At 35.9% G+C, this 144,179-nt stretch overlaps 1 protein-coding gene across 1 annotated transcript; it reads left to right on the plus strand.

Annotated features, from left to right (window-relative positions):
* Positions 1–8,544: 8,544 nt before the first annotated feature.
* LOC134418031 (uncharacterized) lies at positions 8,545–82,125 on the plus strand. The gene is given in 4 exon segments (XM_063155880.1): positions 8,545–8,854; positions 80,047–80,053; positions 81,641–81,721; positions 81,723–82,125. Coding segments are annotated over 4 exon segments (801 nt in total).
* Positions 82,126–144,179: the final 62,054 nt, after the last annotated feature.

Raw genomic sequence — 144,179 nt, forward strand, 5'->3', positions numbered from 1 at the left:
GAAATATGACATTTTTCCTTCTGCTCCTTTATTTTTTTTTTATTTGTTTCATTGGGTGAAATAGACCCACTGAGATAAAAGCAAAATTAAAAAGGAATGCTTTCATCTAATGGAAACACTCCCCCCAGACACACAGACTGCACTGTTCTCTTCAGGTCAGTGTTTTTGTCTCAGAATATCCCCATGGTAGAATAAGTATAGAAGTATTTTGTCCCCAAATCCATCAGAATATGATGGATGTTTGTGATTTTCAGGTAAATAACATTGCAGAAAATATTTGATCACATATTTCTTAGAGCAGAGTTGATTTGCAATGCCCTAGAATAAAGTATTTGCATAGGGAATTCATGTCTTTGCAGAGTACCCAGTATAGTCATGCCTATTTCTTCCTTGCAAACTATTTTCTACAGGCCTTTGTATTTTAAGAAATGTGCACTCTGTTTTTGTCTGTGTAATAACTAAGGGATAATGAATCCAAGACACACTTCAGTAAAGTGAGAAGCTGTAAATGGAATAGCTTCAACAATGGTAGGGAGTTTTGCTCAGCTTTTCAAATAAAAGCTGCGTATCTGTTGATCTCAAGGGCAGCTCCTTTGGGAATACCAATGGAATCCAGAATTTTTTTGTGAGCTTAGAGATGCCTATAATAGTGTTCTAGCAATATCAAACACAGTCAGGGGAAACTTACACTATGAAAGCAAAAAATATTAATTTAATTAATTTATGTATTATATCCTATCCTTGTTTCTGGACAGTTTTTTTCCACTTTCTTTCAATTCAGATGTATCCATTTATTCTTATTTCCTCCATTGCTGTCTTTTCCCAATGAGCCTCTTTTCTATAATGAGTTAATATTAAAACAAGAAGGTGGCTTCTCTGAAATTTCTGCAACAGGGACTAGTCCAAGCTCAAAGTGTAAACCTGTGCTACAAAGTGCTGCAAAACTGTATCTGAAATTTGTAACACAGAATGAACCCAGAGAGGGTTCTGCTCTCCTGCTGGTTTTGGCCAGGGTGGCCAGGGTGGCCAGTTAGAAAGACAGTTAGCTTTCTTCACAGTAGCTGGTAGGGGGCTGTGGTTTGAATTTTTACTGAACAACAGGTTGATATTACAGAGATCCATTTGTTATTGCTGAGCAGGGCTTGCACAGAGCCAAGGGCTTTTCTGCTTTTTGTGCTGCCAGGCTGGCAGGGAAATTGGGGATGCTTGGAAGGCTGGAAGAGACACAGCTGGAACAGGTGACCCCAACTGACCCAAGGGATATTCCAGCATCATGCTTGGTATATAAAGTGGGAGGAAGAAGGAAGAAGGAGGGACATTTGGAGTGATGGCATTTGTCTTTCCAAGTCCCTGTTACCTGTGACAGGGCCCTGCTCTCCTGGAGATGAACCTGCCAAATAGGAACTGGTGAATTAATCCCTTATTTTGCTTTGCTTGTGGGCACAGCTTTTGCTTCACCTTTTAAAGTGTCTTTATCTGAACCCATTGGTTCTCTGCCTTTTACCATTTTGATTCTCTTCCCAGTCCTACTGCTGGGGGAGTGGGTGGGCTGATGTGTGGGGCTTGGCTGCTGGCTGGGATTAAACCACAACAATACAAAGAAAAAAAGAAACAAATGGAACCAAAATGGGTTTAAATACCTGAATATGACTGCCAATATAATAATTAAATGTTATCACAATTCTTAGCCACAAACAATTTTGGAAGCATTTTTGCATTTTTTAGGCTTCTAACACTAAAAAATCTTAAATCATGTCTCTGGTATAGGTGCATGAAGTTAGGGATGTATGAGCAGCAAACAGTTCAGACAGAAAAGAATGGTCATTGCTCTCCCACCTTGCTTCTTTGTAAGGTTAAATCAAGTGTGTGCTGACCATCTAACCTGCCAGCAGAAAGAGAGGAGCTATGCAATGTCTTATATTCATATGACTACAGTGACTGAGGTGACAGCTGAACAAAATCATATTCTTCTTATCACTGATCACACAGTCATAAATGTAGTTCCTGGTCACCTATGCAAGAGAAGAGGATATTAACAACCCTGCTACTGCTGATCCAGGGAGTTCTTTGCATAAAAACTTGAAGTGTTCACCAGTGCACACCCTGAGCTGCCAGACATGAAGTCTCAAAGCCATGAACCCACAAGTCAAAAGGCTACTGCCTGTTTCTCTGGAAATATCTTAAAAGATTAAAAAAAAGTCTCAATTACATCACGTTAATTTCAATGACAGTTCCCTGTTGTCTCTAGAGATGGGCTTCTATGTGCTGTCTATCTGTTAGACTTTTCACCTTGCTCATGGGATTTAGTACCCTAAATTCTTCTGAGGAATGGTTTTTACTCTTTTTGCACTTACCAATGAGAGGTGATATTGCAGCAATATAAATTGCATGCACTTATGAAGAATGTTGCATGCACTTATTAAGGAATTAATTTAATATTTAATTTATATTTTAATTGTGGGTTCTTGATTTTTACTTATTGATTCAATAAACACAACTTCTGTAGCTGAGTCACTAGTATAAACAGTATTAATTCTAATAATTATAGAAAAGGAGAGAAAGTGAAATCATGTTTCATTCAAGCCAAGATAAATTCACTCATATTCATGTCTAGTTAAAGTGTTATGTTTGTATTGCCAGACAGTCCTAAAACAAGAGAGAACTGACATCACAGCTGGTACATTTTCAACAATGGAATAATTATGCAAGAGAAAGTATTAAGAACTGATGTTTTCTATAACTTGCTGTATCAATGAAGCATACTGAAAAAAAATACAAGTCCTAAAATGCTGAAAGCACACATTAGTTGTTTTTATTTTACACTTTACATTCTGATATTGTGTACCAGCCTTCATATATATGCTTCTTTTAATGTGATACCAACTATTTTCATAGATTTTCCAATAATGTTTTGAAGTTATACCTGCAAGACTAAATCAAAATAATATTTTTCTATGGGTCTGGATTTAGTCTCAAAAAATGCAATGGAAAACTTTATTTTATGGGGTCAGTTTAAAGCATCTTGACCATTACAGGAATTATTTTCTTAGCAACTCTCTGAGTTTTATAAGCATCATTATACAGGACCTTTCTCATTATTTCTGTTCCTCTGTGGCTATCAGGTCCTTATAGAAGTTTATTAACTGCAGTGCATTACAGAAGAATAAAAAGTTAGAGAAGGAGAAACTCAGTGCTGTAGTAACACCTTAATAACTACTTGTATATTTTTATGTCTCAGTGAAAGCAGTCAGGAACAACAGGAACTGTTCCTTCGGCTCATTTTATTTTTGTAGTGGTTTAGAAATTCTATTTTGACAACAAGTGGACCAAGATAAGCAAAATTTAAGCTATTCACACAGAAGCACAATTTTACCAAGAAAAATTGTTGTAAGGAAAGACTCAGTTCAATACACGCAGAAGATGGCAACTTATTAGACCCAACAGTAATTTGTTTAATATGTATACTGACATGTAATTTTTTTTTGGTTTCTGTTGAATATTCTGCTACAATGCAGACTTGAAAGTATTCAAAAATGCCTACTCTGTTTCCCACTTCTTTCTTAAGCTGAAAAATCAATGATGGCATGTCAAAAAATCAATTTTTGGAGCATATTCCTCTACTTCCAGTTTCTTTCTCTTCCATAAGTGTTTTCTCTGGTTGCCATCAGAACTCCCAATAATAAAGATGCTTAGTGTTTATCATTTGTGACAGAAGACATAAAACAAAACCAAATTCCTAAACTAATTCTGGCTGCAAAGCTCTTGAGTATTTTGGCAGTGATTTGCCATGAAGAATAGGTTGTATGATCTTGGCATTTGTTGAACAGCTGATAGTTGTCTGAAATTTCAAGTAACTGAATATATATAAACTTCCTGACAAGGCTGCTCTTCAGTGACAAGTTTTCCAGACACTTCATGTAGACTGGAATGCTTTCTTGAGTCAGCAAGACAAAGAATCACTTTACCAGGGCAGTGCCCATTGAAAGGTTCAGTTCCTGGGCTTTGGCTCAAACACTTCAGGAAACCTTTTAATGAAAGTTATTGAGTCACAGGGCAACGTGTATTTCTGTCTGGTTCCTACTGTAATTTTTAGGGGATTTATTCATGTAGCATTAAATCACTGTAAGATCATATCCCAAAAATGCCCCAGCATTCTTGAGATAGCTTTCACCCGCTGTGAAAGCTATCTTAAGAAAATCCTCTGTGCCAGGACAAAGTCCACCAGTGTAGGCTGCCTGCAATGGGCTTTTCTGGAGGAAATAATGAAGGCTGTCTGTGAAGTCCTTGTATTTTCACAAGGCAGATTGGTTGGAAATCTGTTACCCACCTCACAGGTGCTAAGACTGTATAGGGCAAGGAGACTGAGGTTGGGGGCTTCTAAATTCAAAATCAATGCCCTTAGTATTTGCAGTCCATACCTATTTCATGTTTCACTTTTCTTACTCATCAAATAAGAATTATTCTGAGCTCAGGAGGGGATAAAGAGCTTAAATGCATTAATATTCTTACTTCAGTATTGATAAGCTTGTTTTCATTCTTGGACATACTCAGTTTTTTACAGCATGAGTTTTGCATCAATTATTTGATTTGTTCATACAAATGCATACAAATTTTATGTATTTAATGTATTTATTACATCCATATATCTCAAAACAAGTTAGACAGCCATATGTGACTTAGTTCTGTGATGTTCACAAGGTAAAGTTAGTTTTTTCCTTTAGAAAACAAGCAAATTGCAGTTGTTGATAGGACTAATATATTGTTTTCTCTTGCACTGCCCACCATGTTTGTGGAACAAATGTAAGATGTTCTATTTGTTTATGCAGATAAAACCAGCTCACTCATTTTAAAATTTCCTGACTCAATAAAAGCGTTGTATGTCACTCTCTTTTTATCTTTATCCATCACTGTGAAAGTGTAGACTTCTTTGGAAAATTCAAATTGTTAATGATGATGACCATGCCCATGTTGTTCTGTTCAGTTTTGTATTTCTCATCTTGTCAGTAATCATTTCATTTCCACTAGGAAACACACACTACCACTGTACAGTGATTGTATATTATTTTTCTGCCAAGGAGTGTGTGAAACTTAATGCCTCAAGACAATAAAATCATATTTGCTCAAAGTGAGTTCATGTATATGAGAAAGAGGGACAGAAACAGATGGAGTGAAAACAAATGATGTGGGCATTTAAAATACATTGTAAGATCAAAAAAAACCAAAATAAATAAAACCAAAATAAAATACCAAATATGTGGATGTAGCTTTTGTAGTAATACTTTAGTTTGCAAATGAATAAGTAATTTAGAGGGAACTGAACAGGCTACTAGAAATATGACATCTAGAATTCTACTTCAGTAGATATTACAGGCAGTTTTGCCCTTGAAGGCTGTATCACTTGTCATCAAGACTACTTGAGAAGCTGAAGTAGTTCTCATTTAGTTAGTTCTCTTTGCTGATTCCTCCCTCAGAGGTGTGATAACACAAGTACTGCAAGTAAAGGAGGTTGTTCAACATTACCCTTATTCTTGATAGAGTTTCCACAACTGGATTCTCTCTAACCACTCATTCTTAACTAATAGATCTTAATAAGAGTTGAGAACACTACTGACACCATTGTTTGTTCACTGTGGCCTTGGATCTCAACAGGAGTTCAGACAATCTTTTCCACAGACTCTGACTCTTCTCACCAGTCTCCTGAAATACCTGCCACTGCAGCTAGAAATGTTATTGCATACAGAGGAGGAAAGGCCCTACATGGTAATATTGTTGTGTTCTCCAGACACATTTGATCCACCAGTCCTAACTTCCAAGCAGTAATGTTGCTACAAGAGAGGCTAAACACAAATACCAGAGTTCTGGATTTACCCAAAATGCATTTTGCACTCCAACATGTTATAACCTTGGGAAGTTTGTCTGTCTTATGTTTTCATTCCTAACTATAGGGGAAGCTTGACTTTCTAATGGAATGAATTTTGTGAATTATTTTTCTGGTTTATATAGCGGCTTTCTCCTGGCTAAAAGTTTTGTGTAGGTATTTTAAATTTTTTTTTTTCAAAATCAGAATCCCCTGCAAAAAGGCCAAATTTCAGGAGGCAAATAAATTTCTCCTTAATCAGATTAAAAAGTTTGATTTAGAATTAGTTTTCAGAGATTGATGTATAGAATACTTTCTGTATACAGAGACATACACATACTGTTATATAATTAATATGTAGAAAACTTCGAAAAAGTGAGAGTTAAGAATCCTGATTTTAAAAGGATGAAAAAATTTGTTTCCTTTTTCTTTTCCTTTTTTTTTTTTGTTTAAGAACCCCTTAAAAATTTTCCTAAAGCCTCAGAAGGGTCTTCTGAAGGGTTTATGGGGTTTTCTTTACATGAAGTAAAACAGAGGGGTAATGCATTACAGAGGATTTACTTATATCACAAGGCAATTCAGAGGAAGATAGTATAATCAAACCCTGATAACTTCTGCTTAATCTGAATATTTAGTAGCTTAAAATCCTGTATTTAAACAGTACTCAGCAAATTTGCATGTAGATTTATTTTTCCTCTCCCTCTTTTAAAAAATTGCACTAATGTAATTGTAAACTCTTGTTGGGTAACCAGGTCTGATGGAATTGCTTGGGTGTATGGCCTGGTGAAAGTATCTAATCACCTACATGTAGATAGAGCAAAGGAACTCTTTGTAAACCTGGCATCAAATTTTATTGGATTTTGCATGATCAGATACCATTTATATGCACAAAAATCAGAATCAACAATTTATCAAAGAGAACGGTTGTCTGATTTTTAATCTTGTTAATGTGCAGCCTTACTGGTCTTGTAAGAGCCCAGCAGAGAACACATTAACTTCTAAAAACCTGTACTAAGATGGAAACCCTAATAGTAATAATAAAAAAAAATTAGGTGTTAACAATGAATTAAAATGAAAATTACCTACATTTTACAATTTACATTTTAAATTGGTAGTTGTTTTTAAATTTGGTAGTTGTTTTTAAATTCACCAGTACAGGAATATATTTTTTTCTCTCCTGATGTATAAATTTGTTATGTGTGTATTGGAAGGGTTCTGAAAGAGTTAAGAGAAAGTTTGAAAATATTACATGACAGAGGTTGGCAGCATCTCATTTCCTCCCAGACTCTAGGGGTAAGAATAAGCTTCAGAGGTTCTGTTTAGTGTATGTGATGCTAAACCTCATTTTAGAGATGCTAAAACCTCTTGTTTTGTGGTAGTAGATCAGTTCCTTTAGCCAGCAAAGCACAAACTTTTTCTGATACTAGTTCCAGGTAATTCTGTGTTCCCTGTCCTCGAGGAACTGAGCAGCTGAAGCTGTTGGAAGGAGGAGGGATGGAGGACTCATAGGATGATTACACAAAAGCAGACAGAAAAAGCCTTTTAAGAAAGCAGTAAATTAAGTCACAGGGAACATGGGGAGAAGTGAACAGTTTAGTAATTATTCTGAAATGTCAGAATCACTAATGTAGATAAAGAAAGACTGAAATGCCAGAGGTGAGGAAAAGGATTATTTACAGGAAATATACTGTCTCAGCATAAAATAGCTCTGCAGCACACCAGTTCGGCTAGATTAAGATAATAAATTAATGTAGAAAGAAAATACCTTCCTCTTAGGTAGTTATTTTATGAGTTAATTAAATTTTTGTAAATAATTGAGAAAAGCAAAAGTGCCATCATTCTATGGAAAATACTAGAAGTAGGAGCACCATGGCAGATGTTATCTCTAATGCAGAAGGTAAAAATGGTCAAAGGGTGGTGACAGCTGGGAGATTACACTGGGAAATTATCACTGTATGCTTTCATGGAAAAGCTGCTTTGCTCTTATCTAATTATAAACTTTTCCATGTGCTTTCATACCTTCACATGTATAATTATTTTATGGGAAAGGGTATATTAATGAGGAATTTATTTGGCTTCTCTAATTTACTGATCTATACCAAAGACACAAAGAGGAGAGAGGTGACTAATGAAGAACTTTTTGGCTTTCAGTTTTTTTCTTCATGCTTTGTAAAGACTATCATGCAGCACCTACAAAGTAGCAGCGCCCAAAATAACAAAACCTACCTGGATGTAAAATCTCACATCTTCAACAGGAATTCAGAAGTAAAACTCAGATCTGTTATATCCAGACCAGTGCAGAGAAAAAGTCACATGGTGTAAAAAGCTGTGCCATGAGCCTGGGACTTCTGTGGGTTAGGGCAGTCACTAGACGGACAGCTATAAGCTGAACAGGCAGGGTCAGTCCTGTGGTTCTTCCAGGCAAAAAATGACCATAAACTGCAGAGCACCTCAGGCTGCTTAACTGTGCAGTAGTGATGAACTCATTGTCCTCTCCAGAAAGGTCTCTGAGCTTTGATTTCTCTTGCATGTGTGCGTCATGGAGCTCTTGATGGTTTTTCTTTAACCACTTACCAATTATCATGTACTGTAACTGTAACTAGGCCTTTGCAAGTGCCTAGTTACATACCCATTCACAGTTATGTTAAAAATGTTAAAAGCTGATGATATTTGAGAAGAAAGCAAAAATGTCAAAGCTTTGTTCCAAGACTCAGTGTCATGGCCCACTCTGCATCAGTGCTGAGTTCATTCCCCTCCAGGACACTCGCTGTTCAGAGGGCGTCAGCGCCAGCACCGGCAGAGTGCAGCGGGCAGCAGGAGGACAGCGGGTGGCAGAACTGACTCCACACGTGCTGACACCTCTCATCTGCAGCCAGAACAGCTCCCTGGGCTCCCATCTCTCTGGGAGGGTGTGCCACCATCCTCCCTCTGCCTCCCAGTCCAGGAGATCGCCCTCAAAGGCCACCACGTTGAAGGGAATGCCTGTTGCATTTGCTGGTATCCCTGTTGTTGGAAGGAATGATGAATCTGACTCCATGCTCTTAGAAGGTTAATTTATTATTTTATGATCTATATTACATTAAAGAATACTAAAATAAACTATACTAAAGAATACAGAAAGGATACAGACAGAAGGCTAAAAAGATACTAATGAGAACTTGTGACTCCTTCCAGAGTCCCAACACAGCCTGACCAAAACAATTCACAGCAGAAACCAGTGAAACAATCATCTGTTGGTAAACAATATACAAACACATTCCAAAGCAGCAAAACACAGGAGAAGCAAATCAGATAATTATTGTTTTCATTTTTCTCTGAGGGTTCTCAGCTTTCCAGAAGCAAAATTCTGGGCAAAGAGATTTTTCAGAAAATATGACGGTGACAAGCGCCAGACGCCATTTTCCCTCTGTCTGCCCACACTTGGAGCGCAGTGGGGGCTGCCATCCTGGAAAGGGTATTTCTGCCAACTGGGGAGTCTCTTTCTTCTGAGTTTGTTAGATTTAACAATTTTGTATTGACTGCTTATTTACCGCTATTTTTTGCCTGTTACAGTTTTGCTTGTTAGTAAACTGTTATTTTTTCACTTACATCTATTCATATTTCATTTCTGTGTATTGGAAGGGAGTGGATAAAACAAAAGGAGAGAACTCATTTTAGAGTGTTCTCCTTTAAACTGCCTTCAGCCAAGACCCAAATCCGTGTGGGCCTTATGGATTTCCAGAAGAGATGTTCAAGTGAAGTGAGCAATATTTTGAAGATTTTTGGCTGTTTGCTAGCTCACAAGAGATGGTCACTCAAGATAAACCCATGAGGTTGTGTTGGATGTTGATTTTCACTGCCTGCATTGATCTGCTTTATTGGATTTGTGCTGTCTGTTTAATATTGTGTTAGTATACCAAAGTGGTAACGCAGTTTGTGCTTTTTTTTTTTTTGAACCATTTCAGTTAGCATTTTAAGCACTCTGTTTTCACAGATGGTTTAAGCTTGTAAAAGCAATTATGTTTTTACTGTATGGTTCTGTTGACAATCTGCTTGTTGTCAAGGACCACAGACGGTGAATGCTACTTATTTCTCACTACTTGGGAATCCAGATTTTTTCATCTTTTTTTCCTGCATCATTTGCAAATCCTCAATTAAATTTTATTGGTGAGTCTTCAGTGACTCTATGTATAATTTAAAGAACGCATTTGTGTTCTCACGCTTGTTTGGCATTTTTGAATGAAGGACTATTTTATATTTTTCTGTATGCAAGTGCAACTGGAGTAGACCTGTTGCCACAAGCTTTTACAAATGAGTCACTAATGCTTTAAGATATGCAGAGATATTTACCTGAGAGGGACTAAAAGCTATACTGAGATGAAAATGTCTGTTTGGAATTTAAATATATGGAACTTGCTCATTTAAGCATCTTTCTCTGCAAGGTAATCCAATTTTGCTGTGAATGACATTAAATAAAAGAGTTGTTCTCAGTATCATGGGCCTGAGAATTTTCACCACCATGCTTAAAGAAGGAGCTAACCTTAAATCAATATAGTCATGCACAGAGAGGTGCTCTGATGTTCAAAACTACTAATTCCCTAGAAAACCACACTGCTTTTAAGTGCTAAGATATAGATTTTTTTGCAGCTTTCAAGACAACTTTAAGCTGCACTTTAACAAATGACCTTTATTTACATATTGCTGAATTCTGAATACTGTTCAGAAGGGTTTACTTCTTTGCAATTTGCAAGTGACATGGGAACAGATTTTCACTTTCTCAAGGAAAAAAATAGGAAGATTTATCTACCTTACACACTGTTGCCTAACCTAATTAGACAACTTAATGTACGGCCAGTCATCTCTTTTAGAAGAATTTCTTTTCTGAGTCTAATGGGACCAGAGTATTGCATGATAATTTATAACATAACTTTTTGGCACAAGAAAAAGTGAACAAAACACAATCTTGTTTTGCTTCAGTTGCTTTACATGCTTCAATAAATTAACTATGAATATGTGATATACAGATCAAAATTAAATATCAGTGTAGAAATTATGTTGCTTTCTTGGCAATAGCTAGTGCTAACCAAAGACAAAGCACTGAGCACTGGTGCATGCAGCTTTCACATCTTCAAGCCAAGCCAATTTTCTTGCATTGTCTTGAAAAATAAGCTTATGTGTTGCAATTTTCTAGATTAAAAAATGAGACTATTCCTTGCCATGCTTACAAGCAAAAGTAATAGCTCCTACTATTCCAAATTTAGAAAGCACCGTCTCTTTTAATCACATACTGGATTTGAAGTTGCTGCCTTTTTAAATTCAGAGATTATTTGATAAGGAATTTTATAATTTTCAGCAGCCCCAGTTTAGTTTCCAAGTGGTCCAAGAAGTAATGTGATTCCCCAGCACATGGGCAGTCCTATTCCATTTCTTTCTTATTCTCTTTTTTTTTTTTTTTGTGTGTGTGGAGCTTTTCACAGTATAATCTTTTCTTGAAAGCATACAGTTTATTTCTTGTATATTCTTAAAAAGACCAAAGACATTATTCAAACATTATTACTAAAAAATATAGTTTCTCCAACAAAATTTTCTTACATTGTGTTCTAATTATTGTAATTTCCATCACTTCCACTGTGATTTCTTTCCCAAATTACAATAATTAAATTAAAGGCAAACAGTGCTTGAGGTTATTGTACATTTTTTCTTTCATTCAATTTTTTTATCATTATTCCTGGAGGAAATATTGGGATTTCAGATAAGTGGAGTTAATTCTGCAATAGCAGAAGTGAGAGTAAATAAAGACTCTTATATCCTTAAGAGCTGCAAAGACTTTACGAAGCAAGAAATCCTTCCATGAAAATGTTCAGTGTAGAGCTGAACCCTGTCAGCTTAAAGAATGAAACATAAAAGTTGGCAACCAGGTTCTAAATGACATTGCATTCTCCTACATCATTAAAAAATGTAAAATAATCCTCTCTTATTGACATATAAAGTGCATGTATGAAATGCAGAGAGAATTTTGTTAGTGACAGAGACACATCTGTTTGGGAGAGCTGTAGCAATGGTTATAGCTGCACATGACAGAAATTGACTAAAAACCACAGGAATTTTTTACAGTTTTGACAGTTGGGAGTCTGTTCCATTACATCAAAATTTGGTCATGACTGATAATCTCTTCTCATTATCAAAGCTTCCAATTCTCACAGTAAAAAAATGTTCTCTTAACATAGTTATTTCTGCAGTGAAATTTAGAAATCACTAAGGCTTTCTACTTGGGAGGAAAACAACAAATATTTTTCAAGGCATTGATTACAGCAAGCCAATGACTGAGTGTTTCCTGGAGGGAAGTAAAAATCTGTTCTCCTAGCCATTGGTCTCTGGTGCTATTCAGCAAAGTCAAGTATTCATCTGAAATTACCAAAGCCAAACAACTCACTCCATTTTTCAGCTACTATTTCTTCAAGTAGGAGGACAAGGCTATTTTGACTGCACTTAATGTCCCAGGATTTAAAATTCTTTCTTCTGCTGGCAGTGGTCAGTGACCTGTGCTGTTCATTACCTAAGGCCTGAGCTGTAAAAGAACACAACATCTGAAAAATCCCTGAGTACTAAGAAAATACACATCTGTCTGCATGCCACTCCTGCTGGCTGACAATCTGCTGCCATTGAACACAATCCCAGGGAATGGGAGACCATGTGAACCAGTATACGCACACATATGTTAAGATAATATGAATCTGTCAGCTCTCTGAATTCAACATCCCAGATTTGAGTTCAGATGGAAAAAAAAACCCCAAACCACAAAGTAAGGCTTCTACAGGAATAAAAGTTATTTCTGTCATTGCTATGTCGTTTGTGTAGATACCTTTGCAGTGTCTGACATGACCCAAAGTTACATGGATCTTTAAACATCATAATCATTGAGTATAAACATTAATGAGATAGGGGATGGTGAATGCATGTTAAATTAAGTAGAGAATTTATGCACAGAGAAATACTAACAGCCATATATATAATGCCAGTGGTAATGACTCATTTAGTAAGATTTAACCCCAAGTTTAGGTACATTAAGCTGTGTTACAGGAACACCTTAATTGAAAATAGATCAAATTACTCTATAAAATGCCTGCAGGTGAAAGTGACAGGTAGTGTTTCATTGTTGTCTTTTAAGGTTGTTAAAATCTAGGGGTTTGACTGTTTGACTAGATGAGTTTTAGATGAAAGATCGATAGCAAGTCAAAAGTTTATCTTTACTTTCAAATAATTTCTAAAAACCCTATTAAAAGCTTTTGAAAAACAGTTTTTTCTCCATATCCCACTGGGCTGTATGAAGATTGTACTATGTGTGAAACTGAAATGCTAAAGGGTTAATAGCTCATACAAATGGCCATTTGCAAAAGCATCAGGTGTGTTGCTGAGGCCAGGTTTGCAGCTCCCAGCCAGAGGGTGGAAGGAGGAGAATTTTTTGTGCATGTGTTTGGGGCTGAAGGATTAGAATCTCCATCCCACATAAGACAGGAGTTAAGCAACAAGCTTGGTTTTGAGCCAGATGAAGGAAAAGGCCTATATGAGATTCTGCTATGTGGATAATGCTTCTTATTTTGTCAGTGTCCTCCCTCACACAACTGGCTTGGATGTAAAACTCCTGTCCAAGACATTCACACATGGGCCTGGGGGTGTTCCTCCCTTCTGATGTGTCATAATAGGCTCAACTACAGCGCCATGAGAAGCAGCAGTCATGTCCTAGACAGGATCTTAAACATCAAAAAACATCCATACTACCCTCAAACCCTTTCTGGGGCCTTCCACCAGAGGAATGTTCATGATCCACAGTGTTGCAAAAGATCCACAGTATTGCATCAGACCTGGGCATTCCCCCCAAACCTGGCTGCACAATAACCTGTTGAACTCAATGTTTTGTGGGCTTCTCCCATCCCTGGTGCATCAAGACTGCAACCATCACTTTAACCAAGCAACAACTGAATCTCACTACTGGACCCACAGGTGGCAATATCTATCCTCTCTATTGTCTGCTGTTATCCTTTCCCTTTCTTTTTTTTTTTAATTACTTTTGTATTTTCTTAAGTGATATCTTTATACTTTTTTATTGTTAAATTACTATAGATAATAACCAAAAAGGCTACATTGCTCCTTTCCACTGCAACAATTTTTTAAAAAAATAACCCTAGATATACCCATACACACACATACATATATATAAATACTGAATACTCAATATAAGCACACACACATGTGTATATATATATATGAATACTCGTCATTCAGTGTGCTTTCACTCTAATTCACCCCAAGGGATCTATTAACAAGAATCTCAGTTACCCTTGCCTTCAGGGGCAGGTTGTAACATAACACTAGGCAGCCGATTAAGCAATCATTTAGACAACATTTTTCTGTCACAAGTGAATTTATAGCATCTTTAGCTAATATCCAACAGTCCTGAACAGATAGAGAATTTAATAACTGGATGAATGTCTGAAATTGGATATTGTATGAAGTTAACTAAATTTGGCTAATTATCACTGAATTTACAAATATGTCATTCTTAACACTCTTTGACTTAGATTTTTACAATATTTGTTCCCAACATTGATAAATATTTCCTTTTTTATCTTAATAAAGGTTTCACTAAAAATGTCTTAATGTGAAAAAGGAAAACAAACTAAAACCCTTCATGAATTTTCTTTCTTAGATTCTAAACCACAAAGAAGAGATTCATCCAACATAACTTTGCTGCACAGCTAGTAAATTATATTATGCATGCAGAAAGAGAAGCACCCCTGCAGAATCACTGACTCCTGATATTCTAGAACTTTCTTTAAAGTAATTGTCTAGCCACTGCCTATGGAGAGAGTGCAGAGACTGTCACTGAAGTTATTGTCTCATCTAATTTTAGATGTCTGTAGTTCTCTATGTGAGCTAGTCACATATCTAGTGGTGATCCTGTGAATTCTAACACTTAGGGAGACATTTAAATCTAGGTGTCATGACCTGGAATTGAATTCTAGCAAGAGATCATATTTACATTGCTAAACTACAGATGATTAGGGAGAGAGAACATAATAAGAGATCAAAAATTAAAGAGAGAACGGAAAATCAATCTGCAGCTTCCTCATTAATTACCACATTATGTGCAGGCTTGAACTTTAGTATTTCAATTTCTCTCTTACCAAGACAAGAAGTTTCTCTCAAAAAGAGCTCAAAAAGAGAGGACTCAAAAGAACACTTCTGGTGATATTCTGCAAGGATTAGACTTGAGGGTATCCTGTTCAATGTCTTTTTCAAATTTTTGAAAGTAAACCTAAAACCACAACTAATATAAACATGTCTTGTGATCATGGCAGCAGAATAATTTAGAATCTCTTTGTAGGATGAATGAATGCAGCAAATAAACAAAATGAACATTGAAATGTTGCAAGGTATAGCTACATTGTATTTAGAAACCAGAAAAGAAATTAAGGATACCAGATGACCATATCTGGAACCTGGTTCTCAAATGAAGAATGTAATCTCAATTCCCAATATGATGCTGTCATAGAAGAGAGAAAGGAGACTTTTAAGCAATAGAAAGAGGTTTAAAAGGGAAGACATATAAAAATGATTTTTTCTGAATGCAGTATTTTTCTGATACTGGAAGACTGTGTGAATTTCTAGTACTCTCAAATTTAATGTAAATTTAAAAACTGAAGAAAATTTCATAAAAGGGTTTAAAAAGCTGGACTCATGAGACTTAAATAGCATGATTTTACAATGTATAAAAAGAAGATTAAACTATTATTCTTTTACAATTTTTATGCATGTTCATGGATGGAAACTGTCAGCTACTGTATTTGTAAAGCCATAATAAGAACCAGTGACTGAATCATGAAAACAGACACATTTGAATTTAAAAATTAAATTCTCCTTGTTAATTGAAAAGGTAATTAAGTCCTGGAATGAACTGTCAACTGAATTGGTAGAGTATTCATCTCTTAGTATGTTGGGTTTGAGAATGAGAGATATACAGAACGATATGCTTTACTCAAGTGCAAGTTATGCTGTAATTAGGACATAAATCATCAGGCTCAATATGAAGATAACTGAATGAAATGAAGCACAAGCCAAAAATAAGAAGTCACAGTAGTTATCTAGTTGCCTCTCCTGGCCTTAATTTCTAAGAAGCTGGTAGATAATATTGTAAGGGGTCAGATTCCCACCTGGCAAAATTTGGAAATAGAGCTCCTGAGTTGAGCTGTTTCTGAAATATTAAAAAAATATTTTTTTCTCTTGTTAAATACTTTGAGTACAGTCCTATAGCTAACATTAAAAAACAGTTCACTGGAAATCTCTTCAGGTTTTGAGTGTAATAATAAATTTGCTTTTGGTTAATGTGCTGATGCAGCCTTTGGTTTTGCTCTCAGTTATTGAAACAAGGGATATTATACTTTTGCAACATTCTTACTCTTAAGTATCACTGATGTGTCATGAAGACTCTACCTTGAATATACTTGTTTCTATCCTTTTCCTAAAATACTTTCTTGAATAGAACGTGACTTACTGTATTTAACATTAATCACTAAGATTAGAGGAAATGAAACAGAATGAGACCATGCCATTAAGTCAAATGATGCCAGCTCTAGTCCCTCTGAAATTTTTCATATGATGCTTGTAATCTATGCCCATATCCCTAACTGTTTTTTTTTTTTTTAAATTGAAATACATATGAGAAAAACTTGAAAGTCAAAGGTCTCTGTCTTATTTCAGTAACAGAGTTAAATGATTGTTGCATAAGAAGGAATATTGGCTTTATAGCTAGAGCAGGCACTGAGTGGGTTTAGTGGGTTTTAATTCCTGTCTCACTCATACTGTGGTCCTGGCATCTAATCATAATGCAGAAGCAATGGTTTGGCTCCAGTGAAACAGATTGTTTAAAGGAAGTTTTATATAATTTGATCTAAAAGAAGCAGCTATGTATTCAATATACTAATAAAGGATCTGTCCCAACTCGGAGATGTGGATTGAACATTTTAAAGATTAAATTCTTTTTTCATAATCTACAGAGTTGTGCAGAGCCTGGCAGACTCTAATAGAGTCTCTAGAGGGTCCTCCAGCAAAGAAGAATACACAAAAATTAAAAGAGGACCAGGTCCTATAAATGACTGGGTTTCGTTCCCTGAGGACAAAAATCATATTTCTGTCATCCAGCGTATTCACCGTATATTGAGCTCAAATTCATATCTGTTCTCAAGTACAGACTTACTTCCCATTTGCCTTCAACACAAATTTGAGACTAGGCAGTTTGGATTTTCAGTGTCTTTTAGCAGGGGATCAAGTGACTATCTTTTTACAGTGGGGATAAACCTCTTGTTTGATGCTTATTATAGCAACCACCTGCACCCAGTGCCCTTGCAAGGATGCTGCCAGGGCTGCCTGTGGGGAGAACCACAGGGATCTGAAGGCTTCTGAGTGGGCTGCTTCAGGCTGGGGTGCACCTGGCAGCTGAAGGTAGTGGTGACCTATGGAAGCACCTGATATGCCAGGCTGCTTGGGAATGCAGCAGGGTTGGCTCTGCTGCAGGGTGAATATCACACAACTGATGTCTTTTTCTAAAGCCGTGTAAAGAGTGCTCTGATGTTTTTACATGTCAGAAGAGAACTAGATGAAAAAACAGACTCATTTGTCCTAAATCAAAGCAAATCAACTTTTCAACCTCTGAGTCTATGTTGGAATGCAGTTTGAGAGAATCCAAAACCTAAACCGCTTTCTGTTCTTCACAGATGTTTTGGGAAAAAGATGTATGTAGGTGTTTCATGTAGTCTTTAAGGAAGAACCAACTTCTGTTCACCTTGGCAAGCATTTCAAAAATTATTAATTTTCTTGATATTAAAGTGAAATGTGTAAGGTATAAGCAAACCAAAACTGAATGATGATTCTGGAGAAAATCCTACTACAATTGAAATTACCTACTTCATCAGAATTCTGACTATGATCATTTGTTTTTATAAGAATAATTGATGGATTACATTAAGAAATTGTTGACCTTATTACAGTTTCTATTTAACATACATACAAAACTCTGCCAAGCTGTCATCTTTGTAGGCACTTTCAAAGATAAGGTCAGGAGCTGAAAGTGCAAAGGTATTGAATTGCCCAAAGCAATTACAAATAGGCATATGCTTAGACAAGTGACAAACAGTTTTATATAGAAATTTGCCTGAAGCAAAATAAATATCCCAGGAAAAATAGTCTTCCAGACCTCAGTGAAGAGCAGTGAAAAAATTCTATCTAGTCTGAAATAGTGGTGGAATTGGATGCTGTTTTCTTAGCAAAGAAATCTTATGTTACTGTCAGCAAGATAGAAGTGTTATAATTTTGTCATTTTCTTCAAAGAAAACTGGGATTTTGAGGTATTTTTGAAATACAAGTTATAGGTTAAAAACAATAAATAATATAGGGAAGAAGTTCTTGGCCACTGCTGAGAAGGGCCCTAAGCAAATCAGCTAACTAGAAATAAGATGTATTTCTATAGTTAACATTATTGGTGAGACAACAATGAACTTTTAAAGTCAGTTAAGAGGAATGTTACATGAGTATGAGCATTGCATGTTGTGTGTAGTCAGCAAAGAAACTGAATAATGAAAGTCATTGGAATGATAGCCCTCAGATGGGCTAAGGAACCAGGTGATACAAATGCTCAGAGGCCAAATTTTACCTTAGGAGTAATTTGTACTTTTCAGTGTTTTGTTGTTTTTATTCTGGTTTTTCTCTGGAAAAAGAAACAAAAAACAAACAAAACAAAACAAGTCCCTCCAACTTCTTCCCCACCCCCCGCTTGCCCCAGAACATTAAAGATCATCTTAGGTTTTCAAAAACAAGAGCATCATTATTTTCAGAAAAGAAACTTAAATTATGATATCAAATGTAACACCTGTATAAATCAGAATAATTCCATTCTGCTCTAGTCTGAAGTAGAAAACTGCAAAAGCCTCTGTTTTGACCTTATCAAGGATTTTCCTTTCCCTCAAGTGTTTTACTGCCATAAAAATTATGTAAATTGACATATTCTTGCAGAATGTGTAGATTTCAAAAAATTGGCTGCTTTTCTCGATGAGAGGAAAGGTCACAGGATGATTTTGTACAGGAGTACTGTACCTGTATACAGCATATGTATCTTCAGGTACACAATGCCATATGATCCAACCAATCTTTGATACAACGAAGTGCTTCCCACTGTAAGCAAAAATCAGGTTCCTGACCACCTGAGGAATCTGAATGCACATCAGTGTATTGGACATGGTGAGATCCATCCCAGGGTCCTGAGGGAACTGACTGTATGTAGATATCAAATCACTCTCGGTGATGTTTGAAAAGCTGTGTCAGTCAGGCACAGCCCCTGCTGAGAAGGGGCTGGTGGATGCTGGTGCTGCTGGATGGGAGGCCAGACACAGACATGACCTGGCCATGTGCTCTTGCAGCTCAAAAAGCCCCCTGTGCCTTGGGCTGCATCCAAAGCAGGGCCAGGATGGGGATTCTGCCCCTCTGCTCTGTTCTGCTCTGGTGACACCCCACCTGCAGTGCTGGGTCCAGCTCTGGGGTCCCCAGCAAGGGAGGACACTGACCTGTTGGACAGAGTCCAGGGGAGGCCACCAAGATATTTAGAAGGATGTAGAACCTCTGCTGTGAGGAAAGGTTGAGACAATTTAGATTGTTTGGCCTGGAGAAAGGAAGGCTTAAAAGGGAACTAATTGCAGCCTTCAAGTGCCTATAAGGGAGCTTATAGGAAAGATGGAGAGAGACTATCCAAGAGCATGTCATGACAGGACAACAGGGAATGGCTGCAAACTGAAGGAGAATAGGTTTAAAATATGTATAAGGAAGAGATTCTTTATTGTGGGGGTGGAGAGGCACTGGAACACGTTTCCCAAAGAAATTGTGGATGCCCCATCCCTGGAAGTGTTCAAGGCCAGGTTGGATGGGGCTTTGAGCAATCTGGTCTAGGAGAAGTTCTCCCTGCCCACAGCAGGGGAGATTGGAGCTTTGTGGTTTTCAAGGTCTCTTCCAACCCAAGCCTTTCTGTGATCCTGTGGTATAAAAGGATCCTAATATCCTTTGCTGCTGTGTTCCCTACTCATTTTTTCCACCTTTCCACCTTTCTTGCTACAACTGTTGTTACTAATGTGACTCAGATGCTTCATTTCAAACTTTGCCTTTCTTTCAAAGGAATCAAGCATCCTGGGAGTTTTATTCTATAAAACATTACAGTTGCAAAAGTTTTCCTTCCTAATTTGGACCATAAAACATGTTTTTCCAACTCTATGCAGTCACATGGAGTCACCTAACTTTTGCATACAGCCACACTATTTTTTTTCTCATAATTGAAGAGCATTAGCCTCATTGCAATAAAATATTTATTTTTTCTTTTTTCATTTATTATTAAATAAAATTTGAATGCTTTGAATCACTTATCCACTTAGCGCTCTCCCAATCCTTGTTTCAAATCAAACTTTGTTGGCAATGAGTTGGTGTTCTCTTATGTATTATTGCTAAAAGTATCAGAGAGCATAGGTCCCAAAACCAATTCCTGAACAATTCACTGTGAGTACATACATCAAATATTGGTTCATAATTGCATTTTCTCATGTATTATAGTAACTAGCACAGATTAATAGACTTAAAATTTTTATTGGTTTATATGTTGTGTGGGACTAAGTAAACTTGCAGAAATACATATTAACACAATACTGTGACATTTGTGATTTATTCTGCTTTTCAAAATTGGATTCCCTTAATAGCTGAACAGATAGTTTCCATTTGGAGCATGTAATTCAGTTATCATTTAAATATATTGTTCTATTATCCAAACTAAATAAAATAAGAGTTTGCCATCAGGACAAAATACCTCCTCAGGAGACTTCTGATTCTTCATTCCTAATGCCAGAATATGTTGTGAACCTAGACTCCTAAATTTTTGTAACAGAATCACTCCCATTTACCCCCTCCCTACTCATAGTGAGAGGACACACTGAACTGAGTAGATCTAAACAAATCTCTGCAAAGTGATACATTGGCAATGAAAATTGGTGAATAACTGCAGAGCACTGATGCTATTATCTCTTCTATGATAGCAGCAATAGCTTTCAGTTTCACAGCACTTTTTCTGAGCAAAAGGTTTTGTGTTTTCCAGAAAGTGGTATAGGGTTTTTTGAGACATAATTATGTCTCATATTCACTGTTCTAGGGAGAAAACTATAGCTTACTAAAATGTGACTGGTATCTCTGTATCTTTGATCATATTAGTTCTGTTGAAAAATTTCTCTTACATTTTACCAAAGAGATACATTATCATTTGATATCTCATGTGAGAGTAATGGAGAAGGAAGGAAGTATTTTAGTATTTTAGAAGTATTTGGGTAACCAAATAGCATTTTAAAAATTAGGTAAACTTTGGGAAGTGTTCGGTAATCAAAAAGAGATGGTGACAGGATGATACTAGGCTGTAACAATACTTAAAAATAATTAAAATAATACTTTTTAGTAGCACTTTTTTCCTGATGGATATATTCTCACATTCTTTCCAATATCACACAAGAAATAGTTTTCATTTTGATCTGAAAATAATTTAATATTTGTAAAGGGTCACAGGGCTACCAGATAAAGCAGATAAACTAAGCGAAGGATTGGCCACCTCTTCAGCAGCCTACAGGATGCAAAGGGCTTTCAGAAAGAAAAACAACATTATCAGACATTTTTTCTTAGATCAGGATGTTTTCTTAGCAGAAATTTGCAAATTTTGCCACAGACTGCAAGTCCTTATCTGAGAAATTTTACATTTTCCTATAATTTGTGGAAAATTTGCATACCTAATTAACTGACCTATTATGTCACTGAATTGCATTTGGAGAAGATTATGTTACTTTTTCATTCTGATCACTCATTTGCTATAACCTGTGATTTTCTTCTTGTTTTAAATGTTGAAAAAGTTATTAATGAGTAGCATTATATTGATCTGCTCTGGAAATGAGATTCCCCTATCTCACACATTTGTGTTGACGGGCCTTTCTTTGCAGGTCATGTGCAGGGTGGAATTAGTCCAAACATGGACATGCACAGGAGCCATGAAGCACTTCTGAAGAGTGACACCAAACCAAGTTGACAATTGTGTTTTTTTATGTATTCAGTAGCTTTTCTACTGGGGATTAGTTGTACAAGTATATCAAGTACTAACCTATACAGGAGCACCACCCCAGTGTTTATTCACTCATAAGCCACTATGATTCATGGCATCTACAAAAAGAAGCTAAGGAATCATAAATTTCTAGCTGGGATTTGAGCCAAGGCAAAAACAGAAGGCTAAGCTGATGAGAATAAGGATTTAGGATCCTTGTCCTACAATAATTAATTATGAGTTTCTTTCAGTTCAGCAGGCAGTGGATCAGGACATGTCAGACAGAAGGGAATTATTTCATCTCTGCCAGTCAATGACAGAATCTTAATAAGGAGTTTTCACAATAAAAAAAAAAAAAACTTTGATTATCATTCAAGAAAAGAGCATCACAGACCAAGAATTTTTTACCTATTATCTTTTCTGTGACAACTTCTAACAGGAAAGCATTGTATTTTGTTATAAAGAAATCTGGTGCTTACATTACTTTAAATCAGTCACTTTTACTGCCTTCAGACTTACCCTGAATGAAGACAAATTAAAAAACAGGATAAGCAGAGAAAAATGACTGATGACACTAATGAAATTTATATTCTTAAAATCTGTGTCCTGAAGTTAGATTTTCTCAAAATATGTGAGCTCTGGGCTAAAGCTTGTACTATGTGTGGAATGTTCATAGACATGTTCTGTGGTGTGAATTCTGTGATTTACACTGAAAACTCTGGAAGTGTTCAAGGCCATGTTGGATGAGACTTTGAGCAGCCTGCTCCAGTGAAAATTGTTCCTGCCCATGGCAGGGGTTGGAACTGGATGACCTTTAAGATCCCTTCCAAACCAAACCATTCCATGACCTCAACAACCAAATTCAGGTAACTGTCATATAATTCCAGATCATAATATTCCTAGTTAATCAGAATTGCCTGCATTGCAGAATATACATCCTTGAAATATATCCAACTAGATAGTAACAGAATCAGGCTTAGATCAGTGCCATGTGTCTGATTTATGGACCAGATGCTAAGATAATAAGACAGGGAAGTAAACATATCTGTCAAAAATTGTAAAGCCTTTTCTATGCTATTGATATTTTTTCAATATGTTTTGAAAATAAAATAGTTCATAATGGTGATGCTAGAAAGCACTCCCTTCATTCTAACAAAAGGCCTGCAGAAAAGATACGCAAAAACTTTACTACTGTTCTTGGCAACTCACTATGCCACGTGTATTCTGAAGCAGATTTAATTTGAATTAAATAGAAATAAAAATTATTTACAATTGCACTCTAATGACTGTAATTTTCATACAAACTGTAACTTACAGACACAGTATGCTGCACCTTGTAATAATATCTTTCCTGTTTTTCTGTCTAGAGGAAAAGTCTTGCTGCATATATTTTTAATCACTAGACAGAAAACTCTGGACTCCACTGGAAAGGTTAATACAAAAGTAAAACAGAAAAAATCAATTTTTTCTGTTATGATGGAGTTGATATATTTTCAACTGGCTCATCCACCAATACCTACATTCAACAAAATGTTACCGCTGTGTGTTTCCTTATCCAAGGGTACTTAATTCCACCAGGATATCCGTACTAACCATTTAACTCATCAAATAGCTCTTATCCTGCTCATTTAGTCTTGAAGCCAAAATATCTCCATTATAACTGCAAGGAGCTAAACATTCTTCAGTGCCAGATGGTTTACAAATTGGTCTCATCACAGAGTAAGGGATATCATCATGCCCACAATTTGTTAATATTGCAAATTCCTCTCCTCCTGTAAACTTAATATGACAGAGTTCTCAAATTTGATCTCCAACTTAGCAATTGATATGTATTAAACCTATAATCAAATAAAATTGTAATAATTAGCAGAATATTAACATTTTTGCAATGTCAGCAAATAAATATCCAACTTGAGAGTCAGTGGAGGGATCAGCTGGAGGCAGAGGCTCAGTAAAAGTCAGACAAGTTTTGCAAATGCAATTTTAGAGCATATTAGGGGGCTACTTCAAAGTAGCTTTGTTTCTCACCAACCACTGTAAACTTTTGTTTGCCATGTAGGAGCATTCAACTATTCATGCCAAATGAACAAAAATAAATCACTGCCTACCCTATGCCATGAAAGTTCCTCCCTGAAAAAGATTTATAACTTAGTCTTCATGTTCTTGTACATTACAATTTCAGTAAATTACTTGAGGGAATTTAAAGACTAATGCATGATAACAGCACAAGTTTTATCTTTAGGAAGCAGCTAAATGCAATTTTGTGTCATCATCTATTTTGACTGGGAAAACTTAACTGAGAAGACTAAAATAGTTAAAGAGTTTTCTGGCTTTAAAAGTTTATTCTAAAATTCTAAATGTATCTTAGGCTGCAAATGGCTTTCACACAGGTGGGTAAATGATACACCTTCAATACTTTTTTACATTTGAAAATGGAGGTGCAACCATAAGTTCAGAACCTTCAATAATGAGGCCCAAATTTGTAATGACAGTGGAATAAAAAATTAATTGCTTGAAATTTATCAAAGATTTTTTTATTACCTTTTAAAAAGAAACCATACTTAGACAGTGATATAAAAAATGTAGTAAAAGCTCTTACAATGAATCATAAAGTTCTGTAATTCAAGGCACTGCCCACTGCTGTCTTTGCAGGACAGTAGAATGCTGATATATTCACCTATTCTTGACATCATGAATTTCCTTTACTGAATTAAGGTGTGTCTTCACTGTGGTTTTCAAAAATTATTGAGTAACCATGGACTACTGCTGCCACAGGTACCAAATACACAGGGCTGATCTGCTGACTAGAGCTCTGGCAATTTGAGAGCACACCCTCTCAGTAAAACCCAGGCTTTTGCATTGTTGCTACAATTCCAAATTTGTTTTGCTGGGAGATATCCCAGAGCTCCATCCCAGTACAATTTTAAAGACAGCACATGCAAGGTATCTGTATCACCCTGCTGGAAGGGTGCAGTTCCAGAGTTCCTAATTATTCTGTATTATTCTGTGATTATATGGCCTATCAAATGTAATTGCAAGAGGTTTATTTTAATATTTCTTGAGCTGGATTAGAAATATACACATATTTTTCCTGTATTGATTAATGTATGTCCTCAGCCTAGATTTTCCAAAGCTGTTCAATGGTCTATACAAGTTTTATTTTATTTGTGGTTTGAACATGTGAATATATCAAAGCCAGATAATACAAGACTTCCTGTGACATTTTGCAAAATCATTCAGATCACTTGCCTTTCTGATTTCAGATGAGTTGCACTGAACACAGGTCAGTCTCTTGGTGTATAATTTTCTGGTTACTGGCTTTTGTCATGTTCTTTCTCTGTCTTGTTACTTATTTATTGATTACCCCTTACTCCAAGTGAGACTAAGGCCACAGAACTGATACTTTTTAGGAAGTGAAAGTCATTCCTCAATACTATTAAAGTCCCAAACCAAATTGGTTTTTCATGCTTGCCCTGCCAAACAATTTTCAACAGTTTTGAGAGTTTCTTTTTCCAATGAATAGGACTTTTCATTCTATTTTCTTCCTCTGCATTATGCAGAATCTTTAACAAAGATGAATAAAAACAGCATGCATTTTTTCTGTACTTCTGCAACACCACAGTGGTTCAGTGGATTTGTAACAATCTATAAGATCATTACGCACCCCAGCATGAAAGGCAAGTTGTCTATTTTCTTTGGAGAAATTTTTGAGGAACTGATAGTATCAAACTAAATTTCTAGTCTTTGTTCACTTGAGCTCAGACAGAAGGCCACATGCTTCTTCATGACAACAGATTTTGCTAGTAATGGCCAAAGACAGAAACTGAGGAAGAAGATATGAGCTGGACACCTCCAAGACCCCAGTAATGCTGGACAGAAAGCAAATTTCTTATTCTTAAAAAAATATTTTGCAAAAGAAGTTGCACTGTGCTTACAGATGAAGTCACAGCCTGTGGACAAGAAAAGATACTGGGTAATTGCCTGTCTGGCAATGGTAATTGCCTGGAAACATACAGGGCAATTCCTTCTCTAGTGTAGCTATTACTTACATGACAGAACTGCAGACTGTATATTAGAACCAGCATCTCTAGAAATGAAGGATCATTGTTCCTGTATTCATGTCTTTCAGCACTTCTTTATCTGAAAAAATAAAGTCCCTTGGTGTTTTTTTATAGCACCTGATGTGTTCACTCAGGAAAATCTTTTGTCTAAATGTTCTGATATTTTCTAAGTTAAAAAAAAATCAGCCTAAATACCACAAAGTGGAAAAAATATATCCTTGATGATTCACAGCTTCATTCCTGTGAAGTTATCTAAATGTGCATATGCACAGCACAAGGTATATATCTGAAGATGGGAAGATCATTTTCAATCAACGCAGAGATTTTTAAATTTGCAACAGAAGTTTTGTGTTTTCTCCTCTGGGTAAAAAGGGAAAACATCTCAAAGCAGATGAAGATGCTGAATATAAATATCAGAAATGCATCAAAGGAAGAAGGTTTGGGTAATGGCTTATAACAAAAACTCTAGGGAAAATGAATTATCTGTTTTCCTGTAATATTTGCCACCTAAGCAAAACAAGCACCAATTTTATCACACTGAAGGAAATAGTTTTCATCATATTAAAGACTTATGAACTGTTTTATGGCACTGGTAAACAATCAAAGAGTAGTTTGAGCTTCTGTAAGCTCATAGTTTCTCATTAAAAATGGAAATAAATAGCTTCCCTTAAAGTCAGGAAAGGAGATCAATGCTCATGCATAGTTGGTAAAGCAATATTTGCTTATGCAGACTAATGAAATTTTTTAAATGACAGTAAGAAAAGCTTATGTCAGTATGTAAGCATCCATTGAAAACTTGCAGTATCTGTTACCTAACTTGATCAACACAACTCTTTTTGAAGAACCAAAATGACCACAAAAAACTCAAGTGCTGAGTAAAAGTGTTTATGATACCATGATTATATAGGCTTTGCTGTATTTCTCTTAATCAATCTCCTGTCCTGTTTTAGAAATTTCTATGTAATTTATTTTATCCTTATCTGGTGCTTGAACTCTGAATTTTCAGTGTTTATTAGTTGGGATTGTAATCACTTTGTGCTCATACATTGCCAAGTCTGAAATCACTGAAATCAGTAGGTAAAGAAAAATAAGGAAATGCCCAGAATTTTCTTTTCTTTTTTTTTTTTTTTTTTTTCTCTAATATGCAGTTAGAGATTATACACCCTTCTCTGTTTCCACTGAAAAGCTTATCTGTATTTCTGTTTACTGTTTATATTTCTTCCTTCCTACCTCCTTTTGCTCTGAGCTGTGAAGAGGAAGTTCAAATTTGTACTTTCACACTGGCATTTACCTAAATTTTAGTTTCTCTCATTTCTGTCTTTCCCAGCTAGCACAGTTTTTCTTCCCTTGCAGATCTTCCTCTCATGCCCCTTTAGTGAGGTTTCTTACAGATACCTGTACTTCAACACAGGCCCATGTACCCCTGTCTCAGTGCCTTTCAAGTATTCTTTTCAGTCTTTATTCCAGAACTCCTCACAAAAGAGATGGTAGGCAGAAAAAAAAGGAGGAAGACTACACAGGGACAAGTATGCACCATGAAAAATTATTGTCATTTCTTTTAAAGGGCTGCCTGAATTCCTTTACCTTTTGCAATAAAATGATTAATTTAAAGAAAAGGAGAGAAATAAATATGAGATGGAAAAGTAGCAGATTTTCTTTAAAAAGCTCTCTGGAAATAACAAAGTGGGTAGTACATGCTGGGTTTGATTACAAGTTCAAATTCTTGCTCCTATTTCCATATTAGTGCTAAAATGATAAAGTCTTGTATGTGGGTATTTCATCCTAACATCCCTGTAAAGCCTGCAAAGCTCTTAGCTCACTGTGGTGTTTGAGGCAGACTGGCATTATGCTCTGTTCATTTTCAACCTGCAGCTGTGCTTAAGAGATTGTGCCTGAGCTTTGCTTTGGTTTAGGCTTTTGCTTTTTTACTGCAGAGGCACCAGCAGAATAAATATACAGGTTAAACTTGTTAGAGGAGGAGGACAAAAGAGACATTGGAGGGATGCATTTTGTGAAATGGGTATTGATTTGGTAATAACCTGTTTTAATTGCATGGTAGAAGGAAAATGAACACAATTATTGTTCTCTGGGTAAAGAAATGTCTTTTTTATGTTTAGAAACAATTCCTAACACAGAAAAAAAATTATAAAATTTTATGAGGATCTCTTCAAGGGATTTAAATGCAAATTAAACCTGATGTATTCTACATATGTTTCATGCCACATAACAAAATCTACCATTAGAGAAAAATAAAATACACTAAAAAGAGCTGCTTCAGCCTTCAAAGCTAGTTAATCAGGTATCACAGCAGTGGAGATTAATCAAAGATTCCTTAATTGCTAGTTAACTGGACCTTTTTTTGAAATATATTGTCTTCCTCAGTTGTAGTAAGCGGATTGAAAACAAAGACCACTGTGGTTTAGCAGAATACAGATTTGTTAAATGAGGTTAAAGTGAGATGTTAAAAAAAAAAATCTGTGGGCTGTGGTTTCAGTAGAAAGCAACCTACCTCACTTCTTTCTTTTCCCTTCTCTATCCTGAAAGTTCACACCAGCAGGGTTGCTGTGTGGATACAGAATAGGGAAACTGGTCTAAATTAAGGTTCTCCAGTGCTTCTTAAAAGCTGCATTTCAAGCAAAGACAACAATGCCAGCAAATATTAGCATGTGTTTCAGAACTAAGCAGTGATTATAGCTCTGCAAATTAGAACTGACTCATGCAGTTTGGCCTTGGGTACCAGATAGCTGAGCAGGGCCTTTCCTCAGCAGTTCTTTTGGATATGATGTGGTATCTTTTAGATAATGCTGTTTATTTTGGATTACAATGTGTTTTGAGAGAGCTGCATCACTGCCTTTTTTCTTCCTCTGTTATGGGTTGTTCCTCACTGTGAAACTAGAAAGACAGAAACCCATATTCAGAGGTGAAATATGGTTAAATTGCACATATAAATGTGCCTGGTCATTTTGGCCTTCCCCCTAATACCTGAGGGCTGTGGGCACAGCAAAGTATCCCAGGGGGTTGTGTGGCATAATTTATTTCCTCTTTTCGTATTTAATTAGCAAAAAGAGGCCTAATTTATAGTCAATGTGGACTATCACTACAGCTCTATAATTCATGCAAAATGAACTTCTGCTACAATTGTTTCTCTGAAAGCTATCTTGCAATAATTGTTCAAATTGCTTTTGTGTAGGAGTAATGTGGAAATTTTACCATTATGTTTTAATTGCTTTAATATAGGGAAGGCAGCAAAACCACAGTTAATTTCATATATTTTGTAACTCTTACTATTAATGTAATTTTTACTGTAGAACTGCACACAAATGAATGTAACACATAGATCACATAGCAGTGATACATATCACTTGGGTATCACTTTGAAGAACATCTATTTCCTTCCCATTTAAGTGCTGTAGCCTGCTAAGTTTCCTTAAATATTTCTCACCCTAAACCCATTAAATTGTAAGATCTACAGTACTGGTTTTGCCTTTTTAAAAAACCCTCTAAACACTTTGTACTGAAAAGTAACATCAATTGGTTTTCTTCCAAGTTTGCTAAATTCTTGAACTTTTTCAAGTTACACGTCTGGATCTCAGGCAAGTGCTGGAATGCAACCCACAGTTAAGATGTACAAAATTCATGCCTGTATTAACATTTCCTACCCACTAACTAAGCAGCCCCGTTACAGAATATGAATTTTACTGAGGAACTGGAAACTGAATCAGGTTAATAATTTGAGAGCTTCAATTTCCTTCATGAGTGTGTGCCTGAGACTGTGAAGGATTTATACAAACTATGAATGTGGTAACAAGTTCATCCAGAGAACATCCATTTTATGCTGGAGAACTAAAAATATGGGCATGGAAGAACTGTAAACAGAAGCAAAAGGTTCTGGCTGGGGCTTCTGTTATGAACTGCCCCAAAGGCAAGGGCAGCTGAGGTTCTTGTTAATAGATCCCTTGGGGCAGATTAGAGTGAAACAACACTGAACGACCAATGTTTACAGATTTGTGTTTCTGTAGCAGGTTTATTTCTTTTAAATTGGTTGCAATAGGAAGGAGTTATGTATCATTTTGGTTATTATCTGTATAAATGCAACAAAATGTTCAAAATGATGGTCACATTCTTTATTCCCTGCTGGAGGGGGAAGCCCATGATGCACAAAGTTCAATGGGTAAATTAAGCTCAGGTCCCTTCCCTGGGTGGGGGAGTTTTAAATTTTCTGGTGCAAAGCCCCAGAAATTAGTCTGGGAGCACTTTGGAGGTTTTTCTGGTGCTTTATGACCTCTTCTAAGACATGCCAGTGTAGTTCAGCCAGTTATGTCCCATCAAAAGGGGCATGAATTTCCCCCTTTCAGGGCAAATTTCAGGCCTATTTGTGAATATGAATATCCCAATCCCTTCCCCAGGACATGGGGGTGGGGGATTTTTTCATGTGAGCCAGTTGTATAAGGGAGAACATTGGCACAAAGCACTATCCTACCTATCAGGATCTGCTTCTTATCCTTAAGCCTTTTTCTTTATCTGGCTCAAAACAGCAACTTGCTGCTAAACAGATATTGGTTTGTTGTGGTCAACCTGTGGTGATGCTCAACCCCTCTGCACCTGGGCTATTCTCTGCAGATCAGATTTTTTGGCACCATACATCCAAAAGCTCTCCTCCTCCCCCACTTTTGTTGGGGATGCAAACCCTGCCTCAGCAAAGCACCTGCTGCTCCTGCAAGGGGACATTGTTGAGTCACTGACCTTGAGCATTTCAGTCTCTCACTGTTTCTGATAAGGTTGTGCTGAGGGAAGAGATGGAAAAATATCTTATTTGAATTTAGAGGTTTTGGTTCTTTAAAAAAAGATAATCAAGAATCTAGTTAGTAAATATTCACCCATTAAGTTGTTGTACAAAATTGTTGAAAGCAGGCATTAACTTTCTAGAATGAGCAGCACTGCACATAGACAGCTGGATCCAGTGAGTAATGTCTGCTGTCAATTTCTAAGGAGAGCAAGAGAAATGTATAGCACTTTATGTTTTCCAGGATGAATGTGGCAGTATCTTGTGAACTCATACATATTTTCCTGGCTATAATCAACTCAAATTAAAATGCAAAAATTAAGGAAACTAAGTAGCTATTAGAAATCTTTGTCAAAATATCATTCATTCAGAGTCTCCTATTTATCGTAAGTATCACTCTAGTTTAATGATGTTCAAAGGGAGTTTGAAAGTAAATTGCGTATGTCTCAAACACCCCTGAGACATTTTTAAAATTCTCATTTAGGCCACATTTTCTCTTGTCTCACTTTCTTACTCTTTGTTTCTAATCATAATGACTAGTCCACAAGTATTCAATTGTCAATATGTGGACACCTCCTAGACACCTCCTAGAAAGCTAATATATATTACCAGAATTTTGCTTGTTTAAGGTTATTCATACTGCATAACAAAGGGAGAATTTTTGTGAAGACACTGGCATATTGGCTGGGGACATTTAATATTTTCTGTAGAAGTAAATCAGAGCCCACTAGCTGATCTAATGCACTTTGCCTGATGGAAAAGGCATTTTCTGTCTATAATGAGAAAATGCTAAAGTTATTTCAGAATGTAAGAAGAATTCACCTTTAAATTTTTCATTTATGAGGGTTCAGAATAAATATGAAAATATTGGCAAAAACTGAAATGAAATAAAATAAATAATAAGATTAACAAATGAAATAAAATTTAATTAGAGGAAAGAGCCTTTAACAAGGAACAATAACAAGTGCCTGTGTCTTCTCTAATGAGTGTTTGATTATTTTATTTTTAAACCAAGGATACAATAAATTTCCTTTGTGTTCAACTTTTAGCAAATCAGTATTTTAATGTGGATTTTATTCCATTGTAGATTTCATGGATAACTGCAAAAACTTTTATCGTATTTGAAGAAAATAATTTTCTATATGGGGACAATCTAGCCCTCCTTTCTGGCAGTTCCAAAAAAAATTACATAAGAGAAAATTTCTGGGTATTTTTTTTCCCTGCCTTTGTGTTTATTGGTGAGAATAATTGTCTACTTTTTTTTTTCCTTATGGATGCAACTCTTCTATAACTCATCCTGAAGTTTTCAAGGGAGAAATTCTAGAAGGAAGACTAATATGTGGGTTGAGAAATGAAGTCAGAGCAGTAATTGATATCAGGCAAGCAGCTCAGGTCCTAATATCGCTGTACAGCTCACAATGAAATAATAAAAATATTCTTAGAACTTTAAGGAGATAAGTTTTTAGTGCTGTGATGCATGGAAGCAAGACAGGTAAGTGTAGAACTAAAAGGGACACGACAGCATTTTATTTAAGTTTCAGCATAATGGTGACTATGAAAGTAAAAAACTGAAATAAATCTACAGAAATTTCTTCACGAGCTCTGAATCAAGTTCATTCTGCACTGTAAAATTACAGAGTATCTTTTGACTTGAAAAATAAACTGTCATTTCATTGTACATAATGAAGAAGGGGAGACATAATGAAGAAAATTAGATTATTTGCTTTTCACACTGTTAATTTTGGGGAACTGCACTTTGAAATATGTTTCTGAAAATCCAGTGAAACTGAATCATGTCCTTAATTTTCAAATCCCTGACCCATGCTTTCCAGAGCCGTAGGTTTTCCCCAGCTGTCAAACAGGGCTGTAAGTCTGGCATTTCCAGTAACAAAGTCTGTGATCAGTAGAGTCTCTCACAGAGGGCTGAGGACAGCTGCACAGACAAGTCATTAAACAGAGACAATGGTAAGACAGCAGTCTGCTGCTCCTGCTAGGCATGCACAGTACACATCCTGCCTGCTGGTCTATTACTTTCCCAATGACTCCTTATGTGCTTGCTTCCCATATTTTATTGATAGGATCCTTTGAATTCTCATGTTTGTTTTCATGGCTAGAACTTTATAGCCTCTTCCCCTCCCCTCTTTTGTAGTCTGCTATGCAAGACTGCTAGCAGACATTTTTCTCCCTGCATTTTCTGACTCTATTCATAATTTTCTAGAATCCTTAGTCCAACTTCCACTCAAATTCTTTTACATCTGTTTGTCTTCAGTTTGGGAATCTGGATCACTTTATTGCAAAATTTTCTAGGTCTTCCTCCCATAAGTCATGCATGTTTTTCCTCTCCTTTTCCTAAGATCTCTCATTCTCCCAGCCCTGGAAAAAACTCCTAATTTCTTCTGCTTCTTGTTATCCCCTTCCCTTTCAGGACCTGTCATGGGCTGTATGAGAAATTTGTTTCCACTGTTCTAGTATTTTATAGGCAGACAGTGTTTTAGGATACCAGTGTCTTAAATTTCATTGAGACAATGATGGGCCATTAAAAAACTCTATGGTCTACAGGGAATTACAAATACCCCTGCTAGGATGCAAAATCCTTAGCAGCCATGTCCATTATTTTCATTTCTGATTTTTTTCTACAGTCCTTCAAAACTATCCATCGCTTATTTTCCAATTGTTTTGGAATGCTCTTTCACTGATCATTAAACACCCTGCTCTGCTAAACATTGACAATAATCTATTCTTTTCTGTTCTTCACCCTCTATTCTTTAAACTGATGTTTTTCATTGCAACAATACTGGCTCAATAATCTTGAACAATGCAGATACAGTTTTCTACAATAAAATATTCATGCATTACATTGGTGTTAACGTAAATAGTGTGCCAACAAAGCAGCAGCCTGTACTTATTCTATTGAGCAGAATTTAAACTTCATTTAAGTAAAAGCAGTAACTTTATGCTCAGTTGCAGAATATTTATTGAAAAGCTTTCATACATTAGTGCTTTTGCTGTTTCTAGAGGTACAGAACCTCCACATTTCTCAGCCATGGAGTATCAGCAACCTCTATAACAGAGGGAATATTTTTGACAAGTAGGAAACACTGAGTGAGCTTGTTTGAACTCTGGAAGTGTAGCACAGCTAGCCTGGGGTATCACAGCTATCTGTTAAGGATATATACCCTACTCATCCTCTGCTTATGCCTTTTCTCAATTTATACCATGTGAACAAAAGTTGCCTGTTTCATTAGAGTTCTCTGTGCTTTGGTTATGTATCTGGGGAATAATTGCAGTCATGCCCATTGCAATTCCATGCCACAATACTCGTGTCCACAGTTTGGGGTCTTTTGCTTTAAATGCTCCAACCTGAGACTGAGAGATCAACCCTCACATTGCTTTCAGTGTTCTCTTCCTTGATCACTGGCATAGACACCAGGCTGGATGGGGCTTTGAGCAATCTGGTCTACTGGAAGGTGTCCCTGCCCATGGCAGAGAGCTGGGACTAGATGGTCTTTATGGTCCATACCAGCCCAAACCATTCTGTGATTCTATAATAGAGCATAATAAAAAAACCCACCACATCAATGGACATATTTTGACTACATAAGATTAAAGCCAAAACATAGTGAAATCTAATTAAAAAAACCTTTTCAAATTAATTCATTTTCCACCATGGTTCTTCTGTAATTAAAATTGCATTATACTTGATAATCTGATTACTTTAGGGTTCTATTTTTCTCCAAGCATTGCTGCAAACTTCTACAGGCAATAAGATAGTGGAGAACAAAAAGACCCTCCTAAAGCACTTAAAACAACACAAAACAAGCCATCTTGGGTATTAAAACACCATTACCCAATATTCTGTCATTTAGAAATAGTATAAATCTCTGTTTCTTTCTATCAGAATAGGAGCTGTAAGCTCTGTGTCTGATGGAAAAACAAGATGTGGGTGTTTTTGTGAGCTGTGTTTGTGGGAGTTACAAACTGAGTAGTTTTCTGATTTTTAGAACATTATTTTAAGGTTGAAAAGTTCACCCAACATATGCTTAACAACTTGAAATATGGCCATCACATTTTCTCAAACTTTCTTGCTTTTACTACAGAAGCTTTAAAAGTATAAAAGCTTCAAATAACTTCTTTTCCTTTTGCAACATTCCTCATTCCTTCAACATGGGAGATGAATTTACTTTCTGCCTCACAAATTTTCTCACATTTAAAAGGTTCCCATCTGTCACACATACATTTTTTCTGAAGATTAACTTCTTCCTTTTCTTTCTATCTTTCATATTCCTCCTTTGTCTTAAATGGGGAAATATTGAATTGTTTCCTTTTGAAAATCCTGCTTTAGCTATTCCTGCTGTTCTATTGCTGAATTATAGATAGTTTATGGATTTTTTTTTCAGCATCACCATAGGGCATTATTTTGTTTCATCTCACATGCTAAATGGCATAGAGATTTATTACTTTACTTACTAACTCCTCAAAATGTTCTCACTTGTTGATATGCAGTATTTGGGTGGTGGATCTCAAGGGACAATGCATGTGCAGCATTCACTGTAATGAGATATCATATTCAAAAGTAATTAAGTGCTCCTGAACAAAATTAACATATTTGATTTATATGGGTAATTGAGAAATATAGTTTAGAATGAAGTAATTTTTATGTCTTTTTGTTTGCCCTTCCAGATTTTGAATTGTTGCTATTTTTAGACTAGAAATGTAATTGAGATATTTAGTATCTTAGTAACTACTAGTAATCCAGAACTTTAGGGGAACAGGATGATTTACCCTACTTTAATATACATAGCTGCTTATCTGTGTGAATACAAATTTCAATATTGTATATGGATCCTCCATTTTCATGTGACCATTATATAGTTATGTGTTGAATGTTCTCAGCTTTGAAAAACAGATGGTCATTTTAAAATGAATAAAATAATTCTAAAGACAAGGGCTTTTTCTTTAAGCTTCATGCATTGAAAATGGTAAGAGGTTAAACTGTATGTTTTTCAGTCTTAAGAATGACCTTTGTGCTATTATTTAATTTTTATGAGGTGTCATCTCATGAAACTGTGTCTTTTATTTGCTTAAGGCCTTACAGCAGTACTCACTAAAACTTTCCTATTTAAGGTAAAAATCTGGTATTCATCATCTGATAGATGAATCTCTTCTTCAAAATGCTAGTAGGCAGTTCAGCTAGGAAAAAGCCCTTTAAAGATTTTGTGTACATTCTCATGAGGAATAATCTTGGACAATATTTTTTGAATTGGTGCCACAGTAAGCCATGCAATTCAATAGTCTGTATACTTAAAACGTTATATGTTGATAACTTTTGCCTAAGGTTGTGAGATTTTGCATATGTTAACAAGACTCAGTTGTGAATCCCTGTCTAATAATAACAGTCTTTGACATTTGTCGAGTCTTGTTCTACAATGCTTGCTATGTATGCTAACATTACAGTGGAATTTGCATGATTCTTTAGTGTTGTGCATCCTTGTTAGGTGACTGCAGATATATCAAGTTAGCGGCAACAGTACCTTGAAATTCTTTGCTCATTTAGAAAATGCCTATGACAATGTTTTTACTGGGCAGAAAATCTATTTATGCAAAGATCAAAATTCCAATTTGATCTTTGTATGAATATTATTTGCTTCCATTTTACCAGGGAACATTTTAAATGCATTTTATTTCTAGTATCAGATTATTTTGATGGAAGCCTGACACCGATGCCTGAGATTTTGGCCGTCATTTCTATAAGGATGCTCAGAGACCATGCACAAGACAGATTCAGACCTAGAGCTATGGTCTCTGTCACACAAATATTATAAGTTGCCCAGTCTGACTGTTTCAGGTAACATTAATCTCATGAATCCAGATGGGAACAACATGCTAATAGCTTTTGGGGCTGATCACTGTGACAGGTTTGCTACTTTTTGTATGAGTGTCGTGAAACAACCTCAGGCTCTTATTATGACCTTTCTGCCTCTTTTGAAACCACTTTTAATAGACTTTTAATCATGAGACTATGAGAGTTTTGAGAGTTATGAGAGACTGTCATTATGAGAGAGTTATGAAAGTTTTGACATAATTTTGGGCATCCTGTGAATTGTTTATCTTCAGTATTTTAAAAAGACTATATTTGAGCTGCATTTGTAAGTCATTTGAATCATATTAGAGTTTATGTATATTTTTTTTTTATGTTGTCACTTATACAAGATAATAGCATTAGTTTTGGGTTTGTTTTTTCTTAATATTATCTTTACAGATGCTATTAGGTAATGGTCATTTATACCAGTTTTTAAGGTTGCTCACTTTATGTAAGTTATGTAAATCTGATTCCACATGTAGTGGCCAGAAAGTATTTCTAAAAGCATGAAGGTGACCTTGTAACTCTGTATTGGGCATCACAAATTGAGGTCATGATGGGAAAGCCATGGAATATTTCTGCATTTTTTAGGTGAATGCTGCTTGTTCAACAAGCATGATAATTGAACCAAAGAGGATCTTATTTTTAAGAATCCTATTCCTGCTTTAGCTTCACAAAGTAAAGTCCATTCCCACTAGATATGTTTTTCTGTGGCACAGCATATTTGCCTTTCCATCAGTAGAAACAGGCAGTGACTTTTATAAGTGAGTATCATTGCCTGGGGCCAAGTGGACTCACTGATGATATGACTTCCCATTAAATTTTCAAAACAAACAGGATGGATTCCTTGAGCTCAGATCTATACTTCAGAAATATCTTTGAGCTTAGCAGTGGTATGACAATAATTCTTCTAGCACAATTTCTACTATCATTTGACAGAGCAGCTAAAAAATAAATAAGAGAGCTTTATTCATTATCAACTGCATATCATTGATGTTGTAGGGCTGAGAGAAATCTTGGAAAGTATAGTGAACTTAACAGTCATGATGGCCAGAACAGGGATATTTTGCAAAGTTTTAAAAGATTTGTGGAGATTTTTTAATAAACATCTTATACTATTTCTATTGCCAACTGTTGTCAAGAGCAGTCAGATATTAAACCAGATTAATTGAATGAAATGTCTCTCAACAACTTATCTTGTTTTGACTAAGATCTTTATATTTGCTGATGAAATACATTTTGTGCCATTCTAGTGTAGTATCTTGAGAGTCAAGGCTCATCTTTAAATCATTTTCTAGAGAGAAAAGTGATATATATTTCTATCTTATAGCACCTCATGCCTGAAGCACTGAGAGGAGCAGGGCAATGAAGGAAATTATTTTCCTGAAGTTTTCTTTTGGAAGCAAACTTCATACTTCTGAAAGGCAATTGAGTCTTTTTTGGTGATCATTAGCAGGCCCTCTCCTTTTTAAAGGACCCACAAGGAAACCACTGTGTGGTTAAATTACTGGATTCTGCAGAGCGTGTGGATAAGTGGACTGACTGCTGCACTGTATCTTGTGGGAGATTGATTCTTTTAGTTACTGCAGTTAAGTTTGAAAGACAGCAGAAAGCTGAGAAATGTCAGCATTTGGTCCTTTTGCCATTCACACTTTCATTGTTTCAGACCAGAAAGTCAAAGCAAGAATTTGCAATTCCTGAGTAATGTCACTAACCACCAAGTCCTAGAGTAACATTTCTCTTATTCTACCTGCAAATGTCCCCATGGCTCTTCTTCCCACAGCTGCAGGATTACTTTAATTTATTGTAAAAGGTAGAAAGGGGAATACATAGGATTATGAATTCTTCTTTACCTTGCATTCAAGACCATCTCTTTTGTTTTGTCATGTTTATCAGCCATCATTAAATTTTTCTACAACAGAAAAAGCAAATACCCAACATCAAACCTATAGTGAGACATTTTGGTTTTACTAAATGAGGGCAATCTCATTTTTCCTTTTGAGTCCTAAAAACTCTTTCTGTGTCTTATCATTCTGACTGTGCTGATGGGACCAGCAGCCTCTTTGCCTCAGCAGCAACAAGTGCTGGGGACATAAAGGTCTTTCTACATCCATCTGGAGTTCACATCAGGCTGTGCTCGCGTGACCCTGCCTTCACTGCTCTCCAAAGTCAGCTTTCAGATGTATCTGTGAGAAGACATTACAGTAGCTTCCAGTGGTTGCTACCAGGAAGGTAAATCCCATATCAATTAATAACTTTTGTGCTGAGTTAATTATAGTGACAGTATGCTTGAATTCCTGGCATTATGTGAAGATAAAATATTGAAAAAGGGCTGTGATTGAGTAAAAACCTTCTAGCTATTAGTATGTGGGAGTAGAATATTGATCAAATAAGTGGAGTAAATGTTCTGGCCACTTTGAAGAGTGGCATAATAAAGAAGGGAATGTAAGTAGGGGCTCAGAGGTAGCTAAAGAAATATTTATAACACAAACATAAAACATTGAAGTTCTTTTTCAATTTTTTTCTTTTTTTACCCTTTGTGCCTGTTAAATTATTGCACAACCTATTTAGATTTGTGCAGCTCTCCATACTTTAATATTTAGAAGGTGCACAGAGTTAATGCAATAAAAGATTAATTTAAGAAATAATTTTAATATTAAAGTTAGACATGAGATACTGTTGCTTTTATTATACTTGTCAGTATTTACTTCTGAGAGAGAATTTACAGACTCAAGTTAGTAACCAATGAAAATGAAATTGAATTAAAAATTTTAGAAATAAAATGCTATGTGTCCTATTAATAATGTTGTATTTAACTCTTATTGTGAAGCTGCTAATGATATTTTTTGACTTTTATAGGGAAGTAAAGGAATGAGTTTCAGTTATTCTATAGAAAAATAGATTTCTATTTTCAAGCACTAATTTCCATATGAGATACATAACAATTCTGTTAAACTTTCAGAAAGTCTACTTGTCACCTGAGAAATTAACTGGGTTATTATGCATAAGCAAGATTTAGAATTTTTCTATATATGGCTTTGACAGTGTTTTAGTAAATATGAGGTCATGTTATTAAAATAATTAATTATTAAGTGATAACTATTATTAATAGTTCTCCAAGATCTCCAGTTTTCAAGGAAACAGATCATAGAGAATGTCTCACAGGAGAAAAAAATCCCATCTGATTTTTTTGACACATGGGAATCAAGAATTTTACACTCCAGGAAAAATGTTTTTAAAGAGCTGTCAGTTCTCTGGTAAATTTCAGTGTTACCAACCATTCATAACTGTTCTGAATAAGCCAAAAATGAATAAAAAAACATCAACTCTCAAACATTTTTTTCACTCTAGAGAATTCTGAAAATGTAACAAAATCAGTACATGCTATTTCAAACTAAACCCCAGGCTACCTTCAGTCATATCAAATTAAAGGTTTGTCTGTATAGTTTGCAGATGATTTTTGGAGCTTTAATTAATTATTCATAAGGTTTCTCTCCTGAATTCTGACTGCATTGCTTAGTAACACACAGATACTCTCCATTCATGTCTGTCAATTTTGGTAGCCTCCTAGGATATGATGAGGATAACTCACTGAAAAAATTTAATTCTCTGGAGATTTCCAGTCAAAGACATCAAGTGTTAGTGAGGGGATTGAAAATAAATCACCTTAACTGAACTTCTCTATTAATAGAAGTTTCTAGGTGTGTGTAACATTGGTCTTCCAAAATTATTATTAATATTTACTATTGTGGCCAAAGAAATAGGAATTGCTTTTTATCAGATATATATGGGTGGTAAAACTAGTAATGCAACATTTTGAAAGGTATATACTGCTTCCCAGAACACTAAATAAACAGCTTCTGGATTAGTTTAGAGATATCTCAGGGAAATATTCTGGAGTCTGTGTGAAGACAGGGTGCACAGATTCTGTAGGGCTTTTTATTCTAACTGGAGAAAAAAATGTGAGCGTGAGGTTTACAGTCACAACAGCAAGCAGTCTTTTATTAAAATACTCATTAGTATTCTGCCTCCAACAAGATTTTTAGATTTTACAGTAACATATGTACAGACCATAATGCTCAAAGCTCAGTCTTGCCTACCAGCCAGAGTTGCCTTCAAGGCACAGGCAGAAAAAGGCAGCATTTTCATTGATGCAGCATTTTCCTGGGCAGTTCCCAGAATTTATATCTGCTTCCACATGTCCTAGGGCAATTGAGGACAGGGGAACTGAATAGAGTGAGCTGTGGGAAGGACAGGAGAAAGAAACCTCCATTCAGAGGCTCTGTTATCCATGTTTCTTCCTCATGCCCTGTTATCTGCACTGACACCTCTCTGTCCTCCCCCATCCTTCCCCCGTTTGTTTGTCCCAAAGCAGTGGGGCCAGAGTATAGGAAATAAGTTCTCATAAATGGATTTCAACCACAGACAGCTGCTTCTCTCTCCTGTGATGTACAACTGCAGTGAAAAAGAAATCTCAGCCTCCCTTACACTCAAACTATGAAAGAATTCTCATTAATTCAGTTTCAAGGAGTGAAGTCCAGTTTTTGCTAGTCCATGGTCTGCAAAGTTAATATGAATGAGAATTGATTAGAAACTTGCTGAAGAGAGCAGTGTACAAGAAGTTCACATCCATGCTGCACACAGAACAGACAGCAGTAATGCAAATGGCTATATAACAATTCAGTATAATGCAATTAAAAATTATGGACAGTTGTAAAATTTACTGCCTAATGCTCGCTCATTCATTGCTGAAATTTTTGATGCAGAAAGAAAACAAAATAAGTTGAAAGGAACATGGAGATGATTTTGGTTTTGAGCCCAGTTTTACACAGATGAATAAAAGTAAATGGAAGCAGTCTTCTGATCTATGAGATTATATTTCCTCTTAATTTGGCTATCAGAATTCCTTTTGTACTATTGCCCTTAACATGACCTCCAAGGTTCTATCAAGCACATACTGAAATTTATTTTAATCATTACAACATAATATGGTACAGAGGAGAACATTTTGATGAACTGTGGATAATCCTTCTTTGTTCCCATGAAAGAATTTTATAGTCTGCTTCATTTAATACACTCTGCTTTTCCATAACAGTCTTTTTAAGGAATGTAATTAAGATTAGTGACTAGCTTTTCCTGAGGAAGAAAAAGTAAAATGCACATACATTTACAGAAAGACACAACAAAAAGGGATTTTATTGTCTGGTCTTTTTCTAATTGCAACATTTTATGGGGTTTTATGTCTTTATATGTTGTATGCTTTCTGTTTCATCGTCATTAACCATTTTAACATCTTGCCACAGCAATAGCTGTTATGGAAAATGGTAGCATAAGTACTAAAATAAGTAATCATTCTTTTTGGTTCTGAAAAAAGATAAAGATGTAAATAAAATTTTAAAAATCGCTTTGGCCCGCCCTAAAGCTTTTCTTGCATGTACCTCAAATCTAGAGATTTCACTGGATATAAACAACAACAGTCTTATGAGTAAGAATCTTTTTAAACAGTTCAGTTCCAGGTGAGTCATACTCTGAATCACACAAAAGTATAGTATCACATAGCTTTCCTCCTATAAAATACATTGGAAATTAAAAAAATTTAAAAAAAGAGGATTAAAGAAAGAAAATCCATCTTCTCATTTCACTGTATTTACATATGAGGAAAACATTAATATCCTATTATAGTCGTCCTCCCTGTGAGCCTGTAGAAAACCCATAAATTAGATTACTGCTTTTAATCTATGTTAGCAGAAGGCCTAAGGAAAAAAGATAAAGGAAGAATCCTCAGAGAAAATTTTGGTTTCTGTCCTGAGTATTTAAAGGAAATGCTCCCCAAACAGCTGCTAGCTGGGAGGAAGCCCAAAGATCAAATAGAAACCTAAAGATAAAATTTAGGAGCTGCTTAACTGACATGATAGTCACAGGGATGCCAGGACATCCAAATATCTCAGATGTGCTTAAAAAACCCACACAAGCCAGATGAAAAGAGCTCTCGATTCTGACAGAAAATATAGGAATTAGATACAGTAAGAGTTCGGTTCTGCCTCCATTACTTAGTGCACAATTATTAACACAGCATGTTCCTACTGTGCCATGGGACATATCTTGAACCCTTGTGATCACACCTAGTGCCTTTTAAAATAATCTAAAAATTGCTAAGCAATATGTGCACCATTTTTTTTTCTTTTTTGTTAAATAAGGACACTGCCTCTGTGTAGGGGAATAGAATATAAGAAAATAAAGGTAGTATAGAAAGTAATCTTACCCTCTAAAGAGTTGCAGCTGGGCTAATTATTAAAGATTGGAGTAGGCCTGACTTTAACAGGCCGCAGCTGTAGCCAGTAAGAAGAAGAGTGCATAAAAGAGTGGGTTGGCTGATTCAGGGGGAACTAGAGCCAGCTGGCTACCGTGGGAAGGAGGAAGAGTCAGTGCCTAGAGGAGCTGCCTTTGAGGAACATCAAGGACATCTGAAACTCTTGCAATAAGCAGACAACAATATGCAACTTTGCAATATAATGACAACACCTTTGTCCAAAAAAAAAAAAAAAACAAAAAAAAGGATGCAATGATTCTATCTAAATGAGAGATAAAACAAAAAAATTTAAAGCATGAATTGTCTTTTTGTGTCCTCTTTGAACAGATTGCACAAAACCTACTAATATTTGCTGATGTACTGTTGATTTCCTAAAGTTTTCAAGCTAACATTCTTAAGATGGAATAGTTACTTTCTTCACAGAAGAAGATTTGGAGACCAGTTTTGGATACTTGAACATATATTAATATGTGTTGTTCTCCTTATTGTCATTAGTGTTGCTCTAAATAAGGGCTAATATAGCAAACACCATAGTATTAAAAGGCAAAAGAGTTGTTAGAAGACAATGTGTACTACTCCCTGTTTGATTCTGGCCCATTATTTCCTCTTCCTTGAACTGGTTGGCAGTGTGGTGAACTAGCCAAAGGAACAGAGGAAAAGTTTGATTTATATTTTATTTCATTGTTTAAAATAGTGCCATTTTTATGCATAAAAGGTTTTCTGGGTGGGGTCCCTGCTCAGCTGCCTCAGGACCCCTCAGCAGGCAGCAGCTGAGCAGCATTTTTCCATAGTCTTGGTTGCTGCTTTGAAGGAGTCTGAAATTTAGGCTTGGGATGGCAGTTTAGTATTGCATATAACAATGGAACTGGAAGCTGCTGCTGAGAGCAGGATTTGTGTGGTCACATCTCAACACAGGAGACCAGCTGACATCCATTACACTCATACCAAATTCTGGTTTTTGCCCAGAACTGTCTGTACACATCAGTGATGCTGTATGGAGTTAAAAGCTCCACTGCAGGGCTCCTTTCAGGAACCAAATGAGTCCCTTACATCCGTTTTAGCTATTGTTTACAAGAACAAGTGATCTGTAGAAAGAATTGCTTAGAGCTCGGGTTTGAGGAGAAATTTTTTGAGAAAACTAATTAAATTTTAATGAGATGAACATATTTAATTGAACTCAACGAGAACGTGTTAAAACAACTGCAGTCAGAAGTACATTTTGTTACATGGTAATCAGGAACTAACTGTGTCCAAAATTATCTGAATCCCGTCAGGTCTTCAAAGATATTAAGTCCATCAGAAGATGCAGGAAAAATCAGCTTCACTGCTTAAAATATCCTCATGTCTCCAAGTAGGAAGAAATAAATTAATGTCATCTTTTGCTTGGCTGCCTCACAGAGCAGGAAATGAGAGATTTTAGTGATCAAAAATGAGGGAGAAAGACTGACTGTTGGAATTATAGAAAATATTTCCTACATCACCCAGAGTATCTGAAAGTGAGGGTTACGCTGAGACAGCCAATCGATTATGTCCATCTTTCTGAGATGTCAAAAACCTTCATAGCAATCTGACAGAGGTATCTGATTAAAATGCCTGTAAAGACAGCAGAATGGAGCAAGTGTACCTGATAAATGGTTTGAAATTTGTCTCCCTTGCCATGCCTATGTGCTAGTTCTGTAGCATGTATATTATTTATAGAATTGCACATAATTTTCAAATTATCTAAACTACTAGAATGAAGAACTACAACACATGAGTGTCTTAGAATCTTCTGAAGAAAGTTAAGACCTTGTTAAGATCATGTTAGGACCTTGATTCCATAAAGTGTTGATAGACAAGAGCTTGAGATCTTAACCCATGTTAAACAAGAAAGGAGACTGGCATGATTAAAATCAATTACGTCCTTAAATGTTTTTCAGGATCAGAGCCAATATGGTTAGCACACAGCATGATACTACCCATAAGTAATTTTCTACTGCCTTTAAATATCTTCTGTGCTTTCCTGCAAGACACATGTGAGTATTCTTTATTTCTCACTCTGACAACAGTTAGCAAGTAATTGAGGCCTTTTTCCAGGTCATTCAACAGCTTACATGCTGTTGTATGTTTAGTCACAAAAACTTTTTTTTTTTTTTTTCTGAGCTGGCATTAGAAGCTACTCCAACATTGACTTCCTTGCCAGAAGCTTCCTTGCCTAGCTTCTTTTTTCCTTGCCTTTCCTCTCATCCCCCTCCTTATTTCTTGTTTGCTGATGAGAAAAAATAAACTGAACAGTTAGTACTGAATTTAATGCATCAAGTTATACTATATAACTTGAAAGTAGCTGATTTTCTAGCAAAAAAGCTGCATCTACTTTTTTGAAAATACATGTTTTCAGTGTATGGTAGGTCCCTTATTAAACTTAAGAGAACTCCTTTTATTCACAGTTTTCTACCCCTGTCCACAAAAAAGTAATTTCTGCATTTTTTTCTTTAACTGATTGTTTGCTTCTAAAGGGATTGATAAAATTTAAAGCTTATATTGAAATTAAATACAAAATTACATTATTCTGGAGTATAAAAAATATTGCTTAGTATGAGAATATTCTTAGAATATGAATAATATACATCTGACTCTTTGAACTTTGGGTTTCTAATATAAACTAGCTTTCCCAACTTCTTTTGTAGTGATTTTATAAATGGTGTTTCACCACTGTGCAATTCATTTCACCTCTCTTTTTTCAGACTATGTGATAGCTTTCAGATTATATGCTGTATTCCCATAAGCATAGTCACATTTAAGGTCTTAAATATATCTAACTTATTCCCCACATCTCACTTTCTGAACTGACAGCTATTGAATAGCAATCATTCTGATTTCTAAATATTCTCACGGTTTTATATGCAATTAGGTTTGAAGCATTTTTCTCTTTCTAGTTTTCAGATTTCTTCAAGCCACAGGCTAGGACTTCCATTCAAACCACTCACATTGAAGTGAAATAAAATAATTATTTACATAGCAGTAGTTTAATTTTTCATATGTTAATCATTCTAATTTCTCCAGGAATTATGTCTAAATCTAACCTTCTTCTGGCAAGGCTGCTTTCCTTCTTGTTTATGGTATCTCAAATTGCTCAGTGTTTCCCTAGACATTGATAGTTTCAATTTCCAATGTGTGTCTCAGATCACAGTGCAGCCCAAGTGGGGGGAAGGGGATGCACCACCACAATATGATACAGCAGAACTTTGAGAAAATTCACCTGATAAATTCCTTCAGTACAACCAGTGTACTAAACAAGAGCATTTCTAGACTGAGAAGTTAAATCACAAGAGTTATTATATGGCATTAAAATGTAATTGTGTATGATTTGATGCTCCACTGTATATAGTCTTGAGTGCATATGCAAATCTATTTATTTATATCAAATCACATAGTTATATGTTATTCCATATTTTGTAACACCTTTTGTGGAATACTTATTATAACACATTACATATTATACATGTAAGTATCTTCCTGGCATAAATATACCAAGTACTTAACCAAGTATTTTATTTTCAATTTCTTCTCATTATGGAATAAGACAGTCATGTTCATCTGAAAATGACAAAAAATGACAGATAAACCATTTTGAAACATGTTCAAGACATTTTCTGTACTTGCAAATATAGCCTCAAACTGTCTGGCCTTCTTTTTTAAAGTTTATTAGATTATACAATATCTATTTTGCTGCCCACTGTTTCCTCAAAGAATATTCTAATTTATTGGTCTACAAATAAGTTATTTCCTTCTACTCAAAAATTTTATCTGAGTATATTTTTGTCTCTGGCACATCATCTTGCATTTACAATGATTGAATGAATTTGTTTGTTACCTGCAGACATCTTAGAATTAAAAACTCTCCTGCCACTTTGTTGTCTTTTTTTCTCTTTATCCTAATATCTGTAATGCCTCCCACTTTTGCACTGTTGTAAAATTGAACCTGTTTCTATTTGGCTTTTAATTCAGATAATTAATTAAAATAACTTATGTCAAATGTACAAAAGATGCTCAAAGATCACTAAAATCAGAGACCATTTTCCTTCCCTAGTTATGACATTAGGCATTTTGGTTTTTTTTGGTATCTTTGCTTTTGAGTTTCCTGACTTATTTGGGCAAAACTAAAATACAAATGTTGAAGTAAGCAATGGCATTTATCAAGGTTATTTATCTAGGTTTGAACCACAGAATCAGGACATCTCTCACAATTACAGCCATTATGAAGTTTTTGGTTACATTATTAAAATAATTGCCTAAACAGATACCCAAAATGGAATAGAGAAAAATCCCTAGGGACATGTAATGGTTTAGCTCCAGGCAAGCTGCTCTCTCATTCCCCCATCAGTGGGACCAGGGAGAGAAGTGGAAAGGTAAAAGCTAGAGACCTCATGGGTTGAGACAAAGACAGTTTGATAGGGACAGCAAAAGCTGGGCACAAATGCAAAAGAAAACAAGAAATTCTTTCACTGCTTCCTATGGGCAGGCAGGAGTTCAGCCATCTCTAGGAGAACAGAATCCCATCATGTGTGATGGTAACTTGATTTCATGAGAAGAGTCTCTGTTCACCTCATGAGATAAGGCAGAGGGCTTTGCATGGAAAGATTAATAAGTGTCCCTTTAATAAGTATCCCTTGATATCATAACCTGGTCCAAGATTTCTCTTGAATGAGAAATCCCAGAATAAATTCATATGAGAAGAATAGGCCTGCTCCTGTAGCAGAAATTACTAAGTAATAATGAATAAGGAATTGCTGTAGGTGCTCATTACGCAGGTACAGAGAGGTCACTGATGAGTGCAAGAATGGTCCAACAGAACTGGGAGCAGGAGGAGTCTTGCTGGAGGATTTCATGATGTGTTTGACTCCAAGTGCATGTTCTTAACACATCTTTTCTGCCACTATGATAATGATTTATCACCTATGCACAAGACTGTGTAATTTCAGCGGCATCAGAATGTGTTGAGAAAATTGCTGGTCCGGCCCAGCTGAAAAAAGCATTCCAGGAAAACTCACTCACTCGAATATATTTGTATTGCACTTCATAGCAGCCTGAGTGGACTGCAAACCAAAAGCCTGTCAGTGCAGCCACAGGGCATTCTGTGTTCTGCAGGACTTGTAAAGCCCTGGCTGCCTGAGCACAGTGTTTTAGCCGGTGAGGGCTGTCTGGCAGCTGTCCCTGAGGTGGTGTATCACACATACAGGGGAGACAAGCCCTGGAAGAGGCAGCTCAGAGTGGTGTCATAATCATGGACAATAATAATGGGAAATTGCAATTAATCATGGGCAGCTGTGGGGACAGAAGTAGTCAGGCTGGTCCTCTTTGGGAAGTCAGAGGACCAGGTCACCCCATGGGCAAGGGAACATAAAACTGAGGGTTAGGTAGTAGTGTATGTACCTAGCAGCAGGCGGCGTATACACCATGGCAAGACAGAAACAAACAGTTTCATCAAAGTGTGCATAAAAGATACAATAACACTGCAGTTGTTACAAAGAAAAAGCAGTCTGAAGAGTCTTCAGAGTAATTTAGCAACACTTTCCTTCATCTTTGCTCTATTCCTTCAATATATTGTTTCCTTAAAAAAATTATTTTAGTTAAGCTTTCTCATATGGGTTCTGTTACCATCCCTAACTGAGCCCATCTGTCATTTAGCTCATCTGCTCTTACTGATGAAATTGACCCCAAAATAACATCTGAAATCGCTTAAATTTTGGGGCATATGGCATCCAAATCCAATTTGTACAGCTCAAAGCAATCACTACTGGTATCTCATCTGAGTTATTTATTGCCCAAATACCTTGTTTTTGTACATATATACTTAAGTCCATGAATATTTCCTTTGGAAAAAAATCTTATCCACCTTATTCCTTTAAGGCACTCTGTTTCTTATTTATTATCACTTTGCCCTTGAAGACATCTATGACTCTAAGAACCAAGGACTCTTCAAGCTACCTTAATGTGAATGTGCAGTACTATGAAATTCAAAACTTATTTTCAGCTTTAACTCTGAAATTGCTTTGGTTTTGTCAAGATCCATAGAAGAATCCAAAGACAAATTTTATGATCTAATATAATAATTTTATCAGACTTCCTTGACTTTATCTGGCATGACTCTTCTTAAATTTTCCTATTTTACAGCACATTTCGACAATAGATTGGTCCTAAAGGCATTTTAAATCTTTGGGTTATCTACTTCAGGTAAAAATTAAACCACTCTATTATGTGTCTACCAAATAGAGTGCAGTGCTTCAGGCATTCCAGCTTGTTGGAAAGTGATGCAAACAATATCTGTTTTGTAAGTGCCTTTTTTAATGGCATGCTGAACTGTGTGTGTAAATGTTAACATAAAGGAATATAAGGCATATGGAGAACAGTAAAAAAATATACATGCAAGTTCATAATATGTATTTCTGCAAAGGATTTGCTTTTAGAACCATTTAGGAAATGGTACATAAACCCCCATATTTTTTTCCTCTTCTGTGTTTAGTTTTGCTTCTTTTCAGAACCACTGAATTTTTGTCTTATTTTTGAGATGGTTATTCTTCTCATATAATCATATTGCAGTATTATCATTTTGGGGGTGTCAGTGGGTGCTTTATTTCTTTCCTTGGCTGAAAAAAATTATCCTCCTGTCCCCTGCAGCCAGCTATGGTAATTTCCAGTGAATGCAGTAATGAGGGCAGAACTGATGAAATGTAGGCTTCCCTCCTGTTAAATTCAGCCAACAAACTGCCTGTCAGGACCTACAGAGTTTTTCTAATTTGGGTTGTTGTTTTGTTTTTTGTTTTTTTTTGTTTTTTTTTTTTTTTCCCCCAAAGGTAAAGGAGCATGTTCTGATCAGTTCACTGGGGGTTTTTTTGTTTGTTTGTTTGGTGGTTTTTTTTCATTTTTGGTTTTTTCTCTTTCTTTCAGGAATCAATACATTAATAGACAAGCACAGCTTTGATAAATTGCACAGCTGGGTTTGGAAATAGGGCTGTGTCATTGGTCACAACGCTCTACCAGCAAAGTATGCCTCCCTGGTCATCTGCTACACCAAATTTACCCTGTTCTGGAGGCCAGCTGCTCTTTATGAAAAGGTTGCTGCAGCACATTGACTCAGCTTTTACAACTGGAGCACTTTAGCACTAGAGGAACCACACCATTAATATGTTAATCATATTTTACTATAGAATTAATATGTTATAATGCACAGAAAAATGATTAAAAGTAGGAAATACTGGCTTATATAAGCAGTCATTCCCTCTGTGCCATGTGATATAAATTCTTTCCTCTTCCCTATTGCTTCAAAAAGAAATCTGGAAAAGTCTGGAACAGCTTGACCAGAAATAAGGCCAGAATTGTTAAAATGCTGGTCAAACAAGATATATTCTTTGTTAGAAGAATTAGAGTAGGTCTAAAGATATTGTGGTGCTCATGGAGCTACTGCTCATCAGCAGTTCTGCCCAGGGAATATCAGCAGTTCTGCCAGGGAATATCAGCAAATAAAGCCAGCCTAACTCTTCTGTATAATTCTTCATCCTATTTGTCAAATTTAATTGAATAAAATTTGGCTCAAAAAATGTTCCTGGATTGAAGAGTTTCTGTCACCATAACATGGCAGAGCCCTTCTGAGAAATATTTGCATGAATAGTCTTTGTACTTTTTCCAAGATAGAACAACCATCAAAGGATTGCTGTGAACTTGTATTTACACAACTTTTCTAATATTCTGCAACCTTCTGCATGACTCTCCAGGAACTTTACACAGGATCAATCTTCATGCAAAAAATACATCCACTTTTCTTGGCAGAAGCCGTTCATGAGAAGCTGCAACACGGTGTTTCACTTTGGCTCTTGCTCTGAAGCTGCACATAGCACTGGCATGGCACTGACCCTTTTGGCAAGTCCTTGCTAGCCATTCCTTATGGATGACAACACAAAAATATACATGAGAGAGTTTATACATGGATATGTAACTGTGGATACATGTGCATACACTTGTAGCAGGGTATATGTATATTTCAACATTCACATATTAATGCGTATCTAATTGTGCATATATAAATTCTAAATTACACAGATATAGTAATTACTACACTGGACAATTTTTTCTTTGTTAAATTTAAAGCAAATTGACATCTAAAATTTAGCAGCTTGTAGTAACAAATCTTAAGATTTTGAGACAAGACTAGATAAATCATCAATTAGTTTGTCTCCCTAATTTGAATGTTGGAGTTTCAGTTTCTTCAGACAGAAACACCACCTCTTGATAAGACTGCCAAAAATACCAGCAGTACCAACATTGAAATATTGCTAGTAGAACAGTTGCTTGTTTAGCTTAACAAAATAGTGACAGTAAAAAGGATTTCTCCATATAAATACTTTAGGTATTTAAACAGGGGAAGCAAAAGATGTATATAATCTAAAAAAGATGTACAAATATGTATTGAGAATACTTAGGAGCTGAAAATTATAAGAAAAATGTATAAGTTTTGGAATGAGATATTCCAAAAGGATAATTAGGGGAAATAAACCTTACCAGTCTTGAAAAGTAATCTGATATGGGTCTGTATAAAAAGTTTTATGTCCATTGATCACATGAGATTGGAGAAAATTAGGACTTTTATGACACAATGTCCTTTCCACACCCGATTCCAGAAGGTTTTTTTCTATTTCTATTCTGTTTAATATTGTTAGTAACTCTCACTATAGAGACAGGAACAAACAAACAAATCTGTAATGTCTTATAAATGTCTTAGCATTCCTGTGGAAATGCTGAAAAGTGTCCTCTCTCTGGCTAAGATGATTTCCTGCTTCCAGTGGCACCTCCCTAGGTGATGCCCTCTTATTGGAAACTGACTTGGTAAACAACGCTTTCCAAAGGAAGGTACCTACAGTATCAATTAGTTCTGCTTGTGTTCTCTGAAGCTTGTTGTGCCTTTAAGGACTGACTTTGGTAGTCTCATGCTTCAAACACAAGGATTTTGTGATAAGGTTTTCTTTCTCCCATTATACACAACTGTCACTATCCAGTATTGATGTGTTGTCGATGTTTGCATAGTTATACTGTTAGGAATGTAGAAACATATTTTGCTTAATATGAGTTTGAAAATTATATTCAAATTCTGCCATTTATGCTGCATTTAGGAGTGCTATGGATAATGAAGCAGAAAGTAAAAAATTATCTGGAAAACAAACAAATAAACAAACATGGAATGAAAAATGAAATAGCAAAATAGCAAAACAGTATTACTTAGAGATGGATGAGAGTGCAGTATGAAATGAATTAAAATACAGCTGCACTATTCTAGGCTTAAATTTTGCTATCTTGATTTTTTGGGAGATATGGTTAAAATCTCTCCTAGTGTTCCCTTTAGAATAAAAGCAGTCTTCTTCAAGCACAGCACATCTAAATATTCAGGTTTTTAAGACTTGTAATTTTAAAATTATTGGCAAACCCTTTTTGTGTGTCTGTATGTGAATGCTAAAAATTCTCATGGTTCTGAGTGTTCTCTTTCATGAGTACAATTTGTACCATTCTGAGGTTTGAAATTGTACCCTCAAACAGCAGCAAAGTGACATACAGGCATGTAAAACCTGCCTCACCTAGGTTGTAGAAACAAAAGAAAAGGTCAGCTTCCTTGGCCTTGCCGTGTCTGGTTCACATGGTACTTTGATCTTTTGTGTTACGTGTCAGAAGGACAGATTGCTTGTTCTGGGCATAGTAATGCCTCTTTAGGATGTTTCTGTGAGTGCCTGAGCCTCCTTTCAGAACCATCCCTTTGTTCCTTTTTCTGTCTTGTAACTCCTGAAGTGGAAAAAATTCTGTGCATGCTTGCAGCCAAGACATTTCTGCTGATGATTTAAATGCTGCTGAAGAGAAGGACTATTATAAAGCAATATGTATGCTCATGAAGCGTGACTGGTGTAGGATCAAACCCTGAAGATTTTGTGTGGGAGTTCTGCTGGGGATGCGCATTGCTCCAGGTTATATACATACAGAAGCACATCACAGCACCTCTTATTCTGTCTGGATAAGGGTGACAGGCAGATGCAGCCCTCAGACTTCGTGTCTGATACTTAAATTGTATATATGATGAGGAGGTCTCTCTTCATTTGAATAACATTGGCTCACACAGGCAAGACTCACATTTAATGTTAGACTTCAATTGAAAAAGGAGCAAAAAGGCAGCAGGGGTCATCAGAAACCCTAAACTTGTGCACAGGAAGACTGGTGAGCTCTGTGACCCTTCTTCCAATGTCAGGGAGATGCATACAAAGGGAGATGGTTTAATTATAAAGGAAACAGAATATATGCATGAAAAAAAGAGCCCAAATGTTACAGTTAAATTAAGCCACACACATGCACAGACACGCCAAAATATTTGGCATGGCATTTTAAGGCAGACAGACCATATGGCCTCCTTAGCAATGCACAATGCTTTTTGCTGTGTCCCACTTAGGGCACAAGGAACTGTTGCAGTCCTGGGTGTGCCAGATGTCTTGTCAGTCAGCCAGTTTCACATTTAACAGTGTTCTCTGCCTAAACATGACATAAACACAGCAGCACTGCTCATTGAGTAGCCATCTCCTTACTCTGAGGGAAAATATCATTAGAACAGAATATGTGAAATGACAGGCAACCATAGATCATTCTTAGTGGACAAGGTTCCTTTGAAGAAAAACTACCATTTTGTAATTACAGTAGAAAAATAAAGGCTAGCCCCCAAAGCATTGAAAAAGAGAAACAGATAGGACAAGTATATTAATGTTTTTGCCTATTTACCAGTGCATTTAATGGTGCATTCCTCAACAGCTGTGGCCACTTTCTGGGATTTGTAATGCTGGAATAATTTGTTATACCTAAGAAAAGGCATTGCAGGTGAGCAGGATGACAGCTCTGGGTCTAAGGGCTGGTATAACACCTCTATAATGATATTCACTCCTTATGAAGCTTCTCTGCAAGATGATCAGTGTTGATCATCAGTTTTGGAAGGATCATTGTCTAAATAGACAAATACCAAACACCTGCAGAAGTTTTGCCTTTCACTACTTTGATAATCAGCTTCCATCTGACTTCCAAGATGACAACACACATGCATTGAAAACAAAGAAAAGTCAAACCTCATTCGTGAAGTAATCTGGTAGTTTTCAGGAGGAAATTCACTTATTTTTCAAGTTTCTAGTGCTTTCTGAATTTATATTGAGCTAGTATAGTCAGTAATAATGGAAAAAAATGGCTTAAGGGGACCCACTTTCTTTAAAATCATAGTCACAGTTACAGACAGACACACCATAATTCCCTCTTTCATTAAAGGCATCAGTTATGCTCATATTTGATGGATAAATATAAATAATCATTAATTTTTTAAACATACAAAATTACAGCTCAAAATTTGGTTTCTGAGAGTTTTACACTATGACTGATGTGAATGAATTTGTAGTTTGAGATACACATCAGTTTCCAAGTATTCTGGTTAAAAAAGTGACTGAGAAAGAGTGAGGAACGTGTACATTTTCAAAGCAATTCATAAGTCAAGGGAAATATTTTTTTTTCTGTTCTCAACTATTTAGTGAGATTTGCCTTTCATCCTCTTCTAAGAAGAGATGAGAAATCATTGAAAAAATTTCATGTTTGTCCTTTTTCTACTCATAACAAGTTTTCATTCAAGATTTTCCAGGCTTTCATTTACCTCGACGGTGAACAGAAAATGAAGAATGTTACTTTGTCTTTTCATGGGCATTTTTTTAGGGAAAATATTTTCAGATTTGCCATGCAATGTATCTCCTTCTGCATTTAGATTCTTTTTGTTGGAATATTTTTAACGTATTTTCTTTACCTTCTGCTACTATTAAAAGATAACTTTTTATTAAGCTAATTACAAATATGTTTGCTCGCTATATTTGAGAGTACTTTTCTACCTACTTGCAACATTATCCTTTATCTTGCCTTCTGAAGTCCCCGTTGTGGGATGATGTTTCTACAGAAGGTAGTCAAACATTTGAAGAAGTTACCTGGGGAGGTTGTGAAATCTGTGTCCCTGGGCATAATCCAACCTTGGCTGGGCATGGTCCTGAGCAGCCTTATCCAGCTGCCCTTACCTTGAGCAGGGTTTTGAAGAACCAGGTCCCCTCTAGAGGTCTCTTCCAAGCTAAATTTTATCCTTCTGTTTTATTCCTGTCATGTAACTAGATAGCAATTAGTGTAATGTCATTTGAATACAACTTCATGCTTTAATTTTCAAGCATATCTGCTATATAATATGCTGAACATGTTATATGTCCCTGTGTACGCCTGTCTGTCTACCTGTAATATGCAAACGAGTTGGCATGGTACTGGAAAACATTAAATTTATATCTTTATAGGTAAACAGCATTTGTCTATGACATATTGATCCTTAAAATTATTTAGCTGATTCTAAAGTTTGCTAAATTGTTTTTTTTTTCAGTCTTGGAGACCCTCACATGAAACTTGAATTTTCGAATTATTCAGAGAATATAAAAACAGATTCTTTGTATGATTTTTGTTTTGTCAGATGCATAAAGAAAGTCAGCCTAGTCAAAGCAGTGTCATGTCCATTATCTTCCATGAGTACCACCCATTGTGCTCCACAGTTATGCTGACATAATACAGAACGGTTGAGGACTTTAAAATTACATGTTTTGTATGCATGCTACAAAAGCCACCTTGATTTTGTTGCACTCCTATGCAATTATACCACCAGTGAAAAAGTGGAGGGATTGTCATTTCTGCAAACTGGGAAGGACATTATGTACAAGGTGCTTTACTGAGCCACTGAATAAGTGGATACCTTGGTATCTGATTTAAATGAGATGGTGTTTGCAAGTACAGCTTTTAGAGTATAGCTTGTTTATCTTTATTAATCAACTGGATAATTCCTATTATTTGTTACTATGTAGCTACTGTTTCAGGAGCACTTGAAAGAGAAAGATGAAATGTAATGCTGTGGTGTAGCATTAGGGAAAAACAAACCCAAGGAATGTTCATCACTATGCAGATTGTGATTGAGGTCTTTTGAAAGCAATAAAGACTGATTTAATTCAGACTGGAGAGCTGAAAACCATATATTTTTCTGAAAAATTATAAATATATAAAATAAAATTAATAAAAGATTATTTTTACTAAAAATAATTTATAGACAATAATAAAAACATAGTAATCATATAGATTACTATTACTAATCATATAGAACTATGGCATAATACACTACTATAAAAATAATAAATAACAAACAAACAGAAACTTATAAATAGAATTCAGTTGTTACCTTTCACAAAAGGGTCAAATCAATTTCAAGCAGGGCAATTTTCTTTCACAAAAGGAGGAGTCTTTTAGCTACCTAAAATCCACTGTGGGAAGAGGAAGTTGCCACCTACGTTTTGTGCTCTCCTCAAAGAGAAGTACATCTGGTAATTGGCATTTCTTAGATAAAACAGCATATGGTGAAATACTGACACCTTGAAAACAGTGATACATTACTGCATAGACTATTGGGAAAAAGAGATTTGAGCTGTTTTGAGGGAGAAATAAAAAGTGGAGAGGGAGATCTGAACATAAGTATTTTCTTTATGTGTGGGAATTTATGGTAGAATTTTCATTTCTCAGGCCTTGATAATGCCCTTCCCTTTGGAGTATGGTGTTAGGAATTCACATGGAAAATAGCTACTTTAGAATCTCTACATCTTCTTTCCTCAATATATTTTCATGTAGTGGCTATATCAGGAAAGCTGCTGTAAAAAATGATATAAGAAAGATGTCAGAATTCTGGGAATCTTCAAATTGTGTCCTCTTTTAGGGAGAAATTAATCAATCATTATATTTCTTACATAATATTCATTAAGTAATACAAACAAAAAGTTGTGTATGACTTTCCATTTTTGGACTTAAATTTGACTTTTTCTTTTGAAAGTGAGTTTCCTACCTCTTCTTCCTGAAATATTGCATTGCCTATCAAGAACAGAAATCTTAATTTATAGGGTACCTATTTTTAGATGTTTTTGTTGCCAGTGCTTAAAGGAATTAGGAAAATAAAATAATGATAATAAGAAGGAAGTTATTAAAATGTGTTGAATTATTAATGCATTTTATCAGCTGACAAAACCTGACCCAAAAGTCATTTAATGGTAGCTCCAGCTGCGCAAATAACGTCATCCTCTCTCAGTGCTCCTTATTAATCCATGTAGATGTCCCACTGCTCATCATGTCAGCTGCTATACCACGCTATGCTGCAACTCACTTGTAAACAAAATGGGCTCGGGTCTACCCTTTGACCTTGAGAAAAATATACAATAGTATACAATAGTATACAATTTGCTAAGAATGGCCTCAATTATACTCCCTGTTGGAGACAGACTCTGGATTGAGGCTGAGCAATGTCTGGGAGAGCACTAATTGGCACAGTTTGGAAACATGCCAGACTCCAGCAGCTAATGTAAATGATAACGTGCAGTGCTGGAGACCAAGAATAGTGCTGTTTACTTTATTAATGTCACTGCAGCACCTGTGCATCCTGACAGACATCTGAACTCTTCTGCATACTTTTTTTGGGTATATATCTTCTGATAATGGAGCTCCTACCCATTCATTAATGATTAGTAACACAAAAACTCATGGAAGATGTGCAAACTAATATTTCTTGTATACCTTAAATGCTCCTAGGGTTATAGAGTTCTCAGGTAAGCATAAGAAGTAACTAATTTTCATTTCATCCTCATTATTTAATCCCGATCTTGCTTGAAATTATTTATCTCTTGTCTATGGTGAAGGCGAATAAAATCACATATAGCTACACAGCTATGTATCACTGCATTAGTACTGTGCTTGGAACATCTATAAATCTAACATGATCCACCAGTAAACCATGCTCCCAAGCACCATGTTTAAGCATCGTTTAAGTACTTCCAGAGATGGTCACTCAACTACTTCCCTGGGCTGCCTCTTTCAATGTTTGACAACCCATTCTACGAGGAAAATTTTGCTAGTATGCGCGGTCTCGCTTCTGCGGCCACTGGAGCTGACGGGCCGGCTAGCCGCTCTCGGAGTGACCAGTGGAGACTGCAGCTCTCACCACTCCCAGGTTCTCTATGAGAACCCTGAGTAGCGGCTCCGTCTGCGGCGTGGTGACGCAGGCGAGAGCAGGACTGCGAAGAGCTGAGGTAAAGGAATGAAGGAGTGTACACGTGTTTGGATGCCAAGGCGCTTTATTTGACCCAGGCAGGGCCAGTAACAGTGTCAGGGAAAAGCCATTAGGGAGGCACTGATAAAGGGGAAGGGTGTAATGGAAAGAGACACGAGGGACCAATGAACAAAGCCCAGGGGAGGAGCAAGGGACACAACTGAACCAATAGGAAGGGCCCAGGGGAGGGAAAAGGCTCAGGGGACAAATCATATGTTAGGTGAGGGATGATTGACATAGAAGATTCTCGACCTGAGAGGGGACGGTTACAATGATTGACAGGTTACAGGTGGGAGGAACAAACCATTAGGAGGGAGAACGTGGGGGGAACCGAGGGTCAAACCAAAATTTAACTTATAAAAAATAACCAACTTTACAACAAAGCCCATATAAAGCATACAATGCTACAAGTATCCATTCTAAAACTTTGCTGATCAACTTGAAGCCATTTTCTCTCCTCCTGGCAATTTTTTATTTGGGAGAAGAGATCAATGTCCACTTTGCTACAATCTCTCTTTGGCAGTTGAAAGCAGTGATAAGGTCCCCTGACCTCTGCGATCTTAAGCATCCTTTTCTCCCAGCTAAATAATCCTAGTTCCCTCAGCCACTCCCAATAAGACTTGGACTCCAGACACTTCACCAGCTCTTTCACCCTTGTCTGGACATGCTCCAACATCTCAATGTCTTTCTTGTTTCAAGGGGCCCAAAACTGCGCACAGGATTCAAAGTGTGGCCTCGCCAGTGCCAAGTACAGGGGGACAATCGCTGCCCCAGTCCTGCTGGCCACACTGTTGTTGATACAAATCAGATGCCATCAGCCTTCTCAGCCACCTGGGTTATGCTCAGCTGCTTGTGGAGCCTAAATCCTTTTCCACCAGGCAGCTTTCCAGCCACTCTGCCCCAAGACCACAGGGGTTGTTGTGACCTGACTTCAGAACCTAGATATAGGTAAGGTAGTCCTTCTAGCAGCCTGCACAAGCTCGCTGTATATATCTATCAATGGTATCTATATTTTTGCTAAGAAAATGCAGAAATGTCAGTGAGCCCAGTTCACATTATGATCTCAATTCAAAATAAAACGTGGAATATACTAATCACCTATTTAGAAGTAGGGGTTTTGTGATAAGCAATTACATCAACATTTGCGCTGCCTATGTGGTGTGGAGACAGAAGGCAGTTTTTAGCATTCTGATAGTGTTTCCTTTTTTCAGATAGAGATATAAATACAGGTTTAATAAATTATCATGGTAGGCCTTCATATGTCAGTAAAACTACAGGCAGGTATGAAGGAAAAGAAATTAGAATAATAACAGGATATAGATTTCATCTACTTTTGGCCAGACTAAATAACAGATGAAAGATGCACAAGATTGAAGGGCATCTTTATAAAGAACTTTGGGGAAAGAGGTAGGTCTCAATATTTTACAGCTCCATTAGCTTTCAGCAAGACACAAGGGCAGTAAGATGTTCTTAGAGAAATCCTTGGGGAAAAAATTTAAAAAATACAAGAAAAAAATTACAATATCTTTAACTTTCTAACTAAAAAATAACCAAAAAAACAAAAAACCAAAAAAAACCAAAAAAAACCCCACCAAAAAACAACAAAAAAAAAAAAAAACCCAAAAAAAATGGCCTTAAAGAACAATTTTTGTACAATTGTACAATTGCTAAAAATAGGTAAAAAAGTTGTTGATCCATGAATTTTCTCCCCTCCATAATAGTCAAGCTGCAATGGACACTGAGATGTTTTAAATATATGTTTAAATACAGCTTTGCTGTATTTAAAGACTGTGCTTATTCTTTTCCTTAAACAAAAAAACGTGTGCAAGAGATGTCCCAAGAAGACAGAAGTTCTTCTTCAAAGATTGCATGGTATCGACTGATCAATGCTATGTTATAAATTCCAAGCTTTTATATCAGTAGCTAAAAAATACTTCCTACAGGGCTGTTAAGTTGTCCCTGTGAAGCACAAGTATGACTTACATAGAAGACTTAATGGCTTTATGCTTTATTGCACATAAAACCATTGCATGGGCTCCTGCCTTTTCAATCACTACTGCTATCTGAATTCTCACTATGCACAAAGTGGTAGGAAAAACAAGATTTGATCTGATGGTAATAAGGACTCCCAAGTTTTGTCTTAGTTGAAAGCGATTCTTTTCGCCTTGAATAAAAAGTTACATTTGCAGGATGTAAATTTCATGGTCCATTCATGGGAATGGTTATTTTTGTTCCAGAAATGCCCTCTGAAGAGGTGAGAAGAGACGAGATAATCTGAAATATTGTGTAAATAATGATTTTAAACAACTCAATATTTGGGTGCTGGTCTAGGTACACATTTGAAACCACTAATGCATAGAGATTGGTTTCTTATTACTCTGAATGCAAGGAGGATAAGAATTAAGAATAATAGAAACATGGCAGATTCATTATTCTGATTCTGAAATGTGCATAAATATTGTTCCTACCTGCAGTTTACCTAATCTAATGGCTATCACCCTGCAGACAATGATCTCCTCTCTCTGGTGCCCAGTGACAGGGCGAAAGTGAGGGGCCTGAAGTTGTGTCAGGGAGGTTTAGGTTGGATGTTAGAAAAAGGTTCTTCACCCAGAGGGTGTTTGGGCACTGAACAGGCTCCCCAGGGCAGTGGTCACAGCACCAGCCTGACAGAGCTCAGGAAGCACTGGGGCAATGCTCTCAGACTCCAGGGAATGGTGCTGCACAGGGCAGGAGCTGGACTGGATGATCCTTCTGGGTGCCTTCCAACTCAGCAGATTCTGTGATTCAGCAATGTACTTAACAGCATATTCACATCAGTGATATTCACATCAGTGATTAAGGATATATAGATTCATGTGCCATATAAAGTACAACATATGTACACTGTATGGTATTACTGATTTTCCATATTATCAAGATTCATGCAATATTATTTCAGCCATCAAAAATTAGATTTTTAGTGCAAGCCTCCAAATGCAATGGAGGGAAGGCCATACATGTTGTAAAAACTGATTTACTCCACCTTAATTAGACAGAGACAGATGGTATCTGTCTCTCTGTTGACTGCAGCTAAAGGCTACCCTAAACTGTGCATCTGTATGACTAAACACTGTATTAGGCCATGTTTTAATCACAAATCTTGATTCATTTCAACTAGACAGTGGCTAATAAGTAATGTTCAAGCTTGGTAAAATTAATCTAGCTTTCAAGTACACAAAAACTGTATTACAGGAGAAGTTTCGGGGGAAGTTTTTCTTTACATAAAAGCTTTGAAACATATTAGGTCACAGTCTTTGCTGGTGTAAATCAGTGGAATTGAATTCACTGTCAACCTCACTATTTACACCGGCTGAATCTCTATCCCATAGACTTTACTAATGGGACATCTTTATGTATATGCATGGTAATTGCAACTAGAGCACAATTCTGGAAAGTCTTCTATGCATGACATTGCCAATGAACTCAAAATCATCTCTGCATGAGTAAGGCTTCCCAAATGAGAGGCTTAATTACTATTTTAACCAATCTATTTATTTTTAATTACTGAATAATTTCTGTAAGGACAAATAATATTGGGAATAAGCATGTTGCCATTTGTTTTCACAGCTGATTTTTCTCCAGATAGCAATCAAAATATATTTGGATGGAAATGGAAAAACATTTAGCTTAATATTTTCTAGGTACAGCTTGTCATGCAGAGATATTAATATACCTTATTGAAGCTGCTACACCAGGGTTAATCTGATAAAGCTCTGAAGATGAGCATGCTGTTTATCCTGTTGACACACAGCATTAAGTCTGTCACCACATCCTGCTTTTGCCAGCTACGTGGGAACTGTTGTTGAGGCTCAGAGTACCACTAAGGATGATATCACTGAAGAACCTAGCTGTGCTAGTCAGCTGAGCAAGAGACTAACATAAAGAAAGGAAACTAAGTAAACATAATGTGCTAATCAGAAGGAGTTTCCATTCCCTGATGGAAAAAAAAAAAAATCAACAACTGATTTTACCTCCTTCCTCCTTTCTTTTATAAGTGTTGGGGCTGCAAATGTTGGACCAAACATAAGTATAATTTGAAACTATAAGAAGAACTTATTAAATGAGAAGTGGTGCTAAATAATGCCTGTGCTTATTCCTAGAATATCTAGTGATCTTCAGAACACAGCAGTTTGGCAATTATTTAACTCATATTTGTTACTGTATGATGCTTACATCTCATCTTTGAGTTCCATGGAAAATTCATTAACACTGAAAGATGACTGCTCTGGAAAGGCTCAAAGAAAAGAGAAATTTATTTTTGACTCTTTATTACAATTTCCCACAAATTTACATTTAATATTTTCACAAAATTAACAAAACTTTAATTTAGTTAAACCTTAAGGTTCGTATAAGTGTTTAAATTTGTGCTTTATGAATAATGATGAAGCACAGCATTTGGATGGTATGACCATATTCCCATGTGAAGTCTGTGAGATTTTTTTCGTTGTTGGCTTCAGTGCTGCAGGATGCAGCATATGGAATTCATAAGAAGTTCATAACAGTAATGCTGCATTTTTAGGTCTTGAATCTGTCCTAGAGAATGACTGATAATCAGTGTTCAAAGTAAAACAAAAAATTCTCTCCAATAATTATTATAACTTCAATAACAATTTCTTATCTTTTCCAATTATTATAAATTTACAAACATCAACCTGAAGATATATATATTTTCACCAACATAAAGCAGATGTAAGATAAATTTAGATAGAAGCAAAATAAAAGTAATAATTGAATGGAAAAATTACCTGTAATGAAGCTAACTTCTAAGATAGGGAAGGTCAGTGAGTGGCACAATGCCATTGTAATGGCACACAATTAAGTAAGGACCCACTAAGGCTGTGTGTCAAGTGTGAGTGTAAGTATTTTTATGATGTATGCAAACATTTACTTTTATATTCATTAGGATTTTCCTTCCATGGTAGATTTTGGAAGAGATTTACAAAATTTAGTCATATGGAGTGTAAAATATTTCTTCCTGTAAGCAAATTTAAGAGCCTTGTCTATCAGCTTCACTGGACATAATACAATGAGAAAGGTTGATGCCAGAATATCTTATCATAACAACATGCATTGTTTTCTTTATTCTGTCAAGTTCTTAGTCTAAGCTAATCGTGAGCCATTTCTGTCTCTTGTCATGCTTCAATCTCTTAGTACATCTTGACATTGTTTCATTCCTGTAGACAGTCATCATCACTGTATCCAATGAATTGGAATTTGTAGATTAGGGAAAGGTTAAGTAGCCCTTCTGATTACACAGCATCTCAGGGCTGCTGCTCCCCAGTGGGACTTGCCCATGGACTGAATGATTGTTCCAGCTGGTGGGGGTGTGGAGGGAGTAAATTATGGAAACCTCATATTTAGGCCAAATTGCTGTTCTGGCTGTTTGGGGCTGAAGTGCAAAACAATGCACCATGCAATGAGTATCTCTCCAACAGGAAGAGGCAGAAATCAATAAAGATTTTTTGGGTGCTTTATTTTTGGTGGGCAGATGTTTCCTTGGATATCTCAGAGTCACAACTGTCCATTGACTAGAGAGCAAACTAGGGCATTAACTAAAAATCAAGTCTGCAGAAGCCATGGAGATGTAAGTCAGTGGATTTGTTAGATGAGTGAAATCCCATGTTATGTTTTATTCTTCTCATTCTTGCTGATATCTTCCTGAGGGTTAAGTTTCCTCACCTATTGAAGTCTATGCAACACCGCTATACTGTGCAAAAAAATGTATTACTTAAATTAAATTTCTGTGGTGTGTAGACTAATACTAATAATCAAGGTGCATCACATAGACCACTGGACAATTAAAATCCACAAACAAATTGTCTTAAAGTGACATTAAATTAAAATTAGGTAACATAGAAATAACAAGTCATTTTATTCTATTAGAGAACATGAAGTTACAATTAAAGGTGAGCTATCTAATTAAACGGAGGTTTTATTCCATTTTAAAAGTTAGGAAAGAAAAGATGCAGTTGAATAAACATTTTAATCCTGCAAATACAAGGCTGGTGACAAGGACATGCAGTTTGTGTTTATTTCGTCTTGTAAATGGCTTTGTTCCTCTCCATTGACTTTGAAGGGACCATGAGCAATCCATTGTTAAAGACAGAAAATATGAGTGTATAATTTCAGAAAAAAACCCCATATATTTTTAATATTTTTCAACATTTTCCTTAAAAAGCCCTTTTTGTACTATTTGCACCACAATTTACACTGACTTAATGAACTTGAAGCCACATTTCTTTTTCCCGTTGTTGCCTTGTCATCCTAAAGTTTCTTCATTTAAGAAATGAACATAGAGAAATGGAAAAAAATGAGGGAAAACATGTAATGTATGAATGAACTCTGTATACCTTAATGAAGATGCAAAATGCATTATTACTACTAACCTCAAAATAAAAGAAACATAGCCCACTTTAAAAAAAAAGATATGTCTGTTTGATTCTTTTGATAATGTTAACATTAGAACCCTGGATAAAGATACAAAAGTCTATAGAGCTCATCAATAGATCACAAAATTGGCAGCAAATAATACAATACAAACAGAATATTTGTAATGTAACAATTTGAAGAATAACATGGAAATTTCATTTTCTTTATAAATTATTCTTTTTATTTGATGTTAAAGAACTATGTGTTTACTCTGTAAGAAAGTAAAGTTGTACCTCAGTCACTTGATTTTAGTACAGATTTTGTGAGCTAAAACAAAGAAATGGAAGGGAGGGAGATTAATGGCAAAATAAAGTCCATTTGTCTGCAAGTTATTAAACACAGATGGAAAACTCCTGCACAAAAACAGATGGCTAGCAACTACAAAAAAATTAGCATATAGACAGTCATAACTGAATTCAATTAAATGAGAATCTAGATATTAATTAGGATTTAAAAGCAATATCATAAGGAGAAAAAACTGCATATTTCTAGAGCATAGGGAAGTCTGATTACAGGGGAGGATCTGTTGACATTTACATTTTAACTTCACATACTAATAATTATATGTCACACGAAGCTCTACAGTGGAGAGTAACATATTTTGTGTATGTTTTGCATGGAGGTCAGTTCCAATCTACTACCTCAGAGTGGGAATTGGCCTAAGAGACAAAATAATAAAGATTTTTCTTTTCCCTGGATATTGCTTAGTTTTTCAAATGTATTTCTAAGTTTATTTTGAGTGCATTGGTAAGCATTCTAAAATACTAATGTATTTCCAAAAATAGATATATTTTCTGTATGAAAAGGGTTTCCTCTCTGAACAGAAGGGCCATTGCTATTATACTTATAGAGTACTTCCTCTCTGTAGAGAATGGGACATTCTGATTGCAAAAAACTTCTATGGAGACTATAGAGACTTAGACTAGAGTCAAGAAGAAGCAGTTGTGCTTCTGTACATTAAATTGGAAATGGGAAATAGTTTTTGCAAGAGTAGAAATGTAAGACCAAATTCCAAAGCAGAAGTTATATTTTGCCTTTGTAAATTTCCTGTAGTTTAAGTTGAATGAAGTTCTTTACTTTACTTCTCACTATCATTTTCTGCTAGAAGTTGCAACCCCAATACACTGTAATATATTATCATTGCTCACAGCTGTCCACAAGCTTTGTATTGAATTTGTGACTCCTCAGTTAAAGCTTGTCAGGTCTGCTCTGCCTGAGCTTTGTTTTACTCGACTTGGGCATGAGAACAATCTAATAAACCAAGTGCCTATATCTAACTTGTTTTGCTTGGTTTTGTTTGTTTCTGGTTTTTTATATTTTTTAAAAAATCCTTTTGTGGTGACAAATGTAGTTTTTTGTTTTAGGTATTTTTCATATTCTAAGCAACCCGAGTGAAAAGCTTTTTACTGCCCTTTTATGTTAACAGATCTGAGCAAAAGAACGGTGTTGGAGCTGAACACCTGTTTCCATTCCTTAAGCCTTTCACACTGCACTCTTGGTTCTTAATGTAGAGACAATAGAGAAGTCTTTCCCACAGTAACTTGTTTTCCCTCCCTATCTCTTCTGAGCAAAACCAAATTTATTTGATTATTTAACTAAGCATATTCTTAATCAAGCCATGTTTTGTGATATTCAAATAGAATATTTGTAGCTGATTTTACTCACTTTACAGGTGCTAGATAGACCCATTATATCCATATTCTATATTTATTTTTATTGCAAATGTTCTGCATTTCTTTAAAAAAATATGTTGGAGGAGCAAGTGTCACTGTGGAGCTTGCAGTAGGCAAAGTAGGGCAACATGCTTTGCCCTGGATCTGTATAAAAGTTAAGCTGGGAAAAAAAGTGTTGTCTTTGCTGAGTTTGAGTGACACATGAAAGGCACTAGTAAAAAGAGAGAATCCTTCTTTACATACCTGCAGTCTTCATATATATATACAGACACACACATATATATCTATACGCATGTATGCGCGCGTGTGTGTATATATATACAAAGAAAAATTCATAAATTAAATATAAAATAAATGCCTGGAAACATCAGTTTGGCCATATAAGGAAAAAAAGAGCCATATTTTTACAGTTCACATAAGTTTTTCTTCAAATTACATTGCTTACCAAGATATGTTACTCTGCAGCAATCCTAGTGCAGTTATCAGAAACTGCTGCTCATGTATATTTGTTTCTTTGAGTTAATGTTTCTTGTATGCTAGCCATAAAGCAAAAACAATTTGCATTAATTTCGTCATCAGCAAGTATGGAAGTCAATAGAATATCAATATATAATTTCTCTAAAACATATTTTTTTCACAGATAATAAAAGCCTGTGAAAATTCAAATAGGAGGGAAATGAGGAAAAAAAACATCTCTGGAAAAGAGGAATGTCTTTTAAGATCATATTCAATGTGGTATATTGTGCATACATAGGGGCCTGTTCTTAATATCTCCTAAATGCCAAATAAAAAGAGTAACATTATCTTTCTTGGTTTGTTTTTTTGAGTTTCTTTTTACTACTTCTCTGTAGGACATCTCTTTTAAAATACTTAGCAGTGATCTTTCCGGTTCTGTGATAATTTCTTTTAAAAAACGATTTAAAATGGTTATCCCCTTGGAAATTATGATTTAGATATGCTTATATATTTTTTAAAATCACATATTTCCATGCTTTCATTTTTACTGTCATTTATTTTGGCCACACTCTTTCTAAAATTACCTCTAATTTGCTGTAAATTGCATTCTAACCTGAACTGTCTGAGCCCATTTGAATTCATTTCTATATTCCTTTGAAATGGGACTTTTCCTTTCAGAAAATATTTGAATACATTTAAAGACCTTGTTTGAATACAGCAATTTTGATAGTAGAAAGATGTAATAGGAATCAGAAAATAAATGGACCATGAAATTCTAGGGGTGAGGGGACGAGAGGAGAGGGAAGGGAGAAAATGGCATTAGGACTTTTCTTTGAAAATAAGAAAGAGTATTAGTTGTTACTATTTTTTTGCCACCTCAAGCAATTATACAATTTTTATGTACAAAACTCCTACATTTAGTTTTTAATAAGTGCCTGGGCAGTTTTATGGCCCAGGTTGAAATATTAATGCATTGAAATGTTAATTTGTTGAAGTTGTAGAAGATAGATAGATGGTGTTTTCTTACAGCTAAACTATGTCTATTTTAAGTGGTTGACTTAGCAGTAGGGAATTTTGATGCTAAGAAAACTTTCAGATTGATTTGCTTGTGTGCTCTGATTTTATTTTCATATTCATATATGTAGAAAATGCAATAAAAACCATCTATCAGACAGCAAATAAATAGTAAAAAAATTTAAGTAGTAGTCAGTGCATCCTCCCACCTGAGGCAAAAAGGTCACAAATAAAGAAAGATGAACTTGGAACTGTAGCTTACCCTGAGTAATCACTGTAGCTTACCCTGAGTAATCACAAGAAAAGAATGAAGACTACCAAATTACAAATAGATACACCAAACAAAGAACTCAAGATAGCTGGTCAACATTTTGTGATTGATATTACTTTGATGTAGTGCTTGCTATGTTAAATTAATTTCATCTTTTGCCAGCCTGATGTTAGTTAGTGTTCTTTGAATCTGAAAGACATGGACAGAGCAGCACTATCAGCACTGTCTTGGTGCTACAATCTACACTGGAGGAGTGATATTTTCTTACATGTTCTCGTCTTATTGCAGGGATTCCATACTGTGGTCTCCTTATCACAAAAGGTTCACACCTTCTTGGTGTTTCTTGTGGGTATCTCCTCAGAGCACTGACTCTTTCTCCTTCACAAGGTGGCTGACTGACTCCAGCACCCTTCTCACGCAGCCACCCCACTCTTTGCTTACAGCTGTGGCCTGTTAAAGTCAGGCCTGTTCCTAATCTTTGGCCCAGCTGCGACTCCTTAGGGGTATGTTTACTTTTCTACACTATCTTTATTTTCTTATATTCTCTCCCCCTACACTTACACAGTTTCCAATTTATGTGAAGAACACCAACAAACTGTTTTTATTCATTACTTGAGCATCTCTCGACACAAAACACTGTATTCCAAATGAACTCTGGTAAAAAGTTTTCAAATAAAGCCTGAAGAGCACACTATTGTGTGGGCAGTATGACAGAGTAAGTACAGACAGAGGGACAAGTGGGAGACTCATGAGATGCAAGATGCAGAATGCAATGACAGTGTCCTCATGAGTTCTCTCATCAGATGCTGAGATAAACCTCTCCTCACAGACATCACTGCACCCCTTACCACATTCAGAGCAGCCCTTCCTCATTTAAAAGACTGCCTCCATTCTGCTCCTGTTTCCCTCAAGCAGGTGTCTCCTTTCATCTCCTTTGTGTCAATCTCCTGTTTCTTACATTTCTCCAGTGAACTGGGAGAAGAGTGGCAAGGCAGGACACGAGATGCAGCCCAGCAAACTCAGTCTTTTTTTTATTCCTGTTCTAAGGAAATTTCACCCAAGAACTTGTGGCTTGAATACAAAGGTATAATATAAAGCCAAGTGGCAAACAGCATGAAAAGGAAGGAGAGGTGATACATGGCTGGGAGGAGATGTGGGAGATGGGAGGCTCTGCAGGATGCTGATAAAAATTCAGGAGGCCTCAAAACAGAGATGAAATTTCAGGAATTTCAGTTTGTCTTAAACTGATTGAAGTCTTCCTTCACTTTTGGGAAATGATTATGTGTTGGATGATTTCAACAATAAAGAAGTTTAATTGAATGGCCTGAGGGGGTAAGCATAAGTACTTTTTGCTTGCATAAAGTTTTTCTGCCTGTTTCATGAAAACAAGATCAGTTTTAAAAAAGCTTCAGACACATAAGGCTGAAAACAAAGTAGTAAAACTAAGCAACACAATGGAGTTCAGTTCTCATGGTTTTGGGGCTATTAACTGATAATATTGTGTGGGAATGGAGCAGGAATAGGCAGCTTTTAGTGGTGCATTTTGATGCCTGGATAAAAGCCTCAGCAGAGCATGAGCTCTGAGGTTAATTCCCAAGTTTCCAAGTGGTGGCCATTGATGCTTTAATCAGAAAGTTGTAGTGGATGAGGATACTAAGTATGGGGTTTTTTTCTGTGAATAAATTGCCTGTGTTTTTTTTCCAAAGAGTATCAGCTGCAAGAAGTAAAAATACTAAATAAGATTTTATATGTTTTTTAGGTTGTATGGTTTTTGTTTTGTAGTTTTGGTTTTTTTTTACCAGAAGGATAAAACCCAGTTTATTTTCCTAGTCAAGCCAGAATGTATTCAACTAAAATTTCCAATTAATTTCAAAAGGAAAATTAAGACTTTTGTACTCTGTGGTTTTATAACAGAATCACAAGCACAATGAAGACTAATTGTCTGGTTAAGTTGCCATGGATTTTTCAGTGAGAATCTTGGTAGAAATCTGAAGCTTAAAGATTCTGGAATGATGAGAAATAATTTCAAAATGGTTTTATTCTGCATTTTTATGAAGTTTATTCCTAAATGCCTAAATTGATATTTTTTAAATTTCTGATCATTTCCTTATATGGCTATAATGATCAATAATGTAATATCCCATGTCTGTAACATATATCTGTAATTTCAAAACAGGTTTGTACCAACTTCATTATAATGAAGTTTGCAAAGATTTTAAACAGTAGAACTTTTTAAAGACAAACTAACAAAATAGAAGTTTATCATTGTTACTGACAAATTGCCATATTTTGCTATACATGTATTTACATTTTCTCAAAAAAAAAAAGATTAATGGTGTATATTTTGGTCAAATGAAAAAACCCAGGAAGTTTGTGGGTTTTTTGTGGGGGTTTTTTGTTTGTTTTTTTTGGGGGAGGTTGTTTATTGTTGTTTTTTCTAATTACACTGATGCTTTTAATGTCATTCTGTCTTATATTTACATGAAGATGAATGTCATGTAGACACTGAAAGTAGTGCATTGCTCTTACAAGGGTCAGTTGTGGGTGTACTGACAGTACCTTGAAAACTCCTTGGTTTTCAATGACTTCCAGAAGAGGCAAATCTTGCAGTTCTGGGCCAGGCCATATTTCAGACTGCAACATCTCAGGCTGTCCTGAAAGGGAGATCATTATCAGCTTCAGCTCCTGCTCCCTTCATGGGCGCCAGGGGACATGCATTTCATCTGAAGGTGGGAAGTTCTTGAGTTCAGATGTAGCTTTTTATTCCACAGACAGATTAAAAGATTTTTCTTCCAAGGTAAAGTGCATTATTTTGGCAGAAAAGTTTTCTGTTTTACAGAACTTGCTTTTAGGCAGTTGTTGCAGACATGGGATGTCAAAACAGCAGATATTGATGGGTTTGCACTGTCAGAGACAAAGCTACTAGAATTTTGTATGAGCTTATGATTCTTCAAAGGTAAATGATCTTGCCTTCCTTATGGGTTTCTCATTTTACTTGGTGCATCCATAGTGCTTCACAAGGATGGGTGGCAGCCAGGGCAGTTCTTCAGGAAAGGTTTTGACAGTTTTCTCTGTTCAGCTTTACATCTGAAGTTTAAATGCATTTTCCTTCGAGTATCGGACCTATATGGTGTGCCCATTTTAAATTTATTTTCCAAGTGAAAAAGTTCTGTAAAATTTATGTGGATAGCAGTCCTATTTGTAATGTATAATCTGCTTGAATTGCCATGAAAACTATTCTTCCATAAATGATGAGCTAGGCAGAGAGAAAAGCATGCACCCTATTGTTTTGGAAAAATAGCTAATTTCAGCTGTTTTTCTATCTAGTGGTTTGAATTGCGTCATTGTTTTTCTTTGCAGTGCTTTGAAACATCAACCCTAGCAATGCTCCTGTGGAGAGAAGTAGAATAAAATTATATGGGCCAAAGCCTCTGTATTTTCAGTCTACTGTAGCATATTATGAAGCAATGTTTACAGGTAGATACCAGTTTGTATTTTCTTTGATGCAAATTTTGAAAGCCATCAATTGAATGTGCACATTATGGTGTCTTTTTTATTTGATTCTATCATAGAGTTTAAATGTTCAATATAAACACTTGTTTGAACAAAATAAGCTTAAAACACAGTTAAATATTCAAAAGAAATGATAAAAAAAATTAAGATTAGTGAAAACTAATTTCTTCACAATATGCCCATACTGACCACTTAACTAAATGAATCAATATCTCAGGACATATCCAAGCATCAATCTGACACTAGTAGTACAGTGATGAAATTTAGACACACGGTCAGGTTGGTATTCCTAGAATGAGTTGCTCAAAATGCTCTCACAAATGAACTAGTTATAGCTAAAACTATAGGAATGTGCAAGAAAACAGGGAAAAAACACCTGCATAATCTAACAGGCAGAAGATTTGGAAGAATCTTTGAAGAGAAGTCAGAGATTTTGTCAATTTGGTGAAGAGAGGACAAGAGGAAATAACTCTCTAGGATATTTTTAAGAGGCATTTGTAGAAGATTTTATTACCTTTACTGATCTTATACTCCATGTGCAGAAGGACTGTAGTAGTTGCTGTACAGTGGTATTCATTTAAAACACATTTGTCAGAGCTTGTGAGGACTTGGTATTTAGCTGATGGTAAATTGGTTTAATGGTCAGTGATGGAGCTCACAATCAGTTTACACCAGGCAGTAAGTTCTTAACTGGGTTGTTCTAAAGAGTCCCATACAGCTGTGGGCTTGAGGGGTCAGGACTGCTCTCTGGGAAGTCATAAAACTTCCTGAGAGATTTTTTGGTGACTGTTTTATTCCTTGAGATTATAGAAGTTCCCTTGAGCAGTTAAGAATGGACAAAGTCCTTGGCATCATGTAAGTGAGGCAATTGAAATTTTCCAGAAGCCTGTATTGTAAGGATATTTTTCTTTTGTTGAAACATGATGGTATAAGAATAAGGTAAAAGAGAAATATGATATAAAACAGAACAGTTAGTGTGTTAGTTAGCATGCACAAAATCTTATTAACTCCCCTTCTAGAGAATTTACAGAATAAGAAAATGGTGAACAGAGCCTCCCAAGTGGGCATGGGAAAAAAAATTGAAAAAACCCCAAAATGTTAGGTGACTGTCTACAAAAAACCATGATATTCTGCAATATTATGAATAAATGACATGATCTGTAGATATGGGGTTATGGAGTCTGCAAAGCATTGAGTGAGATAAATGGGGAAGTTCATTGCTCTCAGAGATATAATTTCAAATATTCTTCATCTCAGGAAGACATTTGGTTACACTCTGCTACCTTCCATTGGTTACAGGCACTGCTCTTGCTTTCAAGGTTACAGCAAGGAAGGTTGGAAATAAATCTGTGTTTTATTTTTGGTTTTAATGAATACTGAGGTGCTAGGGTCCCTGCTGGCCGTGAGAAGTACTTTCTATGCAAAAAATGTAGCTGCAGAATAAAGTGGCCCATGGATTAATTTATTGCCCCACACGTTTCTTTGTCTCCATATTCTCCATTTCCAAACCACTACAAGCTGAAAGATGACTTCTGAGGGATTTTCAGTAAGGTCTCACTACCATTAACATGTAGCAACATTTAAGTAAAATAATGCAAAGTACATGCAAAATTACCTGAAGTGATAAGCTTGGCTATACTAATCTGAGTGTGCAGATTTTTACTGCTTCAAATGATGCCATTCTCCTGGAGGTTATTAGGTTCACCCCTTCTACTTTCTAAGGTGATGCAAATGGAAAGAATCAGGCTGCGTGTGATCACCACACAGTGTGCTTTCATGTACATGGGCTAGGGAGCTTTCAGCTGTAGCACAGGATCCCTCCTCTTCATCTTAAGTATCAGCAGGCTAACATAACACTATTAATCACTAAGTTCAAAAGCAAAGATTTCTGTGCTGCTGGACACTTGTGAAGGACACTTATATAAATCAAAGAACATATGAAGCGAGAAGAGAGATAAGAGTAATACAAATAAGATGAAACTCAAAATATATCTGCAGTGAGATAATTTATAGAGGGTGTAGCTAAGTTTTTCTCATCTTGCTTTTATTAACTCTATGGTTTTGATCATACAAAGGTGTTCTTGACACTCTTTCTGTGATGGTACTGATAAATAACAAAGAAACCAAACAGCCTAGAACTTCTGGATTATAAAATATGTACATTTTTTTCTTACTCATCAAGATAGTTGAAAGTAAATAAACTAAATTCTTGCAAAACAATAAAACAAAATGCTCTTTATTTTTACTGCTCTTTACAATATTACAAATCTGAAGGATATGTAAAGTGCATATACATTTACATATACATATATATTTAAACTTATTCTTGTTGTTATTTAGAGATTGCATATTTTCACTAGATTGTCCTGCTTCAAATTGCAGCAGAATGCAATGGGTTCCATTCTAAGTTATACTGTTATAAATTGAGAATATTATTATGAGGGAAAAAAAGTCCAAGACATAGAAGCTTTTATGTAAAAATATAAAATACGATCACAGATCAAGCAAACATTTATATATACTTCCTAGTTAAAATTGGTGACATTATTTCAGATTACATAAATATCAGATGCATAAGACTGACATATTTAAGAACTATAAATATCTATATCATGTAAGATCAGTATACAGTGGTAATTTTATATTATGACTGTAAATTCCAAGCCCCCATGCTTTTATAGAAATTTTTCAAGGGACAAAAGGACTCCCATCCATTTAGAGTATATTATTCTTGCTCATTCTTCGGGTTGTTAGGTACACTACTGTAACAAAAATATTCTTTCCTTGTTGAAAGGAAAAAAATTTTGAAGAGAAAAATTATTTTGAAAAGAGAACTGTGTATTAGCTTAGAAAAGAATGAATGTGGGATGAAATGAAGATCTCAAAAGACCTCAGTCAGAAACTTAATGTCATAAACATTTCTTATACCACTACATTAAGTTTTATGACTGTCTCTAGAATGATTTTCAAAATTCTATGAAAGTGGGTTTTGGTCTAAAGCTGAACACAGTTGGAGTCTTTTCCAGCAATTTCTTTTAAAGAAGAGAACCTTTCAAACACTTGCAGTTCAGTTTTGAATACAGATTCTCATTTTTTTAAACTGTACTGCTGCTTTAATATCACAATTTTTTAAGGAAGGAGCCTTATTAAATATCTACCTAAGTCAATCAGAGCCAATCTGGACAAACTCATTAAATTTCTAATACAAGAAGCAAGACTAGAAGGACATTTTTGTATCTTCTGCTTAGCTAGAGCAAAAGTTGGAAGAAGATCCTTCCATTTACAATAAAATATGTCTGTTTTGATTCAGAAATGGATAATCTATGTAAAATTAGGCTGTACATTGATTTTATGATGTTTTACTTAGACTGAATTGTGTTATCAAAATTGTATAGTCAGGCAGTCCCTTGAATATTTTATCAGATGCATTTATTTCTAGTTTTTTGCCAGTCAATGACAGGTGTGTGGTACATACCAATTATATCTTACTTTCCTCACACAGTAAGGTGTTATTATTTCACAGCTTTTGAGCTTGTCAGTGCAGGTTGATTACTTCTAATTTTCCTTTTATAGGACAGACTCTAGAGTAGTTTTTTTTTAAAGTATAGAAGTACTAAATTAGTTCTGTGGTGCTGTCAGAGACTAGTAAAGGTGATCTGTTTTGAGACATCTCAGGCCTGGAATGTGTGGTAGGGGTGGCTGCTCTGGTGAGCTGCACAGTCTGTCTGTCAGTCCTGTCACACTGCAGGCAGCCCCCAGTGTCACCTAACCTGGTCCCTAAAAGGCCGAGAGAACAAAAGTCCCACCTGGGAGGGAGGCCCAGGATGGGCCAAAAAGGTTTAATAAGGTTCACCATCAGCCAAGCACATCGTCCTTTAATCCTGTCTTCATCTTGGAGTTTTACATTGCTGGAACCCAGGTCTTGGTAGCTACATCTGCTTTTCTCTTTCCTTTTTCCTTCTTCTCATGGAACATAACATCAAATGGATTCTATTGTCTATGTTCACTGGGCCAAGTCTATACTCTGATAAGTGATGATATGTTGTATTTACTCTTTTGCCAATGTTCCTTAATTTTCTGCACGTTGCCAGTAAACTTTTGTGTGGTTTCTACCTCTTGAGAATAAGTGGTTGAGATCTTTTCCTTTCTGTCTACTTAGAGCAAAAGAATCCTGATATAGCCCTAATTGTGAGTGACCAGAGTGTAATAGCTGTACAACTCCACCCTTTGTGTTCCCTTTAGAAGGCTACACCATACTAAAAAAGTTCTTTCCTTGAGAACTAAAAATTGCCGTAGTCCTCACTGGATGACAACAGCATCAAGTGGCTCTGGTAACACAATTGTTACTCACCATACTTCAAAGGACATGTGCTAACACACAGTTTTGTGTAAAAATATAAAGAACTCCTAAACTGAAAGAGATACTAGCAGAGTTCTTCCAGCCAGTATGCATCTTTTATAACTCATAATGATTTAGAGAAGAAAAATTGCAAATCTGCATATATGGAGAGATATTAGATGTTCTACAAACAGCAGTAAACAGGGGTTTAAAGCCACAATGGAAACATGGTTCTAAAAATGTTTTACAGATATGTTGTTTTTTGCTGCAGAATGAAAATTTAATCTTGCAATTTCCATGTTAAGTGGATCTGCAAGTTCATTACATGGAATAATTTATTGTGGTTTGTTCTCTCAGAAGCAAACAAGATAAACACAAGAAGCACATGTTGGTTCTTCCTTAAATTTAAATGATAATTCAATAAAACACTGTATATTCTCGAGTTGCCAGCAGATGTGTGTTTCACACATCTTCTGAGAGTCACAGTGTACAGCTGAGGCTCCTTACTAACATGGGAGTTGTTTAACAGTTAATTGGAGAAGCTGGAGACTGCAACCAATGCAACAGGATTCTGCTTCTTCATGGAGGGTCCAATGAAGTTTTAGTTCTGCTTCAGAAGTGGAATTCAGAAGTCAAGGACAGAACCTAAGGAATACTCTGTTTAAAATGATATTATTTGAAAACTAAATTTTCTCAAAGAGCAAAGTGTCGCAGACATGTTTTTATGAAAATCCTTTCCTTAGGATTTTTTTCCTCCAGGGAAGCTGAGAGGCCTCAGGGACAAAATGTAAACAATGGTTATCTGCTGCTGTGGAATGCAACAGGTGCATCTATGATTGGTCTCATGTGCTTCTTTGGAATTAATGGCCAGTCACGGCACAGCTGGCTCTCGGTCTCTCTGAGCCGCAAACCTTTGTTATTCATTCTTTTCTATTCTTAGCTAGCCTTCTGATGAGAACTTCTTCTTCTATTCTTTTAGTATAGTTTTAATGTAATATATATAATAATAAATCAAGCCTTCTGAAATATGGAGTCAAATCCTCGTCTCTTCCGTCATCCAAAGACCCCTGTGAACACGGTCACAGCAAAGCAATGTAAAAAGTGATAGCCTCTACTACTGCTAGTCAAAGTATAGAGTAGAAATAGAGGTTTAATTAAAACACTTCTGTGGAAAAGATGTCCAAAAATTTAATTTCCTTCCTAAGGCAGGCAATGCTTTTCTGCTTCTGAAAAGTCTTATGGCATCAATAGCAAAAATATGTCAACTATGCTTTCAGAAATAAAGGGAAATACAGACTGGTCTTATACTTGGCATTATAAGAATTTTTTAACAGCTTTTTATAGTATTTAAATTTTAATTTGAGATCTCTAATGGAAAATTTCTTTGTTTCTTCAAAAATAGTGTCTGTAGTCCTTCCTTGTATAATAGTGTGATCAAAATTTGGATTAGAACCAAGAATATGTAAAATGACATTTTAGGAAGCAAATGGGAAATTGTCCAGTCATTGCTTTACTGTCTTACCCTAAAGAAGGAAAGATATTCAGTTGTTACATTGAACAGTTGCTGCATTATCTCTGCAATACTCAAGGAAGTTCAATGACAAATGACAGGAAAATCAATACGGTGCTGTACAATTGCTTTTTTGTAGAGAAAGGCAGTCTTATTTGTTTTTCTAAAACAGTCTGGAAGCTATGTTAAAAATAAATGATGTTGACATTCTTAATAATTTTTAAAATATCCTGCATGCATAGGTCCTGTGTAGCAATCTCTGGTGCCTTGACTTGGCTCCTTTTTCCTGTGGAATCCATGCCTCGCTCATTGCATAGGACAATGGCAAGCTTGTGAATGAAACAAGGTTGTACAGGACAGGGGCATAGCATCTTTCTTAACACAAGATGGCAGGAAATAAGTGGAAAAAAAATCTAGAATGAGAGAAAACTGCTCTGGCAGAGAAGAGTGATTTGCTAATTTGGACACTCTAATGCCCCTGGTCAAATCACTTCTGTCACTGTTTTATGAAATTTCCTTGTAATCTGGGCAAGGATAGAGGATTTTTTTGCCTGTGTGCTCATCAAAAGCACATTCTTTCATTACATTGCAAAATCTGGAGTATTTTAAAAATAAATATTTTGAAGACTGTGTGTCCTCTGACCTATCAGAACATTAGCATCTTAAATTGAATAAAGCTAGTTACAGTAATGACTCTCTGCTCCAGTGATTATAACACCACCATCTCACACCAAAGGTGACAGACAAAATCAATACTGATCATTCAGAAAATACATAGTGGCAAATATCAAAAGCTTACAAAAAGTTAATAGTCCTGTTGTAATAACAGGTCATAATTAATATGGCTTTAAAAAATGAAATTAAATTTTAAGGAGTTGCATATTCTGTGCTAATTCTGTAAGCATCACTCAGTTGCTACTGAGGTAGTTTTAAAAGAAAAATTATCTATATTATGCTATATACAGTATAATAATAACAAAATAATATATATAATATGTCATTCATATTTAATTAAAACTGAAACATAAAAATTTGTAACAAAAAGTGGAATTTATGTAACAGAGAGAGACTTGGTTGAGGTAGTTTGACGTCAGTATAAAACTTGAAGTATTCCCAACAGGTATAAACCAAAATGTCAGTGAAGCCACTGGGGAAAAAGCAGTTCTATTGATCTTATACAACAACAACAACAACACATAATTAGGGCAGCACTCTGCAGCACTGTCTGCCTTTCTTTAACTACCTTGGAATCTGTAATTTGAGTCTTTGTCTTATCACAAGTGTAATTTGTGAATTAATGTGCTGCATGTTTTATTCTGATAACTTAATCCATTTTACAGATTGTAGTTGTTTGAAGACAAAAGAAGCAGTTTTGCTGGATTGATTCTCATAAAGTTTAAGCCAAGACTTATACATAATGTTTCCAACTACTTGTATAGCAAAAGAACAAAAAGCTAGTCTATATCTGCTGAAATAAAAGAATTAGTAATTGCTGAGCCTCAATATCTCATTGCAGTACTGTGTTTGTGGTTGATTTCATCCTGAAATTCAGAACAAATAATGTGGTTTTGCTAATATGAAGGGGGAAAAGGAAGTAGGCCAGGACAGTATTGCCAGAATGAAGTTTGCCATATTTATGGAGAAATTATTTTGACTTCCCAGTAGGATCTTACATGAATAAGGCAAGATTGAGTTCAGAGTTGAAACAAATAAGGGTTTCCAATCAATTAGTATCGGACAGATTAATGCATTCTAAGGCTAATAGAAGACTCCCAAAATGCCCTGTGATCCACAATGTTATGTCACTCATTGTGAAACTCTCTGCCCCAGGGGAGGTACCTGGGCAAATATAAACCTGAGCATATAAAAACCTCATAGATTTGGTGTTCCAAGGATTTCTTCCACCACTTCTTTGGAACTTCCCCCACCACCCAATGGATCTGGTCTGTGACCACCACCTCAACCAAGATTGCACAAGTCTCACTGCCAGGCCTTTAGATGGTGCGATCTTCACACTCTTGTTCTTTCCCTTTCCTTCTTGTCCCTTGAGCATGTCCTTGGGTTCTGCTTTGCTTTCATGTTGTTGTTACTATAGATAAAAATAACCAAAATGGTTACATACCTGTTTTCCTTTCAGCCAAATTGTTCTGTAATAAACCCTAGTAACAAGAACTGTGTTACCCTCACCTTCTGTGGGGTGTTAATAACAACTTGCCTGTTTTAATTTTGAATAATTATTTAAAGAAGATACATTTGAAGTGATATTTAATGAAGAATTAGCAAATAAATTTCTGTGTTGCAAAAGAGACCACTATAAAACTTACACAAATGTCACTTCAGTCCAGAAATCCAAAATTTGGAGCATATTGAAATTCTTCACAGATCTGTGATGATATCTTTTGTACAGAATATTGCATTCAGAAAGTGAGAGATGGTTTAAGAGTTACTTGAAAAGGGACAAGCTAATATTGTAGCAATGATCAGTAGGATAACTTTCTTTCTTATCTAATTTGATTATTTTCTGAATAAGCATACAAGAGAATCCAAGGAAAGGGAAAATAATGCAATTTTTTGTTTGTGTTTTCTTATGACACTTCCAGCTTCCAGGTCAGTCTGGCTTTGTTCAAAGCCAAGTGCTTTTTTTATGAAAGGTATTTTCTTGCTGGAAGAAAACGTTCTTGGTACTAAAAGCCAAAACTAAACACCAAACAAGAATTTGTCACATACACATCCAGGGTTTTGTATAATTTTTAAATAAGCCAGTTCCAAGTTCAAATGTGTCATTCGTATCACAGTCCTTTGGCTCTGGAGAATAATTCTGAATAGCTTTGATTATTGCTAAGACTCCAGTGGGATAAAAGCACTAGGCCACTTTCAGTAAGGTCACATCCTGCATATGTTTACACTATCACTTTTTTTTCTGAACGTTTAAGACCATTTTCAGAGGAACGTGCTAAAAAGGCTGGGTTTCTGCATGGAAACCGCTTTTATGTCTTCTGTGATCCTTACCATCTTCTTGAAAGGCATTCCCAGAAGAAGGCTGAATCTTAACTTCCATTAAAGAGAGAGTTTCCATATGTGCTCTTTCTCTGTACCCTAAATCTTTTTTTTCCCTGTAAGGGAGTATGGCATTGCACACCACCTTTTATATATACACAGAGAGAAACAAAAATGTTCTATAGCACCAGTGATGTTTTCTGTTCCAGGACACTCATCAGAAGTGCATTGGGCAGGGACTGTGCCACAGCACATGCCACAGTTGAGACAGCCACAGTACACAGAGTATCATTATACTATTTCAGAAGGCTTTAAGCATTTGCCCAAATAGAAAAAAAGCATACCACCTCAAAAGGCTTCAAGCATCTGCCCATAGAGTGCAACATCAAATCACATCAGCAGGCTTTAAGTGTTTGCCCTTCTTGTTCTTTAGCCCAACCTTTTATCCTCCCCATGTTGATGCACTGCCCTGTGTGCCCTCTGTTCCCTTTGGTGGTTGGTCAGTGCCCTGGGCACTCCCTGGCTCATGGCTGTCAGTGCTGCTCACCTGCTGCTCACAGCTGTGCCCGCTGGGGATGGGGCTCAGCCCAGCCCCATCCCAATAACCACAAACTGTGTGCCTACAGGACTGTTCCCTATTTCTTTTGAGTTACTTTCTTTATGTTTTTTTAGGATCATTTGCACAGGTGTTCTGTCAAAAGTTGAATAGAAAGAGAAGAAATAGTATTAAAAATTCAGTTCATCTGAAAAGATGAAAGAAAAATTCTGAAGAAAAATTCTTCTATAGCACTGAAGAAAATGCAAAGGAAAAAGAGTAATGCCAGAGGATTGCTAGCCGATCTACAGCAGCTGCCATCAGACCCAAGACTTTACTGAACATATGATTCCCTTTGGACCAGCTTGTCCTTACACAGTCCCTGGAAAGGTCTCGATACTGTGAAAATTTGTTTAAGGTTTAAGTTAATTAATTCTTCATTACCTGGCTTTGTTTGTTTGTTTTAATTCATATTTTGATTTTATCCACATTTTAATACACGTGACTGGCTATCCCAGCAAACGAAAACAGAACATTTGGATGATGCAGCTAAAATACTCTCTTGGATCAGTTGAAACTGAAGAAGGGAGGTAATTTCCTTGTGCTTATAAGCAGTAATTTTACTGACACCTTTCACTCATCATTCACAGATGATATGGGAGGCAGGAGCAGGGAGGTCATTCTTCCCCTGTACTCAGCCCTGGTGAGGCCACACCTTGAGTATTGTGTCCAGTTCTGGGCCCCTCACTTTAGGAGGGACGTTGAGATGCTTGAGAGTGTCCAAAGGAGAGCAACGAGGCTGGTGAGGGGCTTGGAGCACAAGCCATATGAAGAACGGCTGAGGGAGCTGGGGTTGTTCAGCCTAGAGAAAAGGAGACTAAGGGGGGACCTCATCAATCTCTACAACTTCCTGAAGGGTGGCTGTGGTGAGCTGGGGGTCGGTCTCTTTCTCCAGGCAACAACAGATAGAACAAGAGGACACAGCCTCAAGATGCGCCAAGGGAGATGCAAGCTAGAATTAAGGAGGAAGTATTTTACAGAAAGAGTGGTCAAATACTGGAATCATCTGCCCAGGGAGGTGGTGGAGTCACCATCCATTGATGTGTTTAAAAAAAGACTGGATGTGGCACTTGGTGCCATGATCTAGTTGAGGTGTTAGAATATGGGTTGGATTCTATGATCTTAAAGGTCTCTTCCAACCTAGAAATTCTGTGATTCTGTGATATCTTGTTAATGATTCTTTCATTTTCTCAAGCCAAGACAGGTACGTACTGAACTGCTGCATGTCACTGTCTGCCAGACTGGGCTGCTCTAAGGATATCTCTTGGCTGAGAGGCAAAGTGCCACAGGGCTGCAGGGTTGCCCTGCCCGTGACTGCGTCCAGGAGAGGAACCAGTGTCTGGGAAGTGATGCTGCAGCAATGGGTACAAGAGACAGAGTAAGGTGTTATCAGTTGGGATTAATTGCTGCTGCTTACTTTCTCCACTTGTTTACCTTCCACCTCATGTTTGCTCCTCATCCCTTCCCTAGAGTCTACTTCTAGCTTCTCATTGGTGGAAAGAAAAAGTCTATTTGTCTATGCATCTCAATATCCTTGAGCTGTTTTTGTTCATGACTGTAGTCTCATTGCTTTAATTTTTAATTGTTTTTGGAGCATGCTTATTTTAAGATCAAGCTTTGTTCAGGTTGAATTGCTGCAATGAAGTTACTGGTAGAATGAAAATAACTTCAAGTGAATTTCTAATTTCTTTATTAAATAAGAAACTGCTATTGATTGCATGTAATAGCATGCAATTTCCTTTTCATGTTCATAGCCTCTGTGCATCTTTTTCTTCTGCAGTTCAAGTGGATGAACTAAATGTCAGTGGTCAGTGAAATAATATTTTTCACATTTTTAATATATATATACATACCTTAAAAAATATTTAATATATAGTTACTTTTTGGTTTTTTTTCAGAAAGCCTCTGTCATTTAACCTCTCTCTGTTGAGGTGTTCTGTGCTCTGACATAATGCTGGTGAAGAGGACTGATATCTGTTTGTAAATTGTATTTTTATTATTGCTGTTTCTCATTTAAAGAAAATTGAATAAATTAAAAAAGTAAAAAATACAATAAAGAAAAATATGTGCTCTCATAGAAATTTATTAAAAGTACATAGTTTCTGATCTTAACAGAGAATTTTATAGGATTACTCTGACAGAAAAGGATATGCATTATTTGAAAAATTGTTTTGGAATTTCCCTTTTCTTACCTAATTGTTTGCATTATCCAGGAAGAATGTTCATGCATATGTAAATGGGTTTTACAGTCTTTATAACCATGAAGGGTATCTTATAGTATAATAAAAAAACCCAGTTCCTTTTTCTAGAATATATGACCAAGTTTCTCATAAAAATCAAAGGGAAATAAAAAATAAAATGATTGACCAATGAGAAGAATTTTATAGAAGCAAAATAGTGCTTTAGTGTGTTACACTGAATATGTTTGTAGTTAGTAAAATACAAGTTTTCCTGTTTACAGGAAATTTTCAAGACTTCAAATGTTTTGTTCTCTGCATAAGAAATAATGACTACAATTTTGACTTTCCATAAATAAATCTGAAATGAAAAATGAAACTGTTTTTCTGGAATTCTTAAAAGGCTTTATCTTGCCTCACAACAGAAAAAAGCATTTTAAAATAAAAAAAAAATCTTTAAGTATGCATACAGATTTGTGTAAAAGATATCAATAAACAATATTTTTCAATTTTTGTCTTTTAAAATTTGAGTCAAAAATTTAATGGAAATAGATTTTCTTCTGAGAAACTTTTATTAATAATAGAGCATTTCTACCATAAGAGAAGCTGCTAACAGCAGGAACAGACACATAATACTTGCAAGGATCTCTGCTGGTATTGTAATTCGCACATCTTTTGGCAGATGCACAGAAATCCTTGTACCTATGTGCCTCTCTCTTATGATAGCCCATTTCTCCTCTGTCTTTTTCTACATGGCATGTTGTGGAGCATTGCTATTACGTATCTGAAGAGCTAGAGCAAGATTGACTGGAAAATGACAAATACACTGAGTAATATTTGATTCCTATTATTCTGCTGGGGAAAGTGAATGTTCCAATGCGCAAATAATTTATGGGTTATTTTCTGATACTGACACTTATTTTTAGTTAAAATAAAAACCACCTATTTTTTGTTTTTGTATTACTGTTTTTTTCCTAATAAACACTTATGCATGTAACAGTCTTGCTCACAGGGCAAACCTGAAAACAGTGTTTCTGTGATCGGCATGGCTGGAGAAATGTTCTGCATTTTCCCAAATGCTCACACAATTATCATTATGGACTCCCAGATTTTTTTTTCTTATTTCAGTGATTCAGTATTCATGTCATCTACACTTCTTCTGCTTTTACTTTCTTTTAAAATATGAAATGCATTGAAGTCCAACAGTCAGAGTCTATGATGTGGTGTCTTAAATCTTCTGAATCAGAAGATTTTTTCATCTGATGGCAAATTTTCATCCAAGGCTCAATTTAAATACCTCCTGTGTGGCGTAGGCATATTGATGCAGGGTTGCTAGGTGGAAATTTCAGAGGAATACCACAATAAATCAGTGTCACATGTCATAGAATTGTGGAATCATTGAGGCTGAAAAACAGACACAGAGTCCAACCATTAACCCATCACTGACAAGTTCACCACTAAACCATGTCCATAAGCATGAATGTTTGAAATACCTCCTGGGACAGTGACTAAATCACTTTGCTAGGAAGCCTGTTCTGATGCTTGACAGCATTAGAAGTAGAAAACACATTAAGAAGTAGAAAAGTAAGGACAAATAGAACAATGGTCTGTGTATTAATGCTTGTCTAGAATAACTCCCTAACCTGCAGAAAAGTATATCTAGTGAGATATTAGGAAGTTCTAAGCTTAATAATGGAGCTCTGTGCATTGTATTTTAAGGCTTACAAGCAGGTGCTGTATTCTAAATAAGCAGGCATTATTTTAACTGGAGGTACATGTGCTTATAGTGGTTGGATGGAATTACTGTCAATATGCTTTTGCTTTGTGTGATTGGGCAAAAACTGTTCAAGTAATTTTGAATTGACAAAGTTAAAGTAAGTTGTAACATTAAGTTCTTGGTCTGCTGCCTGGGATGTGAGCAGATGACATCTTCCCATTGCCATAACCATGTAATGAGACTGGTGCTGGAAAACAGAACAGCTCAAGGCACGTTCCACAGCAGTCCTGTCCCGTTTGGGATTTGTACATAGCCCCCGGCTGACAATAAAGTTCACCACTAAACCATGTCCATAAACATGAATGCTCAAAATACCTCCATGGACAGTGACTAAGTCACTTCCCTAAGCTCTGATGCTTGACAATCCTTTCCATGAAGAAATTTTTCCTAGTATCCATTCTTAACTTCCCCTAGTACAACTTGAGCACAACCCTTGTCCTGTCATTACCTGGGAGAAGAAACAAACCCTTACTTGGCCACAATCTTCTTTCAGGTAGTTGTGGACAGCTCCAAAAAGAGCTAAACAATCCCAGCTCCCTCTGACACTTCTCATAGTACTTGCTAAGAACTTTACTGCTCATCAGCTTTGTTGCCCTTGTCTGGACAAATTCCAATGCCTCAATGCCTTTCTTGTTCTCACATTTGTAACTTCTAGTCAAGTGACACCTCTGCAGTTAGCCATAAGTGCTGGTAAATGGTGGAGACTGGTGTGAAGAGCAATTCCCCAGCTTCCTCAGGGACCTTGAGTGGATCGTGTCTTGGTGCACAGATTTGTCTTTGTGGAAGTGGTGCAGTAGGTCTCTGCCCATTTCCTTTGGATGACTAGGGTTTCATTCTGCTCCTCATTCATCTTCCAACTCAGTGGGTTAGGTACCCTGCAAAAAAAAACTGACTATTAAATACTGAAACAAAGAAGTCATGAAGTACCTCAGCCTTTTCTTGTCCTTTGTCAATGTTTCTCTTCACATCCAATAAAGAATGGAGATTTTCCTTAACCATCTTTTTGCTATTCATGAATTTATAGAAATATTTTTCTTATCTTTTACAACAATAGCCAGATTAAGATCTAGTTGGGCTTTGGTCCTTTTAATTTTCTTTGTGCACAGCCTCCCATCACTCTTGTAGTTCTCCTTATCAGCCCCTTTTTTAAAAAGTCCATTAACTCTCCCTGCTGTGTGAAGTTTCAGACAAAGCTCTGTTCACCCCAGCCAATTCTCTTCTCCAATGGATAGACTTTTGGCACATGGGGATGTCCTGCACCTTTAAGATTTACTTCTTTAATCCCATCAAGCCTTCCTGAACCCATTTGCCCTTCAGGGCTCCATATATGCTAAAATATAATCTCTTTGCTCCTTTTGAAAAGAATAAAGTACACATCCAAGGCGATATTTTATTTTGTTTTATTATAATTGCTATAAAATATTTTTGTGTAAAACTATTTTCTGTATGATAATACTATCATACAGGCTATCTAGACATAAACATATATGCAAAACCTGCTACATTCCTAAAAGTAGGTTATAAGATCAGAATAAAAGTGAAATCTTATTCTTTAGCATTGACATCAGCTTCATATTCTATAAAATAAATCAGAATCTGGCAACTTATCCAAAACAGGAAAGTGCAATTGAATACTAATGTCTGTTATTTTTGTCCTGAGAATATGTTTTCAGGTATTGAATATAGTTGTATTTTGAAACTGAACAAGAATGTTATAAAGTAACTTAATTTTTCATTTCTTATCTCTAACAGAAAAATATTATGGTTTTGACTTTCCTGTCATATCATGAAAGACATGATGGAATTATTGCAATTATAAAGTCAATTTGGCAAAGAGCATCTAAAAGAGCAGATGAAATTCTAGGCTATATCATTCAAGTTATTTCCAGTAGACAAATGGAGATGTGATTAAATTGTGATTGTGCAAGCTTCAGTTGGAATACATATTCTTTTGAGCAAAACAAAAATGACATCAACTGCAAGGGAAATTACTATATTAATAGCATTGGAAAACTTATCAAATGAAAAGAAACTGAAAAATCTTTTCTTATCTAGCCTTTCTAAAGGAACTTTCCCTTCAAAACCATGAAAGTAAATGTCAAGACATCAGAAATTCTAAAGAGGTGTATTGGTTATTATAAATACAATCCTCAAACTGAAAAAAGAAAAAGTAAGCATTCTAGCCTGAAAGTTAGAAAAAAAGGGTTCTAACCCCTAGAAGAGTAAAACTTTACCATATCAGTCCAACAACAGGAGGGAAAATTAGAACTCTCTGCAGTACTTAGCTTCATAAATGTACATTTATATAACACGGTTTTCTGTCATAATAGGTACCTATGAACAGCAATACAAGAGGACAACTCAATTCTATGCCCTATGTTCCAAATCTTAAACTGCAAAAAAGTGTATCTATTATTGCCTGTTGCAGCCCATCAGCTGCAGGTTCATAAAAATATGTCTCTTAGAAGAGACATGCTGCAGTTTGGAATGACAAATTTTTACTGCAGTCCCGAGCAGTGGGAGTGAATTTCACAGTACTTGAAAGAAATTAGGCACATTTCAAGAAAAGGAAAAGAAATTGATCCAGGATAAAAATCTGTTAAAATCTGTTTGTGTGGTATAAAATTAACACTATATAGTACAGACATTCTCTAGGAGATTTCAATAGCAGCTATACCGATCTGTTCTAGTTCAAATTTTCTATTAAATAATTTCAATATACTTTCTAAAACACATTAAGTAAATTATCACAAATGATTCTCACCCCTTTTATCAAAATGAATGCATTTTTAAAATTTGTTAATTTTTTGTTGAATTTTCTTACGTATTTTTCATGTTTTTCAGGGAGGGGGTTGCTTCTTAATACCTCTTGTAGTTATTTAATATGCTTGCTTTCATACTTTAAAAACCACTGTAGACTTATAAAAACTTTGACTGAAATTTTGCATTTTGATGGGCATAGAATCTGTTCTGTCTTGATGGTGGCTCATTAAAAAATTCCAGACAGTAATTCATTATTAGATCATTTGATACGACTTAATTATATTTTGGTTAAAATAATTTGAAAAAAAAATCTATTTAGCATCAGATCTGAATAAAAGTCCCTTAAGTGCACAAAACTTTAAAAGAATACCACATAGGAAAATAAATTGTAAGGGTTTATTTGTTTAAAAATCTTCCTATGTTTAATAAATTCAAGGGAAGTATATACATTTAAATTAACAACACTGAAATAGAACCATCACTTAAAGGCAATATCTGAATAAGAAAATAAAACAAAAAAAAAATCCTAGGTTTGAGAGGTAGACAGAGAAAGAAATGAAGGTACAGATAGATAATGATCTATTTGAGTTGCTCAAACTGAGTCTCATTTCTGTCTGTGTGCTAAAGACAGCTGGTGGAAGATATAAGCTTTTTCAGTGCACAGTTTGATCTTGCTTCCTTACTTTGCTTTCTTGGCAAACTACTTTATAGTAATAAAGCTACTCAATAATAACATCAAGCATGCTTCACAAGTGGTTTTCTTGCAATATAGATACTTATCAAAGAATTTCAGATGGGAAAGTATACCAAATGGGATTTCTTCTTCATTATAAAATTATCCCAATCTTAGCATTTTTCAATCACATCATTATGATTGTAGAACACATGGGAAAATCAAGTGTAGCTATTATGATAGCAATCTTTACCAATATTAGCTGTTCAAACCCAAAAATTGATGGATTGTCTCACTATGTAATAAACACCTTTATGGAAACATTTACTGTACTAAATTGTTAGACAGAATTTCTGCTTACTACCTGTTCAATTTGATAAAAATACATTCAGTAGAGGTAGCTGCTAACTGAGACTCCTTTACTCCTTACAGCTGCTGTTAAATTTAACATTTCAGATTTGCTAGTAGCAAAATCTTCTAGATGTGAATAAATCTATCATGGTGCCAACTTTTCCTCTTTCTCCTGTGGATTTATATTATACCCATGTAATTTCAGGCCTCTACAGCTACCACGATCAGTCCTGTAGAAAACAGTATCACACACATTGGCACTCAGATACCTATGCATCAAATGTCTCTTTACTTGTATATATAGGTTTGTACCTGCTTCATTTGTACTCTCTACCTAGTTGTACTGGAATGTCTAGCTTTTGGTAAGCTGAGAAAAAAATAAATGCTTTCTCTACTTTCTTTTTTTTTTTTTTTTTTTCTGTCATCATTATCCTAACCTTTTAAATAAAAAGGAATTGGTAAAGCCTGATTACAAGTAGCTTTTTGGAGTCTGAATTCACATTAACCTAATGCCTGGAAAATCAAAATGTTCCTTTAAAATGTGAGATTTTAATGCCATTCACAATCTAAGGGTAGCCAGAAATGAGTATGGATTTTCTGTAAACTTAAAAACCTTTATGCTCACTTAGTCTGATCTGTAAGTTTTATCTGGCTGTCATGAAGTAACTATGTTATCTCAATAACAAGTTTCTGAGTCCAATACATGATGGAGAGGATCTAATCTTCCATACCTGTAGAGGAAGAATTGAGTTTTAGAATTTCCTCATGGAAAGGGTTTTTAAGTATTGGAATGGACTGCCCAGGGAGTGGTGGAGAAACAACTGGACATGTCACATGTCAGCTTGGCTGTGGTAAAGTTGACAAAATGATGATTGATCCAATCTTGAATTAGGGCACAGGAGCTGGGGAATGGTGTCCCTGGGGTCTCAGATCCTCACCTGAATCCCTCTTGGAAACAAGATCATGGGTGACAAAAAAGTAGAAATGGCTTCAAACCAACAGAGGGCAGGGTTAGATGTTAGAATGAAATTCTTTAATAGAAGGTCTGGGAGACACTGGCACAAAGTGTGTCAGAGAGAATGGACTCTCTCTGAGTGTCCATGGGGCTCTGAGTAGTCTAGTCTAGTGGAAGGTGCCCCTGTCTGTGTGGATTGGAACCAGATGATCTCTAAGGTCCCTTCCAACCCAAACCATTCTGTGATTCTGTGATTCTGTGTTCTTGGCAGTCTTTGCCAACCCAAGTGATTCTGTGATTCTGTGAGGAGCTGTACAATGCAAATTTTCAGTCATGATTTTTGTTAGGCACACTTGGATATCCTCTCATTTCCTCCCTCGTGTCCATAATATAACTCACTAAGCAGGTAAATGAGTCATAAATACAGATATTGGAGAGTGGCAAGGGATGTACAATTGAAGCTACTGCCCTCTCTCCAGAGAAGCAGCTGGTCCTTCTCACCAACATATGCAGCAAAGTAAAAGGACAGCACAATGATTGTGATCTTTACTAGTGCCTTTGGAGAGCTTCAGTTTTCCTCCTCTGTCACAGATTTTTGGCAGCAGCAGACCTGTTTATGCATTTTATCCTGAGTTTTTCTAGCTAAAAAATGTGTATAATAAAACTTGCTGAACTACCAACCCATATTGTTTTCATATATCTATTAGAATCCACCAATGTTGTAGTGATGGAAGACCATAAAATAGTCAATGCAGTTGCTTTGTTTTACAAGAAACAGATATAGGGTTGCTTTTAGCAGTCTCCCCAATGTCAACACTTCAAATCTTGTTAGCTTCATGTTCACATCTTTTTTTCTCTTGTACTAAATCTTTTATCTCAGTTTTTCTTAGCTTTGATTATTCAATAGAGCAGAAACTGAATTCCTGTAATGAAACCTGAAATCATGAGTATGAGGCAGAAAATCAAACTTGACATCATTATATAAGGTACATAAGAAAGCAAATTTTATGCAGCCAGGCAATTCCAGATGAGCAAACTTAAACCAGCATTTTAATACCATAGACATGTGTTATTCAGTGCAATAGACTTACATGGGATTATTCTTATCCACCCAGAGGTCAGCTGGCTTGCTGTCATAATTGCTACAGGAGTGCATTTACCACATGGCTGTTCATGCCTTGTGGCAAGGAAAGCTTCGATCAGAATCCCTGGAACCTCTGCTCCTTCAAGCAATTTTCTCTCCTCTCCAAGGGATCTCTAAGAAGTTTATTGAGTCATATGCCTTAGCTTCTATGAGCGATACAGAACTTTTTCTTTTCTAAAAGAGGCTGATGATGATAATTTATAATTATTATTTTATTGTGCATACCTCAGTTATCTTTAGCCATATATTGTTAGATGCACTATTAAAGCATGGTATGGGCAAATGTTGTACTACTCTAAATATCAAATCCAAACACACAGCATGGATCTATTATTTCCATTTCTACAGAAAAGGAAAATATATGCTATAAGACTATGTGGTTTACCAGAATCACAAAATAAGCTGAAATAAGATGGACTGTCTGAGGTTATCAGTTGTTTTCCTGATGTTTCACTCTTTTGTATATACAGAAATATTGTTCTGTCTATCTAAATATAAGCTACTTGCATTTTTTCTTTGGAAAGGCAGCAAAAATTCATTATTTTTAACTTTTTTCTTCTTTTGTTTTTATAGATAATTGCACATATGGAATCCATTACCATTCATAATAATTAGTTTAACAAACTTCACCAATTAATTATGTTGTGTTTGTGGAACACTGCTGCACTTTCAGTACAAAAATTCTGCCTGCTGTGGTTATTCTCCATCTAGGTCTAACACAAATTAATTCCTGTTTGTATTCTATTTTTATCAGGATATAACTTGAAAGACTTGCCTTCTATCAACCTGGTGGAAGAAGCAATTCTGTCAGACTGTAACAGTTTTTCATCAAAGCCAAATACCTCTTTTTACTTCAAATTTCAAGACCCACGGTTTGTAGATGCAAATGACCTTGTGGCTTTGTTTTTACCTGTAGCTCTCTTTTTCACCTCTTATAATTATTGGGGTTTTTATTTGAAGTTTTAAAGGTAGCAATTGTAACTTCACAGACCATCATTTGATGGATAATCTGCCCATTCAGTCTGAATAGAGAATATGTTTCTACCTGAATTATATTAATTAGCAGTGCAAAATTTTGGTTTGTATGACTTATTGAACTGCAAACTTTCTAAGACTGAGCAGCTGCATGCTGTGGAGAAAAAAAAGCTAATTCCAAGCAAATGAGTAAGTTCCTGGACATTTTCACAGATCTTTGCATTCTTATTGTGTTTGAAGAGGTCAAAGAGAACAGCGCACTTATTATGAGCTGGCGGCAGGACTTTAAAAAAAACAGCTATGTATTCTACTTTGCTCATCCAGCTGCTGGCTGCTTATAGAGATCTCATACTTTTGCTTATTCAGCTTTGTTACCAGATGCCTTATGTCTGATTATTTTTTTAGTTGTCAGCGGTCAGCTGAGCAACAATTTCATCACTTTTGTAACTAATTCATATGCTATATACAGCAATACTACCTAAATACCTACAGAGCTCTAAACCATGACTTTGTGCAATCCTTAGCAAAAACAGACTGGAAATTGACTGGCTGGGCATCAGCTTTCAGAAAAGCCCCAGGGATTCTGACTGACAGCAGGCTGGGAATGAGCCAGAAGGTAGCATGTCTGCATGAATCCTTCATCTGGAAGAAAGGGAGGTCAATCCTGGGCCATATTAATGGACAAAAGTCAGAAGGGCAGGGGAGGTGGTTATCTCCTCTGTTCAACATCTGTTAGGCTACATGTAGAGTTTTGCACTCCCATCCCCACCTCAGTACTAGAAAGATGTGGATAAATTGGAGTGAGTTCAGTATAGGGTCACCAGGACAGGAGAGTCAGGGACCAAGGCACTTTCAACTATCAAGAGAGGTTGAAGGAACTGGGCTGTCAGCTGAGACAAGAGCCCAACAACTTCCTCCCTACCTGTAGGAGCAGGTTCTCACAGTGTATGCAGTGGGAGGGTGAAGGACAATAGTCATGAAACAAGGGAAGTTCAGCTTTGTATAAGGGGAATTTTTTTTCCTGTGTGGACAGAGAGGTGGTGGAACAGGTCACACAGAGAATTTGTGCAGCCTTTTTCCATCCTTCAGGGTTTTAAAGGCTCAGCTGCATAAATCTGCGCAGGGCCTCATCTCGTAACTGACCTTCCTTTAAGCCAACAGTTATCCTAGAGACAACTTCAAGTTGCTCATGAATTATCCAGTGATTTTAATCTGGAATAGCGACCCCATAGCTGAAGAGAGAACTGGTGGCACATCCTGAGGGCAAAACACTGACTGGGTGACAACAACTTTCACATCCTTCAACCTGTTTGACCTTTCCAAGGACCCTATGTCTGCTATGCTTGCATTCAGGCTAAATGATTTCAGTATTGTGAACAATGGAAATTCACCTCCCTAAAGATTCTACAATACTTTAAAAATTATTGCAGATATAGCAAGCTGTCTTTTTTACAATAAATAAGGGTAATAAAATTCAGGTAGCACTTTTTGTGTCTTCCTGCTCATTATTACGGTTTAAAGAACTGATGGGTACTTGTCCAGTGTTTCTGTTGTTATGCCACATCACTCACCAGGCCTTGCAGTCTAACTACTGATATCAGTCAGTGTTAGTGAAGTTCAAACTCATCTTCTAGATACATCCACAGGACCTTAGACAAACAAGTCTGTATGTTTACTTAGATGAAGCATGATTTACATTAAAGGAAAAAGAAAAAAGAGAAAGTCTGTAATATATAGGGCTTTTCCAAGAAAATAACCATGTATTATGCATGCAGAAAGTAGGTAAAATGGTCTGTCTGTTAAATATTAATAAATATGTAAATCCCCATATATTCAATTTTACAACACTCTGAATATTAATTCACAGAGGAAAAATCAATTTAAACTCTCAAGAGCAAGAATATTGCTAATATTTTTAACATGATTTTTTTCATTGTCTCAGGAACAAAAGATTTACTTTTTTTTTACTACACTGACAGATTTTTTCCTTTGAAAAAATTTGCACTCAGACAGACAAAAGTTACTTTAAACAACACGTATGCGTTAATTCATCATGAATACCTAGGTACAATGGGGCCTCAAGATGCATAAAAATGTTCTTGTCAGAGGAAAAAACTTTTTTCTAGTTTTAGATCAACCACATGAAGAAGTACTTGTTTAATGTAGAACTTCTAACGCACCCTGTCATCCAAATCAGGAATCAGAATGTGATTTATTGTTTGACTTATTTTTTTTCAGATAAACTAGATGAAATAAACACAATTACATAAAGTTTAGACTGATTTTACTTAGCAAAGACTATACTGAGTCCAGTCATAGATCCCCTCTCAAGTGTTTACACCCATATGTGCAAGGACATTTAATTAAATCACGGGTGGAAAGTAGTGGCAGTCAAGTTCTCTGATTTTATCATTAGTTAATTTTACTGGCTCCAATGTATTTGAAAAAGCCTCAACAGATATCTTCAAAACTAGAATGTTCCAGCACACATTCTCACCTCCCAGAAAAATGCTCCAAAGCCCAAGAGGTAAGCTAGGATAGGATGTAAATGACATTTTCTTCACTCTTATTTAATATGGGCTGCTACTCAACAGAGAGTGTTAAATAAGGAAGAGTGTGTCTCTGAGTGTAAAAAAGAGAGGTTTCTTTTCTGTTACAGGGTTATCTCATGATATACATTCATTTGCAGTCTTGCATGTGGGTGTTACCTTTCTTTTCATCTCCTTCACCTATGCCATGGCTGCTGAACTGGCACCTAACGGGGTACGGGGAACTCAGGACACACAGACCTGCGAATCCAGTTCTGAAAATCCTAGTGTGATTCCAGGCTGCATGCTATTGTAACCATCTCATTTGGGATTGGGAATTTCACTGTTATGACCAAGCTTAGTCACCTTTCATGTCTGCTTGGCCTTAATTTTGATCACATTCTGCAGCCTGCTGTTATCTGAAAAACATTCTTACACCGTGAATGCATGGATATGAAAATGCGCTGTGGTAAATCTGGCTGCTGTTGATGCTCCCTGCTCCAAAATAATTTTCCACTTGTAGTAGTGTAAGAAGTAAGCAGTAGTCCAAGAAATATTTCACAAGAAATATCTGGATCTTTAGGTTTCACAGGTAAATATGTACCACATAAACTTCATGCATTTGTAAGATCCTAATGAGTTCATAGCAGACCTATAAAACTAGCTGGTGCAGAGGGCATTTGGATTTAGTGATCGAATGGCAACCTAATGGTCCTGTCTTCCCAAAGTCAGATGGGGGAATAATGATTTCATGAATTCTGTTATTGAAAAATGGGTTTGCTTATTGTTTGCTAAAAATGAGATCAGTTGCATCTAATTTTACTTCCTTTTAAAATACTTTACATATTTGATCACTTTCCCAATGATCTCCAATTTCACATATTTTGAATTTCATATACATGTGAACTTTAGCTAAAGCAGTTGCATTTTCTTTTTAATATACTTTTTGAAGATGTGCATAACTAGGAAAAGGTGAAGAGATGAGAACTGAGGAAAAAGGATCTGTGTATAGATCTAGCATGTAAATTAACTCTCCATAAGACACATAGATTAATATTAGAAGTATAAACATATATATACATTCTATACAAATGCAAATATTCATGTTTTTGATTCGGGATGTTAGGAAAGTACATAGAAATGTATTAATTTTTTATAAATGCAGGACAATGAAAGATTAGTTAGCTTGTAAAGAATTTTAAAAAAATCTGAGGGAAAAGAATATTAGGCTCACCACTTAATATTTTTTTAATTTCAAGTTTGTTGATTGATACAATAAGCAGAATGCTGGAATTAAGATCTTTATCTTTCCTCTTATCATAAAAAAGGAACTGGATGTAATAACTCTCAAACAGACAAAGAAATTTAATTGTCTCAGAATACATTCTCTCATCTTCATAAAATGCTAGATAAATGTTATTGGTCTGTCCCACAGAATGCCTGTTGTGGATTATTACCTCCAGATCATTCAATGCTCTGCTCACTGATTATTGAATAGGATGAGTCTTTATTTCCACATGTAGAATTTCATTCCTAAATAAAAGCTCTTCCATAAACTACTCCAAACTTTGTATTCATTCTCAGCACAGAAAGCACATATCTCAAGTCGTCCTTCCCTCAGTAAGTTAAATAAGTAAGGACCAACTAGTTTGATATCTTTACCATGAATCATTTACTTTGTAATTTATGTTCATATTTGGTAATGTCCAGCAAACATGTTAGCATGGGAAAGTAATTATGTTTTGTTGTCTAAGAGCAGGACGTTATGCTGTGAGTGAATAAAAAAATTAGCTATTTGTTTTATGCTTGGAGAAAATACAGAAAAAACCTAGTGGGATTTTCAGTAAGTAGTAAAATGATTAAAATTGCTTTCATTCATTTTAAAGAGAGGGAAAGTGAGAATGTTCTGGTGGTAGATTCCTACTTTGCTATGAATCCCAGCTGTAGACCTAAATCATGCTGTAGATTAATCCTGAATACTTTCTGCTGAAAGTTCAGGTATTTATTGATACTTGATTATTAATGAATATTAAGTGCCTGAAAATATTAATGACTGCATAGTTCTTGATTCTCTGGAAATACTTCATTAAGCACACTATTTATAAAAGGTCTAACTTTCAGAATCACCAGCTTGAGCCATCCTTGCAAAGGACTGAAAATCCCTTCTTCAGTTAATGTTGCCTCTTCTGTAAGTAACATCTTGATCCAGCAATGTTTGGAAGCTGCTGAAGTACTTAAAGGTTCAGCACTTGTGGTATGTGTAATTAGCCAAATTTTCAGTCAATGAGCTCATCTGAATATGGAGTGTAATTGGGAATGTCAGAAATGATAGTAACTACAATTTGTAATGCCCAGGCACCAACCAGAGTAGCAGGTTCACCTGTGTCATTTTGAGAAGCCAGATTTATATAGTGAGATCTCCCTGTTCTCTAGAAGTTGGTGTGAGCAAAAATTATATTTACATTAATAATTTACATTAAAAATCTAGAAAGCCCATCCTACTCACTGATAGAAACTAAATTAATGTGCAATAACTGTACCCCACTGTTGTGGAGATGCACCATAAAATCATGGAATTCTAACCCCTCTTCAGGTTCTGACTGTGCTATCTTCAGGGAAGAGCTTTTTGTATTTGATCAGAATCTTGTAATTTGAACTCTTTTTGACAAAAAACAACAGGAAGAACAAATCCAGCCATTACTGCTTGTTTGAGTCGATCTCAGGATCAGCCAGTTCTATTAATGCACCACAGTCACACTGTGCACAATGACACTGAAGAGTGCTAGCTGCAAGAGAAAAGAACAGTTAAAGCTGTGTTAAAAATGTATGTTTTACAGGTTAAAGAGCATTTCAGTGCTAAAGTGGGAAAATAGGTTACTGACTAGAAAGGAATAGAGACGCATAATTTGAGATAGATCAGTGAACACATTCAGTTCAGTTCATCCTTGAAATCAGTGGGCTTTAGTATCATAGAACAATACAGCAAATTTGGAGCTTTCTAGATTGGTGTCACTTGAATCACATTGTTAACCAATGAAATTGTATAAAATCAGGATGGAAACATGCTTTTAACTGCTCAAGAACATGACTAGGTGCTAATATGCATCGATTAGAATAGACTGATCATTGTTGAAACACATAACTGAATCCCATTATCTGACCATGTAAAACCTTGGTAGTGTCAAGTACATCATCAAGAGACACAAGAGGCACCAAAATGAGCAAGCAGATGAAATACATGGCATAGACAAATGTCAGAAACAAAAGCTAGCAAATGAGCTGAGGCAACAGATGGAGTGTGAATCACTGCTCTTATAAGGACTTACATTCCAGGGAAAACATGAGTAGAAATAAAAAAAAAATAATTTTCAAGTAAGGTTTTACAGCCTGTAAGAGAAAGTACAAATAGGAAAGGAAGATAATACAGGAAAAGAGAGGAGCAAGAAACTGTTGGACAAGTGTATAATTACTAGTAGAGCACAACACACAGCAAGGATGAAAAGAGTTTACAGTTTATTTTAGAAACCTGAGCAGGTCTCTGAAGTGCTTTTGACAGCCTGAACAAGGTGTAGGAATGTTTGTTTTAGCTAGTTGTAACACAGGAATGTGTAGCTGTGGACTAATGGTTAATATGAAGGGTCTATGGCTGGGAGAGAATTAATCAACTTCATAATTACAGAAAGATGTTGAGAAAAAATGATGCTAATAGATGTTAGGGTTTTTTCAATTCTTGCTGATATTAAATTTTTCAAAACTTCCACTCTAGCATTTCAATCATTGAGTGTTTGAGTACTTTAGCAAGCTGATCTGTGTTCTACAGTTTATAATGCCAATGGATTCTGACATGATGGGACTCAATGAATTTTACTATAAATAAATGAAATTCCATTATAAATCCCACATGGTGAACAGTAACTACCATCTGCCAGAAATTATGGGCAAAAAAATTAGTCACTGAATTATTAACATAGTGCTGTAAATGCAAAAGTAGTTTGCTGATAATTTGCTTTCTAAATGTTTCTTAGAGCATCCTGTAAAGCATGTTGTAAATCATGGCCTGTATTATAAACTGTTTAGGCCCTAAACAGTGTTGGGTTTCTTAGAGGAAGAACTCCAAATATATAACACAAGCAGGCAAAGAACCACAACAAATGTATGCCAAGTTTTGGGGCCCTAAAGAGTCTGACAGAGCTTGTCATGAGAGAGGTGTCAGCTCTGCTGTCCTTGTAGCAAACGGCCTCTCTTAGATTTGCACAAAACAGCGTCAGGAACGTCTTCCTAGCATCTTTTTATTTTGTTAAGACTTTTTTTTGAAAGTACTGATAGACTATAATAGAGGTTACAGGGTCCTTGGATACAGTAATCTTTGATATTTTGGAAGTACTTAAGAGAGAAGGATAAGACCAGATGGGCAATTAAACCTCTAGTGATTTTTTTTATTTCCTGGGATATAAAGAAGTCTACATAGCCTTTAATGCTGTCTCTGTTATTCCCTTTCTTACATAACTTTGTCTATTCTTTGATGTAGTTTTTCTTTTTGTTTGATTTGTTTTAGTTTTAGACTTTATATTAAAATTATGGCAATTTCATCTATTTTTTCAAATAATTTTGCATCAAGACTGTATAAAATGCAATACCTCATGGATTAATATTAGATCCACATTCAGATTATAAATGTGTTTTCAATACCAATCTTTAGCTTATTATGACTGATGCATTCCTTTTTCTTGTAACTTGTCATTTTCCAAAATTTTACTTTCTCTTCACTCATTTTTTTGTATCTTTTCTCCAGTCTTCAGGATTAAGATTTACCAAGCAAAAGTTCATTGCATTTTCTTAAATACAAGTATCACTTTCCAGATCACGTGCCATATGTTATCTATCTAATTTTGCATTTGTGGATTTGTGTGTGTTTCGCATGTTATGATTTAGTTGTAATTAAAAAATGTAATCAAAGTTGACTTTTTACTGCTGCCTAGATCAATAAAGAGAATACCAAACAATCTCCATTCCAATACACTAACTCCAGAGAATAATGCTTCATTTCCTGTCTTAGAAATCTCTCAGGAATTCTAGCATGATGCAGGTTTTATTTCTGACTGATATTTTTCCCTGATTCATTTTAATTAAGTATGTAACAATATAAATTGTCTCTCTTTTTTTTTCAGATTATACATATAGCAAAAAATATGAATTACAAATAAATTTACCATCCTAGCCTTTACTCTGGCCTAACTGATTGTAAATTACATTGAAAATCAAAGAGAGAGCTAGTAACAACTCTTTTAAATAGTAAAGGCCATATTCAATGTAGAGAGATCCTAAAACATATTAAAGTGATGATTAAATGAATTTCTTTATTACTGTGCATGGGTGGGTCCATGTGTAGCACACAGGTACTAAAATTCCAAGGAAGTAGAAACTGAGAAGCCAAAAAACAATGAAACTTTTTTTCTTTTTATGAAGGAGAATCAAGAAATATTCACATCTAAGTATTCATCCCAAAAACAGTCACAAAGAAAGTGAAAAAAGCAGACCAGAAGAGAATATCAAAAGTAAAAAAATAACAGTAGGAAAGCACAATAGCACAATAAAACTTATGATGTTCAAATAAGTCTTAGGACATCCTGCTGACACAATAGGCTATCTTCAGAGAGGGAAATTACTCTTTGGAAAAATGAGAAGAAAGGACTACATTTTTGGTTGATACAAAAGTCTTCTTTCAGCCATTATTAGCTTTCACAAGGATATTTTATATCCTTGTGTTAAATAATCTGATATTCATTATTTAGATAGAGAGAACAGAAAAAATTGATCTAAAATATAGCCCATCTGCATTTCATTAAAGGAAAAACATTAAAATTATACTCAGGATATTTTTCTGATAAGTAAAATTGTACATAAATATCAAAAGATATTCCCACTCATTACTTCTAAGAAATATAGCATTTCTTCTCAATTTTCATTGCAAATCTGAAATGGAAAGTAAGTCCTTTACTGCAGCTGGCTTAGATTTTTCTCTTATTCTACAGATGAAGATAAAATAGTTTCTTCTTTTATGAATCTAAAACCTTCTCCCTTCTTTATTACCCCTATGTATAAAGACCCCCTGAGAAATTAAAAAAAAACAGCAGGAGGCCAGACTTTCCTGAATACGATTCATTCTGAAGGAAGATGAACATATTTTAAAACAGCACTGCTTAGGAAGGAGAATCTGTTCTTCTGTGATGTTCCTTGTGTTCACTTGGATTTTAGAGTATAAAAAACAAAAAAATCAGTGACTGTGAAACATTTAAAATAAGGTGGGCAGAACTGGCAGTTTTTCAGATCCATTTGATCCAAAAGTGTGCAGGAAGTAGACATTTTACTCAATTAAGGTTAATTTTTTTACTCAAAAATTAGCAAGATATTTGAATAGGCTTCAGTGTTGTAGTTTCTTGGTACTGTTAGGACTTAAAATAAAAGACAAAACTTCTTCCACTGTATTAAATCTTTATTCCCAGTTTCAGTTTAGGGTAAAAATCATATTTTCCTATTTGGGAAAGACACAAAAATGATGAAAAAAAATCTAGTTTCATCTACAATAATACAAATGTTTGTTTTTTCTGCTAATTTTAACATTGCATTTTACTTATTTTTTGCCTTAAGATTAGCTTGAAGCCCCATACTCTTAGCTCATTTTTGGATTATATACATGTGTGAACAAAACTTAGGAAAAATTCCAGCATGCTTTTCTTTCCACTCATAAGAGATTTTTGTCACACGCATACTGTAGATAGGTTGCCCACAGAGTAGATTCTTGGACTGAGTATGAATGAAGGAACACAGAAAATTTTAGATTTACTTTTTTTACTTTTTCCTTCTCGTTCTTATTAATAAGCATGTTTTCATAATTATTTAAAACTCCACAGCTGGATTTTAAAACTGTTTAAGCTCCCATTTAATTTGCTTAATTAATTAAGCAAATGGCTAAGTCTTAAAAAGAACTCTGTAAGAGGGACATGAGGAGGCACTATGTTGAGTCCATAATGCAAAAAAGATTGTTGATCTCAGGGAGAAGAATGGATGAGATCCTCTCTGAAAGACATTTTCAGCTTTATTCTCTTTCCTTTCCTACTTCTTATTCCTTAATAAGAACAAGTTTAGTTTTATTTTTTTTCTCATCTCTCTCGGAGGGCTATAAAAGGAGTTTTGTAGTTATCCTGCAGTTTGCCATTCTGTACACTGCAGACTTCTGAAGTAAAAATAAATCATCTTCTTTCATTTTGTGTCCTTAGAATTTGCTTGCAAATGAAATTCAGCCCATAATGTTTTTTATTGTAGTGCAAGATTCCCCAGAGCCTAAGAATTAAAGATAATATATAATAATTATATATATTTATTGCAATAGAATAATAATTATTGTATATAATGTTATATATGTGGCATCTATTGGATGATTAACTGAAAATGGCATCTTACTGGTTAATAACATTTTCTTACATGTGAACCTCCTTGGATTTGAGAACCTGTATTTCATTGCTGATCATCTGAGTTTGTAGATTCCTAAATTCAAATTCTTTTGGGTAGTGATTAAATCTTAAACTCAAAATAATATGCAAATATAAATAGAGATGGGCAGAAAATAAAGCAGTAAATATGTACTACATTTCCTTAATTTTGCTGGAAAAGGTGGAAGAAATAAAGGGTTGTCTGCTTAGGCAGTGTAAACATCTATATATATTTCAAATGTAATAACATTAAAAGTATTCTTTTATAAGGATAAAAATTTCTTTCCCTTCAGACAGGAAACAGAAAAATTTAACAGTAGAATGGGACTTAACCAGATTTTCATTAGATCAAAACAGCTAAAATACTCTACACATCCACCTTTACATCAGTCCTGTTTGTGTGAGATACAGAGTTTTGGTTGCTTCTGGAAAAGTGGTTTAATTTATTCCAGCTACAAATTTATCTTTTTTTTTTTTTTTTTTTTTTTTTAAACCAGAGCTTGGTGTGGTTTAGTCGCAGCAGAATAAATTTTCCTTTCAGAGACATCTTCAAAACATGGAGAAGCACTCAAAGTGTGCAGACCTGGGAGAGGCACCAGGAGGCCCAGTGTTCCACTCACAATTACAAACCCAGGAATAACAGGAATAAATAACAAATCTCACTTGCTCAATCTGTTCCTGAAGATTTACTAGTAAGGAAATTTCCCCTTTTCTCCCACAACAATGTGTCCCGAAGCTACTTATCTTTTGCTTTCGGAGGTTTAGTGTAGACCTCTATTGCTTTAATTGTCTTTCTTGTCTGTTGCTCTTCTTTTTTTATTTTTTCTGCTTATACCACAAAATCACATATTTTATATTTTTAGTTAATTTTAAGATCATGCCTGAGATTTTGCTTTTCAAGTATAGGCAAACTGAATCATCTCAACCTTTCCTCATGGCTAATGCTATCATTATTTCTACTTTGTGTGGACTTTCTTCAGTTGCACCGAATGCTGTGAACTACAGAAGCTGGACACTGGATGCCTTTTCTGCCCAAGCAGCAGAGGATGAATGCAGGTCTCTTACAGACAGATAGAACTCTTTCTATCTCTTGGGATGGTGTCTGTCTTTCTCGAGAAAAGAAAAAAAAAGATCTGGGAATGTCTCTCGAGGTTCTGTGGTGCTATTGCCTCCTGTTCAGTTCACAGCCTATCCCTTATAGGTCTTTTTTGCACAAATCAATGGACTTACTTGTCTTTCTATATCATTTATCTGTAGATTATTCCTACAACATGAAGAGAAAATTATATTTGCTCTCACCAAACAGAAGGCTTTTTATCCAAACATTTATTATTTTATAATTTAAATTTAATTATAATGCTGTTCCCTATTATACTCACAGCTTTTACAGTTTATGTGTCCTGCAAATAGAAAAGAAACCTCTATTTTTAGGCATTAATATAATTTTTAATAACACTAGAATATTCCAGAAAAGATCCTTCAGTGTCTCCTCATTGCTTTGTGTCTTTCCTATGTATCACTTCAAGTAGCTCATTTAGTTTGGTGGATGTGATTTAACTCCAAAGAGTTAAAAATTAAATTTAGCCTCACAAGTAGTTTAGGATCTATTCTAAGCATTGTAGGAAAATCAATGTGCTCAGATACTTAAGATTCATCCTCTTATGAGATATCTTTGATCTCTGGGAATATTCTCCGATACGCAAGGCCCACTTTCTTCTTTGACTTTTGCCCAGTAGACACACATTCACTGTTTGTGACCAGTCTTCATTGATTTGATAGTTTCTTTCAGAAGGAGGCAAAACCTCCCTAAAGTAAAGAAAGAAATTTTATACTAAGAAGAGAAAAAAAAAAAATCTCTGTTTTTTTTACATCTTTTCAGCAAAACAACAGAATTGCAGAGGAAGAAAAAATTAAGATATCAAGTTATTCAGAAAGTGTATTCTAGAACAATTATTTCAGTAAATGCTTCATTATTTCCCTACTCACACAAAGATAATTTATTTAAAAGCTATAAAATGCAATAAAAGTTCAATAAATTAAAAATCTGTAGGTATTACCCTAGCACATATAAATTCTTTTTTAAAGCTAATTTTTTTTCTGTGGATGCTTTGGAGAACTTTATAGAGCACATCCTCAAAAATATATTCCATATATTTGTTAAAAACATAAAACCAAATGTTATAATTCTCTATGAATTAATACAGATAATTTCAGAAATTTTTGTATACAGCCTGTGTAATTTTGAAGAGCTTGCTACTGTTCATTACCTGTCAGTAACTGCGCCAATTTCCAGAACAAATAATCAAATCTTTCCTGTCATCAGCTTCTTGAATTGCAATAGTATTTTTGTTTCCAATATCAAAGGGCTAATTTTAAATTATCACTTTTTATTCAAGCTTAAGTTACCTTTTTAAAATAACTTCACTCACCAGACACCAGCAGAAAAGAAACAATTACTTTAGGTCTATTGGTGTTTTCCTTAAGAAGAATGCACAAAAATAATTTTACTCACATTTATTTCCTCAGTTCTCTAATTCAGATTTTGACTGAAGATTTGGAGCTGTTATATAATGATATGCTAGCATAAATACAGCTTCTCAGATTCATTAAATGATTTTTAAAGAGGTTATATTATGTATTGATTTCCTAATCTGCTTAAATTTATTGGAGAGCTGAAGACAATGAAAAATTGTGTAATGAAAAACATTATAATTTAATCTACACATACTGTAATTTTTTAATTTTAAAGGAATTATTGTCTTTAATTCTCCAATCAAATTTATGTCAAAGACTAATATTCCACAAATTTGAAGGCTTTCCACTTATTTGATGATACTTTTGAAAAACCTTTGCTACTTAATTCTCTGCTTTGCAAATAATGTTCTTGATGAGTGATTTCAAGAAACCTTGTCGTAATATAACCTGAATTATCACACTTTATTAATCAAGCCTGCTGTCCAAGATTATCCCATAAATTTCTTAAAGCAAGTTCGGAGTTGGCAGACATGTGAATATATTAGTTAATATATAGAAAGCATTAGCAGTATACATGATGACACTATTTAATTTATTTATGTATTCCAAATTCTGTTATTTTCTGGTATTTGTATTGAATTAAATTTATCTTATTTTATATGCTACTGTAGATCTCTTGCTTAGGTGCTCTTTTTTGCTGGTATAAAATAACTGATGTACTCACATGATAAGACTTCTACACGTACTCCTGAGGGTACTTGAATGATATACTAAAAAACAGACAAGTACTCTATGGAAAAAAAAAAACCTTTTTATGCTTTAAATATATGGAAATGTGCAGATAGAAGTTTATGAGACTTTCTGCATTTTGACCAGATTCTATGATGAAACATTAAAATCTTTTTATTCCTTTTCTTTTCAGACTGAATTATGGAACATTAAATCTCAAAGCTATGGTGCTTAAAGCTCTGATAAGAAGATATTAATGTTCTCATTCAAAATTCAGGGAAAGAATACCAGCTTCTTGGAAGAGAAAACACTTTATCCACACAAACCACATAAAATACTATTTCAAAGCAGAAAGTAGAAACACACACAGAAAAAAATACAAAATTTCTTCTCCAGAATAGCTTTTGGGAAAAAAGAAGAAAAATTGTTCTGTGGTGCTGAACACCACAAAGAGGAGCAAAGAAGGGATGGTCTTGGTCAGTAAAACTCGGTGAGAACCTTCAGGAGAACCTTTCACTGGTTAGGGAGCAGCCATCACGTAGCACACACAGATGGGGAAACTTTAGTCTGGATTGTGTGGGTGGCTGCTTATAATCAGCTCACAAAACAAACACAATGGGGAAAACAGCGAATCAAATAAATTTAAGATTTGAGATGTAAGAATTCTAAAGCAAAAAGTCATGAAAATAACAGGAACAAATTTTAGTACATGATTACAAATATTTAATATATTTCTTAACTTAGTTGCACTTGATTCAGTCATTTGACCCATTGACATGGAAAGCAACTTTTTTTTGAGAATGAAGCCAGGAAAAACCTCCAAATGGGACTTTTTTTGCATGGTAAGGAAGGGGGATGTTTTCTGATCTGCTGAGTGTCTGAGGATTGCAACAAAAAGGAATTGAAATCATGAGCCATGTCTTTTTGCACATCACAAAATTTTAATTCAGGATCAATTGTTTTCTGAAAGGTTAGCAGGATCTAAAGCATGGGACTTGGTGACAAAAAGAGAGTATAACTACATAGTTATCCATGAAGAAAGGAGTAGAGGAATAAATATACATCCAAAAATATTTTAGAAAATTTGGGTAGAGACTTTTGATGGAGGAGATAGAAAAACTGTCGTCCTTTTTGTCTGTGATTCCAGCAGTTATTAGTTGAAAACAATTAATTAAATTAACTAAAGTTCCCTGAATCAAGTCTGGTTTCCCCATTGCAGAACTTGGTGAGTGTTTTCCTTTTCTTCATCTCAGCTCATGAGGTTTTTCATCTTATTTTCTCCCCCTGTTCTGCTGAGGGGGGGAGTGAGAGGAAGGCTCAGTGGGCGTCTGGCAGCCAGCAAAGGTCGTCCCACCACTCTTGTATTGAGCATTACTCCAAAAACACAGCTGCTTTATTTTTACATTAAGGTCAGAAGCCAAATGAAGTTGGAAATTGTTTTTCTCAGGAAGGTATGGCTTCTCGGACACTGCCAGTTTCAGTGGTGATCCCTGCTATATCACCAGGACAATGAAGTATGTTTGATATTAAAATAGCAACATAAGTACTCATGTTTTGTAAGGGAAGTTGCCATCCAGAAACTCAATCTCAATTGTATAAAAGTGTAGAAGGGAAAAAAAATTGTATTGTCTGTCAACCATAAGGCATCATATTTCCATGCAATTTCCTGCTGATTGAACAGGCTTTCCCCCCCAATTTACACTTCTGAAGAAATGCGTGAATTGTCAAGTAGATGTTATTTTTGGAATTTTCCACTAAAAAGAACCTAAGAGGAAAAATTTACACTTATATGGCATATTTAGCAAAACAGTTAAAAGATATATATAATATTCAACAAGGATAATATATTTTCCAAGGCCAGGGGGAAAAAATCCAAAATTAGTCAACTTTAATTTATTTTACTTTAACATGATACCATCTTGAACAAAAATGGAAGTTTTTTTTTTCTTGAATTGGCAGTTAGTTACACCCAACAGTATTACAAATACAAAAGCCTCTTTTTGAATGAATGTATTTGTTTCAATCACTTAGCATATATAAAAGCATAACTGAGCAGCAAAACTAGATGGAGATTTTAATAATCTCAAGCTTTGCATTGCAGGCGAATGGCTACTTCTGTTAAAGTCACCTTGCGGCCATTTTACTAAAACAAAAAAAATCTTTGAAGTGATTTAAGGACTGAATCTTCTTCTAACTAGTAATACTTGCAGCACTAGGTGTAATTTTCAGGCCGAGAATAAATGTTAAGATATCCAGTTTAACTTATACCTTTTGTATTACTAAATCACAGAGAAGATCAGCTATACTCAAGTTTGAAAGAGAGGTCATGAATGGAGAGCTCTGAGGACAACCAGTAATCAACACATATTTTCACTGATCTAGGTCCACAATTGGTAAAAATCAATATTATTCCTGTGAAGAAAATGGGCTCAATATTGATTTACCTCTTTCGTGAAAATAAGCTCAGCACTTGGCTCAGCTTCCTGTGTGAAAGAGAACTTTCCTTTGCACAATGGAGAAGAAAATAAGAACTGAAAGTGTCCAAGAACTAAAAAGAAGAAAAACTGTCCAAGAACAGATGTTTCAATAATGTCTTTTCTATATGTTTTTAAAGTTGGAAAGATTAAAGCATATTTATTAAGGAAACAGTACTATTCCAAGTTTTCATGGTGTAATTCCACACAGCATCACTTTTATTTGTAAATGATATTAAGTTTTTGCAAAGATTCTTTAAAAATATGCATATTAATTAAATAAAGTTAGGAAAATCTTGTTAATATATTTTGAAAAGGAAATTCAAATTTTCTGACATTTTCCATTGAAAATCAATGCTTCTGTACAGAACAGTCAATCTTAATAAGGCATGTGAGAGAAAGAAGCATATGCAGAATCAGTGCATAGATTGTTTACTGATAAGGAGAATGTAGCAACTAATGTCCAGATCTGAAAACAACCTCCCCTTTGGAGCTCTTCTACCTATCTGCAACAGGAAAACAGGAGACATATGCTGACACAGTCTCAGAGCATCTCAGAAAATTCTGGTCTGATACCATCTAAAATAAAAATGGCAGAGCTTCCCATTGGCTGCAGCATATATGTGGTAAACAACAACAAATCATTTCATCAGTCAGGAAAGACAAAGCATTTTTCCCACATTTTTCAACAAGATATGTTCCAAGTTTATTCTACATATAGATGTTTGCAAAGAAGGAGATGCCATTAGTAACCAGCAGTAGGGTAATTAGTGCCTCAGATAAGGGATAAAAGTCCCAAATTATGTGAAATAAAAGAAAACCAAGATTTTAGACACTTCCAAAGTTTTTAATATGTTTTCCATCTTTCTCTCATTTTGGCTACATCAAAATATTTGCCCAATAAATGTTCCAGTGTTTTGCTCAAACCCTATAATGATATTTCAAAAAATCCTAATTGCAGTGCGAACATATTGTCATTGTTTCTGCATTGTGGGTGATGGTTATGAGCAAAACCAAGTCTAATATGTCTCAGGATTAGAGGCAGTTGTGTTTAGGGAGATGAAATTTAGGAGATCATATTTCAGTTTTCTTCCTATCGAGGGAAAAAAAGAATTAACTTTTGGAGCTAATGTTTTTACATGAATGGCTAAATTGATTGTGTGACAGTCACATCTTATGGTTTTATATGTAGTCTTTATGAGAGGGGATTATTTAAAATGAATTACTGCATTCAATTTGCTCTCCTTGGTTGATGAAAATGGTTTTCATTTTAATTCATCCTACGGTCATAATTGAAGGCATGTTCAAACTAGTATCCAGTGCTTATTGGATTTTAAGAACATTTTAAGTTTATATAGAAAGAGAAAAAAGACAGATATATATATATATATATATATCTTTATTTTATTTTATGTTAGCGTTGGGGTTTCTGAAAAAGGGACTTGCCTTTCCCAAATAAGTTTTCTTCAAAAAGTTAAAAGTTTCTAAAATACTTGGTACTTGATGAATTGACATTTTCATACAAAAAAACATTTTGTCCAGTTCTACTTAGTGTGCTGCTTCATTAAACAGATTTCCTGCCTTGAGTTACAGCACACTCTGTGAAATTCCTTATGTTCCACTTTTTTTAGTCAATGGAGGGTGGAATATCAATTACGATTATAATTTATTGTTATATCATCTTCAAAGACACTCTATACTTTCTTGTGAGCTGTTACAATTTGGTTCCTCCAAGGCACAAAATACCAAACTAGACTTTTTTGTCAGATGTTAGAAAAATGGTTTAACATGAAGAATCAAGTGAGTAAGCCTATTCACAAGACCACTCAGTCAGAACCACTTCACACCTGATAAGAAATCTTTCCAAAGGAAAAAAAGGGTCTGTGTAAAGCCTTGAAAAATGACAAGACTGAGGCTGTTGACAGTGTTTACACTTATTGTTATCAATAGTTTTTTGCTGGAGATATTTCCACTCTCACCAGTCTGCCATGAATAGTGGAAGACAGTTTATGCCTTCTATAATGTGTTCTTTTACAATGGTGACTTGTGACACTCTTGCCCAGAAGTTCTATAAAGACAACACAGAATTTTTTAACCTGGAAAAGGGCTCTGGAGACCATCTGTCCCAAAATGTGGGTAAAATCAAGGCCAACTTCAAACTAGATTCAACAGAAAAATATAAAAGCCAATAATGGGAGTTATTGTTTCAAAGACCTTCATCTGAAACTGTCTTGGTATATAACTTCATTTTTATCAGTACACCTATTCGAAGTTCAAGTGTAAACCTGAAGGCATAAATGCGTAATACATAAAATCTGAATATTCCTCATTGCTCTCAGAGTTTAATTACCAGCTATGAGTTCATTGCCTTTTATGAAACTGTTGCTAGACATGGTACAATTACTTGAGGAACTATCAGGGGAAGACCTGCAGGGACACAGTGAGATTCATCGAGTCCAGCCTCTAGGGCAAACCACAAGCCAGACTGAGAGAGCAAAAGCAGGGTCATCTGTTGCTTCAATAATTTCATAAAGGCGTTTGATTCAGCATGGTAGAATGATCACAATCTAGAAACAGTCTTGCTAAAAGCCATGTATGAAGAGTTAGATAGAACACTGTTGGTCAACAACAACCGGAAGATTGATTCAAGCTGATAAATTGTGTGGCCTATTCCACTTTGTGTCTGCTATCAGCAGATAGGACTGAGCCTGAGCAATAAAGCTGTGATAACTGTAAGCTTTATTTCACAAGTAAGCTGTGGCATCTCAGCACATCAGTCCTGATGTGCAGAGTCACCGAGATAACCCTTGGGGGGCTCGGAGGTCCTGGTATGTTGCCAGAAGTGTCTGGTGGCTGGACTTTGATCCTGCACAGGAGACAACACCTGTATGAGGATAGGAGGATCTCACGGGGATAAATGGTGAAGGGATAGATTAATTATGGCGCGAAACACAGGTTTTAGAATTTCAGTACAGGGGGGTCTAGAGAAGCAAGATGGAGGAATTGGGGCATGTTCTGTCCTTCTTCTTCTTCTTCTTCTTGGCCTCCATCTTCTGTGGTGGTGGTGGCACTTTGGGATTGGTTCTTACTAAAAATGCACTTGTCAATATGGGTGAAAGGCATTGGGGAAAATAGGTAAATATCTTATACGTAGTTTTGGGTATAAAGATAAGTGACCGCCCCGAGGGCTCGCAGTGTGCTCATGGCTGGCTTGCTGTGCGGACCTCTGTCAGGCCAAGAGAAAATCTTGTAGATAAAAACTGAAGACCGAGAAAAAACCTGAAGACTCTTCTCATCCTTTGGAGCGCAGACTGTCCCAAGGCCATCCCGAGCATTTCCAGGCCATCAGAAACAGCCGAGAATGGGATAACTGGCGTCCCTGGGTGGGCTCGAACCACCAACCTTTCAGTTAACAGTACAACCTACATAATTCAGATAATGTTTTAGGAGTAGTGCTTCTAAAGTGATTTATTTGAAGTAAATTTTGGTATATGTTCATAAATATGACTAAACAATATTTTTTTTTCCCTCAATGTCTGGAAACATTTGGAAAATTCTGAAGCCAGAATAGAACCAGTCCATGAAAACTTTTGTTAGAGGATCCCCTTCCTTTTGGTGTTCATAATCTGTTGATTTAATTTGGTAACCTCTTCTTATTTTGAAAATATGGCAAGTTTATAATCCCTATATGCTCTCTTTATTTCTTTTAACAACCTACTGTGATGGATTTGAAGGCCAGAATTCAGAACTTTTGATCTATTGTTGTATCAGGTGCTAGAAAAACTTTGATCAAAAATAGCTGACTCTATCCTTACTGCAGAGAAAAAAAAATGCTATGATCAAAATAATGAATATATTTAGACTCAGATGCATGGGTAATTTTAAAATGAAAATATTTTGTGCCTCAGAAAACAGGTAGGGAAGAGACAGGAGGGAGGCAGTGCTCTAAAAAATCACTCAACAATTTTTTAAAGAATTCATGCAGCAGTTTCAAAATGCATATGTTTTTTAGCCTAATTAAGCATATGCTTTAGCAATTATTGATTTGATGTGCTCACTCGAGGGCTCAGAATGCAGAAAGAATTTTGTGACACTGGGAAATACTTTGCTATGCAATTCTAAGAAAACTCTGGAGGCAGCAGAGTAGAGTTTATCTTACTAATGTTGTTTATAAAAGCAGATTCTTTTCTGTCAGACTTCCCAAGGGAAAGAGTCAGATCTAGACATGTGAGACTGTCTGTGTATAGACAGATGGAAAGAATGGTATATAACGCCTAACACATTCCCTAATCTCTCTATAAATTATCACATACTCAGTTGTACTCAGTGAGAATTGAATAAATTGACCTAAAATCAAATAATTTAATCAAGTATCAGCTATTTTTGCATCTATTTTAAGATTCAGTTCCCTTTTGAATTGTCCTTTAGGTGTGTAAAAAAAAGATAGTTTTGGCCTTCCCAAGACCCTTTGGTTTTTGATCTTTCTGACTTGATGAGAAATCTTTATCATCTCTAAAGAAAATCTGCAGAGGAACAGATGTTTCAACCATCGTTCTGTGGAGGGTGCATTGAAGAGGTGTCATTTTCTTCATGGACTTCTGAACAAAACCATTTTTAAATGTCTCATCCACTCTTTGAAACGAAGGTTTGGGTTTTTTTCCTAAATAAATAGATTATTGCTACGGTTTGACATACACAAATAATGTAAGAAGACTGCATATTGCATACACCCAGAAAGCCCAGTTCATTACTTGATGAAAGCACTTGAAAATATTTCATTTTTCACCGGTTAAGTTTCCTTTGTTTTCCATTACATAAGGTTCCAATAACAGTATTGATCTTGAAGATGATCTTTTTGTTCAATTTAATTTTAAATGTGACAGTACTAAGAACAGAAGGTTTTCTTAGATCCAGAAATAGCATGTTTACTTCATTTGTGTAATTTATATGCTAATAACGTGCATTCTTGGATTCCTTGGGATATTGCTTTACTGCTTATAAATTTTTTCCTGTGATACCGTCTGGCACAGCAATTTCATGTCAGCCATTATCTGTGGAAACAGATTAAAGCATCCCTGAAGCTTTTTTTCTTTATTTGAAGAGAATTTTCAACCCTCTAAAAGCATTCAGAGGAGGGAAGAGAACAGAAAGCAATATATTTTCCAGTTCAGGCATTCTCTGTCTCTTGATTATGGACACAATATAAAAAATAGTACAGCATTCATCAGTATTGTTTGACAAAAATTTACTGATCTCAATGAACATAGATTTTGGAGGCAATGAGTAGGCAGTAACCTCACTATCTACTGTCATCAGTTTGTCAGAAAGTGTTTTTGGCAGAAAGGTAATAGAGGAAGTTAAAATTAATAGCCAGAAGGGACAGGCATTTTTTAATAACACCTTAAAAGTGCTGCATTCTGATAAGCAGTGGCTTAAATGATGTAAATGGTATTTGTGTTTGTAGTACAAACACTGAAAAATAAATTTTATTTTAGTGAATATCAATATTTTTCATATTTCTTCTCTAGTTTCAGAGTATCTGAATGTAGAGGCCCATAAGTAAATTGCTTCAAGGAAAACTGGGGAGTTAAACTGGCATTTTTGAATAATGGGCTGTCTCCTTCAGGATTCTTTAAGGGTATAGACCTCCCAAACAATATGCAGACTCTGGAGTTGAGACATCAGATTTCAAAAAGCAACTAAAAAATAAATGTTATGGAAGGTCATAAAGATGTTAGGGTCACCAAAGATATCTTCAAAAGAAGCAACTGATGAAAGTGGGAAAGCTGGGAAGGAAAATGAAAGAGAGGATGAGAAGCTTAGGAAGGAAGAGGTCTGACTGGTAGTAGGTGAAAGATAATTTGGAAGCTGTTTAGGAGAGGATTAGCTTTCCTGGGTGAATGTGAGAAAAACCCATGAGGCCGAATCTTACATCAAGACATTTCTAAGGACAAATGTATCATTAAACTCCAACAGTGAATTGGTTTCTTGTCTTTTTCCATACTTGATAGAGGGACTGAACAGGGATTGACTCGTGTTAGATGAAATAGAGGTTGATTAATTAGAATATATGTGGTTTGTCTAGGAAGGGGAATAATATTTAGGATTTCAAGAACCAACCTCAGAAAGAAAGGGATAAGCTTTGGATCTCTGCCTGCCCAAAATAACATGCCATAGTATTTTGAGATGATCATCCTTAAGACAAAGTGTCTAAGAATGATCTTAAAATGATTATTTTGGCCAGAAAGGGGATAAGTGGAAGTAATTTTTTAAATTAAATGCAGCTCAATTTGTAAAAAATACAACAACCCAGCTTTTAAAAATATATATTTTGCTGAACTTAGGTGCAAGTTCTTTGCACTTGATGATTTTAAAATATTTTTTATTAATAAACATTGTCCAGTTTCCTACTTAGGATATGTATTTCATTATTTCCATATGGTGGGAGTACATTCAAATACAGATGGGTACATTTTTTCTTTAAATATTTTTTTCCTCCTGCTTGTCTCATTACTATTAATTTGATGATCACCATGAATTAAAACAAGCATGAAGACCCATGATCTTTCATAATCTTAATTTAGATTTCAAAGGCATTTCAGGATCTCCTAAATTTCTGAATGAAAATCATCTAAAATTTTGATCCATTGGGAAACTAAAGATATCTGACAATGAAAAAGCTACCTTCCTTAGTAGGATTTCACTGACACACAAAAAATACTGTACTACATAATTGTTTGCAGAGGACAATTTTGCTATTGGATTTTCACCAAAGGTGTGAACAAAAGGTATTTCTATTTACTCTCTTGATTTCTCCAACTGTACCTCTGACAGCACAGAATATGGTGGGCTTTTCCTTGAGATCATTCTCTGAGCACACAACAATTTTTAAGGCTGATTTTAAGTAGAAGCAGTATTTATCCCAAGGTTGATTTAATTAATTTTAATTTTGCAGACTCTGTATCCAATCTCAGGGACTACAAATTTATCTTTTAAAATTACTTTTTTCTGCTTTATTTTAAACTCTTATGTTTACTGAGTGCCTATGTGATTCAATTTTTCTAATATTAATTCTAAACATATTGCAAACGTTACTTTACAGCACGTATTACTTCAGGCATAGAATACAGAGCTTTTTTGTGTGTTCTCTTACTTTTGGGGAAAAAACATATGCTTTATTTTGGATTATGTCACCTCACTAGTACCAATAGGAAGAAGTGTATGTTGATAGTCATAAAGTTGCCACTATGCATAAACATTCATATTATAATTTATAAATTAGAAGACCTCTAATATGCTCTTGAAACCTGCTTGTGCTGTATCTTTTCCACCTGTATATGTATAAACTCATTCAAAACAAAGTGAAATCAATACTAAAGCAACAATTGATTTGGAAATCCTGCGTAAATCTTAGAATACATTTAAAATAGAATTGTGTGTGTTAAGAAATAAAAGCAGATTTTAAACTTTGAACACAGAGTGAGGTTATACTATCTCACTGTGCCCTAAATAACTCCATACAAGAGTCTGAGAACAGCTGAATTCCCGTGAGAATCCTAAAGACACAGAAATGAGACCTTTAAGAAAGGCTACATCTATGTTACATGGTGAATTGGTTCTTCTGTGGACACTTTGACCTATAAAGAAATGACCTCCTCTTTTAAAGAGAAGGAGAAACAATAACCATAATAAGCATCTGTGTGGCAAGGCTTGCAGGAACTTCATAAAACAGCAACAACTGGGTATAATGGTTGTTTTTTTCAAAGTAATTATTGCCAATAAACCAGTTGTTATTCAACAGCTGTAGGAAAAGACTGGTTTTATTAATTTTCTTCCTATTTCCTTTAATTAATTTGAAAATTGCAGCGAACTGTAGAGTCTGTAGATGATACAAAATGTTCAGAACAGTCAGATCTAAAAATTGCAACAAAGAATGACTAGCAATAAAATGATGGATGTAATGCTGTCAGCAAAGCAAAGTAATGGGCAGGGGAAAAACCAATCTTAACAATCTAAACAATGTTTATACACCAGCAGTCTCAAAATTGACTATTATCTTCTGGTAACAAGGTCTCTTAGCCACTGTGAAGGCTTTCCTGAAAGCATCTCTGAACACCAGCACTTGAAAATGGCAGAGATATTCCAAATTACTAGAAAAGAAATGGACCCAAAAATTTTACTGCGTAAATTCCTGAAGTGCCTACAGCTAACATAATTTTTTGCATTTCTGTTCACTCTACTGAAAACCACTTAGAACACATTTATGTTCTAATTCTCTATGCAGCAGTGAGGGTTTCAAGTGAAATAATCATGGCAGAAGCTCTCAAAGAAGGGGAAGAAATTTTAAGTGAGGGACTTTTGATTTTTGTGGAGGGATAGAATGTAAGAGAATAGTGCGGAAGGCAGTCTCACCCCTGAGGAGTTGCAGCTGTACCAATCACCAAAGATTAGGAACAGGCCTGCCCTTAATGGGCCACAGCTGTGTCCAGTAAGAGGATGAGCGCTACAAAAGAGTGGGTTAGCTGGGTGAGGAGAGAGATGGGGGTTGTTGGTTGTGCTCAGAAGAAGGAGTCAGTGCTGTGAGGAGATGTCCATGAGAAATCACCGAGAAAGTATGGGAACTTTTGCAATAAGAGCACAACTGATTTTGTTTGGTTCATTGTCTGGATTTTTTTCTCTAATTAACATATGGGATTATGAAGAGTTGCAGGCTGCTGTGGGAACCAAAATAAGAAAGGGGTGACATAATTGTGCAGGGAGGGTTTGTTTATGTCCACCTTGAAGATTAACCTCTTGGCACTGCACTCCTCCTTGATCAAGAGCCTCCTTGGGGCTCTTGACAAGAGCCTCACAAGGGCTTTGTCAACTGAGATGCCTCAGATCTCACAAAAATAAGCCTGGATTTACAGGCCTCCGTTACCATCCTCCATAACCAGTGGACTAAAATAGGAATTTGTTTTAGAAATTGGATTCAGATTGAGGTCAATTGCATCTTAAATTGTGTGGCTTTAGCAAGAGTCAGAGGCATGGTAAATGCATTGCCTCAGAATGTTTAGAAGGCCCAACAATCACAAAAAGAATTGAACATATTCATAGCAAGGGCTTTCTGAGTGGCCTTCAGGTCAGCATATCTGCATATCTGACACTTACTTTTGGTATTATATGTCCTACTACTGGCACCTGGAACAATTGAATAAATAATATGACAATACATGACTGTAATATTTCTAGGTCTAAGGACTGAAGACAGAATTTATTTGAAAATATTGCAGAATTACTGCTTTGTTTCTTTCTAGAATGCAGATTGTGACCTATGGATGAAACAGTTTTATGCTGTATTGATTTAGAACCACTACTGCAGAAGATTGGGTTGATTATCTTGTTAGAAGGAGGTTCTTTTAATTTTGATTAGAAACAGAACTGAAAGGTTTCGTCCTTTAAAAGAGATTAGAAACAGAATTGAAAGGTTTCCTCTTTTAAAACATCCTCAAAGAACAGGAGCAAACCTGTGTTTAGCCATATTTCTTTGTCCAAGCTCTGCTCTCCTCATTTTGCAAGCAGCCTCCTTATCTGTGCAATCCAGAGTCATATCTGAGAGTTGGTCCCTTTGAGGTTGTTAAATCAGAGGCTCTGTGTTCACTGCAGTTCTCCAGGCAAATGTGTGCCCCTGACTTAAAACAAAATGACTTAGAGATAGATAGAACGATAGGTTTTATACACAGATGAATGATTTTAATTCATTTAATAGGACTTCATGCTTAAAAATTGCTTCAGGGGTTTTATGTTCTCTTTTGCTTTTCATCTGAGGTGTTACCTTCACATAATCATTGAGGTGTATTCAAAGTTTCTGCTAACAAAATGCTGTTTGTAACACTTTGGCAGCAGAAACTTTAAATGCACAGGGATTATTCGCCTCCAAAATCCATCTTAGCTGCTTCCTCCAGCTCTAACAGAAACTTTCATAAGGAGGAGATTTCTTTCAGTATTGCAGAATCGTCTCACTGGACTTTAGTGCCTTCCATATTAGAACAGATTAGCATGTTAAATATAAATCTTAGCAAGAGAAATTTCCCAGGGTCGTCTTCTTTATAGAACCAACTACTTAGAAATTGAAATGAAATTCATATAAACATGTTGCTCATACCTTTCCCAACAATCCCAACTACTTTGCCCCTTGTCTTTTTAAAGATAATTTGTCCTATTACATTTTCAAGATTGACATACAGAGCGAAGTATTGTTCATTCCTATCAATCCTGCTCTGACATCCTGGGGTTTGGGGCTTTTTTGCTTCTGTTTGGATTTTAGGTTGTTTGGGTTTTTTAATAAAAAACAGAACCATTATAATCAAAGTTTGTTCATCCAAACATTCAGCCAACTGCTATTGGTTGAATTCTGAAAAGAAAAAAAAAATCCAATTTTCCCATATTACAAACAGTTGCAAAAAACCAAAAAAATGTTCCTAACAATTGGGTGTACTATAATAAACACTACAAGTAGCAAACAACATGCAAGGTCCTGTCAAACACACAGAATGGAAAATGGTGAAGAATAGTGAGAATTTTAAAACACACATTTTGCAAACTTCCCTCTTTACACCTTGATTAAATGTTCAAATTTGCCACATTGTGCAATACATTTTTCATTCCCTCCTATTGACGGCTGACTTGGAATATGATGATAAAACAAAATTGTGCTGCAATTAAGAAAAAAGCTTAGCAGGTATTTACATAAGCTAAAAAAACTATTTATGTAAATCAAATATGTATTCACTTGCCAATTTTTTTCCTCAGGCAACAACCAAGTAAAGCAAGTATAATAGCAACATTATATTCAAAATATTATTACCTCATATTATATATGCAAGGCATCATAAGTATATTTTTAATATTTAAATTTCAAACAATATATTTTTTTGTTTTAGAAGTCAATGTGATAACATTACAATTTTTTGGCTTTTCTCTGTGATCTCAGTGATAGGACTGTTTTCTGAAAGATGAATTTAATTTGTTTATGTTAATAAGGAAGAGCAGCAGAATGTCATTACTACTCATACAACTAGAAGCTACCAATGAAATCAGATGAAGCCCTATAATGATTAAATTTGTAGTTACATTGGCATCTAATTTAGATTCAATATATTAATTTCCAGTGTAATGTGGAAAAATCAAAGTGTTGATGCTAATTACTTTTAAAGTTTCAGTATCATTGCATTTGACTACTTCCAATGAATTGTAGATGGCAGTGGGAGATTTCTCCTGTAACAATTTACAAATAAAATGAACAACAAGGTTGCTTTACTTGTTAAATTAGACTAGACATGGAAAAATTGTGTATAGACAAACAATCACATTTCAGTATGATCATCAGCAAGAAAAAAGGTTTCAAATAGACTAAATTCTTATTCAGACAACTTTTATTTGGTGCATATATTCTTGTTCTTGCAGTACCAAAGAGAAAAAAAAAATCACTTTTTTTTAATGCTATTATCATGTACTCATAGTGAAGGTATCACCTGTAAGTAGCAAATTCTCTTTAAATGGTCTCCACTCTAAAGAGACATCGCCAGTGATTCAGAGGAAGTGACAATCTGACAAGTTGACCATCTGCTTCCCAAAATGCAAAATGGCATAAAGTGACAAAGCTTCTATCCCAGGGAGCCTATTATCACAATTTGATAATGCAATAAATAATGTAAAACATAATATAGACATTCGCTGCATGCAGTGAACAGATGAATATGAAAAAAATGTGAGCAAAGTAAGTTTAAAGAAATTTTGTAATTGCTTACTAGCAATTAAATTAGGACAGAGAATCTTTCTATGTTGTTCCTATATACAAAAAAAATCTATTTTAACAAACTAAATTACTTCTTGCAGTTTAAATTTCAAAATTCAAATCACTTTAGCTTTGACTCCATTGCATTTCTATGAGCTCTCAAATGGCACAGCACATCTCTGGAGCTCCAGGAAACCTGAACAACTAAACCAAGTTAAGCCTGAAAGCTGAATCACCCTTCCATTTCAATGCAACTTCTGTCACTAAAGATGTAAGAAAGATTTTTTTTTTTTTAAGTTTTATTAAACAGATGTTGTAGAAGCTTCACTGATCCCTGAGTCCTCTCTTCTGCATGGAAATGTGTAGGATATGACACTGAATGCTAAGTTAGGAGAGGTTGGTGGTCCCATTTCCAGCACTGAGCCCTCTGTCAGTCTGGCAATATTTAAAACTACATCTGTATTCTCTTTTCTTAATCCTCCTCCTTACGCTCCAGGTACAAGATTCGAGGAGGTTAAAAAATAAAATCAGTAGAGATGTTATTATTTAGGCTTTTCCTTAGAGGGGTGGGAGTGTTGTGGGAGCAACTGCAAGAGCAGAAGCAGTCAGCACAGTGACATTCACTTTCTGAGGGGAATGTGCGCAGCAGCCTAGAGATCTGTCCTGCCACACACAGGACACACACCAGGCAGTGCCCCTGTGTGTTCCTCTCACCCTTGGGCACAGGAATGAGGAAATCTCCCTGGGTGCCTGAGCTGGGGCAATGCCTCGCTGCATGTGTGACCGTCCCACCTCAGGATTGCTGTCCTCAGCCTTTTGCAGCATAGGGGGTCTCTGTAGACCAGTGCCCACTGAGGAACTGCTTGTATTCTTGTCTTTGGAGTTAAATTGTCAACAGCAGTCTGTCACAGACATATTTTCATAAAAATCCTGTCTTTGGGACTTTTCCTCTTCTGGGAAGTTGAGGCCCCAGAAAGAGAATGTAAACAATAATTATCTGCTGATGTGAAATGCAATAGGTGCACCTGTGATTGGCTCATGTTCCATGTTTACAATTAAGGGCCAATCACAGGACCAAGCTCTCTGGAACAGATTCACAGAAAACTCTCTTGTTTTTCAATTCCTATGCTATTCTTAGCTTAGCAAGCTTCTGCAACTTTTCTCTCTATTCCTTTTAGTATAGTCATAATGTATTATATATAATAAATTAATAAATCCAGCCTTCTGATCATGAAGCAAGATTCTCGTCTGTCTCTCTCACCCTGAGGAACCCTCACGAGTCATGTAACGGCAGTCACCTATCATATTGCTGGTCACCTATTCCCAGCCTGCTTTACTTACACCCTTTTTAAAGTCCATTAGCAGTGGCCTCCTGAAGTAATGCTGCCTTCTGATCTCCTGCCCAAAGTGTGTTACAAGGACCCACCCATTGGGGTTAACAACTTATATCCAACTCTTTCCAGTGCATGTCTAAACCATTACAGGAGGGCAGATGTGGTTCATATCTCATCTGGCAGGACTTTGAGGTAAGAGTCCCTCATGATAACTATCTATGCACTGGTAGATAATTATCATGATAATTATAATGATAATTATCTACCAGTGCATATAAGAATCAGTTGGAGGTTACAGATAAAGACCTCATTTTATCTGAGCTGTGCTTTGGGTAGGTTTTATCCTGTCACAAGACTATTGATTTTTCAATGTATAAAACATTTCAAATTGAAAATGTTTGGTATAGCAGCCAGTAGATAACACAAATTTTAGTGTGTGGCACATTCTTGCTGTATCCCAGAAAAACCTTTTTTCCTTTCCTCTGTTTTGCTTTAGCAGGAAACATGACAACATGTCACTTTTAAGTGACAAATCCTGACCCCAGATCCCAGTTCAGTTCAGTTTTTCAGTTTGCTGGTTTTTGGCTTCCTACTTCTGCCTTCCACTCCTGGCTAGGCAGCACCCATTTATTCTGTAATATGTGGACCTATTTTGATACATTCAGAGAGTTTAGAGCAAAACAAAAGGAATATACTAAATATAACTAAGCCAGTTGATTCAGTTAGTCAAAGAAGGAAATAGTACTGGGAAATGTATAGAACGAGTTGCTCTTCATTATTTCATCCAAGATTTGAAGCCACAGTTTTGATACAAGATCTCCATGAGTACCTGTGAAGATAATTTTTTTCTCATAGTCAATACCTTTGTTTTCATGTCTTGTGAAATATTCCAAATATTATTAATGTGTCATATATGCTGTTGCCAAAACAAATGCTGGTAGAGAGTGTGTTGCAAGGAACAATGTGAAATATACCACATGGCTGTCCATCTGCTTCCAGACTTACAAATACAAATCATAACCACTCCTTTTCATTTTTCATTTGATGCTGAGATTTGAATTTTAATCTTCATCAATACTTGTTAAAACATATTCATATGCATGTGAAAATGTACCTTCAAATGGAAATATCCTTAAGGTTTCAGGCTGCAAGAAAAGTCAGGAAAAAGATTCTGCTGAATTTTTTTCCAGTTTCTTATGAAAGTAATTTTTTTTCAGTGTTTCAACACTGCTTTGTTTCTTAAGTATCTCAGGACCATATAAGAATTTAGATAACAGCACATTTTTCTGTGCAGTCCTTAAATGGTATACCTACTTTGGTACTGAGAACTTTTAACTCAGGTACTAAACAATTGTTCATGGAAGAAGAGGGGCAAGAAAGGAAAATTGCAATGGAAAACTGGAGCACCGATTTCATCTGAAAAGGAAAGAAAATTCAGGGTTTGTAAATAAAGAGATGGAGAAATTGTGAACTGCAAAGCTGAACACAAGACGCCAAAGAAAAAGGAAGAAAAAACAACCTGTAGAAAAGTATAAGAGAAAACCTGCACAAGACAGCTGTTTACATTTGAGTTTGTATCATGGAAATGGATGATACTGAAATTGTTTAAAACTATTGTAGGATTAGAATACTGACAAGGTTAGAAATAAAAAAAGATCAGCTAATTTCAAACCTAGATACTACCAAACATCAAGTAATATATTCTCAGTTTTCTTGGTGAAAATTCCATAAATGGGTCACTGAATATTTATTATTCCTGCTCAGTGCACATATCTTTACTTTTAAATGCTTCTTCTCACTGCAATTTTCTTCTTTCCTTGAAAACTTGTTCCTTATTATCCCTCACTGTCCTAGCCACAGCAGCACCTAGAAAGACTGAAGTACACATACTTGCAGGGTGTGATTGTACAATATATTTGTCTCAGGCAGCCAGCTTGGTGATGAAAGAGAGCTGTGCCACCAGCATCAGCTCTTCAGAAGAGATGTTTATTCATGGTCACGAGCCCCTGGGCACCAGCCTAAACTGAAACAGCAACCCCCAGGCTGGCCTAATTGCCATCAGTCACTGTTTTATCATGAACTGTGGAACAAGCAACCCATCATATCTTTTCAGCAGCTACAAGGTGTCATGCATCATGTCAGTCTACAATGAGGGGAAGTTAATTAGGGGCTCTTTGACAAGACACAGAAAGATAGCTTGTGCTACCAAGAGGCTGGCAAGCAGATGTGTGAGACTGTGGTAAAAGCTAACTTCACAGCAAAAACACTGAACTCTGGGCAGCTTAAACAAATTTTAACAACACAGTGGCAGTACAAGATTATTGGTATTTTCCTGGGAGTAAGTTTCTGCTAATGCTTAAAATGCTGGCTAAATGAATACTTTGTATTAGGGTGGACCTAATCAATTTATTTGACTATTATTTTGAGGTCTCATACATCTATGCCTTCATCCTGTTTCTTTCTCATGCAAAAACTTACCCAATAAAATGATGCTTAGCATATACACCAAGGTATACTGACCAATGCCAGATTTGTATTGCAAGTTGTTTGTATCTGCAAGGCAGAACTCAGAACACCATGAAAGCATGGAAACATTCAAGACATTTCTCTCATGATGGGAACACAATTTTGGGGTTGAAATGTTAGGCTGATACTCTGGAACAGTTACTGAAATATCAGATTTTCCCCTTAATTTAAAAAGTCAGCACACAGCCAACCTCTCTAATAAATAGAATTACCATCAGTAGAGAACATGTTTTAAAAATATTTTAGTGCTTTAGGGAGTTAAGTTTGGAAATCCTAGCTATAGGTGTATGTCCTTTTTCAGTTTAAACCATGAAGTCAGGCTTTAATCCCAGATACAAGGCTGAGGATAGAGCCACATATCACTGCTCCTGTGTGTTGCCTTCCCCATCAAGATTATTTACATACATAAGGAAGCTCTTGTCACCACTGTGACAGAAAAAACCCACAAAGGAGTGAAAGAAAATGTCTTCTTTAGATAGAAGTCTCAAGTACTAAAAAGTGAACAACAATAAATAGTAGTTCAGGTTGTGCTCTTTGCCTCAGCTGAAACAGGGGATTTGGCTGGAGAAGACACCTTTACTGGAGGGTACTGGATCTCAGCTGTCATTTGACAGGTAGCAGCTGTTAAGTAGCAAAAAAGGATTTGCTAAACAGGCAACAGTGTAAGAGATTAATTTTAGAACTGAGTCAAGTGCATGAATTCAGACTTCAAATACATAAATTTGATTCCAACTCACCCACTTCATTTGCTCAGGAAGGCTCACCTTATCAGTTACCACTGGGGTTTTGTTTTAGAAAGCTGTGCCTTGCTTCCTGTCAGCTCTAACTTGGCTGGTCATGTGGAAGCTCAGTCTTCCCATCCTAGCTTTAGATTTGTTCAATCTTTTTCTTTACACAGCAAATACACAGCAAACAATGTGGCCTTATTCTTGAAATCAGAGCTTGCAGCTACTCTTTATAACTGTACTGTTGAGTTTTACTTCATCAAATCATGCAGCAAAATGATTTACCAGACTCCCTGAAGGCCTGCTAATGTCTTAGCCTGCAAGGACTCAGTTGCCCCAATGGCATGAATGTTTTATAAAGCAGGCCATTCACACCTGGTGGCCCTGCAAGGGACTGCACCTGCTGGCACACACAGATGGCTGAGCTATACTTGGTGTATTGAGTGTGGGAAGGTGAGACACAAAGTTCTGCCAAAGAAAAAAAAGGAAAGTAAAATAGAAAACCATGACTAAGGTTAAGTCTGATTTATTTAGGAAAGGTGCAAGTTTGAGGTTTTTTGTGGTTTGCTTTTTCAGGTTTTTTTTTTTTTGTGTTTTTTTTTGTTTTTTTTTTTAGGAATGAAGCGGTGCCAAATGGTAAAGCAATAATTAAACTAGAGTTAAAATTTGATTAAGCAGAACACGATGAGGGGAAGAGGGAAATGAGGCCAGCAGACAGCATTCCTAATTAACATTCATCCCTCTAACAACCATACAATTAAGATCTGACAGGAAGGGTCAGGAAAATATAATCATTTCCAAAAACTCCAAATCAGATGAAGCAGCAAATTGCAAGTTCTTATGTGAGATCTAGATGAATATATAGGTTGCATAAGCCAAATCCTAAAATGAGTTTTCCTGTCTGTGTGGAGCTCAGTTGGCTGCAAACAAGATTGATGCAGTGACTTCCTCATTCATCTTCTTTTCCCCCAACTTTTTCATTTATTTGCTGCCTTTGATGTTGAGCAACAGGATTATGTCAAGGAAAATTAGCAACCTATGCCCATCAATAACTACACTAAATTTCTTGCAAGCTGTATATTATAATCTCTCCTAGGGCTAGATTAAAAAAAAAATCAGACTGGTAAACTGGGTCTTAGATAGATATGAAATGTTTAAATAAGAAGCTGTAACCCTGAAAATCCCAGTTTATCTGCTATGTCATACCAACACAGACATCTTATTTTTACCTTAGCCCATAAAACTGCTTCTGTATTTTCAGTAGGCAGAAAAATAAGAGGCAAAATTAGTCCTGAGTAATTATTGTGACCGTAGTGGGCAAACACTCAACTACCCTTGCAGACTAACCTTATCAATGCTTTACTCTATTCAGTATAGTAAAGCTGAAATATAAGGCTTTTTAACTGAAACAAAATAACACACTGCTGCAGTGTAAGAAACAGAGGAGAAATGAAGCTAAGTCTGTGAAGAAAGATTATATGCCAGAGTAACAGGAAGGAGAGATCCAGGTGAAAGGAGAGATTAACCAGCAAGTACTTTTTCAGCTTTAGAAGGGTTTGATTAACTATATATTTACTGCATTATATGTTATAGGTTTATACCTACAGTTGTACCCAGCAGACTCCCTTACGTTAGATTTTTGCACACATCTGCAGTGGTGGGTGCAGAGGCAATGCCACAGGGTCTGTCCATTGCCATCCCTGAGCTAGGAGCTGGTGCAGTGCTTGGACTGACTGAATCACACAGGTGATCTCTACATGGCAAAGCTATGCTAAAAGTCCTTCTTTAGCCTGTCCTTCTCTCTCTGATGAATATCTTTGGGTTTTTAATGGCTATCATGGCATTTCCCTACTTTGTGCGAGAGAACAGGCTTAATGTATTCAACTGCTAAACACGTTCAGATTCTACAGTCATTAGTGCCATACAGTTCTATGAAAGGAATCATAGTGCATAAAATCAGCAAGTGTGTTAGGTTAAAGAGATCCTATAATGTGAAAGGACACATATAAATTTTGATAACTTGAGAAAAGAACAAGTTGTTGCAGAACCAGGGAGCCTTCATTTCCCAGTGCCCTCACTCTTTTCAATCCTGAAGAAAGGGAAAGCATGAAATCACAGACTCTATTTTACAAATATTACCTTGCAAGATCTGCAAGATTGGTTTATGTAGCTATAATGGCATCTGCAATTTGAATTTCATAATCTTTGTTATGTTTTTCTACGTATGCATTTATTTTACTTGGTTATAAAAACTTAAATGTGAAAGGTAAGTTGGTACTTCAGAGGGGGTTAACTCAAATCAGTCTGTCATTTTACTAGACTTTGGGCTGCTTCAAGAGACTTGCTGCCATTAATCTCAATTTAAAAAGGTTTTGTCTGTATGTTATACCAGTCTACATTACTGCAAAGTCCTCCTTTTGAACACATGGTCTTGTTAACAGTTTAAAACTGAGAGCTTAAACAGTTTAAAACTGTTCCCAGTTTAAAACTGAGAGAATGTCTATTTATGATAACTATGAAAGTATTCAAAGAACTTCAGAATTAACAGTATTTCTTCCTTAAATATGACAAAAGCAATGACCTGAAAAGTTATTTCACATTTCACAACCTTTGCAGGAGCCATATTGATGCTTTTACTGTAATTGAAAGCCTTCTTTTATAGACTTCCCTATCATGTCCCTAGCAGAAGTTACCATACAACAGAATAGCATACACTTGATTTGTTCTCATCACTTCCATTTCCTATAAAAACTGGTGTACTATCAATTAACAGTCTATTATGTTTCATTATTAAAATGAATAATGTTATTGCTTTAACATAAAATTAGTGTATTTTACAACATGTTTCTTGTATCATCATAGTCTATTAACAGTCCTGGCACCTATTGTCAAAGGCTCATAAAAGCTACTGGACACCAGGGAGCAGTTTTTGTGGCTTCAGAAAAACAATTTTCATTTAACCTCTTTCGCATTGCCTTTAGTGCTCTTACAGCAATATCCATTCTTTGTAAATGGATGAAAATAAGGCTTGTTGATGGGTAAATGTTCCATGGAATTGCATATGCCCAAATATTTGCTGTCATGCAAACCAAGAAAAAAATAAATCTCAAGGCAGTGTGTAAAAGGCAGAATAAGTATTAGATATGAACAGTGAACACTGGAAGTAATCCCTTTCCTTCTCTCTCCTTTGTGTGAATATGTTTGTCTTGGTGCTTTTAAAGACTGGCAATTCCTAGAGCAAAACTGAAGATTTTGCTTTATGGTTTCTACGTTACACAGACATTATTGTTTCACAGTAATTTTGTTGGTTTGTAGCCTTACTTGATTTCCCTTCCCAGCTATGATTCTTTTCAACAATGTAAATTCAACTCTTAAAATCTATACATGCTATCTATAAATTATAACACACAGAGCAAACAACATTAATCAACTTCATGTAGCAATGAAACTCTTTTCTTTGAATTAGTTCTAATTCTGTGAAGTTTGGGGTTGACTTTTTGGCATAGAATAAATCAAAACAATTCCATAAGATTTACTTTCGTTCTCCTGACATTCTAGTTTTTGGATGATTGTCCTCAGTGTTCATGCAGATGTACCAATAAATTTCTGTGGGCTGTAGAAATATATGTGAGAATTTCAAAATATATGGGTAAATAAGTTTGGAACATTTTCTACAACAACTTGATGCGCTGCTCTGGTACCAATGATCTGAAGATCACTAGTTAAAGGAGAGGCAGATTGTAAAAAGCAGGAAAGAACTTTATGAGTTAAAGAGGGTTTCTTCTCCATTGTTTGGCAGTTTTTTAAGTCATCCCCCCTCCTGTAGTGTAAATCAAGCAAGAATAAACTACTAAGGCAAATTGCAACCTAAATAGTTTACTCAAAAACAAAGGTGATGAAGGAAATTTTTAGTTTGAGATTTTCTATTTATTTGTCACTTACCAACAGCAATCAGCTATTTAAGCCTGAATCAGTACTCAAATTCAGTATTCATTCACATATTTAATGTCCTTGACCCTGATTTTCATTTGGGTCCTCAAGCTGTGCAACTACCAAGTATCTGGAAAAACTTCTCAGAGCAAGACAACAAGATAATGCTCCTGGTCCTGTCAAGCCTTCCAAGAGGGGTGGTAGAGAACCCTTCTTCTCTCCATGCAAAAATTCCATCAATGAGCTAAAGCAGGTATTAAACTGACCTATTTCACTTTGGGTCTTAACAAAAGATGGCAAAATACTTGCACATATGACTGGGTCACACTATCTAAATAAGCATGTCAAGTGTAGTACTGCTTGTGAGTTTTTTCCTATTCCCATCCAAAATTAAATTTTTCAGCTTAACACCTTTTATTAGTTAAACTATCAGTTGAGTGAAAGAATACCTTTCACTTCACATTGGGAAAGAAGGTGGAGGAGAAGCAATGGTGTGGCCATGGAAGCACAACCAACAGCTGAATGGTAAATCCCTTCTCATCTGATCACACTCTTGTATTTATGTGCCCCAATTTTGTTAGAATGTTATCCAGGTCAAAGTCCTACATTATGGCCTAAGTGACACATGCTGTTTGTCAGGATCAGATCCAATCTGCCCACTGTGTAGGCAAACTAAGCACAACACTCTGGTAGAATGTTACAGAAATTATTAATATGCATAATTATTTATTAGGAAGTAAACATTTATTATATGATATTGTACTTAAAAAGGCTAAAAAAAAAACCCAAAAAAACCCTCAAATAAAAGGAATAATTTTTAAAATGGCAGAAACTTTCAAATGTATGACCTAATTTCTGGAAAAGACAAATAGAATTAATGTCAAAGTAAAATATCTTAAGTTGAGCTCATATCCTTAGTAAAAAAGTCTGAGTTCACACATCATTACATGAGCTGAACTGGCCTTATTGTGTTGAATTAAAAGAAAGCATGATATATCTTAGGTGAAGATCAGAACCTTAACCCATAGGTGTAACTCAATACTTGAAAGTGGAATCTCAACTTTATTGAGTGCTTGGGTGGTTCTTTCATTTCATATGTGATTAAGTGTTTTCCTGCACTAAATACAAAAGAAAAGGAGTCAAATATGGAAAGCTCAATATTGCACAGTACTTAGCACTTTCAATTTTATGGAAGCCAATTCAGGCTGAAGAATTTCAGTATATGCAGGACCAATGTCTGGAGAGCAATCAACTCACTTGAATTAGACACGTATTTTGTCAAATTTTAAAAATGTGTTACAAGTTTTGAAATCTTGTGCATATATTATTTTCTTTAACATCCGAATGAACCATTTGACACACTGAATTAAATTTAATTTCCTAATATCTCTTGATCTTAGAAGAGCTTTCAGATATATAAACACATGCAATTAAAGAGACACTGACACCATCACATTTCACTGGAAAAATTCCTATAAATTATTCTGTAGAGAGCATGTTCAGTGGACTGAAATCTGTCAAAAAGTCTGTACCAAAGAGTAATGAAAATTAACAATTATATATGTAGATCGGCGGTATCTTGTGCTGACTCTAGAGGCCAGAATTCTGATCTTCATTTAATATGCTCATTGATAAATTGGAAAAGATTTGAGAAAGTGGATAAAGCACAAAGATGATATTAAATGAAAGGATCTGAGGCAACTTTTCAAGATCAAGATGTACACCAAAAGTTCCTGGATAAGTGTGAATAAAGAGAATAAATTATGTTGATATACAGCATAAATTTTGCAAATTGCTTGTTTGAATATATTTCTGCTGTGGATTACTGCTGCAATCACTTTCTCTCTAAACAATTTACTGTACTTTGTACTTTCCCTTTCCAATTTTTCTTTCTCTTTATGAATCTTCATTGACTAGTTCCTGAATGGAGTCTAGAGATGCTTTTCAAAATATCCACTTTACTTTATCTAAAATTGGGCATTAATATACAGCATAATAATCTCAAGAACTCTTAATACATGTGCAGATAATATCAGACTTTATTTTACTCCCTGTTTTCAGTAAGCAATGGATATACATTAGAATAAATACATGGATCATCTAGAGAAAATTCCAGACAGAACTAAAGGATATGAGTTTATTTTTAAAAGTTCACAGAAGGACAAATTTGCTGCAGGTTTGACAAGGTACTAAAAATATTCCCTAATATTTTCATGTTCTTTTTGCACAAGCAGAAATTAGGAATTAGTGCAGTGTGAAAATGTTCAATTCTGTATTTTTCAAATTTCAATTTCGAACTTCTTCATTTGATCTCTACAAGGTTATGATTTCTAGAAGACAAATTTTTCTTTGGATGCTTCTCTAAGTAACATAAAAAACCCCAAACCAAGCAGTGTTGTAGAACACCCAAAATGAGACAATCACCTAGCCAATGATAAGTACATTCTTCTGACTGCTTCATCTATTGTGCTTCTGTAATTTTTGGTAAAAAGCAGGCCTCTCTGAGACTTCACCCATTTTGTTCTAAAGTAGGTGTTTAATATAAGACAGAAAAATTATGAATTCCTAGAGTTCTCAGTTTTCTATTTTTTAGACAGAAACATTTCATTCCATAAATATGAATGGATAATATTTTGATGTTTTTACAGTACTTCATTCACATTATTTTAGTCAAATGAAGTTTCATTAGCATAAATGAATTTGTCTAAATATTTGGCACATGTTTTGAAAAAATTAGTTTGATTCAAACTTCTAAATCCTGTCTGCTTATTTCTCATGTGTAATGCTTTAAGGCATTTCTTTGTAATTAAATTTTCTTTGTAATTGCCCACTGCTAAACAATGTTCTTTCTTACAGTTTAAATTAACATAATGAAAAACCAACGTAAAGAAAAAACAGATAGTGTGAATAGCAATTTGTAAAGTCCTTTTATAGTGCCAGAAATAGCTTGCTTTGGCTATTTTTGCCATTAGGCTTGCTGCTGCAGGACTCTTATTAACCAATAATCTTAGCAGGATGTTTGAAATGTTAACTTCAATACAGCTTGTTGTTTTCCCATTTAATGTTCTTTGCTTTTCACAGTCACTGAAGCTCAAGCATTTATATCCTTGTTGAATCTCTTGATGTTGAGCCATTATCTGCTTTTTGGGTAGGAAGCTGATGTGGTACAAATAAGCAGAGCAATAAATCATTTCATCACCTTTGTTTAATGCCTTGAAGCCCTTTCACTCCTTTTTTTCCCCCTCCAACCAGAGACAGTGATCAGCCTCAAGAAAAATGAGAAAAGCACAATCAGAGCTCTCTGCAGGCTTCCTAGGTCCTTGAACACTGGAATGTTAATGATCAGATCTTTTCTTTTTCAGTGCTCAAGTGCTAATACAAGGTTCTAAAGGACAGAGAATGTTCAAATTTGCTGTTGTATTACTGACAACAAGAACAAAAGGTTTACAGATACAAAATATAGTCCACATATTTGAATGAGGAAGGCTGATCAATTCATAAAACTCTTGAAGGAATGCTGCTAACAAACAAATTCTTTCTTTGTCACTGTGTTTGCCTAAGGAATTGGTATGCTTCAAATCCCAAGAACTGCAGACCTTATTGCTCTCTACAACTCCCTGAAAGGAGGTTTTAGTAGGGTGGATGTCAGCCTCTTCTTCCAGGCAAAAAGTGACAGTACAACAGGAAAAGGCCTCAAGCTGCAGCAGGGGAGCTTCAGGTTGGACACTGGCAGGAATTTCTTCATGAAAAGGAATGCTAAACATTGGAGTGGACTGCTCAAGGAGGTGGTGGAGTCACTGCTCCTGGAAGTGTTCAAGAGACAACAGTGTGTGGTGCTTGCTGCTATGGTTTAGCTGACAAAGTGGGGGTCAGTCAAAGGCTGGACTGGAGGATCTTAGAGATCCAATTCAAATGATTTTGTGGTTTTGTGATTCTGTGATTCTGAGACGACAAAAATAGAAACCATAAAAAAACCCAACACACCAAAAAACCCCAACAAACAAACAGCTGTACCCCAGAACAAATGAACAAAACCAATCCAAAAAACAGTGGAGAAATTATTCTTCCCCAAAGATAGTTATCTAAAATATGATATTCTGATATGGGATATTTGACTAAGCTCTCTACAGAGAGCAGAGACTTTTAGAAACATGTCTGACATCTGTGGGAGTAACTTCCAATTGCACTTAGTTCTTACTTTTGATTGAAGGGAACATCAAGATGGTTAGGTCAGGTTAGAGAATGAATTTGAAAATCAATGTACAAATACCATTCAAAACAGTAATTATGTTAGATTGCACCATACATCAATCTGGCTGAGGATTTTCTGTGTACTTATTTAGGAGACAGAGCAAAATGTATCTGTCAAAAAATATTAGGTGAAAAATACATCCAAATCTGTTTTTTATCAGTTCTTTGTATTCTCTCTTATGGTCTGGCTGTTTGCAGCTCCTGGATAGTGTAGATGGGAGTAATTGAACCACATGCAGATACAGTTGATGAAGAAATGATCCCTGGGAAATAGAAAGGAAAAGGCACTTTCAGGGTTGTGACTCTGATAGTGCCTTTTCATTCTAAAGCAGACTTCTAAAATAATCTGGATTAATTATCCCTATTTGTCTAGACATGACTACAAATTCAACATCAGGTAGCTAATAAAAGCACAAAGATTTACTGCAGAAACATGTTAAGTTAGCTAATGTTATTCCTCTCTAGTGAAATGTTATTTCAGATAAATTTATGATCTACTAAAGATGTGATTAAGTCTTTTCTAGGTGTATCTAAAACAGGTTTAACCTGGCTGTGTGAAATCCTGATAGTGTATTTCCTAGTGTGTTTCCATGGCAGAGCCAACCTCAGCAGAGAGCTATTTTCACAGCTTCAAAAGCTGGCTTTGAATCTGAGGTCTGCTGTGCTAGGCTGTCAGTGCTGGTTACCTAAAAGTTAGTCTCAGAAGTTTTGATCTTGTCTTAGGCTGCATGCACATATAAAGCATCACAGTTTAACAGTGCTTTGGGCAACATTCATTTCAGCAATTCTTGTTTCCTGTGAACTTTTTAATAACCAACCACTTTTAATCTCCTCCATCCAGGTTATTTGGCTTGAGGAGTGCCTAAGGCCGAGCAGGATTAGCTTTTTTATTTTTTTTCCTTCTTTTTTTTTTTTTTTATTTTTAGCTTTCCTGGTGCATTCTTTAGGAACTGAAGTAAAAAATACTTTGTGAATTTGAGACTCCATGTAGCAAGTATTTTTCTGAGCTCCAACGTTGAAAAAATTCTGTTTCTATGGACTTTGAACAGTTATAACTCTTAAACCACTGATTTTCTTCTATACACCAAAGAAGGTATTTTAAAAAGAAGTTGAACAGAATGAGCAGTTTTATGTATTTGAATAAATAGTCTAAAATGGAATCTTAAATTCAACTTTATATATAGTGATGCTGTTTGGTTTTTGCTTTTTTTTTTCCTTTTGCATGTTCTCTGGATTCTCCACCCAAGTATTTGTAGCTCTGTTCACTATTGTATTTGTAGCTAGTTTTCCCAGTACTTTCCCATGGCCTTTGCCCAAGACAAAACAAATTCCAGAGCCCTAAGCACTGGGAGGTACAAGACTCCGTGCTATCTTGGTTGTTCCTGGGAACCAAGGCTGAGAACAACTCTTGGAGATACATTTCATGAACAAAGTACAGCTAGTGCTGAAGGGGGGCTCCAGAGAAGGGACTTGACCTGGGGGGAAATTGCATCACCACTTGTCCTCTTAATTGATGCTTTTTGTCAATTATGCTAATTTCCCAAAACCTATAAATGTGTACTCATCCTTGCAAGAGTGGGCTTTTGTGGGCGTCTTTCCATAACTGCCCCTGAAGGCCTTCATTAAAGATCCTCTTTTATATTACCTCCTTACTAAATTTATCTTGAGTTTCATTTCCAAGTTGGGCAAAAGGCAGCAATAGCATATTAAAAATCCTTACCCCTTTACAGTGTTGTAATACATTTACAATCCTCAAAATATTCATTTATGACAGAAATAAAACCTACCACATTGCTTAAAACATTGCTGTACCCAACTAAAAGTCAAAAAATCCCAAGAAAGATCAGAAAAAAAGAAAATTAAATGATCTTCCCTTATATTGTGGTAGGGTTTCCATGGGTACAGTCTTCAGGTGCTCTCGTATCTGTTCTGAAATAGTGGAGAGTGACACAGGAATGTGGCTTTTTCCCGATGTAGTGCAAGGAACACCATTTGCTCTGTTCACTAATGGAGGAAAAGCTTCAATGAACTTTTTCAGTTACATCACTTAAGGCTTAAATGAGTCTTGTTCGTGTTCAAATCCCCCAGTGTAACACTACTTGAAGTCAGGGACAGACTGTCCAGTGACATGGTGCTAAAGGTGTAAGTCTGTGTTTTGGCTACAAACATACTTATAAAACACCTAAAATTAATTTACCTTTTCAGAGAACTCTGCTCAGGTGTGTTAAGTTTACAAATGCAAACCGAAGTCACATCTCTGTTCATCTGAGAACACACAGTCATGTCTGATAATGTTCATCTCTTTCCCTTGCACCAAATCTCAGCGATGTAACACAGAGCTAATGTGGGAGCATTTGTGTTATAGTAAATATATTGACAGAAAAGCTGTTGGCAGCAAGGTATGTGGAATAATAAAAACTTCCTAGGCTGCTTAATCCAGTTGTGTGCATGAGTATGTAAGAATGCATACCTGACAAATAGAGAAACAGCAGCCCTAGTCCTTATTGCTCGTTTTGCTTTGTGTCTCCATTCCTCCATTCACACATCTACCTCCATGGAATATACAAAGGAGGGGGCTGCCTCTGAGTGCACAATTTTATCAACAAATTACAGTGGTCTGTTATATAACACCTATTCTGTTCATAGAACCCTGAACCTTTCTTTGTGCATTTAAATGACTGTTTTGAACTCTCTAATTTAGTGACCGGTTATCTATATTTAAGGTCTTGGCTTCATAGTGAAAAAAATGCATACAAATTGAAGCTAAAAAACCTAACCCCAGGAATTATCATAAAGACCAAATCCCAGATCCATCTAGTTCAGAATATTTCTTTTCCCAGTGACAATAGCCATTATCAGATCACACAGAAAGGCATAAGCTTCTGCCTTTAGAAACCAGAGATCGGTTGGAACCATAGAGCACAAGATTTATTATTAATTTTTTTTAACGTAAGTTTTTCGTGTCTGCTGTCTGTTGATGACTCACTTTTTGACAAATGCTGCACTTTAATCCAATGAGGTCTGAGTGAAAATCTTTTCTTTTAGTCATGAATTTAATATAGTCACAATTTAAAGGAAATTGGTTTAGAAACTGGATTTATAAATCATCTCGTCAAATCATCTAAAATTGGACTTGTTCAAAAGTGGAGTATTATTATTTGTATAAGAATCTACCTTATTTTCATTCTTCAATGCAATAACATTTCAAACGAATGAAATTGAAGTCCACTGTTGCAGTTTTCTTTTCCTAGACTATTATTATGGTTGTATCACATATATTTCAATACTAATAAAGCTTTATTGCTTTACATCTTGAATATGATGAATTTTAGTTTAGCTTTTTGGCTGGCAGCCAAAGAAAATTATCTAACTTTTACTGGGAAGATGAGGGTGTGGGGAGGCAGAGTTACATTTGTATGTTTCATTTGTTGTAGGATGCTTAAGCCTTGTCTTTTTTTTGCAAAGCTACGTTTTGCTGATATAATTAGTTCAAACAAGTTTATAAAATTAAACAGACCAGCACATACATTTGTGGTGTAAACGTCTTAGTTGAGAATGTTTAGGTATGATGAGTTGGCACTTTGAAATACAGGCAGCTGGCATATGATTGCATTGTATGTTGGGTTTTAATAAAGGTAATAATTCGATAATATTAATGCACTTTTTTCTAGATTCACTGGCTACAGTCTAAGAGAAGAAGGATATTTATAGCTATATGGAAAAAACTTAGACTTCAGTAATGATAAATTTTTAGTTAACTGTTTAATCAAAGGCCAGTTTAAGTTTGATCTAGTTAAATTTGATTTGGTTCCTGCAGTCTGAAATGTTACTCTTACAGTAAGCAATACCTTTTATCTGAAAAAAAAATTCTAATAAATAAAATAATAAAAAGTGGTGTGCAAAATTCAGCTAAAAGTTCATCAGATTATGGAAGCTCAGTTGAAAATCTTTGAACAAAGTCAAAATAAAAGAAACATGGAGTACTAATTTTGTTATTTGCTCTTTCTTTGAATTGTTTTTTCTTCTTTAAACTGCAAAAAAGAAAAACAACTCCACTTAAAATTTATTTTCATCATTAATCAAAAAAAATAAAATAGTCAATGAGATATTTTTTACCTTGGAAGTGTTTTCATTTAGAAAATAATAATACACCTCTCTTTAAGAATAATTACTTTGGTGATTATAGTCTAGTCTGTTATAGATCCTACAGATCTCAGCTCTATTTGCTGGACTGGAAACAGTGCCAGAGTTATTCCTCAGCTGCTAGATTTGCAGAACAATTGCTAGAAATGTAGGATTTTCTTAGCCAACAGCCTTAGAGGGAAGTAGTTTCAGGGTACTCACATGGATTCTCCCCTACACAAAATCAATTTTTGTATTTTCTTTGCTGTCTTGAAAAGTTAATATCTTTTCCCACTCCACAAAACTGGCATTTTCAAAAAGGATCTTTTTTGGTAGGACAAGCATGCCTACTGAAAAATCTGAGGCATTATATTTCAGCTCTTTGCATCATTTATAATTCCTCTAGTATTTTAGTTTGTCTTCTTGGTGGCACTGTAATTCCTTCATGTAAAACCATATTAGGTGATGAACTCCAGGAAATTTATTTTCCAGTTATTTTCTGACAAATTATCAAACCATGAATTAGCCACTTATATGCTAAACCACAAACCATGAAGCCACATATTGGTGACCTTAATTCTCTCTTCTACAGCCAGGTGATTAATTGGAGGCAAAAAGTCCATCCCTAAGGGAGGCAGTGCAAAGCTCAGACTCAAGAGTAGCTGAGTTGGCCATGAGGCTGTTTTGAGGATATTCAGGAGAAAGTTGTTTCTACCGCTTTGGGAGATGAAACATGAATTGCTTTCATGAGCATCAGAACAGTCATCTTTGCATAGGCTACTTTTCACACTTATCCTACTTTTCTCAGAGAGGATCCCTTGAGATCCTCAGAGAATTTGCTTTTTTTAGTGTCCTAGTATTTTTATTCAGAAAAAGTCTTAAAATTGGAAGCATCTATATAGCTTCAGTTGATCTATATAGCTTCAATTTTACTTATAAATAGCATCCAGTTTGCAGGAGTTACTTTTGTTTTTAACAAAACAGTTTTGAAAAACTAAACTAGGAATGAGAAATAGAAATAACTGCATTAAGAATTGAGAAATTAATAAATTCTAGAATTTTTTTATATAGAAGTATTGTATTTAGTTATAGAATCACTAAAATGAATGCAAAAATGTAGTATATGAAAAGAATGAGAAGTGATTCATATGACTATGACCACAATTACCAGATAGGAAATTATACAAGAACAAAAACAGATATTTTTCTTAGGGGTAGTAATTTTGGGAGTAGATAACTTCATAATCTAACAGACTGATAAAGGAGCTGACATTATGATACTGCCATGGAAAGGCACAGTGTGCTGGCTGATAGATGTGAAAACTGCCAAGTTTGCAGCACAAACCTGAGGGAAATTAGCTGAGTTCAAGGGGAGGTTGCATAGCATTCAAAAGATAACGAATTTTTGTCCGGAGCCTCTGTTTTGTCTGCTCGTGGCTTCATTAAATGACTTCCTCCAAAGCTGCTGAAAGTTGCTGACTCCATTTTGCTTCACAGGTATTAATTAAGCCCTAACAAATCAGATGGCAGTTTGCCCTGCTGCTTTCAGCTGCAACAGGGAGAAAAGAAGTCGATTCACTCCTAAATTGCAGTGAATACATTGCTGATTCATAGTCAATATGCTTTTGTATTACACAATTTGTTTGGGTTCCTGCTATTGAAGCTCCCACTCCTACATGACGCAGCCATCTGAAATCTCTTACACAACCACTGTGTGCCCATCTCTTTATCCCTCTATCCATAATCAACCATATAGAAAAACTAATTTTTATCTATTTGTGTTTCCTTGCAGAGACATTAATGATCACTGCCTCCTGTAAAACCTGATGGATAGTAGAGTGGGAGAGAGAAAGGGCATGAACATATTTTAACAGAGTCTATTTGTCCTTGTGTTGCATCCAATCCACGCATCTAGCACTTGATTTGTTCAGAGCATTTCTTACCTTAAGTGATTGTGTCCAAAAATTATTTTACTCCCATCTATATCATCCTTTCTCTATGCATATGTCTGTTTCTGTGGTTCCTGTAGTTTTTTGTCCTCTCTTATCCATTCTCTTGGCAGCATTTTGCAGCAAATATCAAGACTCAGTGAGACAAGCACAGTACCAGAAGTCCTACATTTTTTTGTGTACCTTTTCCCCTTTGTTGATATTCAAAACTCCTCCCTATTCAATGTTGTCTGTTAATTCATTAATGTTACATTTTCACCTCTCATTAGTCACTTTTGGAGATGTCAAACAAGGCTTGGGACTCATCCCCAGAGATTCTCCAATAGACACTAGTCTCCCAACAGATGGACTACAGCTGACTACTTTCCTACAAACTTTCTAAGATTTAAAGGCTAGACTCCAGCCTTTGTGGAAAAAAAAAGCTTTACAACTTCATGTGATAATGAGTCATGTTGTAGCTCACACACAATTTAGCATTTGTTAAAAACAATTTATTGAATGCTAAAATATTGCAAGAAATATTTCTGTTTTCAGAGAAATCTATCTAATGTGCTGCAGTAGAACATATTGTTTATTTTTTTACCTCTATTTTTTGTACTATATTTTCTTCTCATAATCAGCCAGATTTCCCTAAATATGTCTATTGTTTCTACTTCACCTTTCCTCCAGCTCCTGATAGCACAGACAGACAATGCAGCACAAAAGCAATGCTTATTCAAAGTAACTCTAAGATTTTAAGGGAAGCAGGAAAAATTGTGACCAATGTTTATCACCTGCGAAAACTCCAGAAATTCCCAGTTTATGTCTGGAGACATTCACATCTTTTTGATGCTTAACCCTAAGACATGAGATTAAACTTCAAGAAGTGTAAGAGACTAAACTGAATTTTATCAGATTTCAGTGTTTTTTATTTGTGCTCAGTACTATTCTCTTTCAGATGCATAAATCAAAGAATGTCTGTTTGGAATAGGATCTGCACCTTTGTACTGTTACAAGCATTCAATAGCATAAATGAATGCAACATATATATTTTAAATTTATGCTTTATATCTTAATTCCCACCTCTTTATTATTCTTACTTAATATATCAAAAACAGTGTTGTAAAGCATTCTTCATTTGATCCAAACAGTGTGTTTGTTATTGCCCTGGTTGTGGCTGTGATAAAGTTAATTTTCAAAATTAATTTGAAATTAACTTTGAAACAAAGTTAATTGTTAAAACAAACTTTAAAAAGTTAATTTTTCAAGTTAATTTTTTATCAGCTAGTATGGGATCTGGTTTGGATCTGTGACCAAAACAGTGTTTGTAGCACAGGGATATTTTCATGTTATCTGAGCTGTGCTTACCCAGGCCTTTTCTGCTGCTCACCCAACTCCACCAGCAGGGAGGCTGGGGGTGCACAAGGAGTTGTGAGGGGACACAGCCTGACCCCAACTGACCCAAGGGATATTTCAGACCATATGGCATATAAAGGTGGGGGAAGGAGAAGGATGGCAGGATGTTCAAGGATGGCAGGGTGATGGGGATTGTCTTCCCAAGTAACCAGTGCACATGATGGAGCCCTGCTTTCCTGGAGATGGCAGAACAGCTGTCTGCCTGTGGGGCCTGGTGAATGAATTCCTTGTTTTGTGTGTGTGGCTTTTGCTTTACCTGTTAAACTCTATCTCAATCCATGGGTTTTCACACTTTTTCCTCATATTCTCTCTCCAGCTTGACTGGGGGAGAGTGGAAGAGTGGCTGGGTGCATTTAATTTTTGGCTGGGTTAAACCCTGACAGTTATTTTTTCTGTTCTTATGCATTTATGAAGTTTATGTATTATGATGTATAGTGAATGTGGAAAAGAGGACAGGCCACTTGGGAGGATTACAAGAATGTTGTCAGGGATGTAATGTGCAAAGCTATTTGGAATTAATTTTTTCAGGCTATGTAAAGGACAACAGAAAGGGCTTCTTCAAGTGCAACATTAGCAAAAGGAAGATGGGAAAATAATGGCCTGCTGATGAATGAGATGGGTGCTCTGATGATGGAGGATACAGAGAAGGTGCAGTTAATGAATGCCTTCTTTTCTTCACTTTACTGCAAGGCCAACTGTCTGGAATCCAAGACCCTGGAGACAAGAATATCTGGAGAAAGAAAGACTTTCCCTTGGTCAAGGATGATGGATTTGAGATAATTTGTGCAAATTGACACCAACAAATCCATGGGTTCTGATGGGATTCACCCACAAGTGCTAAGGAAGATGGCAAATGTTATTGCTAAACCACATTCCATCATCTTTGAAAGGTCATGGAGCACAGAGGACTTGCCTGAGAACTGGAGGAAAGCTAATGTCACTTCAGTCTTCAAAAAGGGAGAGAAGGAGGACCCAGGAAAATATAGAGTAGTCAGCCTCACCACAATCCCTGGAAAGGTGATAGAAAAACTCATTGTGGATGTCATCTTTAAGCGTGTTGGAGAAAAGGATTTTGGGAGCATTAAACATGGATCCACCAAGGGGAAATCATTTGTGAGGAATCTGACAGTCTTCTATCAGGCGTGAGAGGGCGTGACACTCTGGGTAGGTGAAGGGAGAGCAGTGTACATGGTCTGCCTGGACTTCTGTAAGACTTCTGACAGTCGCCCATAACATCTTCATAGGCAAGCTCAGTGAGTGAGGATTGGCTGGGTGGACAGTAAGGTGGATTGGTAACTGGCTGAATAGCACAGCTCAGAGGGCTCTGATCATTTGTGCAGACTCCAGCTGGAATCTGGTAGCCAGTGGTGTTTCCCAGGGCCAGTTCTGGAACTAGTCTTATGCAAATTATTCATCAATGACCTGGATGAAGTGGACCCCCAGGAAGTTTGCTGGTGATGCAAAACTGGGAGGAGTGGCTGGTAGACCAATAGGCTTCCATTCAGAGAGATGTGACAGGCTGGAGACCTTGGTGGAGAGGTACACAGTGAAGTTCAAGGAGCACAAATGCAGGGCCCTGTATCTGGGGGGGAAAAAACCCAAAAAACTCCTGCACCAGTACAGATTGACCTTCTGGAAAGCATTCTGTTCCACTAGGAACAGGGAGTCCTAGCAGAAGAGAAGTTAACCATGATCCAACAGCATGCCCTGGTGGCTAAGAAGGCCAGTGATACCCTGGGGTTCATGAGAAAGACTGTGGCCAACAAGCTTAGGAGATCCTGCCACTCTGCCTGAATTAGGACATGTCTGGAATACTGTAGCCAGTTCTGGGCTCATCAGTTCAAAAGAGACAAGGAACTGATGGAGAGGCTCCAATGAAGGGCTTTAAAGATGGGCAGGGCATTGGAGAGCATCTTTTATGAGGAAAGGCTGGGAGAGCTGGGCTTGCTCAGTCTGAGAAGAGAAAACTGAGTGGGGCCATCAACAGTGCATACAAATATCTTCAGGACAGGTGTCAGGATGATGGAGACAGGCTCTTTTCCATGGTGACTACTGACAGAACAAGGCACAGTGGGAACAAACTGAAACACAGGAGGGTCCATCCAACCAGCTGCACCTGGGAAATCCAAAGCTCTTATAAAAAGGGCAGCCATAATAAACTTGGGGCTGTTTGCTGAGGACTCTTGGTGTTGTTTCATGTGTCTGTCTCCAACCCATAACAAGAGAACTGGAACAGGCTGCCCAAAGAGGTTTCAGAGTCTACTCTGGAAATATTCACAACCTGCCTAGACATGATCCCATTCAAACTACTCTGTGTAAACCTGTTTTAGAGGAGGTTGGACTAGATGATCTCCAGAGGTTCCTTACAGCCCCAACCATTCTCTGATTCTGTGATTATCTGTATTTCTTTTACCTTTGTTTTTATTGCTGCATGGATATTCAATAGCTATATCTATATCTATATACGTATATATAAAGAATTTTACTTTCCAAGTGGTTTTCCATTTTGACCAAGTGGTTATACTGAAATGCTTTTATCCCCACAGAGATGTAAAGAAGTTTATGTAAATAAGATAAGAAATTACTCATAAACTTCCTGAGTCTAATAACCTTCACAGAAGTATTTTGGATTAGAACATCCAGTCCCAATATAAAAATTGAGAGCTATATAGGCCAACCCTGCTCGAGGAGGAGGTTTTAAGATGGAATACATGCAACAAATGAGTTGGAATATGGGGATGAGGAGTTGTAGGTTTTGGAGTTCATTAGAAAGTGGGTTTTCCACTGTTAAAAGTCAGGAGGTTTCCGTCTACATGACAGTAAAACACAGTCTTGGCTAGTTGAATAAAGTTAACATCGTTTAACTTTATTCACAGGCTGAAAAAAACCAAACCATTATAACAGTGCTAACAGCTGTAAAAGGGCTGGTCTGGCTGGGATAGACTGAGTTTCCCATAGTCATCACAGTGTACAGCATGGCCTGGTCCTACCATACTGCATGCCAGCAAGGAGCAGCTGCCCTAAACACGGACAGTATTTTCCATATTTCTCCATGTCCCATTGCCCGGATGGCCTTGATGCCAGCAGCAGCTTGCTTCAGCTTTGCCCTGCTGTGATTTTCACTCAGCTGTTCAGGGATAAGGTTGGAATTGGCTGCTGTAGAAATTGAGAAAGATGTTCATTAGGGAGCAGGGGAAGCAGCAGCTGAGTGGCTGCTGGAAAAGAGCCTGCATGAGGCTGACATGCCATTCCCTGGAGGACAGAAGCAGCTGTGGAGAGGAAGAAAGGGGGGAACATTCCTCAGATTTCATCTTACTCAGAGGAGTATAGGCATTTCTGAATATTGGTGACTATGTGAAATTTAGGGCATATCTAAATTATGGTCAGTTCCTACCATTCCTTTATGCAAGTGTCCATATTGAGCTTTGTTCCAAGAGACAGGAAAGTAAACAGGGATTTCGTACAGTTTAAAGACTGCAGCATCCAAAAATGGCAGTGCAGGAAGAGAAAGCCTTGGCAACAACTTGAGACACTGTGTCCAATATGAAATAAAGTCTCCCAGGGAGATCTCAATTTCCCAAGGAGAACAACCCAGCTGGGGAACAGGAGAGAGTCCTGGGACCTCCTGCTCAGACGCCTGGAGCTTTCCTGACCAAAAGCTTAGTAGTTTTGCAACAATTGTATATATGATCCTCTCTCGATGTTGTGAAAGGTTAAATTAATGACTTTTATCGTTAATACTTCTTCTTCTGGAGAATGAAATACAAATGGTGACACACAGAGGCTAGCGAAGGAGTGGCAATCAAAGAGTATGTGTGATAACACAGGCAGCATTTAGCCTTTCTACTTTTAATAATACAAGGTCACATATCTCATGCATGTTGTTGCTGAATTCTAACACAATTGAGGGAGTAGGTGGATGCTGCATTTCTTGGGTAAAATTGTGGACAAAAGAAAGAAAAGTAGAAAATTTGTGAATGGGAAGAGGTAAGATAGAAGATGATAGATGATAAAAACCAGCTGTGCTTCGGAAACTGCCATTTTGGACTTAATATTTACAATTTTCTTGATGGCACAAACATGCTATTCGAACTTACACTGATCAAATTTGAAATGAGAGGGGTGGAAATAAATGGTTTTCCCTCCTCTTACATGACACAAGACAAGCAGCTCACTGAAATAACAACATATCCCCAGTAAGTCTTAATTCATTTCGGAGGGGAGAAGAAAACATGGGCCAAATGGAAGCCTAGGCTCCTATGTACATGCTTTGTTGTCATATGTGTTTCATCTTTTATCAGCTACTTGTCTTGTAATCCTATTGAATCTGAATTCTGTGATATGCTTGGAATAGCGTCAACAGATTGACCTTTCTTTTCTCTTTCATTCCTGCAAGATCAGTGCAAAACCATTCATTTGTATTGTTAACATAACTTACAACCTAATGGTCATCCCAATTTTTAAAAAAATTCCTGAAATAGGCACTTATCTTATACATGTTGGTGACTGAAGTTTTATTTCAATTTATTCTGGATAAACTTCTAAATTCCTATATATTCTTATTTTATGTAAAATAAGCTCCCAGACTTAAAATGGAGTATGACGAAATCAATTTTTTTAAG

The sequence above is a fragment of the Melospiza melodia genome, chromosome 4 (assembly GCF_035770615.1).
Source record: "Melospiza melodia melodia isolate bMelMel2 chromosome 4, bMelMel2.pri, whole genome shotgun sequence".
NCBI classification, from domain to species: domain Eukaryota; kingdom Metazoa; phylum Chordata; class Aves; order Passeriformes; family Passerellidae; genus Melospiza; species Melospiza melodia.